General features: G+C 39.2%; 2 protein-coding genes across 2 annotated transcripts; both read right to left on the bottom strand.

Annotated features, from left to right (window-relative positions):
* Positions 1 to 22,232: 22,232 nt before the first annotated feature.
* Positions 22,233 to 83,526, bottom strand: GUCY2C (guanylate cyclase 2C). Its single transcript, XM_063075998.1, has 27 exons — positions 83,310 to 83,526; positions 75,889 to 76,001; positions 74,383 to 74,447; positions 71,465 to 71,680; positions 70,323 to 70,444; positions 68,769 to 68,865; positions 66,621 to 66,735; positions 64,549 to 64,684; positions 62,061 to 62,146; positions 59,417 to 59,528; positions 53,421 to 53,502; positions 50,471 to 50,576; positions 47,025 to 47,087; positions 46,356 to 46,427; positions 45,796 to 45,900; positions 44,734 to 44,820; positions 43,042 to 43,174; positions 40,588 to 40,725; positions 39,752 to 39,840; positions 36,223 to 36,314; positions 33,249 to 33,407; positions 29,580 to 29,772; positions 28,624 to 28,798; positions 27,868 to 27,966; positions 26,288 to 26,382; positions 24,606 to 24,682; positions 22,233 to 22,407 (listed from the first exon to the last, which is right to left on the bottom strand). The coding sequence occupies exons 1-27, from the start codon at positions 83,524 to 83,526 to the stop codon at positions 22,233 to 22,235; spliced, it is 3,219 nt and encodes a 1,072-aa protein (XP_062932068.1).
* Positions 83,527 to 139,201: 55,675 nt separating this feature from the next.
* LOC134360724 (histone H4) lies at positions 139,202 to 140,119 on the bottom strand. Its single transcript, XM_063075436.1, has one exon. The coding sequence runs from the start codon at positions 140,101 to 140,103 to the stop codon at positions 139,792 to 139,794; it is 312 nt and encodes a 103-aa protein (XP_062931506.1). The 5' UTR covers positions 140,104 to 140,119; the 3' UTR covers positions 139,202 to 139,791.
* Between the last annotated feature and the right edge of the window lie 2,725 nt (positions 140,120 to 142,844).

Raw genomic sequence — 142,844 nt, 5'->3', positions numbered from 1 at the left:
GTGCTGATATTTATTGAGTTTTGAGAGCTCTTTATATCTTATAGACATAAGACTTTTACTAGAGATCTGATCTGCAACATTGTCTTTTAGTTGGTGGTTTGTCTTTTCATTTTTTTTAACAGTATTTTTCAAAGGGCAGGAGGTCTTAATTTTGATGAAGTCCAATGTTTTCATGTAGAAGTTTTATATATTTAGGTTTTACATTTAGGTCTGTGATCCACTTTGAATTAATTTTTGTAAGTGATGTGAGATATTTCTCAGCATCTTTCCTCCTTTCCTCTCCCCTCCCTTGTGTGCTAATTCATTTTACTCTTTCCCAGTCCCTTCAGTGTGCTTATACCATTCATTTGTAATACGTTTAATTTCACTTATTACTGTTGTCATTCTATATTTAATCTCTACCTGAATCCTGGTTGATTTTAATTATATATATATGTTTTTTTGGTGGCTGCCCAGGATGGGGATCTGAACTGTATATAAATATTGAATAGTTAAAACATTGACATGATTTTAAAAGTTGGAACTTCACAAAAAGTTCCACTCAGAAATATCACGCCTCCCCCGCATCCTTTCTACACTGTTCCAATTTTCGCATTTTCTCCACCCCATTCTATCTACCACTTGCAGGTAACCAGTCTTATTAGTTTTTGGTTTATCCTTTCTGTTTCTTTTTCACAAATAATTTGATACATATATATTTTATTTCTCTTTCTTTCTTATGGAGAGGTATCATACTAAATACTCTTTTTCACTTTTCTTTTTTCACTTAAATATATCCTCAGAAATTCATAGAGGCTATTATGTCTTACAATATTTTGCAGATTATCACAGTCTATTTAACGGTTTCTAATGTATGGGTATTTAGGTTGTTTCCATTGTTTGCAATTACAATGCTGCAATGTACAGATGTATTTTTGTATTGTTGGAGGTGTGTCTTCAGGTTAAATTTCTAGAAGTGAAATTTCTGGGTCAAAATGTAAGTCCATACATGGTTTTGTTGTACTAACTTACTTGCCGTATTCCCCTTTAAAAGGGTTGTATGAATTTGTATTTCCACTACTAAGTATTAAAGTGCCTGCTTCCTCAAAGCCCTGTCAACAGAATGTGTGCCGGTCTGATGGGTGAAAATTGGTATTTCAGTGTTGCTTTAACTTATATTTTCCAATGGGTGAGGTTTTTTTTTTATTTGTTATGAATATTCATGAGATACAAAGCTGATTGTCACCCATCGTGCCCAAGATGTGAAGGCCAGATCCATACTGGCAGCATGCCCATTACCATAAACAGCGTTTGTACCCCGTGTCCCCCACCCAATTATCCCGAGCCCCCCTCCCCTCCCCCTCCCTTCCACACCCCCACTCCACTTTGTATCCCTAGGTCTGCTCTCTCGCTCTGCAAGTCCAACACATCACTGTGGTCTTTCTTTCCTTCCTTCTTTCTCTCTTAGCTCCTATGGGTGAGTTTGAACATCCTCTCATATATTTAAGAGCTATTTGAATATATTTTTGTTAATTATCTGTTCATGTATTTTTTTCCCTTATTCTATCATGTTTTTGATCATTTGTTCCTGAAATTATATATTAGGGATATTAGGTCTTTATCTGTGATACATGTTGCAAATATTTTTTCTCAGTTTGCAATAGTCTTTTGGTTTTGTTTGTGGTAATTGTTTTGCCATGCAAAACTTTGTATTTTTGTCTAGCCACATTTATAAATCTTTGATTTAATTGCCTCTGATTTTTGTAAATTTATTAATTTAATAAATAATAATAATTTGTGGCTGGCCCGTTAGCTCACTTGGTTAGAGTATTGTGCTGATAATACCAAGTTTACAGGTTTCGATCCCTGTACAGGCCAGCTGCCAAAATAAAAAAATAATAATTTGGAATAATAATTCTAAAGCTTTCCCCTATGCCAGTGTTGAAAAGGCATTTAATCATGTTTTATTCTAATACTTACATGGCTCCCTTTTTTATTTTTAGATTCCTGATGCATTTAAAGTTCAATCTTGTATATGGCATGAGTCAAGGATATACTTTTATTTTTTCCAAATGGTGAAGCAGTTGTCCCAGCACTGTTTATTACAAAAGCCCCAAATGATTTGAGATGCCATCTTTATCATACACTAACTTCTAGAGGTACTTGGGTCTATTTCTCATTTATTCCATTCCATTGATCTATCACACTTTTAATTATAGAAGCTTTTTAACATATTTTAGTATTTTATAGGGCTAGTCTCCTTTATTTTTATTTGTTTTAGTGTTTTCCTGTCTATTCTTGCATGATTATTTTTTTCATATGAACTTTGCTTTTTTTTTTCCTTTATATTCCTTTTTTTCTTTTCCATGTGAACTTTAATAAACTCTTGTCTAACTCTAAAACTTTTGTTGGTATTTTATCAAGGTTAGGTGAATTTTATAAGTTAGTTTAGGGAGACTAACATTTTTATGATGCTGAATAATCTTTTCCAAGAATATTGTTTCCAAGAACACTTTCACTATCTCAAATCATACTGTTTCATTCATGGGACACTTGTACATTTACCGTGTGTCAGGTATTTGATAATCACTGAAGCTGTGGTGATGGGTAAGATAGTTTTAGATTTTTATTTATAAATAAATGAAAGCACACGTGTCTCCATTAAAGTTAAAACACAGGTGTTGAAGTAACTAGGTCTTTTGATCTGGGATTAATTTGATGAAAGTTTGCTATGGTTCTATTTCATGTTCACACTTTTCTAAACTAACCTCTTTGCATTGTAATGTCTGGTTTTGAAAATGGCTGAACTCACATCCTGGAGTTTCTGGAGCTTCCACAGGACCACCTTGCATTACAGTGGGCCTGCTGAGGCCATTCTACATGGCATCACAATGACCAGTTTAGCCCAACCAACAAAACACCCGGGTGAACCCAGCTGTGTGTTTTGGCTGTGCCTCCACTCCACTAGCTGAGCTCTGATGGAGAAAACTGATCTGCAGAAGCATGTGGTGCCATGAATCATTCTTGTCACAACCTCAGATAGACCCTCAGCTCTCCCTTGCTGTTACGTTTCCTCGGTCAGCTTGTTTTCTCACTTCCACAAGACTACTTCAAACTCTTTTTACTATCTTCAAATTTCCCTTATCACTGTTCTGAGCACACAGCCCCACCTTTTGCCACATGGTGAAAGTAGAAGCCACAGTGTGGGAACTCCCTCCACTTCCCTTCAGAAGCCTTACACAATTTCCACCCATGATCTCTTTGTTCCTGCCTGTGCATATGAAGGAGGCATTCTTCCTCCAGGCATCTCAGAGCAATTTCTCACCTGCTATCTGGTCCTCGTATCTTTTTTCCCCTTTCTACTCCCACTTCAGCCTTATGGTATCAAGCGTCTACTCTCTCTTCTCTCTCTTTGGCATCTCTCTTTACTCTTTCCTTTTGCAAAACATGTAAACCTGCTGAATCCTGTTATTAAAAACAAAACAAAACAAAATCCTTATTTCACCTTATTTTCCCTTCTAGTGGTGGCTGTATTTCTCTCCTCTCCCTCTAATTTCTCAGGTCATAGGTCTAGGATTTTGAGGGGCAAAATACAGAAAGTCCACGTGGACGCACAAGTGTAGTCCCTGAGAAGAGGAAGAGTTTGAAGAAAACATGGGGACAGCTGTAGACCACCACAGTATACCTGGGCTTTGGGGCTAAGTTCAATCTGAGGGGCTGAGTGCCATGGCTGACACGTGAGAATCACATGGCTGTGGCTTGGTGAATTAATGCAACGTAAGCAATATGGCATAAGTGTGGGTCCAGAATTAGTTTCTTTATTTAAAAATTTGAAATAATAATAGTTATTCCACAGTGTTGTTTTGAGTATTAAATGAACTAATGGATATAAAGCTATGCTTCATGGTACATGCCTAATAAATGTTACCTATTATTATTTCTGTAATTGTCATTATGTTGTCAGATGGGCGGGCTTGCTCAACCAAATGTGAAAGCATACGTATTCAAAATGTAAATGAATATAAAGTAATACAACTCTCTTTGACCTACAAGTTTGACTAGCACTTTGGACATGGCATTCATTCATTTGTTTATTCATTCATAAAGAAACATAATTATAAGGAAGTTTACTAGGCATTAGGGATATAAAGAAGGATAAGACAAAAGCTCTGTTCTAAAAAAACAGCAACATTCTGCTTTCAATGGTCTCACCATTTTAGGACAGTCAAGTTGTAAGCACGCAATTATAACGCAGTGTAGAACATGCAATGACTGGTAAGCCCAGTGTGGACTGGGAGTTCAGAGAAGGAAGCAGAGCATCCCAGCAGTCTCCCTGGTTGAGGTGAAACTGGAGCTGATTCTTGAAGTGAGTAGGTGTTAGCAGAAGAGAGAAGGCAGGCAGGGCAAAGCTTTTAAAGTTCTCCTGTTCACATAGTTCAACTCAAAGGCATGGGAATTCCATGCTTTGTTTAGTTTAAAAAAATTATACTACTAAATAATTATTTAAAACTCATTAAACTATTTGAATAATATGTAAAGAACAAGGTATTACAAGTTAATACAAGGATGAGGAAAGCTTTCTTCACTGGGAGTGGAACATCGCAGAAATTGCTGTAGGCAGAATAACACAATATATTTTAAGAAACCTAGTGGCTGGGAGCCCGGATAAGGTTACTGTCAATGATGAAATTGCCTAGGTGATATCACCATGGTCCAGAGCTTTGATGATACAGGTAGTTGATTGTCAGCTAATAAGAAGTGGCTAAGATTTTGGGGACTGGTTCAATTTAAAAACAGGAGATGAATATATAAGCTACAATGCATTCACTTATAACGAATACAAAATTGTTGTAACTGAAATATTCATGTTGTCACGGTTAGTATATTTGCTACATTTAGACATGCTGAATAGTGCCTTGAGATCCTGAAACCAGAACAAATGGAGTTAGATGGAGTGAGCTGCTACCTGGTTCAAAGATCTGAGCAACGTGGTCTCAATTTCCTGTTGTGATTCTTTGAAATCACAACCTATGTGATTTCATAGATTTCAAAATTCTCATTGTTGTGGTTATTTGAAAGATGAGATCTGGAAACAAGGGCACGTCTTAGGCTGAGAATGCATTTTGGAGTAGACACGGTGCGTGCTGAGGCACCCTCAGGAGCCAAGGCCATGCTAAGATAGCTGGGGAAAGAGATTAGCATGAGAACATGCACCTGCCAAATGATTACTGCAGTACAGGTTGTGAAGATGGGATGACTCCAAACCTTTGATAGCTGGATAAATTATACTAGCATAAATTCAGAGTATTATGCATATTATTCAGTTATGTAAAATAAGTACATGTATGAAAATAGGAAAAGGTATGGAAGCCTACGTAAAATATCAGAAGTGGTTTTCTCTGTATAGTGGAAACATGAGTGTTTCTTAGATTCTTTTTGCTTTATCTGTGACATCAAAATTTTCAATGATAAAGACCTGCTACTTACAAAATAAATACAAAGTTAGAAGAAATTAACATAAGAGGAGGAAAAAAGATTGAATGTTTTCCACTTCACTGGAAAACTGTTAGCTATTTAGCCTGAATGAGGTTGGATATGAACAAGTCAAGACTGATAGGAGATACTGGGAGTTAGTAGATGGGGTGGGGGGTTCTGTTTAAAGGAGTATAGGAAGGGCAATGGTGCTGCACAGAAAGAAATTTTTCAGTTTGCACTAAAAACAGGAAAGGGCTATTTTTAGTAAAGGAGTCTTAAATGCCCCTCCTATTGCCACAGCCAGCTCTGAAAATATTTGTCTTGCATAAAGGTTGCACACTGGAATCATTTATGAAAACTGAGCACGTTCTAGGCTATAAAGTAAACATCTTCCACTTACAGAGAATCAAGAGCACATAGATCATAATGCAAGTAAATCAGAATCAATAACCAAATCTTTCTCCAAATGTTTTAAAATTACCCCCCTCCATACATTGAAATAATTAATGAATGAATGATCGAAGAAATCAAAAGCAAACTTTGAAAATACTTAGAAGTCGGTGAAACTACCGCTTCTCACAGCTGGGGCATGTAGCCGTTCACTGTCGTGTGTGTGTTTCTCTCAGGTGAGCTGTGGGGAGGGGCTTCCGATGTGTGGCAAGCATTTTATTTAGCTCGTATCATTTTATTTTCTATATTATTTATATTTACATATTAAATGGAACCTAGTATCTACTACTTTGTCAAATTAAAAATGAAACTTTAAGAAGCCAATTACCGATGTTAGTTTCTGATTTTGGTTAGAAGTTGTATGACAGTCATGTGACCACTGTAGTTTTTCATTGTGGGTCAGGGTGGGGCAGGAGAATTCTCTCTTAGGACTCACTTCTACAGAGTGTAGAAGCAGTTATGGTTTGAATGTTTTTATTCCCCCTCCAAACTCACGTTGAAATTGAATCCCTAATGCAACCGTGTTAAAAGGTGGAGCCAAATGGTAGGTGTTCAGGTCACGAGGGCACAGCCCTCATGAATGGATTAATGCTGCTATGAAAAGGGCTTGCAGGAGTGGGTTCTCTCTTTTGCTCACCTGCCACGTGAGGAATGCTGCTCCCCCTCTCTGGAGGATGCAGCATTCAACGCGCCGTCTTAGAAGCAGGGATTGGACCCTTACCAAGCACCAAACCTGCTGGCACCTTGATCTTAGATTTCCCAGCCTCCAGAACTGTGAGAAATAAATTTCTGTTCTCTATAAGTGCACTCAGTCTCAGGTATTCTGTTAGAGCAGCACAAAATGAACTAAGACAGAAATCTATCCAGGAGGAGTGAGTAGGGTTATATTCCAGGCATCTTTCTCCCTTTCTTAATAGGATTCCTTGAGGAAATTGAGCCCTAATGCCCAAAGGTATCCTGTGTATGTAATGAGTTATTTTCTGTCTTATGCATGTAGAGTGGAGTTAGTTATGTAACAGCCTTGGTGGAATTGAAAAAAATAATAACTCAAATAATTTTCTTCGTTCTGTGGTTCAGATGAGACACCCAAGTTAAAGAGAGCTGCTAGGGGGCTGGCTGGTCAGCTCAGTTGGTTAGAGCAGTGCTGATAACACCACGGTCAAGGGTTCAGATCCCCATACCGGCCAGCTGTCAAAAGAAATAAGTAAATAAAAAGAGCTGTAAAACACTGTCCTGACAATGGAATAAATCTCACAAGGGCCCTCTGGGCCTCCGTATCTGGGCTTAGCACAGGGCAATCCTCATCTCCATGAAGAAGTTAGGTGACCATGTATGAGAAGCCAGACCTTGGGCTGATAGGGTGTGTGCTTGAGAGACACATCCTTGACTTCATGCCTGGGCTTTTCCTCTGGGTGTGGACCACCCTATGTCCCCAAAGCTAAATTCTCTCTCTGGTTCGCAGCCAAGTGAAAGCAGTTCAATTCTCATGTATAAAAAAGGACTCTACAGGACACAATAAAGAATGGTCAGTGGACTAAGGTTGAAACTGGAGCAAGAAAACAGAAATTTAGACACTGGTCCTCTTAGGGCTGGTTTTTGAAATGAGAGCTGATTGGGTTGCACGTAATCTTTCTAACACCACCAAAATCAGAATCATGTGGGAGCCTTACTAAAAATGCAGATTCCTGGCTTTCTACTGCATTAGAATCTCTACAGCCTGGCTTGGGAATCTAATTAAAGTTAAAGAACTACTGACTTAAACAGATTAATGCTGCAAAAGCTTTTACCCAACCCACGTTACGTCTTAATTATGAGAATCTAGAGTGGTTTCCGTTGATACACAAAAGACCTCTGCCATTTGTGGATTCAATAATAATAGTTTTAATTGTCAAAGAGAATCCAAACATCCATGATATGTAGCCAGTAGGAGTTTTACTTGGGCACAAAGTACAGATCAAGTGGGATGAAGTCAGCTGTTAGCACAACAGTCCTAGCCTCACAGCATGACTTTGTAATTCTCTTTGTGGGTATGCATTTCACAAGGGAAATTATTTGCTGAAATCAAATTTAAGATTTTACAGATTCACAAAAATCTCAGAACAGGCAGGGGTCTCCTCTGTTCTGATATGGAATCTTCCCCTAATTCTCCAGAAATTTCTTAAATTTCATGACTCTACTTCTAATTGCCATACCATTGTTTTTTGTTTGTTTTTGTTTTTTAATTTAAATCTGGATTCTTTTTTGGCCTCTGCAGCATTTGGCTCAGGTCAGAGTTTCCTATTTTCTTTTCTTTTTAAAAAATTTTGTTTATTAATTTTATCTTTTACATTCTAAGATGTTGTTGTGGAGCAGTTGGGGGGTAGGGGGATAAGGAAAGGGGGAGGGAAATAGGGTGGGAGGAGGGAGGTGTGGTTGAGGCCCATGGCACCCCCTCATGCTGGCACGGTAGACCAGGGAGCTTCCAGTGGCATCTTGTTCATTGCTGGGCTGGATGCAGATGTCAGAGGGGTGTGACTGAAGCCCTTGGCACCCCACCACCCTGGCTTGGGAGCCCAGGGGCTTCTGGTCCTTCTAGGTTTTATAGGTCTTCTTTGGTGGTGTTAGACCTTTACTAGTTAATATCAAACTTTGTCTCTCATTTGTGGGTATTTTATTTTTTCTTTCAGTTCTGTGTTGGATTATTTGCTGTTCCCACCACTTAAATTCTGCACTGGGACTAATTTGTTGTCCTTTGCTTACTTCTAAAATGGGGGAACTTCCTGTGGGGACCAGCACTTGAGCCCTGTGGTTGGGCTAAATTGTTGCTTTGCTGCTGATTCCCTGAGGAAGGCTTTTTGTGCAGCTCAGGTTTTAATCATTGACCTTGTAAGCACCTCCAGATCTCGTGAGTTCTAGTACACCTGGATTGTGTGGAAACTCTGGTCTGGGCCTGAATCTTTTTGGCAGACTGAACCCTTTGCCGTTCTATATTCCTGACCAGTCTCTGCTGAGTGGTCCTGTGCGGATTGGAGGGCAGATCAGCTGTCCTTGCTGTGCCCCAGTGTTCTCCCAGTGGTCCGTCTCCCTCACCACCTACACTCCAAACACTTCCCATGGGACAGGTCATGTGCTGTTCTCTCGCGATGACTCACCAGACTCTGAGTGGCTCTTTTTCTCAGTTGTTGTGGCCCCTCACTCCTACGTGGGTCCACAGAAACCTATTAGTGGTCCTGCTTGCCTGGGGGCCGTCAAGGCCCTCTCCTCCCCTGCTGCCTGCAAGAAACTCCATCCAAAGGGCACAGCTGCAGCTTCTGCCGGCTCCTGCTCCATGTGCTCAGCAGCTCCAGTCTGGAAATGGCCAGGGCTCAAAACAGTTGGAACAGTTTTTTCTTTCTCTCATTGCAGCTTCTCCCACCTTCATGTACTCCGTAGGTCTCTCCTCCTCGTCCCCTGAGCTCTAGCTGCCCCAGCTTGTCTGTCGTTGCTTTTTTATAGTTGTAAATTGATTAATTTGTGGGAGAGAGTGATGCTGGGGACTGTCTATTCTGCCATCTTCCCCTATTTTCAAGCATCCTTTTTCTTAGCATTTATGTTCCACCTTTTGTTTTCTTTCATTCATTTTTATTGAACTGTTTTCTGCTTTCCACCTTCTACAGGCAAGTGACCTCAAGTTTCTGTCTTCTGTTTTTCTCAGATTTCATCTGTTTTAATGACCTCAGCTATTACCTGTGCATATATTATTTCTGGATCTATATTAAGAGTCTTGGTATCATTTTCACTCTAGCTTTAGGTTCCTATTTGTCAAACACTTCCAGTCATATGTGCCATCATCACCTAACCCATTTATTCATCATTCAAAAGGTACTTAAACACTTGGCTTCCTACCACATGATCAGGGTGATACAGAGGTGAACAAGACATGGTACCCACCCCCCAAAGCTCATAGTCATGTCTACCATAATCTCCCCTCCCCTGAGGTAGTTCTGCCACACAACTTCTCTGTTCCACCAACAGTGTCACATTCTTCCACTTATCTAGGAGTTTTATTTGACTTTTCCCATTTCCTTATGTAAAGCTAGGGCTTACAGGCCCCTCGAGTCTGTTGCACAGATTAGGTTACAGACCCTCCACATGCAGGTCTGTGAGCTAGGTAAAAAAAAAAAGAGGCTCTGGGAGCAGATCTAGGAGCAACTGTCCTACTGGCTTCTCTGAGAGTTCTGAGCAGCACTGTGGGTCAGAGCTGTTAGTCTTTTATACTTAAGTCCACAACCCTGGACACCTGGGTGCCCACACACAGTTTACATTAAGTAGTAACAGGAACATATGAGGATATTCACAGCAAATGCTCGGCAAGATTCTGAACATCTGAGGGGCCCTGACATCTTCCTATTTTTCCCAACACCTTATTATCCCAGTTCTAATCGGCTGCTAACTTCTACGGATTCTTACTTGGATTCTCAGATAATCATCACTACCACATTAGGTGCATATCTTCTCTCGCCTTGGCTCCTGCAGGTCTCCTGACTGATGCCTAAAGTGAGAAGAAGCTTTTAATTCTCTGCCTATTTTATTTCACAGTCCATGTTGTTGTCAGATTTATCTTCCTAAATCACAGGCTTCAGTGAATAATTCTCCTTCTGTATGACCTTTCATGACTTTATAAGAAACAGGCCAAATCCATGAATCTGGAATTCAAGGCCTTCCATGATTTGAACCCAGGCTTCCTTTCCATTGTCAAGTACCACTACTCACCTCTAGTGATTCCTTCCCAGCCTCAAACCTGCTCCTCCCTCAGTCTTCCTCAGTTCTGTAAATGGTGGCTCCTTTTTCATCCAGTTGCTCAGGCCAAACACCTAAGAACCGGTTCTGACATCTTTCAGCTCCACATCTAAGTTGGCAGTCAATTCTATTGGATCTGACTTTGAAACAATCTGACCACTCCTTACCCCCCAATGCTACCAAACTAGGCTAAGTGACAACAGCTCTCACCTGTACTATTATAAGAGTATCCTACATGATCTCACACTTTGTTCTTGCTCCCCCACCATCCATACAATACACAACACTCAGAGGAATCCTTAAATAAAGAAAAAAAATTATGTCACTCTTATCTTTAAAACGTTCCAGGGAGATGGCATTTTCTCTGGTTTTACATTCTTGCTTATACCATCACAATAAGTAAGTAAAGGTTTAAATCTTCACCTTTGGCTTGTTGCATTAATCAGCGATGCCAACACCTGGCAGCTCAGCTCTTTCCCAGCTCAGCTGAGCTCCTGACAAATCTCATGTCCAATTCACCTTAAGTCAAAGTATAGTTAAAAATCAGATCAATTAAGTGATAGTTTTATTTCAACAAACATATGTGAAGTGCCTACTATATTCCAGGCACTGTGCTAAGCTCTGTGGATATAGAAATGAATGAATCGTAGTTCCTGCCTTTGAGGAGTTCATGGTCTGAAGGGCCTAGAAGGTAGACAGCTCATTTCAATGCAGTGTGGCAGTGCCATGATTGAGATCAGCACAGGGTGCTTTGAGGGGTACAGGGGAGGATCACTAAGCACAGACAGGAAGTAGGAGGTCGTAGAAGTCTTGCAAGGGAGGTGATAGCTGAGATGTATCTCAAAGCATAAGTGAAGAATGTGGGAGAGATTCTGCAGCATAAGAAAAGTCATTGTCAGTATTAGTAACAGCCAGATTATCAACCGACACCTCCATTTATATGTTATACATATATATGTGTGTGTATATGTATATACACACACATAACTATACATACGTATGTATAGCCATGAGATGGATTTTCTGTTTAGGTTTAGTTTCATTTTTTTAGAACTACATACCTTCCTTCTTACACAGGCGCTCACAGGCTAGTTGGTGGCATATGGCCTGCACACATAAAAATGAAGCTTTAGCAGATGATTGGTGTTGGGAAAATATAGGAAAATTGTCAGGGCCCCTCAGATGTTCAGAATCTTGCCGAACATTTGATGTTAATATGCATGTGCACACAGGTGTCCTGGGTTATCGGACTTGAGTATAAAGGATGAATGGCTCTGACCTACAGGGCCCCCACCCCCAGGACCCTCTGGGTAGCTGGGAGGCCGCTACCGCTGCTGGAGGCTGTTGCTGCAAGCTATTGCTGTCACTGTTCCTGGAACCCTACAAGAGGCCGCTGTAGCCCCCACCAGACCTGTAAGCTGCTGCTGCCGTTGCTGAAGACTGAGCAAATGTCATCTGCCAATGGCTCCTGGGATCTTTCCCAGTTACCTAGCATGGACCTGCATGTGAAGGATCTGGTGACTCGGCCAGGCATGTGAGGGGTCTGGTGACCCAGTCTGTACAATGGGCTTGCAGGGTCTGTGAACCCTAAGCTCTAGCTTTACACCATTACTGCAGAGTACTAGAGGCTGTTACTGTAAGCTGTTGCTGCCAGGGCCCTGGGATGTCACCGCCCACTGCTGCTGCTGCTGGATCTGCGGTAAGCTGCTGCTGCTGCTGAGGACTGAGTTTGCGTCGTCTGCCAATGGCTCCCGGGGTCTTTCCCAATTACCTAGCATGGACCTGTATGTGAGGGGACTGGTGACGCAGCCTGGCATGTGAGGGGTCTGGTGACCCAGTCTGTACAATGGTCTTGAAGGGTCTGTGAACCCTAAGCCCTATCTTTACAGTTGGCTAGAGTAGGTGCCCAGTGAGTGGTTCATACCAATAAGTAAGTGTCCCAGGTGGTAAGGGGAGGAAAACATCAGTTCTGGTCTGGAGAGGATCTTGGAGGTGGTGGAATCTGTGCTGAGTCCAAAAGGGAAATCATTTGTATTTAGGAGGGAGGAAGGAAGCCATAGGACCACATACAAACTAGCTCAAACCAGAAGGGGATGCACTGGAGGTGTAAGAGATGTGCGCTCTTCCTTCATCCCCAGCACGGCCTGCTCTGGTGTGTTCCAGTCCATCCCCAGGGTGTGGGCACTCTAGCTGCTCTCCGATTGCTTTATGAAAGCAGCAGGGTCTGGTCCCTCTGATCCCGTCCACACTCCTTAGGCATGGAATCCGGCAAGAGTTCAACTGCAGAGTAGAACCTCCCGGTCTGATGGTCCAGGTGCTGCTCTGGGCAATGGCGTTATGCCCTCTTGAAGAAATCCTCTTCTCTGTCCACAGGCCCTGGAATCCTGGAGACTTTGTCCTATTAGTTAGCGTGCTATTAAGACAGGGTTCTGCCTTTCAGCGCTTGTTAACCTAGAGATGACATCCTTTTCCTTCCTTGATTTCTCTCCATCCTTCTCAACCTGTTCCTTCTTATATTCACCTCCCCTGAATGGAAATACTTTGTGTCTTAGTGGTGCTACCCTGCCAACAAGGATTGCAATTCTAACATTTCTTTGCTAGAATAGAAAAAACAGCAGCAGCAGCAGCATCAACAGAAACCTTAAACACACAAACAGTTTCTGATTGGAAGGGTTCTGCTACAGAAAGCCACCAGGGCTGCTCATGAATCCCAATGGCAGGAAGCAGAGGCAGGCTTTTGGAGGGCTCAGACACTTAGGGACTGAGGATAAACTCTGATTCTCAGGGGTGGTGTGGTCTCTCCTTCCTGCTGTGACCAGGGGGTTTGCTTTATGCTTCTTGTGCTGTCACACCCACTGGTTTCCTTCCCTTCTGTCTGCATATGGTAGAAAAATTTCAGTTCTAGCTCTATATGACCTGCCATCTTCATCACTCAACTCTGATTGACTTGTGAGTCGATACCCCATTTTCCTAAAGATGGGATTGTCCCCTCAGGGCTTAGTGGTTTCCCCTGTTCTAATCAGCTGTGGCCAGGGGAGCAAGTTTGCAACTGACCATAGGGCTAGTTCCACCTTTTTGGCAGGAGGCAGGTGATGGGCAGTTGACAGAGAAGGTCTGAGAACCCCAACATATCTACTGTAGAACTTGGAACAGACACTGAAAATAGGTTCCCTTTTCAATCACTTCCTGAGTTGGCTTCATGAAAACTATAACGCTATTTCCTAGACTCCCGTGGAGTTAGGATTCTGTACATGATCTAGCTTCCACCCAGCAGATCATCTTGGAAACCTTGGAGCAATGTGAAGGGTGACCATATTTGGGGAGATGGTATTTTCAGCAAGCACGTGGCAAATGCATCTGTTCCTTCCAGAGCAACTGTGGTGTGGTGTCCGGCATACTGTCCCTAATGGCATAGGTGCCAAGCAGTGGCCACTGTCGTGTTTTGCTGAAATGGTTTTCTGTTGTGAGTAGGTATTGTTTCTGGATTCTCCTGGCTTTGTGAGCATAATTTTTTAGATATTTTATGGCAGTTGGACATTCCCACAATATCCAAGTATGTGATTTTGTGGGTTTTAAAAGTATCATTCTGATACATATGTGAAATGGAAAAATTGGAAAAGGTCCCCTTCATCACAGATTGAGAAGGACTGATCTGTAGGTTTTTGTTCCTGGATCTAGGATAGCCACAGAGAGCTCTGGTGCAGTTCCCAAAACATCTGCACTTTTATAAATCACGAGATATGATTTATTCCCAAAGAAATATAGAACTTAAAGTGATAACTCATGCTTTTTGTAACAAACAGACTGTGAATTATATGTCGAGTCTGTCCAAATATTAGAATGTATTTGAACCAGGAAAATGTCACTGGTTTCTCTGCAGTGAGCTCCATCTACCCAGAGTTTGGGTTAATGCATTAAATGATTTGACATTGAAATAATATACACAGGGACGAACAGCAATTAAAGGTGCAAGATAAGATGTATTATAACTGGGATTGCCCTGTATGGACTGTGAACGTGCACCCCATGCAATTCTGCATTCCTGACCAGTCTTCTCTGAGTGGTCCTGTGCTGATTGGGGGACAGATTGGCTGTCCTTGCTGTGTCCCAGTGTTCTCCCAGTGGGCCTGTCTCCCCCACTACCCATGCTCCAAACACTTCCCATGGGATGGGTCTTGTGCCAGTCCCTTGCAATGACTCACCAGCCTCTGAATGGCTCCCCTTTTCCAGATGTTCTGGCTCCTTGCTCCTGCGTGGGTCCACAGGAACCCTATTAGTGGTCTTGCTGTCCTGGGGGCTGCCAAGGCCCTCTTCTCCCCTGCCGCCTCCAAGTAACTCCATCTAAAGGGCACAGCTGCAGCTTCTGCCATCTCCTGCTCCATGTACTCAGCAGCTCCAGCATTAAAGTGGCTGCGGCCCAAAACACTCAGAGCAAGTTTTTTCTTTCTCTCATTGTGGTTTCTCCTGCCTTCATGAACTCTGTAGGTCTCTCCTGCTCTTCCCCTGAGCTCCAGCAGCCCCAGCTTGGCTGATGTTACATTTTTATAGCTGTAAATTGGTTGATTAGTGGGAGAGAGTGACGCTGGGGACCGTCTATTCCGCCATCTTAACTGGAACCTTCTGTACCATTTTAAGTGCCTGTGAACAATGTATGAGAGTTCCATTTGTTCTGCATCCTCATCAGCACATGATTTTGTCAGATTTCTAATTGTAGACATTTTAATGTATGTAGTGCTATTGCACTGTGGCTTTACTTACATTTTACTAGTGACTAATGACATTGGCAATCTTTTCATGTGCTTTTTTGTGTTTATATATCTCCTGTGGTGAAGTGTCAAAAAGCAAACCAAAATAAAGCTGCAGTTTCTAAATCTGTCCTATCAACAGGAAATGAAAAACAAGAAGGTAAACACATAAGTAGTTTTAGAAAAATTAAAAATGGGAAAAGTTTTCATTTTACCATTAAACTTTTTATTCCTAGTACTCCTTATTTCATTGTGTATATCCAAGTTTCTATCTGGTATCAAATTCCTTCTGCCTAAAGAATTTCATTTAACATTTATTATAGAGTAGGTCTGCTGACAAAAAATTTTTACATTGTTTTTTTGGGAAAAGTCTATTTTTTTCTTCATTTTGAAATACATTTTCTGCTGGGCATTGAATTCTATTGTTTTTTCTATCAGCACTTTGAAACTGTCATTGCGTTGCCTTTTAGCTTGCATAGTTTCAGAGCAGAAGTCTTTTGTAATTCTCCATATTTGTTCTCTGTGTGCAATGTATCAATGTACTTTTTTAATCCCCTCTGGCTTCCTTCACAATTTTTTTTTTTTAGCAGTTTGAATATAATATGTCTAGATATGGTTTTGGTATTTATTCTCCTGGATCTCTCTTTCTGTGGTTCTTGGATCTGTGGTTTGGTGTCTGTTATTACATTTGGTAAATTCTCAGCCATAATTTCTTCAAATATTTACTCTGCATTGTCCTCCTTGTCTTCCAGGATTCTAGTTTATGTTCATGTAAGACCATATAATATTGTCCCATAGCTCTTAGTAGCTCTGTTTTGTTTTATTCACTTCTTGTTTTCTTTGGTTAGTTTGCATAATTTCAACTTTCTTCAAGTACTTTATTTTTTTGTTTGTTTTTGGCAGCTGGCTGGTACAGGGATCCAAACCCTTGACCTTGGTACAAATGCTTAAGTTCTTTCATTACCTGTATGGAGTCTATGGGTGAGCCTAAGACATTCTTCATCCTCTGTTCCTATACTTTTTTGTTTGTAGTATTTTCATATGATTATTTTCTATAGTTTCCAATTCTATGCTGAAATTGCTCATCTGAACTTGTATGTTGTTCACTTTTTTCCTCCAGAACTTTTAACATGTTAGTTGTAGCTGTCTAAAATTCCCCATTAGATACTTTTTTTGTTTTGTTTTGTTTTGTTTGTTTTCTCTTTTCCCCATCCAATAGTTTCTTTTCTTTTCTTTTCTTTTTTTTTTTTTTTGTCTTTTTTGTGACCGGTAAGGGGATTGCAACCCTTGGCTTGGTGTCGCCCACACCGCGCTCAGCCAGTGAGCGCACCTGCCATCCACATTTAGGATCCGAACCTGTGGCGGGAGCGCCGCTGCACTACCAGTGCTGCACTCTCCCGAGTGAGCCACGGGGTTGGCCCCCGGGGTTGGCCCCCCATCCAATAGTTTCAACAACCATGTTATACCTGTATCTGGTCTGTCTCTTGGGAATGTTACTCTGTCACTAAATCTATAGTTTCCTTTCCTTTCCCTGAAAAAGAAAGTTTCCAAGTTTTTGGCATTCTAGAGTGGTGGTGTCCAATAACTAGTAGTGAATAGTAATATGTGGCCATTAAACACTTAATGTGGCCATTAAACACTTAATGTGGCTAGTTTGAATTGAGATGTACTGTAGAATATATTCTGCTTTTCTATATTTACCATAAAAAGGTCTAAGTAAAAATTTTATATTGATTTCATGTTGAAATGATAATACTTTGAATATACTGGTTTAATTAAATATATTATTAAAATAATTTACCTGTTTATTTTTACTTCAAAAAATGTGACTCTTAGAAAATTTACATTACATACATGAAAAAAATCTAAATAAATGGTAAGACATACCATGCTCATGGCTTAGAAGACTCAACACAACCAAGATATCAGTTCTCTCCAGATTGATATGTTGGCTTAATTCAAATGATAGCAAACCCCTACCAACTATTATTATAGACATAGACAAGCTTGTTTTAAAATTTATATGGAGAGGCAAAGGAACTATAATAGCTGAGACAATTTTACAAAGAAGAATAAAGTGGGAGAAAGCACTCTTGTTGATTTTAGGGCTTATTGTTTAGTTATAGTAATTAAGACTGTGGCACTGGAAGAAAGATAGACACATAGATCAATGGCACAAAATACAGAAGCCAGATATGGAGTCACCCATGTATGGTCAACTGATTTTGACAAAGTTGCAAAACAATTCTGTTGGTTGGCTGGAGGTTAGGAAATGCCAGACTTAGCTTGCCTTCTTTAGTTGGGTGGAAGGAAGTAACACAGTCTGTTGTAATGTTGTTCTGCCACTCTTGGGGTCCCTAACAAGTCTGTCTTCCTCTTTCCACCTCTCTGAATTCTGTTTGTTTCTTGCATTATATTATGGGTCTATAGTTGTCCTTAGAGGGGAAGATCAGAGAGAAATGAGTCTACACCATCTTGTCTGGACCAAAAGTCCTTTGTGTACTATTTTTGTGACTTCCTATAAATCCCTTATTTTTTCAAAATAAAAAATTAAGAAATATACATATGTGGCTCACATTATATTTCCATTAGACTACATTAAGTGGTACCACTGGATGGTTAATGTAATTCATAGCTGAGCACTTTAAAATACAGTATCTTTCTGTTGCTATGGTGATTACTGCCTTTCCCTCCCTCCTTCCCCTGCTTTGCTCTGGCATCACCTTCAATAGAATAGCATGTTTATATCTAGAAATATTATGTCAAGATAGTTTCTTTGCCATTCTGAGGTTTTAAAATAATATTTACAAGCTCATTTCCTGCTTCTTCATGTCCTAGATCTGGTCACCTCAATCCATGGATAAACACAAGCCTTTCAGGATACCGAAAGGATATTACCCTTGAAGGAAATCATTTTTGCTTGAGGTTTGAGGCTCCTCCCTTATATTGTTCCAAATATCAGTTTTTGAACAGGAATGCATCATATTTTGTAGTTTAAAATTTTGAGGGTTTTTGTTTGATTTCCTCCTTTATAATTTATTATTTTCATTGTTTTCCAAAGGATTACATAAAAGGAGAACAGGGCAACACTGTGTTTTCTCCTTTTACGTCCTAATTCACTTTTTTGATACTGGGTATACGGTACTAAAAATACATGTCTAATTGATTCAATTGTATTATTATTTTAATATTTTAAAGTCATCCATTGTATGTTTTCAAGAAGAGTACATATCCAGAGGTATAAAAAATTGATTCTAGTATTTCCTGTCTTCGTCTTGAATTCATTTCTTGTTTCTACAGAGTACTTCCTTTTGTATTTCTTTCAGATAGAGCTCATGGGTGATAAAGTTTCTGCGCTCTTGCATGTGTGAAAATAATTCTTGGCTCATAAGCATATAAACATTTTCTTCAGAATTGTGAATCTATTGTTCAATATTTTCCACATCTAGTATTTTTGGTGAAAATGTAATTCTAGTCTAATTCTGTTGCTTTGAGGTTTTTCCTTTCGTCTAGAAGCTTTTAGGGTGTTCTATAGCTTCACAACATGTATCTACAGGTAGGTCTATTTTGTTTTTAAATTCACCTCTGGGTGACTTGTATTTTTTTTTTTTCCAATTCTGAAAATTTTTCTCCTATAATTTGTCTCTTTTCTCCCTTTGTAGTCTCTGTTTTTTCCCTCCTGGAACTCCATTTATACAATATTGGAACATCTTGATCTACCCTACATATCTTACAACTTTATTGTTTTTTCAAGAATACATATATATGTGTTACCATGTATGGTCAACTGATTTTGATAAAGTTGCAAAACAACTTTGTTGGTTGGAGGAATATATATATATATATATATATATATATTTATTTATTTATTTATATATTCTTCATCCCTGTCCTGGGAACACTCTTCACTTTAATTTTGATTCCATAATTCTCTCCTCAACATGGTTTATTTTTCTCTTCAATTTATCTTCTGCATTTTAAAAATTTCAATACTCAAAATTTAAATTACCCAAATCTCTCATATTTTTAATTTAATAGATGTAATATCCACTCACATTTGTCTTGGAATATTAATTATACATATTATAAAACACTTTCTTTTGCCCTATTGACTGTCAATTCTCTATTGTGATCAGTACCTTTCTTTCATTTCTTCAAACATGTCTATGCTTGATTCTTTGTATTTGAGATTCCTCATTAGCCTGTCCATGAGCTCTGTGTTTGTTTTTCAAAGCTGAGGTTGCAGGGATGGGCATATGTGTTGCCAGGTGGTGTGTGCCAGTATATTTGCTGGGATTGGGGCTCCCTGACTCACTCTGAATATGACCAGATATCCAAGAACCTACAGACGCAATTCCCATTTGGGAAGAGATGCCTTCAATGTCTGCTGCTGGAATGGAGGGGGCAGAAGCCAAACCAGCTGGCTGCTGCAACTGGACCCCAACTTGTAACCTTGACACTTACACCAAGATTCTCTTTTGCTCCCCTTTTCTACTCCCTCTGAGCTTGGACACCCCCAGAGCTTTTCCTACCTTTTCCAGAAGTCCTTTGCTACACATGTTTTGGGCTACCATTTCCTCATTTAATCTGATCACATCTGTCTTCTGTCTTTTAGGACTGGCTCATAATTTCTGGTTCACTGAGGACATTCCTGTTTCCTGATACTTTATATAGATAATTTTTTCTGTCATTTTGGGGGTTTGAAGTGAGAAGAGGAAATTAAAACTTGTGCCAAGTATGGGGTCATAATCTAGTCTCATTACCAATAATCAGAGCTGAATCACAAAATATTATTCTCTATACCTAAATTCTCCTTAGGGACACTGGCTATGTAAATATTCTTGAACAAATACTGAACCCGAACCTTATCATCCTCTAGATGTAAATACTAGATGTAAATATGAAAAGTATATGAGCAAATTAAACATAAGCATGAATAATCAATCAGCTAAATTCAACGTGTGAAACCATGTAGGGAAAATGATTCAGTTTCTTCAACAAATAAATGTCATGAGAAGAAAGTATGGAACTGTCATAGGCTAAAAGAGACTAGAGTGACATTTCAACCACATACAATGTATGAATCTTTTTGGATCCTGGTTTGTATTAATTAAAAAAAAATTGAAACAACCAGAGAAATTTTAATATATATGGACTTGTTATTAATTGATATTATGAAATTATCATTAAATTCATTTGATGTGATAATGGTATTTGGTGGTTGGCAGGTACAAGGATCCAAACCCTTGACCTCGGTGTTATAACACTGAGTTCTAATGAACTGAGCTAACCTTCCAGCCCTTGCCATCTGTTTTTGTAAATAAAATTTTATTGGAACATGGCATGACCACTTGCTTACATATTGTCTCTGTCAGCTTTTGTGCTCCAGCAGCAGAGGTGAGTAATTAAAACAGGGACAGTCTGGCCCACAAAGCATGAAATATTTACTATCTGGCCCTTTAAAAAAAGTTTAAAAATCTTGTGTTTCCTGATACTTTATATAGATAATGTTTTCTGTATAGAAAAATTTTCTATACAGAAAAGAAAAAATTTTCTATAAAGAAAAAAGTTTGCCAATCTTGTGTTAAAAAGGTGTACTGAGGTATTCAGAGGTGAAAGATATAATATTTGAAATTTCCTTTGAAATACCCCAGCCAAACAAAGTTGGTGAAAGATAGATGAAACAAGACTTGGAAAATATTGATAATTCTTGAAATTTATAATAAATATATGAAGACTCAGTAACTATTCCCTCTGCTTTTGTATACATTAAAAATTTTTTTAGGATCAATTGTTAAAAAATAATCTTACGTATGTTTAGCACATATGAAGGTCCTGGGTTTGAGAATCATTCATTCTGATTTATAAAGCAAGTTGAGAGGGCTAAGGTGGAAGGTAGAGATTATTTGCTGAGAACTTACTATGTGACTGACACTGTGCTAGGTCCTTGGCAATTTTCTTTAAAAAAAAGAAAATCTTTATGACAACTCCTTCAGGTGGGTATTATGATTCATGACTTACTAATGAAACATCAGGAGCTTAGAGACACTGATTATTGTACAGCTAGAAAAGAGCAGCGCAGGAATTTAGCCCTTGCCTGGGTTCCATTTTTAGGTCACAGCCATTACTGGCATCATGTGTCCACATTGCTAAGTGGACCAGCCAAGACAATGCCTTGGTCAAAATTCTCATATGCAGCAAGTGATACTGACCTTCAAGGTTCTTATCCCGGAGCAACAATGCCAGCTTTGCCAGGCTTCAGGGTGAGGGAATTTCATTTTTCAGCAAGCACAGTTGAGGACTGGTGCATTCCAGGAAAATGAGCAGTTACATATAAGCACATACATAGAGACTCAGTACATTTTAACTTTTATTCTTGTCTAATATATAGCATATTTTCTGTAAAAATGATGAGTTAAGTATCCTTAATGGAGATAAGGTATTTAAGATATAATGTGACAATTAAAAAATCCTGTCATGAATACGGAAGGAAAAAGAGCCAGTAAACAAAACAAAAACAAAACAAATGAAATAAGAACAAAATCTCCTCAAGTGCCATATAGTCTATTCATTCCTCCTCTTTTCCAGGTGGAAGTTCCCTAGAACAGCTGTTGGCAAAAGCCTGCAGAGTAAAAGGTAATTATCTCACTGAGAACACACATCTGATTCATGGAAGAAAGTCCATGTTCCAGACAGGACAACCAAGGCTAAGTATTTTTCTGTTTCACTGAGGTCTTAGGAAAATGCAGGTTTTCAGGACCCTTGAGGTTGTTGCCTAAATGAAGCTGTATCTAATTTGTACGAGTCCTTACATCTCATTTAGTTTCAAAAATAGGTGCTGTCCGTGTCTGTGGTGTTCAGTTGCAAATATTCCAGAGTGCCTTTTTTATAGCTGGCTACCCGTTTAGGTTTTCGGTTTGTTATCCCTGCGGCCTGTCTTTTCTGTAAAGAGTTGGCAATCATGTCTGAAAATTCCGCTTGCAAACGCTGCTGATTCTCCCTGGAAAGAGAGTGGGGAGAGAAAATGGAACTTCTCAGCAATTCACCCAGAGTATTCCTTAGCTCCAGAATCATCAGTTCAGTTCCCCAATTATTTATTACGTGCCTACTCTGTGCTAGACATAGGAACTCCAAAGAGTACAAAATGACACTTGCCTTTGAGAAACTTAAAGAACTTCATCCCTGCAATGTGTAGTTGTAGAATAAGCAAAATATATTTCAAGCAGGAAATCAGACTTTAGTTTCAAAGTGAAACGACGTGCTGTGGAATTTGGAGGCATGGTTGGGAGGATATAGGCCTATGTGTGCCACTGCAGGGAAGGGAACAGAAGCTGGGAGAATGCTAGGCACCTGCCATAGAGTCCTCAAAACTCATTGGTCCCACGCATACCTACGAATGTGACTCTTGTTTGGGGAGGGCTCAGGTGGCGGAGGGTTTTAAGAGTTTGGAATGGACCTAGGACACACCTCGTAAGGAACCAGATCTCCTGTGCCCCAGGGAAGATCTGGGGTGTTTTGGCATCTTTAGCAACTTGCCATCTGTCTGGGTCTGGCATCTAGGTAGGCATCTGCAAAACAGGGTTTCTCTACCATAAAGCCATGGCAACATCCACGTGACTGGTTGCTGCAACGTCTGCCAATATGCAACTGGGTGACAACTTGAACTGAAACCTGTTAGTTAGACCTGAAAATTTATCTTTCTCATCTCAGGGAGAACACAGCCTCCATGTAAGACTCAGAACCATAGTCTTGGGGCTGGGGGAGGTCCCATTTTCAGCAGGTGGCTCAGCAGAAAGATGTAGACAGAAGTGTTTTGAAATGCAAAGTGCCTCTTGGCCTCCATGCTGAGAGAACCATGCACGAGGCAAGCTCTGAACTGTCTTCTGTTCTCCAGAGCAAGCCTGGAACACATCACTAGCTTTGCCAGGCCTCAGTTTGGGTAAATTTAGTCAGTTTTTCGGTAAGCACAAGATGAGGACAAGATGGTGCATTCCAGTGAAATGAGCAGAATATGTACAAACACATATGCAGACTCAGCAAACATTAAACTTTGATTCTTCATATAAACACGAACTATGAGTTAAGTGTACTTTAACGAAGTGTTGGGAAAATACAGGAAAATGGTCAGGGCCCCTCAGATGTTCAGAATCTTGCTGAGCATTTGATGTAAATCTGCACATGCACCCAGGTGTTCCTTGGTTATTGTCTAATGTAATTGTACATGTGCACCCAGGTGTCCTGGGTTGTGGACTTAAGTATAAAGGTTGAGTGGCTCTGATCCACAGGGACCCTGCCCCTGGGATGCCCCCAGGGGGCCACACGGAGGCTGCTACTGCTGCTGGAGGCTGGCTGCAAGCTGTCACTGCACGCTGTTACTGCCAGTGACCCTGGCATGCCCTGAGAAGCCACTGCCACTGCGTTTTCTGCTGCTGCTGGACCTTTAAGCTGCTGCTGCCATTGCTGAGGACTGAGCTCATGTGTTCCAGTGGCTCCCAGGATCTTTCCTAGTTACCTTAATGTGGACCTGCATGCGAGGGGTCTGGTGACCCAGCCAGGCATGTGAGGCATCTGGTGACCCAGCCTCGCATATGAGGGGTCTGGTGACCCAGTCTGTACAATGGGCTTTTGAAGAGTTTTTGAGCCCTAGTCCTGAAACATTTTGGCTTTAGTTATGAAATGCCTAGCCATACAATTAGTGTAGCTGTCGCTTCAACCCAGCAACTGGTGTAGTTGTCTAGCTTGACACGAAGGTAAGGTATTTAAGACAATTGTGACAATTAACAAAAACAGTAAACAAAACAAAAACAAAGTAAATGGAACAAGAAAAAAAATCTCAAGTTCTAGATAGTCTGTTCATTCCTACTCTTTTTCCAGGTGGAAGTTCCCTGGAATAGCTGTTGGCATATGATTCCAGAGTAAAAGGTAATTGTTACACTGAGAACACACATCTGAATCATGGAAGAAAGTCCATGTTCCAGACAGACAGCCGCTGTTTGACTGAGGGCTTTCAGTACAGTTTCTAGAGGTCTGAGAAGGGTGATTTCTAAAGTTTCTCATGTGTACATTCCCTTGCCTTGTATTCAATATGTCACTGCCACTTGCAAGGCACTTGCCAACTTCAGTCGGCTGTCTGTAGCACGACCTACCACGCCAAGACTGTCGAGTCCCCTCTCCCTCCCGCCATACCCAGAAGCTTACACAGTTGGAGGGGTTGGCAGGTTGTACTTCTGGTCCTTCATCCCGGTCAGCCAGTACGTGGTCTCAGTTCCTCTTCCCTAGAAAGAAAAGAGTTATGTGCCATGGAAGATATAGGGACAGTCCAGTTCTAGCCTATTGTCCCTACAATGCTCTGTTTCCAGGAGACATTTCCCCTCTGCATTTGGCATCATTGCCTATATTTTTAAGCACATCACACATTCCTGTTATGATTTGCATTATCTCTAGACAGATCTTTATTTCCAAGTGCCTTTTAAAAATGTCTCTCATTCACCAGACATGCTTTTTTCAAAGAAGAGTTTTCTTTTTTTCCCAAAAGACATTTCAAAATATCACTGTAGCAAGATTACAAGGACTCTAACTTAAAAAGGAAAAAAACCATTATCTACCATTTTGCTATGCCAACAAATCCAACCGGTGTTCACTGTCTACATTTTCTTCTAGCCCTTTTTGCAACAAACTTTTGCCACCGTTTCCCTACATGAAGTGTGTAGATTATAAACACATGTGCATCATAATAAGCACTCATTAAGTGATATTTGTTGGGCTCATCTATAGCCTATGAAATACATGGAAACTTACTGGAAACTTTTTGCTAAAGCTTCTATTTGAAAAGGATGATTACATATGTATATTTTTAAAAAACCCTTATTTTTAAAAATAGTGGTTTGCTGGCTGTATCTGGACTACAGTAATCCATAAACCTCTTCTATTTTGGGGGGAATGTTTTGTGTGGAAAACTTACTTAAAAACATTTATTAAAAATTCACTCAAAAAGCAAGTGTGATATTAGGACATTTTACATAAGAGGAGGCTTTTCCAAAGTGTGATCAAAGAGTAAAGGCCAGAAGCATTAGGGCTACTGGAGACAGACATTCTTACAGTCAATAGTTGGCTTCAGACCAACTGTGAAAAGATTGTAATAACTTTTGAAAAGCAGCATGAGAACCTACTGGAGACAGTCAGTGGCTTTGGAGGACAGCTGTTTTAAATGCACAGAACAGCATGGAGAATCTGGAGTGGTAATTCTCAAACGTTAGTGTGATTGCAAACGCGTAGCATACTTGTTAAAAATATAGATAGCCGATCTACTTCCACAGTCTTACTTAGTAACCTGGTGGGGTGTCCAGACATCTGCATTTAACAAGCATCCAGATGATGCCGAGTTAGGAGGAGTGTGGGGTCCCACCTGCCGTGCACTAGTCCAGAGTGAACTGGCAGAATAAGGAAGCAACTGGCCGGAGAGGCGACCTTAGAGAGCAGCAGCAGCTCATGGTAAGAGAAAGGAAGGGAGGAGATGGGGGATTGACTTAAGTTAAAGAAATCCTGGACCAGACTATTGCTCTTGGGTTTGGAGGAGAAACGGGGGACAAAAACTTGGATATGTGTGGAGGCAATGGTGGCAGCATTTTATAACACATTGGTGAAACATTTGTAAGATACAGTTTGGAATATCAAAAGGGCTCTTTGGAGTAAAGGCAAGTTGTGAGTTTACAGTCATCAGTGGCGGTTTCCCCTCCAGGGGGCAGTGGGTGATCACTGCGGGGAGTACAGGAGAGGAGTCTTCATATTTAGGCTCCTCAACGGTTCCGGCCATGTCTCGAAGGAGGTGGCCCACTGTGCCCGAGAGCTTGTTCTGTGTATTGTCTCTGTGAATTCCTTACCTTTAAATATGTTTCTCCTCTCACTTCATACAGGAACTGGCACTCAGTTCTCTTCAGGATGGCTACTGTGGAACCACTCACATGAATCCTCAAGGCTGGAAATGCAAATAGATAACGAAAATCTTATCCATTTTGAAATCTGTTATATGGTCTCAGTTGTTTCCCCTTGATTCAGGATATCAAGAACACCTGAAACAAATATCCTAAATCAAGGAGAAACAAACATGGCTATTTTAGTGAAAGAACATTTAAAAACAGCATCAGTGAGATAAATATCACACATGTGAAGAAAGAGGGTCTGGCACTGGTTTTCGGGGTTCTGAGTGACGGGGCTCCCCAGGTTTCACTATACAGATTCTCATTCCAGCTCAGAGTGTTAGCCTGTGGGACCTAGTTTTGTACTGGCTTGTAGTGCCAGCTAGGGGGTCGGAATTTGGTTTTGGGTTCCCATGTAAATGTTCCAATCAATAGCTGAAGTATTGGGGGCAAGGTGGAGATTCAAGAGAGAGTTTAATTTTCTCAAATTTTCCTCTTCTGGGATACTGTTATCCTTCTGGCAGACAAGTGGTGAGGGCATCCCCACCCACAGGGCCACTGCAGCATACTACGTTTCCCACTATTGTTTGTGCCCAATAGCCACGCCACAAACCATAACTATAGTAGGAGCAATGACAACCCCAAGTTGCATGCCTGCCATGTACCTAAGGATTGCTAAATGCTTGATGTAACATCATCCCAAATCCTTCCAGAAACCCTCCCAGCAAGGTTAGTATCCCATCCTTAATTTATATCTTCATCTTTCTGAGGCCTAGAAAGATCAGGTAACTTCCCCCTCAGCTTACATAGACAGTGGTTAGCCTAGTTAGAACTTTACCGCAAGTCCATCTGACCCCAACGTTATTATTTTCTTTACACCATGATTTTCCAGTACAAACTAGCATCAGATTATTAGTAGACTACCAAAATACCATCCTGCCTCTTGTGTTTTTGTAAGCCCCCACCATCATCTAGCAATGCTTTTTTTCTCTCTCCTATATATTTCTATTACTATGCTATCACTGTCATCAATATTTATTGAGAATCTACTGCATGCATCACACTGTGCCTCTACCTTGCCAGGCAAACGTAATATATGACTTTGCATATAATACCTAGACTTTTTATTTACTAAAATCAATTTCCAGAAAAACCAAATGAAAAGGAAGTAGGAATGGGAATGTGAACCAGGGTATATAGTTCACATCTAGCTCACTGAATTTTTTTTTTTTAACTTACATGGATCTATGCTAAATTTCATGATTATTCCAGGTAGAATGTGCATGAATTCATTGCAAATGAACCAAAGTACAGAAACAGCCTAAAACTGAGCAAAAAAGGAAAAGTAAAATAATTATCAGCAAACAACAACAATAAAAGCAAATGTAGCAAGGACTGGATTGACACAGGCTCATGTTCAGCCAATGGGAAGGTCGTTCTACATCTCACTGGTATTTTTATCTCCTTTTGTGCATTTTATCCTGCAATCCCTCTGTCAGAACACAGAATCTTTGTCCTCTAAGAAAATCACTCTCCCTTCTTACGGAGGCCAGTGGATTCCATCCTAGAGGCTGTGTTGACGGTATCTCCAAACAGGCAATAACGAGGCATCTTGATTCCCACAACTCCAGCAGCACAGGGACCTGACATGAAGGACAGAAAGCAGGAAGTGGAAGCAATGAAAACCGCAGAGTGGACTTAGAATGGGTAAGCTTCTTCACGGGATCACAGTGCTGAACACTTCATGTCATGGAGAAGTGAGGTAAAACATGAAATGTGAGCTGACTTTTGCTTTAAATGGATACATCTAACAAGGGAAGCATCATTCTTCAATGCACGCTTCCGGAAAGTACATTTGCACGAAGCAGAAAGTATCCAGAGATTTAGGTCACAAAAATGAGCAGTCTTTCTTAATATTTTTATTAAGAAAGCTCTCAGGTAGGACAAAGGTGATCCTACTGCTTGCTTACTGTGCCAAGCCACAAACCCTGAACTCCACATCGCTGGAGGGCACCACAGTCTTGAAGGTTCAATGGCTCAAGTTTTATTTTTATTTTAGTGTGGCACTTCTGGGATTGGTGACCTGATAACAAAAGACCCAGAAGACAAGGACTTGGCATAATGTTCCCTAAGTATTTCATGGGACATAAATTTTTTTAGTTTTTCTAAAATTCTTCTTTCAACAAGGCAATGTAACTTTCATGGTCTTTGAAGAGACTCACTTTTCTGCTTTCCTTTCTGATTAGTTGGTGCACCGAGGAACATATGGTTCCCATTTGCTAAGATGCTCAGCTACATACCAGAGTGAACTCCAATGCGAATCCATATTGGGAGGCCAGGAAGATGCTCCAGCTCAAAGGTCCCCATGAAGCTCAAGATCTCCAAGGCCATCTTGGCAATGTCTACTGCATGCCGGTTGCCATTTCTCTTGGGCAACCCACTAGCCACCATGTAGGCATCACCAATGGTTTCCACCTGCAGAAATAGTTTCTCATCAGTGGCTCTGTGTCCTTCGAAAGGCACAGAAATTAAACACAAGCAGTTAAATACATATCAAACACAAAAGGTGTTTTGGGAACTTAGGATGAGCATAGACCTGTACACTTTTTCTGGGGCCAGTTCAAGACCAGTTTTATGCTGATTTCTTCAAGGTTTTTATAGTTTAGTTAAATGGATGATAAAATAGCTGTAAAGAATTTTAAACATATAAAAGTAATTTATAATTATATAAATTGTCCAGATGTTGTGACAATTCTATAAATGTTTAAGTAATCTGAATGGTTTTATGTCATTTTAGGAACTCTCGTAATTACCAGAAAAGCCATCATTAGCAGTCATCCTTTTCTACATACTATTTGACAAAACATCGTTGTGGGTTCCTCTGAGACATAATACACATTATTGTAGTGTGCGTTCTATTTATTATAACTCCAGTGTTTTCTCTGTTCCCTTTTAAATCAGCCTAAACACTGTCTTTTGGAGGTGATTTGAGAGTATGCCATTTTCTCTAAATTTAGCGCCCCAAATTCATTCCCGTTGAACTTTATGGTCTTTCTTTTGTGTTGCTTCTTAAAGTTAAATGGTAATTCTGATTTCTGACCTTTCTAATTCTTCTACTTCTCTTCACTTTTAGCTTGGATTCAACCACCAATTCATTAAATGTTAAATTAGAGAGGACTAGGAACAGCCATTTCAGGCTCTGATGACTTTGGTCTGTAGTGCTGTTTCAGCCTGTTAGGTAAAGTGGTTTGGTTACCTTGTAGACATCATGGTGATCAACGATGTGGTCAAAACTTTTATAGATGTCATTAAGCATGTCCACCACTTCCATGGGGGTGCTGTATTTGCAGATAGTAGTGAAACCTACAATGTCACTGAAGTAGATTGTAACTTCCTCGTATAGTTCCGGCTCCACAATGCCTTTTTCCTTCAGAGACTTTACCACTAGCCTAGACGAGGAGGGGAAAAAAGTGCCTTCAATTCAGTATTTTTCTTGTCTTACATAAATCTTTCAGATAGAGTAATTGTCCACCAGAAATTCTAGAATTTGGGATTCTCAGTGAATTGAGTGGCTAGGAAGATAAGATAGGTTGAATATACTGTATATTTGAGCATATTACACATGCACACATGCAACACATGTATTTGAACTCAGATGAAAACAAGCAAGTTCTGTATTAACTTAGTATTTAATTATTAACCCTACCAATACACATACTCACATAACCCGTACACCTGCATATCACTAACACGTATACATACTTGCCTACTTTTTACCTCTCTATTGGTGGTCAACTTCTCACAGATACAGCTCTATATCTAAAAGCTGAGAAGGACAGCGTGTCATTAATGTAAGAGCCTGAATCACTGTATCTATCAGATTCGACCTCATCAAAGTCTATAGTTTTACTTGCCTGGCATATTTAACATGAAGTTGTTTAATATCACTATGAAGGAATAATGTATTTAAAAATTAATTTTGATATATTCTGAACCAGAATTTATTTGATATATTTTGAACCAGATTTGGGATCTTTAAAAAACAAAGTCAATCATCATGTAAACAAGTTAAAATTATGTTAAAACAGCAGAAGCCAAATAGAAGCGATTTGGAATATCTTTGTTGAAAAGATATAAGGAGTAGCATATCAGACTCAGAACTGAGAGAGAAAAACCACAAGAAGGGACTTCATACTTCATTGAGAAAAGGGAGCGGGGGCTGACTTGATGCTAGATGCTCCCTGTCTGCCCTCGAGACCACTCTGTAGTAGACTTGAGTAAGGAACCACTAGAGTCAAAACCTGGAAGCTGGGAGGTGCCACAGAGATCACTGAGAATAAATCTCTCATTTTTACAGATGAGAACCCTGAGGCCTAAAGAGAAAGTACGACTTTCATGAAGTCCCACAGCCTACTAAGGGCAGAACTGGGATGAGAACTCAGCAAGAAGCTGTTTTTCGGTCCTTTTATCGCACTGCACTTCCTACGCAGCCAGGCCTTGGATACTCAGGGCAACGGGGAAGACCTAGAGGCATGCCGACTGTAGTGACAGAGGAATGCCTGGGCTCTCCCAGAAAACAAGCAGCCAGTTGACCACAAAGATTCATAACACTCGTTTGGAGAACCTCCAGAGCACTGAGGGAAGTCTTTTCATTGGTGCAGTGACAAAACTTGAGCCTTTGACAAAACACTCCTTTGGTGTGGCTTGTTGGGTTGTCAGGGCACTCCTGGGGAGGTTCTTCTTGGCATGCCTGGTGGAAAGTGCAGAATGTTTTGGAAGCTGCATAGCTGTAATGATTACATTGAATATTCTGCCAGTTTTGCCCTTCAGTTTACTGTTTATATCTGAAAAGTCATATGAGCTTGGAAAATAGTGGGTTACACAGAGAGAAAAACTAATTTTGGTAGATAAATGAAGGAAGGGCTGTGACTTAACATGGTGAAACTTGCTAACAGATTGCTGCTGACACAGACAGAATTAGTATAGAGGGTAGATGTCTTAGAAAGTCTCCCCACAAGAAGAAAAAAATTCTATTTTAATCTGTTTCAAAACTCCAAGTTTTTTGAGTGTTTAAGTGATATCTGGTTCCTACATGCAGTCTTAAGTTTATTTACCCTTTTGCTGTAAGTATTTCTTTTTGATTCTTCTAGTATTGTTCATGTTTGTCTTAGTTTTACTTTGTAAATGTAAATAACATAAATAATCGAAGTGAGTTATGTCAGAGTCATGGTGTATTGTAGCTATTGAAGAGGCTCGTGTTAATACAACCTTTTACAATCCGCTAAAAACATCTACCACCTGTGGTCAAAGTGGCAAGTTGAACCAAGGCTGGGAAAAAGCTGAGGTGGAGAGCCAGCTGTTCCAAACCATTTGAGTGACATTATTGGTTAAAACCACTGATGAAGAAACCCTGAGATGACAGCCAGATAACCAGGATGATGTTGTTGTCACAACTAGGCATTCGAGGCCAGACAAGGAATTATGCATTATATAACTAGTAGTCATGGGGCTTTGATGGAGATTGCCATCTCTGAAGTCAACATGAGGGTTCCAGCCTGTTCTCAGGGTATACTCCCAGCCTGGTCCCAGGCACTCTGATGGATGTGGGTTCTGCGTTAGGCTCTCTTCAGGCCCAGATGACTGAGTAGAGCATCTGTGTAACTCCTATCTCTTGACTCAGGTTTGTAGAAGAGGAACTGTTTCTTTATTTAGAAAACAGCTCATATGATCTCAAAATCTTTCCTTTACTCACGTAGAGCTGATATTCTAAATGGTTTAAAATAAAACCAACACAAGTCATATATAAAAGCCATAGTTGCCATATATAATAATAACCACCATGGATGTTCCAGGCACAGTGCTAAGTACCTTTAGAGCCATCCTGGAAGGTAGATGGAAAACCAAGGCTTGGAGCATTTAGATATTGCCCAAGATTGTGTGTCGGTAGTAGGTGGTGAAACCATGCTTTGGAGTCAGGCCTTACTGACTTCAATTTCCATGATTTTACCCAAAGCTGGACTGCCTAGCTTATCCTTAATCTCATAGTACTGTTTATTATACTTTAATGAAAAGAGGACATTACTTTTCACTTGTGTACAGTTGTGGGCTGAGCCTATTTCCTAGCTCTTCACATTTAATTAATTAATTTTAAAAATTTTATTGGCAGCTGGCTGGTACAGGGATCGAACCTGGACCTTGGGTTATTAGCACCACCCTCTAACCAACTGAGCTAACCAGCCAGCCCCTAGCTCTTCACATTTTATTTTCTTGCTTATCATTCCTCAGTTATTATCTGAGTACCAACCCTTACAAAACTTTAAACTGTTTGTGGATTCAATCTTCCTTCCTTCCTCTTGTGTCATGGCTGAATGTTGCTTCACAAAATGACGGTCAGCCCCCGGATGCCTCTGCACTGAGACATCCGGTGCGTTTCCCTACCTCCTCCGCCAAAGACGGCTCTTTCTTCTTGTAACTTGGCTTCTACTTGTCGAGAAAAGGAGAATGCAAAGGAACTAGCAGAGCCTGAAAGTGTCCTATAGCTCATATATCTTGCAGGAAAACTTTAATTTCCATTTTGAGATTGAGGAGAAACAGAGACTTGCCTAAAGTCATAGATGTAATGAAAGTGGCAAAGAGGTGTTGGGACCCAGGCCAGTTGACTTAAGTCCAAAGTCCACACTCCTGTGGCACCACACAACCATTTGAAAATAACTTCTTCTAGGTATTTAGAGTACACACCAGAACAAGGCCGAGCAATGTACATGCATTTTTAAACTGAATAATCTGTTGAATAATACGCAAAAGAGACAATCCTATATAGATACGAAGAAAAACAATACTGGACAGACACGCTGAAAGTTTCAGCTTTAAGCTATGAAGCATGGCCATGGGGTTGCAGGAAACCACAATGCAGGACTTGCCTTACCTTGGAAGCAACATAAAGTTAAGTCTGTCAGCTCTGTCCCTCTCTGCCTTGTACAGCTGCGTCCTTTCCTCTACCAGATGTTCCAGGTTTCGAGAATACAGCTGTAGACGGCGGATCAAGGTATCCATGTAACTTTCACTTTTCTGGTCATGAAAAAGGCTGTAGGTAGTAATAGACAAAGAGTTCTTATACATGATTAAGAAAACATGAACATCCTGTAAAACAGCAGGTAAATACGAAGAACAGGTAAGTAGACAAGAAAAAATAAAAATGGCCAACAAACAAAAAAATGTAACCTCAAGAGAAATAAAAAGCTAGAAATAAATATAAGATAAAAAAAAAAAAAAAAAACCAAATGTTAGAATCATGGTAAACCAATGTAGGAGAAGAAGGAGGAAATAGACATTGTACAAGCTTCCTGGAGAACAATCTGGTAAATGTATCAAAAGCTTTAAGAATGCATATACCTAACAACTCATCATCTGTACTCCTAAGAATTACCTTAAGGAAACAATCATGAACATGTCTAAAGTTAACTACAAAGAAAGTGACAGCATCCTTTACAACAGCAAACATATGAAAATCACCTAAAAGTGTGAGAAAAATGGAGTGAAATTATTATGATGCAATGGAATATTAATGTATTATTAAGTACGAATTATAATAGTTAAATGTGCAGAAAGATGCTACCTCTATATTAAATAAGTCAGTTTACAAAAGAGCGAAAAATTATAATCCCAATTTTATTTTTTGAAAACTGGTGGTTATCTATTGAAAAATAGGTGATGTTTTTACTTTCTTGCTTGTTTATTCATATATTCTAAAACTTGTCATAATAAACAGTTTGTAATAAAGGAAAAAATTTAAAATGGTCTAGAAGTGATAAGTGGAAGTGTAAGAGAAGGACCGAGAAAAGCAAAATTGAACCTTATCTTTTCAGGACAGCCAGGATCCTAAAGCAGAAAACTTAATTCTAGATTACTTTGTTGACCGAGGAGACTTGGATGAGTCGCCAACTTTGTGAGATAGTTGCTAACACATAAGGCACAACTGAAGGTGCTCAATAAATCCTAGCCATTTCATTATTACGGCAGTCACAATGATAAATTACCACGTCTGCTCTCAGGAGGAGATGGCCTACATCATAATCCTCTGGCATGGGGAAGGATATTTGCTTAAAATTCAGTACGTTTCTGAGTCCTACCCAAGACATACATGACTAAAAATTGTGAGATTTGGGATTAAGAAACAAATTTGTTAACAAGCTCCCCAGGGGATTCTTACTTGAAACCACCAATACAGAGTCTAGTTGGTAGAAATGGGTGAGGGAGCAGGTGTGGGGGATGAAGCTGGATTATCTTACTCCATGATGAGTTTATTCATTAAAATGGTTTTCTCAGCTTTGACTGCATATTTTAATCACCCGGGGAGCTATTAAAACTCCTGATGCTAGCCTGCACTCCAGACCAATAACATTGGACTTTCTGCTATTAAAACTCCTGGTGCTAGCCTGCACTCCAGACCAATTACACTGGACTTTCTGCTATTAAAACTCCTGATGGTAACCTGCACTCCAGACCAATTACACTGGACTTTCTGCTATTAAAACTCCTGATGGTAACCTGCACTCCAGACCAATTACATTGGATTTTCTGCTATTAAAACTCCTGATGGTAACCTGCACTCCAGACCAATTACATTGGATTTTCTGCTATTAAAACTCCTGATGGTAACCTGCACTCCAGACCAATTACATTGGACTTTCTGCTATTAAAACTCCAGATGGTAACCTGCACTCCAGACCAATTACATTGGACTCTCTAGGGTAGGCCTCTGAAATCAGCATTTTTTAAAGCTCAAGTGATTCCAATGTGCAGCCAAGTTTAAGAACCCATTGCATTAAAGGCTAAATATCAGGGGCCTAGTTTATCTTCATGAGTTTACATTTCATCTGTTGCACATAAAATCTCATCTGATCTTAGTACAGGTCTGTGAAGGACAGAAAAGAGGACAAGAACTGAGTCCTTTACTATTTCCTGCTCATTCCCGCAGCTGACAGCTCAGTGCTACCAACCAATGACCATGCTTCCATCAACTTCACTCTACCTCATCTCCAGCCCTGGGCTTTTAGCCTCATTAGGGGTCTGAATCTTCTGACCTAATGAGAACTACAGAAAGATCTGGAAGGAGTCATAGAAATCATCCTAATCAATCCAATTTTGCTAACCAGAAAACTGACACCTAGTGAGCTTACGTTTTACCCAATGTCCCACAGCAAGCTATTATCAGATCCTAGCCTGGAAACTGGACCTTGTAATCCTTAATTCAGTGTTACTGTTCTCATTCTGCAGTATAGTAACTAAAAGCATGAGACATCTAGAGTTCAGTCTTACTGGATAATTGTGTGTGTGACATGATTTTTTTTCTAACCCTGAATTATACTCTGATTCATGACACAAGTCTTAAATAGCTAGGTCCAAACCGGTGATTTTAAGACGTTAAGATCTTTTTTTTTTTTTTTTTTTCAAAAGATGACCCATAAGGGGATCTTAATCCTTGGCTTGGTGTTGTCAGCACCACGCTCCCCCAAGTGAGCCACAGGCCGGCCCTAAGACTTTAAGATCTTAAGAAACATGCTGATCTTAAGAATTATCTAGGGCTTTACAGATTCTCAGGACTCATGTTAGACTTCTAAGTCCTAATTACCCACAGAGGGGTCTGTATTATTAACAGATAAATTGATGATCAGTCAGAATTTATTCTTTAATTAGACAGCTTTGACCTCAAGTACTTAACTTTTCAAGTGATTATTTCCCTGAAAAACAGTCTGTTTCCATATCGTTTTAGTTTTTATGAGACAGGTTTTGCAGTCTGAGATTTTTTATTAGAACAGGCATTCTCCTTCTTAGGTGTCACTGAATATCAGCTGTCACTAAAAAATCTAAAATGAGTGAAGTAAAAATTTCAGTAATACCCAAATATTTTGGCCAGTGTGTTCTCAATTTTCTTGAAATCTGGTCTCTTTTCTGGATCTTCCTCCCAACAGGTTTTCACGAGTAGATACACCTGGAAGAAAAAAAACGGGTGAAGGGTAAAGTCAATCAAGATAGTCCTGTCCTATTTTCCTTCTTGAGGGGAGTAATTAAGGCAGGGAATATTTTAAAAATAGCTTCAATGCTGACAATGAGAATAAGGGATCCCCAGGTCCCTGCAGTTTCTGTCTTGGGCATCACCACCTGTGCTACCTTACCCTGCCATTTCCTTAGGTGAAATTAATGAAAAATATGATACCAGTTTTTATGAGGTTGGGTTGATGGGAGAGAATAAATGCTTTATGGGAGTGTGCAGAGTTTACGTAGGGAAGGGCAAAATACAGTGAGGCTTGGTATGAGACAAATGACTCTAAGTGAGAATAAAAGCTCAACTGTCACTGGTTGTCATCCACGCTAACAGTAGAATCTCCTGGAGAAAGTTTACAAAATTTCTTTTGCCCAGCTCTACCCCAAGAGAGTCTGATTTAATTGGCTTGTGAAGGGCTTTTGGAGGGTTCCCAGATTTAACATATAAAACTACAGGATATCCCATTAAATTTGAATTTCAGATATTCGATAAGCATATCCAAATATTGCATGGGCAAAGGGCAATAGTATTTTTTTAGGTTCCCCAGGTGATTGTAAAGCACACCTGCAGTGAAGTGATGTGGAGAACAGGGAGGGTTGGAGGAGGAGGGAGACAGGAGGAGCCTGCGGACCCCTCATTTCATCTGCTACCACTTGCTTGCAGCTATTGTTTGATCAAAAGTGTGGTGAAAACCATCTGTTTTACATAACGTTTGTTCACTCTGGCTAAAAAACAGGATCACAAGTGGTAGTAGACGCAATTCCTGTCCCTGTGCTTTGCTGAACGATTCCCTGGGAAGGGACCAAAGCCGTGGTTGCCTGTATTCACCACCTGACGATGCTCCTGCCTCAGTAAGTGATCTGCTGACTACCTCAGGGCAGGGCGGACAGAAACAGCCGGCAGGCGGGCCGATGCAGCGCCACAGTTATATGCTGGGTGCTTTTCCAGCATTGCTAAGCCATTTAGTTTCAGGCCTGTATTCTACTGAAATCAGTTAGTAGACATGAAATTTTATTTCTGATGGCCAATTCCAGAACTGTTTATGCAAATGAATTGAGAATGGTGATGGTTTGGTGTTGGGAAAATATAGGAAAATGGTCAGGACCCCTCAGATGTTCAGAATCTTGCTGAGCATTTGATATAAATAGGCACGTGCTCCCAGGTGTTCCTTGGTATTGTCTAATGTAATTGCACATGTGCACCCTGGTGTCCTGGGTTATGGACTTAAGTATCAAACATGGGTGGCTCTGATCCACGGTGTCCCCTGCTCCTGGAAGGCCCCTGGTGGGCCGTGGGGAGGCTGCTACTGCTGCTGGAGGCTGTTGCTGCCAGTGCTCCCAGGACCCTCCGAGAGGCCACCGCTGCCGCTGGACCTGTAAGTTGCTGCCACCGTTGCTGAGAGCTGAGCTCATGTTATCTGCCAATGGCTCCTGGGATCTGTCCCAGTTACCTAGCGTGGACCTGCATGTGAGGGGTCTGGTGACTCAGTCTGTACAATGGGTTTGAAGGGTCTGAGCCCTAGCCCTGACAATAATGAAATATTTTGGCTTTAGTTACGAATTGCTTTAACAATACAATTGGCGTAGTCACTTAGCAATACTATTGCTGTAGCTTAAAAATTGTCATCGGACTAGGAAGGAGGGCTTGAGAAGGCATCTCCTGCCCCGTGAAGAGGAAAGCCTAGGTTCAGAGAAGCAGTCGGAAGGGAAGGAGAGGGGAGAAGGCAGGTACAGCGGCAGCTGCATCTCACAGCCCTGGGGCTCCAATGTGCCTTTACTGTTGAAAAAGAGGGAAGAGGAGTGTGGGGAAAGTAGGATAACTGAGTCAGACTCCCTGGACATTTCTTGTAAACAAGTTGTGTGGGTGGAGTTAGTGCACATACGTATCTGTTTAGTTCATTGCTTTTGTGTGTGTTGGCAGTTAGCAGAGCTGGCTGGCAGAGCTGCTCTCTGATGGTAGAATGTGTTTACTCTGCTGGCAGCTGCTCAGTTTCAGTTTTTACTTTGGACTTTGCCCGTAGCAGTTGAGTTTCTGAGTTTCTCTTTGTACTGCCCAGCTCCTAGATGTGTGTGTGCTGAATAAAGACTATTCCTTCTTCAGCCAAGGCTCCGAGGACCGTTTTGTCTGGTTACCTAGCTCATAGACCTGCGTGTGAAGGATTTGTGAACGAGCTCGAGGGGTCTGTGAGCTCCAGACCCCAGCTCTAGCTCCACAAGAAGTCAAAATGGCCCACTCATGCCCTGCAGAGTCTGGCCATAAAACCCATCTGGCAGGGTGCTTGTAAATTGAAGAAAAATGTTTCTACTTCTATCCTGCAAGGAATAAAAGGTGTGTGTTAGGACCTTAAATATTTTATCATCCTTATCTCTGCCCCCTCACATTTTTTTTTAACATCTGGCCTGTATGGGGATCTGAACCTATGATCCTGGCGTTCTAAGTCTGTGCTATAACCAACTGAGATAATGACCAGCGTAAGACCCTAAACATTTTAAAACACTTTACTCATTATACTCTTGGATTATTAAAGCTCAGGTAAAATTCTAAAAAAAAAAAAAAGTTCTTCACGGGCCATAAAGCCTTTTTGAGGGATTATTTCAAAGTTAAGTAAATGCAGACAGAAAAGCTCCGTTTCCTTCAGAGGAAGGGTAAAAGAGTGAAAGTACATTTCTCTATCTTTTCCTAGAAGTTGGCATGTTTATTTTTTGATGAGTAGATAGTATTTATAAGCCTAATAAGCATGTTGCATGGACATCATGTTCTCTTAGCTCATAAAAACTGAGGACGTGATGTGTGCTTTAGGAGCCAATTTTTCCTGAGTTGGGGGAGGAAGGGAAGGGCATGGGGAGGGGGTAGGCTGAGAATGGCCCCCAACAATGTCTGTGTCCTAATCCCTCCTGGGACCTGTGAATGTTACCTTATTTGGTAAAAGGGTCTTTGCAGGTGCAATCAAATTAAAGCTCTTGCGTTGGGTGATTATTCTGTATTATCCAGGTGAGCCCAAATGTATCACATGATAGGAAGGAAGCAGAGGGAGGATAGGAGGAGTCTTCAGGAAGTTCATGGAAAGATCCACATGACCTCAATTTCACTTTTCCATGGACTCTTTGAAGTACCCTCGTGCACCGAAGAGAATGTGACCAGGAGGCAAATATTGGAGTGTGTGTGGCCACAAGGGATGTCAAGAGCCTCCAGAAGCTTCTGGAAGAAGCAAGGAATGGATTACGTAGAGCCTCTGGAGGGAGCATGGCCTTGCTGACAACTTGACTTTGAACTTTTGGCCTCCAGAACTGTAAGGGAATACGTTTTTATTGTTTTAATCCACCAAGTTTGTGGTAATTTGTTACAGCAGGCCAAAGAAACAAATCCAGAGAGGGTGTACTCACTTCTAACTCCTTTTCCTCTGCTGATTCCAGGAATAGATCTGGGCGGAAGGGTTTAATTCCATTGAAATTTTCCACTCTGAAAATCTTCTCTGATTGGGTAAGAACAACTCCAATTACAAGAAAGAACACAGCATGAAGACATTTCAGCAGAATCTGTGGTTGGCCCCCTGGATGGCTCTTTAGCCCAGTGAGAGTACATAGCGAGAGCCATGCTGGCACTCACTAGATAGATGCTGAGTGAATGGGCCACCAGGAGGAGGGTCTTATCCCATCTGTAACCAGGTTACCTTAAGGTTAGGCTACTAACCCTTTAAAACTCAGCTCAGACACCGCTGCCTTCAGTAGGCTTCCGTTGTCCCATGCTCTGGCCCCATTGTCTCTGCATCCCTTAGCCACTCTACCCCACCCCAGACAGTTAAGAGATGGCACATGATAGATGCTCATAAGTGAGGGTTGGACAAGTGGAACGAAGCATTTGCCCTGAGAGTACATGTGACAAAAAACCTATAGATCTTCTTTTAGTAGGAACTAAAATATGTATGTTATCCTGCAGGTGTTCAAGCGGACACATTCTGTTATTGGAATCAGAAGGAAACAGGCAAATTGTAAGGGGAGATTCTGTAACAATGATACTGACAATAATGACCCCTGATAGTGTACGCTGTCTTATGCTTTTCAGAGCACTCCAACACTGAACTCCTGTACCATGTGTAGTGCAGACGAGAAGTCATTCCTTCTGCAGATGAGGGGATTGAGATGTGGTCACAAACAGATCAGTGAGTTAGAATGCAGTTTGGCCAGCTCCCAGCGGGGGCAGGTGATGGGTTCAGACTCACCATTCTGGTCCCGGCAGCTCAGCATGTAGAAGGTTTCTCTCCGCAGGATGATCTCCTGCGCGATGATCCCATAGCTGTACACATCTCCTTTCTGAGAGATGCTGGCATGACGCAGGTGCTCTGGAGCTGTCCACAGCTCTGTGTGTTCAGACATTGAGATTGCAAAGTTGGGGGGGCGGGTAGGCAGCCCTTAGGTCTCCAACCTGCTTTTGTTCTTTATGTCGCTGCACCACCCACCCTGAATATGGGTGGCCTTGAATTAATATGGCCCCAAACTTTAGAGGATTTCATGATTGTATTGGTGATGGGGGTAGAACACACACTTACCTTTTAAGCTGACTATTAAATGCCAGGACTTGAGTGAGATCATATGGTAATATGTTCTCTAAAGTTGTTAGGAACATAGTCCTGAAAACCCTCAAGGTCTACTTAGGAAAGGGTCTGGTGTATTAAAGACAGCACATTTAAACAGAAAGACTATCATTGATATTTTTCAGGCATAACGTGCTGGCAGCCTACAGGTCAGTGGGTGCCTATGGGTGTTTTCTTTGTCTCTGACAGTATTCTTTAAAAAAAAAAATTCATGTAATTTACTCCCATTTTGCTACTGTTGTGGTCACTCCCTAATGCTTTGGAGGTAGCCCACTTCACACAGGTGCAATGCTCCTGTGTCCTGTGCTTAGCTCCTGCAGACACATGCGTTTTGGACCCCAATCATAATATCTTGTTTAGCGATTACAAGGACATACAATTAACTTTCCTTCAGCATCCCTTGGAAATTTTTCAGGATCACATAGTTCCCTGTAAACTTTTTGAGTTTTCTATCTTCAGCAGTTTAAACAAAAAATGCATAGATTCATGCTGTCAGGTATGGCGATATGTTTATGATGAGGCACATATTTTTTTCATCTGGTTCTCCATCCAAATGTACATTGCCTTTTTGAATTTATTCTTGTGGATTTTTGTGACTTGTGATCCACGTATAGTTGGTCCTAAAGGTTTGAGGTTGTAGAAAAGGTAAGTAAATCTACTTATGCTAAAATTTCAGGTAACTGACACTACAGATAGGCGGATGTAACTGACTGATGTTCAGGAGGGTGAGATTTGACCTGCATTTCATCTTTGTGTCATGGTGAGTCATCTGATTAAGGAGATTTGTTCTACATCATGAACTATGCTTGGCACACAGTAGGTCTTCAGCAAGAACTGACTGGATTGAATTCCATGTCATATTATGCTTGACATGACTGTGGAAAGTAGGGGCAGAATTATAACTTTTCTTTTATTAAGGAAAAGCTAAAGGATTGCAGAATAGAATAAAAATAGAATTCAGTTTTTGGATCTAGGTAGTGTCTGAGCCAACATGTGTGCTCGATTTTTGTGTTTAACTGTGAGTTATAGTAAAGAACAGGGTACTCATTCAACATGAAAAGCCCTTAATACTTGACAAATCACTCTTCTTAATGTTATCTTTATTTTGACCCCCACCACAAGCCTGAAAGGAATAAATCCAAATCTATTTTACTGAGTTTTTTCTTATAGTTTCTTATTACCACAGATGGATGAATGACGTCTGAAACAGGACCTGGGTCTTCTGTGTTGCAGCCTGTCTTCCTGGACACATCTCTTAGCCCCTCTGAGTCTCAATTCTATCTTCTATAAAGGAAGAGGGTTAAGCCAGATGATTTTTCTAAGATCCCTTCCCGCTCTAACCTCTATAATTTCTCTACTCAGTCTTATTCCACAAGCGAATAAGGTCTTCATGATTTCTCACTAATATCAAGGGACGTGCAGGAGAACATCGAGGACAATGTCATGCCTGAAAGATTTCAGTGATAGTCTTTTTGTTTAAATGTGCTGTCTTTATCTTCTTTTAGTAAATATACATTTAAATATATAAACAACAAATTATAATGTAAAGAAAACATACATTTAAATATATATATATAATTTTTTTTTTTTTTTATCTATGAAGGATTCCATAGTGTCATTCTATATGTCTCATAAGCTATTAAATTCCTCAGTCTCTCACATCCTACCGTATTCATTCAACAAATGTTTACTGAGCACTTTCTGCACACCAGGCCCTCTTCCAGGCAGACCTTGAGGGTTTGGGGGACTATGTTCCTAGCAATTTTAGAGAACGTGTCACCAGACGATCTCACTCAGATCCTGGCATTTAACAGTCAGCATAGAAGAGACCTGTGTGCTCTGACCCCCATCACCAGCATTAGCACGAAGTCCTCTGAAGTTTGGGACATTTAATTCAAGAAGCCCCCAGCTGACAGGTGTGAGGTGCTGCAGAGCGAGCCAACTGCTGCCTGCTGTGGTTCCAAGTTTTTATTTTCCGATCAGTGTCACCATTTCCTGAACACTCTATGTAGGCTCGACAGAAGATAGTAATAGAAAGAGACTCAAGTGGAAAAACCAGTAAAAATCCCATTCGTCACAGACCTTTTTTTGGAGGTAGGATGGAGTTGCAGCCGAAATCAGTGATCTTCACCACCATCCTGCTGTCCACGACGCAGTTGGTGGACTTCAGGCGGCCGTGGACTTCCGTCTTACTGGAGTGCAGGTATGACATGCCCTGAAATTGTTCAGATGATGGGAAATGGGATGCAACACGCAGTCAGTGATGCCGGGTTACTTTTAAGAAAGAAGTGACATTCTGAAACCATTTGACCGTATAGTTACATCATTAGATTTTAAGTTTAGTTTCATTGATTTTACTTTATATTGTTAAAGCCCTGACATTTGACTACGCACTGTATCTAGTTTTGAAGCCTATTTAGGAGACAGTGTGAAAAAGGCAATCGTCTAAAGACTTTGGTCAAGTAGTTATATATAATATGAGGCTAAGGCTGATTGTTTTTTAAAGTGTTTGTGCTTATCACTTATTTGGTCTGTGACCCTGGGTGGGTCTCTGGTCTGCTACCTCAATTTCCAAATGTAAATAATGAGGTCTTGCCTTTCTGAAGGGAGGGGCTGGTTTATTTTGTAAAATCGAATTGGCTTCACTGTCTTTTGACACAGAATGTTTCCTGCATTTGAAAGGAGAGCCTGTTTTTGGCTGCTGTGCTTCTCCTCCCTGGTGGCCAGAGGGTCACAGCCGAAACTGGTTTTTACCCTGGGTCACAGGAGTGAAATGTGAGTGGCAGACAGGTTATTGTAACATTTTTCGGGACTGATTCTGATCCAACGTGACTTTCAGGCAATTTAAGATTTTCAAACACTCACTCCTAAGACCAACTTTTCTTCATTCTTGAATGAGACCCTCGTTAGTGGTGTCCACTTCCATTTTCATGTCATTTCCGGGAATATACACATCTACGTTTATTATTGTTTTGTCAAGACGGTTGCCTGTACTTAATGTTCTCTCTTATGACACTGAGGATTCAGTTGTCTTCCCTACAGTTATGTATGATTTTGATTTCTGGCAAATCTGTGAAAACTTGTGTCCACCTTAGTTCGTTTTCTGTTGCTTATAATAGAACATGTGAAAATAGGTAATTTATAAAGAAACAAAATTTATTTCCTATAGTTTCTGTAGGTGGAGAAGTACAAGGCCATGGGGCCGCATCTGGTGAGGGCGTTCTTCCTGGCGGGGACTCTCTGCAGAGTCCTGAGGTGGTGCAGGGCATCACACGGCGAGGGGGCAGGAGCATGGTCAGGTAGTCTTTTCTTTACCAGTCTATTTTCATGATAACCCCCAACCTATTAATCCATTCAGCCATGAGTGGATTAATCCATTCATGAGCAGAGCCTTCATGATTCACTCTCCTCTTAAAGCCCTCACCTTTCAAATATGATAGTTGGATTTCCCACTCTCTTAATACTGTTAAAATGGAGATTTAGTTTCAACATGAGATTTGGAAAGGACATTCAAACCATAGCAGTGCCCCACTACCAGAATAAAAGGAATATAATAAAAATAATAATCAATATATATTGGACATTTACTTGTACCAGGCCTTGTAGTAAGCATATGCATTATTTCATAAAATTCTCACAAAAACCCGGTGACATAGCTACTACTGTAATTTTACAGGTGAAGAAACCAGTGCACAGAGAAGTTGAATAACTTGCTAGATCTGTTTTCCTATATTTATTTTTCATAAATGTTTATTGGATTTGTGGGTCTCTTACCTTAGCAATGTCATACAAGACAGAAATCTTAAACTCCCAATCCATGAATGTACCATCAGGGTAGGAAATTGTGTCATTTAAAACTTCCTGAATAGAAGGGGAAAAAAAAGGAAGAAGATGAGGCTGTGCAAGGAAAATATTGTAAAGAGGCTATTATGAGCCAAATAATGATCTTCTAATCATGAGGCCTTAGGATTAGGAACAAATTGGAACTCCATTGTGCTGGTCTTCCTAAACACATATTTCTCTTCTACATGGGAAGCACTGGGTCATTGGGTGGCTTTAACCACAGGAGGTGAGCAGGAGATACCCACGGCATCCCCAAGCCCAGTTCTTCCATCAGTCAGCGATAAAGGAGTGAGCTGAGCAGACCCTACCTGCAGAGTATCTGGTGAGTGTGATTAACGAGCGACTGCCCCGCATGCTCTGTCTCACCAAAATTTTGCTAGTGTTTTCAAACGGGGAATTGCTGCTAGGAAATTCCTTCATTAGGCTTACGTTTTTACCACATTATCAACTGCATTCATTGGCTTAATTGCTCTAAATTTACCAAGTTTACCAAGTTTATTTGCTCTAAGTTTACCACGTCCTATGTTAACAAGAAAGAGTTAGTGGATTTTTGACCTCATCTGGCAACTCCTGGGCTATCCTCAGGCCCTCACAAGGGACAGGAATTTAGAAAATAGTAGAACCATGATTTATGAACAAATCTTCTAATGCTTGTTTGGCGCTATTATAACCATTTGTTTCTTTTTCAATACAAAAGCAAATATTCAACTAAAATTAAATGTATTTAAAGGTAATCACTTTTTCACTTCTGTTCCCCTCTCCCTCACCGCAAATCTTCACTCCTTTTCTGGATTTTTTTTGGCTTCTCTGTAAAAATACCATAGGATCGATAAACAATCTGAGTGATCTAGTTTGGAAAGTAGACGGGCCCACCAACTCCTCCTAACTCTCTAATGTTATTTCACTGGGTAAATATCTAATGAGGTTTGCTGAATGTGTTTTCTTCATATGGTTCACCACTTAGGAAATTGGAAATGAGTATGGTTTTCTCACCCGGAGGGATCCTCTTTCACAGTATTCGATCACCCCAAAGATCGTGGAATCGAGCTTCACTGTGCCATAGAACTTGGTCAGGTTGTAATAGTCAATCTGAAGCAACTAGGAAAACGTGTTTGTTGACGAAGCAAATCAGCCAGAGGAAAGTAACAGGAGTAAAAATCAATATGCCAGTAAAACATGTTTTGTTTTAGATCTTTGGGAAGATGTATTGCTCTTAATAAATCAAATATCAGGACTCATTTCTTATGACACATTCCATCTTACCCCAAAGTCTTTCCTTTGTCAGTAAGGGGACTTGAATAAAAACTTCGACTAATTTAAAATAATACCAGGGTCATATTCTAGGAAATACTAGTAGATGTACAAAATGTTTTACGGCATCAACCCTCATTTTTCAACATCTCTTGGTAAAATTTCCAACAAGAAGTGTAGTCTTCCATTTCTCGGCCTGAGGCTTCTCTGTCAGCATCTACAATGACCCCTGACTCAACTTCAGTATTTAGGAAAGATGAAGTAAAGCTATTTCTCAAGGGTTTGGAGTCAGGGACACGTACCTTGTTCAATTCTATCTTCTGTTTCTCAGTGAAATTACCATCATTGTGCTTGAGATCCTTGAGAATCACTCGCTGCAAAGATCAATTGAATGAAAGAGATATTGTTGTAGCGTAACACCTTATGCATATTATAATTTGCATAGACTCTAAGCTCTTGAGAGCAGTGACAGTATTTGATTGATGCTTCTTCTATCTCTTGCGCCTAGTACCTGGGATATGGTAGGCTCGGGTTTGAATGTTTCTTCAAGACTGACTAAATGAAATGGAAAGAAGGAAGGGGGAAGGAAGGAAGAAAAGAAGGAAGGAAAGAGGGAGGAAAGGAAAAGAGATGTAAAACCCCCACATAGGATGGTCTATTTCTCAGAAGTGAACCAAAATATAATCCTAAATTGGCCCTGACTGCTCTGAATCTCTTTCATATTTTCTTTTCCTTCTATACTTCACCTTCCCTCCAATTTTATTTGTTATTAAATTTCCCCAGGATTGTGAGTTTTGTAATTCTTGAAGCAGAGCCTGGCCCACCCCTCTGAAGCTTCAAGAACCGCCCCTTGGAGCAACCTGGGCACCCCCACCATTGCGCTGCCACAAGGAGCTGGAGCAACGATGGGTCAGAAGACCCAAAACATACCCCCCGTTGAGAGTTCGGAGAAGTGGGAAGACTATTATCACCTTTTTGTCGTATTTGCACTGTCGTAGTCTCTGGATTGTATCTCGTCTCTTGTCGTCATCGATCTGGCACAAGAAAGGGCTAATTATTCCAGAAGCTCCATATCTTGTCCCATGTACTGCCAATCAAAGGCTGAGAGGCCTCTCCAGGTGGGCTCTGTCTCTTGTTTGCTCAAGAGCATGCTGGGCAGGCTACCATTCAAACTATTATAATTGACTTCTTTCCCTTTCATTACTCAGCTTCTCACTCCAACGATACCTTCTTTCCAGGTATCTACCACTCTCAAGGTTAATGCTGGGTTTTCCTCCCTTCCTCTTGTGGCCCCACTTCAGCCACAGATTTTCTTTGCTGCTTTCTCCCCCCTTTCCCATGGCTTGTGGCTATAGACTGATGCTCTTAGAGAAGGATGCTGTGCTTTTTAGTTGCAAACTCATGCCTGAAGTAGTGATGCAAATAGTGTCTAAGCAGAGCCATCCCATCTCACAGTTGCTGGATCATCTGATTTGTCAAAAGAAGCTGGCAATGTGGATTTTTATATGCTATTCCATGATATTAATACGAGGGTACAAATGTTTCCATGAGCTTTTTCAAGTACCCTTGTATATTGGAAATTAATTTTTTAAATGTTACATGTTAAATAAACACATGCACGCACACCTGCAGGCTAGATAGAGCTGTTGGCCTGCCAGTTAATGACTTCCGGTCTAAGACAGAGAAGCGCTTAGGAACTGTTGCATCTTTCAATTCGCTTGTCATAAAAATCTTGTTAGAATTTACCTTACAAGGTCATTTTGAAATGTGAGTGAAATAAATTATATCAGGTATCAAGCATGATGCCTGGCACAATGCAGGTTAATGAATGTCATTTATCTTCACAATTCTCACTTAACAAATGAGGGATAGCTGGGTTAAATGACAATAAAAGTCACGTAAGAAGAGGGTGGCAGAACCTGGGTTTGTCTCCTTGTCTAGGGTTCATTTTACTGTTTCAGACCCCAATAAGGTCATTTGAACTGTTCGAGCCTCAGTTCCTTACTGTGCAATCCTAACTCATAGGGATGCTTGGGGATCAAATGAGACAAAGTTTGTGAAATTTTCTTGCAAGCTAACGAAATCTCTTTTGTATCCTCACATGAGTAATCATCATCTTTATCATTTCTTTTGTTTGTCATTCTATGGATTTGTCTTTCCTGACTTCTCTTTTGGTCGGTATTCTTTGGTCTGCTCTTCTGACCCTTTCTGCTCTGATACTGGGAAGTCTGACTGTTCGTTATCGCATCTCTCAGTCTTGCCTCCTTCCTCCTGCCTTTGGTGATTATCCAGAACTTGAACCATTACCCATCTGGTTGTATGGTATCTTCCACTCTTGCTGACATGGGCTGACCTCGGCTTTTCCTCTCTTTTCTACCTGACTCACAGCACCTGACCTCTCTGTACAGCCAGTTCTCTCCTGGTCTGCCTCTCCCCAGCCTGTCTGAAACCCACGGTAACACCACCACCACCACGCCCTAAATAATTTCTAACTTCCCTCCTTTGAGTTTAGTGCCCCAAAGACCTATTCGTTAGCCAGGTGAGTGACTAATTGGATGAATTAACTGATACAAATTCTGTATAGAAACTGAGAAGGGATAGATGGGTTATGCTTGTAGGAATATTTGTATTTTAAGGAAACACACAGAGACACAATGTTTTAGGCTTAATCCAGAAGAATAAATATGAACTGTGGGTTTTGAGGCAGTGGGGGGAAGTGTTTGAGAACTGCAGCAGGGCTGGACTTGTGAAGAGGTGGGGTATGTGCAAGCCCACCCAGGTGTTGCACCAGAGACAGGGCAGCACTCACTGCTTCTAAAGCAGGAGGCCATTGGCCCATGTTTTGAGTTCTTACATAACAAACTGCAACCTAAATTAATATGTAAACAAACCAAAACCTAATCTGGGAGTATATTTTTGTAACAAATAGTTGTGTTTCAGCCAATCACAGGCAAGAAATGGTCAGACCATGCTCAATAAAGCAAACATTTAGCTATAACCAAACAAGTTATTTTTGTTCTTTACCTCCTCATATAACTGATAAAAGCTCACTACCCATGCTTTGGATGGAGCTCTCTGAATCTCTTTGGGTTTTGAGTGTTACCTGATTCATGAATCACTTTTTCCTCAAATTCCGTTAAGTTTAATCTGTCTAAAGCTTTCCTTTTACTTCTAGGTACTTCCAGTTCATCATTTAGGTCAACAAATTCTCTCTTTGGAAATCCAGTGGTGTTATGGTCATTTACACCTTCTTGTGAATTATTGCAAGATTGATTTCATCCTGACACTTGCCTGAGCTAGATTAGTCTTTTGAATAGAATTTATGTGTGTGAGGTTCAGAATGTAGTGGAAGAATCACTTTGGAGCATGGAGCATTTCTGGAGGAAGGAAAGACCTTGTTCATGGACAGTCAAGAGGGGGTCTGAGCCATTAGAGGCCAGCGTGCAGGACTTGGGGTGGCGTGTCAAAGCTGGTAGAGAGGCTCCAAAGACAAACCTGACTCATGCTGCGATTTTACTTCTGCTGATTTTAGGCAGGGAGGTATCTCAAATCACTCTACCCTATCAGCTTGGCCCTACTCTGAGGGAGTTCATGAATCTCCTCTTAGTATGCTTTGGTGTAAAAACTTTGATAATTACATGCTGTGTGGTAGGTGTTAGGATCTTAGGCTTTACGGTTAAACAGACTGGTTCAAATTGTAGCTCTGCTCCTAGAATTCCAGCCCTGTCACTTCAAGATGAAATGGGCTAATGTATCTGGCACATCATAAGTGCTCATTAAGTGTTAGCTGTTATTTATTTGCGGTCATCTTACTCAGTAGTGGTATGTGACCCTGCACTCTTTCTTAATATTCAGTCCTTCAGTTTCCCCATCAGCAAAATTATGATAAAGCTTAACTCCTGGGTTCCTTGTGAGGAGCTGATGAGACAACATAGGTTGGGCATTGACTTCAGTAAATGGGAGTGAACTCTTATTACTGGCTGTGGCTGCTAGTTCCTGGCTGAGGAAGAACGTGGGCAAAGAACAGCAGAGGTCCCTTTCCTCAGCAATGAGCGTGATGTCATAGGTCCTTAGTGTGGGTAGACTAGTATCTTAGGTTTGGGGGACTTCAAATGCTCTCCGCATTCCTACATCCCTTCCACGACAAATTTCTGTCATGTGCATTTCTCTTCTGGGTCGGATACAAGGGGTGAGTAACACAGCATATCTCAGACTCCAGTAACATGTTTTTGGGATTAATCAACTGACATTTAGAGCAACGGAGAATCAAAGGAAAGGTAGATGCTGGGAATTAGAAAATGTCTGTCTTAGATTCTAGAACAAACCGTCTGTTTGGTGCATTTCCTACCATGCTAGCAAAGTCTTGTCAGATACCTGGCAAACTGCATCATTCCTCAGCAGGTGAGATAGACCTTACCTTCAGGCTAATATGGCTGGTCTCATTGGTTTCCAGAGGAAAGATCTTTTCAGGAGGAATGTGGGACCATTTTTTCTGACGAAGTTCATTATCTTTTCTATATTTTCTGTGAAAGGAATAGAATCAGTCAATAGGTTTTTATTTGTATCTTTGTCATTTAGCTTCTGAACACTGGGAGAAATTGAGAACCCTGGTATTCTCAGGTAGATGTGTGATGAGGGAGGGTAGTCCAATGGTGTGACTCCAGTTCTCTAAACTGGCAAATGCTGGCCATTAGTGGAGCTGAAGGATTTCTGATAGGATCTCCTTTCTTTTCATTTTAGTTTCCCAACTTCTTTGCTAAGACTGTTCTTAACTACACATATCTGAACTGATGGCCTGGAAAGAGTGAGGAAAAACCAGAGGAAAAAAATTTAAAACTGATAATCTTGAGAGACAAAAATGTTAATTTTTAAACCACTAAAGAATACATCAGATTCTTAAATATGCCAGTTTCTCTTGTGCATCTGTGCCTTTTAAAGAAATGTTAAAAGGAAATGGAAAAGTACAGAAAAAATGTAACGACATGCATCCAAACATACAAAATGCTAAAATTTTGTAATTGTTCTCTTCAGATAGTCTAGATGAAGCAGAATTCTTTATAGATACCATCAAAGTGCTTCCTGAAGTGGTGATACCAATTTACTTTCCCATATTGAGAATTCCTGTTTGCCATATTCTTGACAACAATTTGTATTGTTAAACTTTGTCTTTTCACCTTTACAATGTGCATGAACTGGTGTTTCATTATCGCTTTACTTTTCATTTTCTTATTACTAGAGAGATTATCTTCAAATATTTTCTGGTTATTTTATAGAATATATAGAATCATGTAGAATTGTCTATTCATAATTTTGTCCATTTTCCCTGTTGTATAATTTTTCTTTTCCTTATCCTTATGAACTGACACGAGTTCTTTGTATAATCTGAAAAACAAATCATTTGTCCCTTTGTGTTGCAAATTCCTTCTTCTAGTTTACTGTTTCTTTTAACTTTGTTTTATGGAAAGTTTTGACTTTATTATGGCCATACTTACATATTTTTTCGTCTATGATTTTTCTTTTTTCTCTTAACTGAGAAGTACTTTTCTGACCTGATATCATGAAGTCATTTTCTATTTTTCTTAAGTTTTGAAGTTTGATTTTCACACTTAGGTCCTTAACATTTAAAACTCTGTATGGAATAAACTGTATCTTTATGTATTGTTTCAGGTAGGGTTTTTATTTTTTATACATGGAAAGCCTACTGTCCCAACATCACTTCCCAACTGACTTGTAACATCACCTCTGTTGAGTCCAAGTTCCCATACCTGCTTGTGTCTGATTCTGGAATTGATATTCTTTTCCATTCACTTATTTGTCTGTCCCTGAATTTGCTTATGCTTTTTGGTCATTTGACAAACTCCTGTTGACCCCCTTAAGGTCATTCTTCATACCATTCTCCATGTTCCCTAAGCAGAAATGATTATGCTTTTTCTATGCTTCCATCTAACTCTGAGTATTCCTCTATTACATACATATAAAATAGTGTACTATTGATGGATTATTATGACCCTAAGACTTGGAGGATGAGTATGAAGACCTTGAAGTCACCCAGGCTCTCATCTCTGCACCTCAGGAGACTCCTGGGACTCAATAGCCAATTGTCATTCGTATTGAATTAGGGGATTCCTTCGATTGTCTGTTGCTTTTCTTGCCTCTGCTGTTGTAATAGAAAACCACATGAATTAACACCTTTCTGCCTGGTCTCCTCATGGACATGTCATTGCTCTGGCCATTAGGAAGCACTGTCTCTGCCTCCCATGCTTAGAGACAATGGGAAATACCTATTACGGTCTTTTATCTTGTGATTTACACATATCTGAAGCTGACATGCATTTGGACTTGGTTTTGAGGGAAATTTTGGTTTCTGCTCACTCCCAACTAACTGGTCACAACACGTTGTAGATCATCTCCTGTACTTCTAAGCAGTACAGTTACAGGAGCCACGCTCTGCCTTCAGATTGAAGAAAACTGTCTACTTGCTTTCCTGGAGAAAACATCAACAGACATGAGACAGGCTGGGCACTCACATTGTGAGAAAGTATAGTGACACACAGGCCAAAGTGTGATACACAGAAAATTATTGTCTGGTTTAATTAGGAAATACAGGTGATCCTGATACTATGACAAGGATAGAAAGTTCTGTGTTAGACATACACAGATCATGAGGTGGTGTGCTATTCAATCACTCATTTGCATATTCAACACATATATCTTAGTGCACACTATGTCTCTGGCTAGGTACTGTGTATACCCAAGTCTAGTAGAAAAATTGTGAAACTGATGGTCAGAAGGCCTGAGTCCTAGTTCTGGCCATATCCACTACCTGGTGATATGATTTTAGATAAGCCATTTGGTTTTCTGGGTTTCTCTTTACCTATGCTAAAATAGATTTGCAATAGATGACTACTAATCATTATGTAGGATAATGTAATATAATTTGAAATCTCCCACAATATAACAATAGAACAGTAAAAATAGCTAAAGTAGCTATGTTCATTTATATGATGCTTATTACAAGGTAGTCTCTCTCTATGCCCCATTTCTAATCTTCGTGACAGCTGAGAGGAAGAAATCAAAGTAACCTGTTTAAGTTGCTAAGTGAACATGCTCAAGACCACATAATGGGTAAATTCCAGAACTGGGATCTGAGTTCAGATGTCTCTGACTCCAAAGCCCTAATCTGTCCACGAATACTATTCTGTCCTTGCTGTATAGTCTTTGAAGCAGGACTCCTTCATTGCCTTGGATCTGTCTGGTGACCTGTTCGAGCACATACACTTATTTTCATCACGAGGCTTGGGCTTCTCCGTCGGTCCCTCCCTCCTCCTCCGAGTGATGGGCACATGAGGGTGGAGGGGCGGGCCTACCTCAGCACCAGCAGCGCGATGAGCAGCAGCAGGACCACAGTGCCCGTGAGGGTGAAGACCGCGATCATCAGGATGTGAGGGCCTGCGACAGGGGGCGGGTGATACATTAGTAGGGAACTCATTGTGTAATAGCATTTGGGGGGAGGGAAAAGGGAGAGTCCTTTAGAAAATATTTATCTTTCCTTAATCTCTTCATTGGTAATGCAGGTCCTGCATCCTCAGTCTCTGAAGAAAACTTGCATGTTCCCTAGGAAAGTGGTTTAATTTCAGCTATCCTCATACCTCTGCATCTCTTTGCTTTCTAATGGGACCCACCAAATGTTACAAGAACATAAAATGGGTTCCAGCACAATTTCAGTGGTGGAAGCCCACCTGGCATCCTTAAAACCAATATACCCAAGGAGGTTTCACAGAGGAAGAAAGAGACAGCTATTTCTAAACACAGAGCACACATGAGAGAAGAACGGAGTCAGTGCAGGATACTAAGTGATGGTGTTGCATGCCGGTTCTTTGCAAGCTCTCCTAGGTTGTTGAGGGAAGAGACAACGAGGAACATGATTTTATTTATTAGGACACTAGTGTGTGAGTGCGGTTGTGTAGATGGCTAAGTTGAGAAACTTTCAGAAGAGTAAATGGAATCCAGCCCAAGGGAGCATTGCAGCAAAGACTGAACATACGAAGGAGTACACCTAGATTGAGAAGGACAGCAATAAAATTGTACAAGGAAGTCACGGTTCACATATGCCACAATGGATCCCTATTAACATGAGTAGGTTCAAGAAGAAAAAATGGAATGGATTCCAAGCACTAGACAGAATGTGTAGGAAGCTGGAAAATAATAGAAATATGTTCTACAGCATAGAAATAATGTTCTTACAGCAAGAACAAAACAAAAAAGAACCCTCTGCCTGGATGCAGGCAAGAAAGAGAGCACGCCCGGCGTCCTAGGTAGGAGCGGAGGGCAGCCTCCCCTCCCCCCCGGGAAGCAGGCAAGGAGCACGCCCAAAACACCACTCCCTCGCGGGTGGCCCACCACAGCCACGGCTGCTGCGAAAGTGGCTCGACCACAGCAGTAGCCACGGCTACGTGCAGACAGCCCACCAGACACCCGACTGCAGTGACAAGGAGACTCACCAGCAGAGACCAGAAAAAGAGAATGTTTCTCTCCTCAAAGCCCACCCAACATAATAGAAGAAGCAACTGCTCTACCATGTCCCTGCTTTGTTTCTGATTTTAGTAATTTCTGTCGTCTTTTTTTCTTTGTCAGTGTAGATAAAGGTTTGCAAATTTTGTTGATCTTTTTAAAGAACAGTAATAATGAAAAAGACTATTAAGCATGCTGTCTGCAAAGCACTATTGATGTAAATATTTTAATCAAACATTAACCTTACATAATTCTTTTAGGGTATAATAATCTTTATGTATATTCTGTAACTTGTTAAATATGTAACTATGATTCATTTTCTTTGACAGGCTTTGTTATAGGAGATTGTAGTCAAGTTCAAAATTCATTTCTCGAAAACATAAAAAATGAAGAGCCAACCAATCAGTAACTCTAGAGATGAATGTTAGGGATAGTCTAAAAATGAAATAAGTAAAATGTGGCATGATTTTGAGAACTGGGTATTAAACAAAAGACGAGAATTAATATTCTTTTGCGTTGTACAAAAGGGAGACACTGGCACTATATAGAAAGAACGTTACTAAGGCATGCCATTTAGCTTTGCATAAATAATTACATCATGATAATGAAAATGTTTACTAGTTAAGTTATAGAATGAAACTTATAGGTAAAGAACAGAGAGCTTTATTATGGTTATCAAATAAATATTATCAACCCTGACAAATTAAAGAAAAATAGAATTTGAGAGGTAGAAAGGAGGTAGGAGGAAAGATTGAGGCACTAAATTTTCACCTTACAAAGTGGGGGAGCAAAACACTTTATATACAGTTGATTGAACCACAGTAGAAGTTCGTGCATACTAATTAAAATGACAAAGGCATCCAGTAAGTGTACTGAAAAAAAGATGTAACTCTATTGGGAAGAAGTGAGAAGGAAGGGGTGCTAGCGAAGATGGACGAAATCTTCATTTATCAATATGAAAAATAGATAATGTATCTAAAGCTTATAAACCAAGAACTATAAGCCTATTATTTAAGGATATGCAAAGAACTAAAAACAGAAGTCACTGAGACACCCAAGATGCAGAGAGGTGGGACCAGACACACTTTTCCTTATGAACGTCTCTACTATTGGATTTCAAAATCACGTGCGTGAATTTTTCTTTGCTTGAGGAGTTAATGACGGTGTCCCTGAAGAGGAGGTACCAAGACCTCTTTATTAAAGTAGCACCCAACCCCTCACGCTATATTCTCTATCATGGCACCATAATGTAAATTCCTTGAGGGCGTGTTCTACTTTTTCTTGTACCTTTAGCACAAGACCTGGTACCTGGTAAAGTATCAACAAAAAATAGCTGAACAAAAAATAGTTGAATAAAAACTTGCCCCTGCTCATCTTACTAAGAAGAATCCAGGAAAAGTTGCCCAGACATTAAAATACACAAATTCATATATAAGCCATTAGACTTTTCTCACATGTTACATGCATTTTTAAACTGCTTTGGTTTCATCACTATGTCCTTCTAGTGCACTATTTTTTCTAAGGTCGAGAGTTTAGTTTGGGGTAAATCCTACAGCACCTTTTTATCAGTGATGAATTTCAAGGGCTTATGCTTTGCTAACATGTGACTTTACCTCTGACTACTTAGTATCTCGTTTTGTGCTAAGGGGAAATTTTTAACTGAAAACGTGAGCTCTGGATTTCTACTCTCACCTGGACAAAAATAAATTCATACCTCGGAGTTGATGTTACATTATGGGCACATTTGACTTTGGTGAATTCTATTAGGTGCTATAATCACCACTTCCATCATTATCACCACCACTGCCACTACCATCACCATCACATCCCCAACCCCAGATAAAAATAAAAGTGAGTGCAAGAAGTGCAATTACAGCAGTGCAGGTGACTCCATTCACCAGTCTGCTAAAATTGCACATCCCCTAGACCAGAGCATGAGTTGGAAGGACTATGCAGCACTCCTCAGCCCATCTCAATTCCTATCTGCCCACAATATAAACATTTTTCCAGATATAATTATATTTACATATAGTATTTTAGTATACTCTATACTATTTAAATATAGTAGTTTTTAATTCAAATGACTTTTTAGTTTTGCTTGGTAGATACATTGCAATTATCACATTAGTTCTAAGTTTAAGCTTCTGCTGCCTTCTGGTGGCTGCTGTGGTTATCACATTCTATTTAACTCGTTTCACAATGAGAACAAGTTTATAACCCCAAGGTCAAGTATTATAGTTGGAAGGAACCTGTTAAATCTCCTGGCTTAACAGAGGAAGGAATTCACACAGAAGAGAAAATTGACTGAAATTAACACACTGTAGATCAGTGCTGTAGTCCAGACTAGAAATATATTCCTAGTTATTTCCTATTGTCATTAATTCATTCGAAGGCATTGTGTTGGGGCAAGGAGATGCAAAGAATGTACCCTACTCTTATATAGTGTATGGTATAGAAAGATGTGTAAACAAATCAGTGTAATATGAAAAGTATGCTGGAAGTCAGGCAGGGTCAGAGCAGGACTAATGACCTCTTGGGATGCTAGGAAAAAGCTTAGGAAAAGTGAGATGTGAGTTAAGTCTCAAGGATGAGTGGATGTTTACCGGTTGTATGGAAGAGTGATAAATTCTAGCAGAAGGACACAGTGGCATAAAGTTGCAAGACCTCTTCTTTAAGGAAATAGGAAGTTGAGAGCATGGGAGAAGGGATTTCAGGCAAATGGAAGATGAGGATGGAGAAGGAGGAAGATAATGGACGTTTTGTGCTATGTTGTCATTTGGACTTTATCGTGTAAAAGTGGAGCTGCCAATTGAAGAGTTAGCAACCGGGCAGTGACGTGTCTAGATTTGTGCTTTCGTTCTGGTGGCAGTGTGGGTTGGATTGGAGGTGGGCAGCACTGAGGAGGAAGTCACTTGACGTTACAGCTGTAATCCAGGACGCGGATGGTAAGGGCTCAGATGAGCAAGGAACCAAGGAACCAAGTCTGCAGAGTCCATTGCTGTATCCCAGGGTTTAGAACATTGTCTGGCATTAAGTAAATCTTTGTTAGACTAATGAAAAGACAGTGACGGCGTAATCTCCAGATGAAACGTTCTGTTACTTGGTCGGCAGTTGTGTACACAGATAAAACACCAGGTGTGTGTATCTTGTTTGCACACTATTTGAAAGACTGAGTTACTTTATTTGTACAGTTCAAAATGAAAGTTGATAACAGTTAAGTAATGAAAATCTCTGGCTAACTGAGTTTTCTGGTTGAATGAAGATAAAGTGAAGTTGGCCAGGACAATATAATGTCTCTGTCATATATAATATGAATATTTAATATCTCTTAAGTAAATAATGAGAGCTTGCTAGAAAATTACTTTTTGACTTCAGCACTTTACAAATCACAGACCTTCTATTTAATAACCAGAATACCTAAAAACTTTAAAGAAATATATTAAAAACACAAACCTAATGTCACTCAGAGGGATAATTGAGAAGGAAAAAGTAATATTACCTAAAAAAGTTACTAAAGGAAGAAATAGAAAGTTGCAGAAGTCCGTGAGGAAAAATATATTTCAGGAGTCAAGTTTGGTTTAAAACTAGGAAGGTTTGGACCAAATTTGACTCATGGAGTGAAAGAGTACTAGAAACATAGGTACATCTTTGACATCTTTGACAAAGAATGATATCTTTGACAAGCCCATGGAACCAGAAAGATTCCTTTCAGCCAGATCGAACTTTCTGAGTTCTGGCTGTAGAGCACAGCTGGGGTAGAAATATTTCTATATTTAAAAAATGCTTTTTAAAAATGATAAACTGATACAGAATCATCATGAAAAATTTGGAAAATTCAGGAAAATATAAAAAGGCAAAAAATTTTCTTCTAGGATATTATTATTTAGAGGTCACCACTGTTAACATTTTAACATATTTTCCTCTGGTTTTATTTTTATACATTGTTTTGCAAAGTTAGAATCATTAAATAAAGAGCTGTATTTTTCCTGTTACTTTTCATCATAAGTTTTCCCATGTCATTTAAAAGTCTTTGTAAATCATTTTTGATTGGTTGTATGATGCAGCATTCATGAATATATCATAATTTTCTACATAATTTTATTAATGATATTTCTACTTTTTTTTTTTTCATCTTTGGACATAAATATTTGCCCAAATTTAAATTTTTTTCCTAAAGATGGATTAGTAACATGCAATTACTGCTTATTATGGTAAGCCCTGGCCAAGCCAGTTATGGACAGACTGTCCTGAGACCTTGTTGCCTGAGAGACACCTGACTGGCCCTGCCTGCTGATAGTTAATACCATATAGTCACATGGGTGAAGGCTTAGCCATGTTAAGTCTTTTCAAGACATGATAAGGCCTCATCTCAAGTACGTGGGTAACCATCATTGCAACCCAAACATATGTCCTATGAAGGAATGAATGGGGGAAGCTTTAAAGCCATAATCACTGACCACCTCTTATGATGATGTATCAAGTATTCCTCATTGAGATATGTATCCTTTGAGCTTATTGCAGTAAAATGTAAATGGAGTAAGAAAAAATGTTTTTGCGGTCACTTGTGCCCATAGTCAAACCTAGTTTTCTAAAGGGATAATTTATGTCAAAGGATAGGACCCATTTTAAATACAGGTACAGCTCAATTAGAATAGGGGTATTATCAGTGTTTAATCAGAACTATAATATCATTTATTGTTCAGGGAAATAAACTCCACAAGCCTGTCAAATCCAATTGGGACAACACAACACAACAAAACAAAAACATAGGCTAATTGCATAAGCCATAGCATTTATTCTCCTTACCAGAAAAATAATTTCAGGGAAAGAAAATTCACTAAGGATGTCTTACCCAGGACTGGAATATCATTAGGAAGTTTATGGCTCTTCCAGATGAATGTGGGGCTCATATCTACTGGGTCAGTCATATTTACATGGGTGTCATAGGTCAGAAGAATCTTGTACTGTGTCAGAGCACAAAAGAGAAAAAAGAGGAACACAAAAAAGACATTTTATGACAACTTCTGATGAGATTGATTGTCCTATCCAACATGCTTGGATTCTATAATACTTAGTGAAACAAGGTAATTGTTAACCAGCTAGTTAAGATCTGTTTATTGGTTCACAGCATGAACATGGATTTAAGTTCCATGTAGGCTGCCTAGTTTTCTATACCTTTATGACCACACACTATGCCATTAACCCTGCCCGACCCAGATTCTTTGGGTCTTCAGAGAACCAGTTCAAGTCTTTCATTTCACAAATGTTAAAATGAAGAAATATTAAATGGCTAGCTCCAAGTCACAGGACAAAAGAAGCACCAGTGTTTTCTACAATATTAAGATGCTTTTGAAAATAGTCTCTCAAGAAAATACATCATGGCTAAAATCTATTATATCATTTTGATACATTGTCAAGGGGCCCTAAAATCATTCTACATTTCTTAACTTCTACCAATTACGTAATCTTCTAATCTCTTCTATCCCTTTGCTCTAATGTACTTTCTTGTAATGACACTCATTACGTTCTAAGATAAAAGGTTTCTTTTTCGAGTACTCTGCCAATGGAAATATTAACACATCCTTAAATTACTGCTGCATGTATTGAGTCAATTTTGTAAGAGATATCTAAAATGACCATCCTTCTAAATTTGTTCCCTCAAAAAGTTCTGGACAAAAGTTTTACATTTTTGAGAACTCCACTTATTTTCCTCCCCAGAAACAAAACCCCTGATGGTGAGTCCCAGGGTGGGGACAAGGGTGGGGGCCATGGCAAGGAAAGGCTTACTTAGTCATAAAACTTTACTCTTAACTTGAGGGCAGAATTTATAATTGCATGTGTGGAGGATGGGAAATAGCCTATATATTAGGGTATGGCATATTGAATCTCTATTGAGATCTACCCCAGATATGGATTATTGTCTCTTATAGCCCTATGTTTTGAGAATTAATCCCTGGTTTCTCAAAATATACATATTACGTAGCACAATTGATGGCATTAGATTATAGAAAAATTCAACCAAATTTGCTGTGAGAGAGAGTAAGTGCACAGAACATGTCTCATTTTGAAGAACAGTCATGAGGCTGACAAGATCTCGCCACATGTGTCTGCCTGTCTCTGTGGGAGGAAAGGGTATCACCCCAGCTGCAAATAACTCAGAGGGGAACGTAGCTGTCTTTGTAGTTACTACCAGTAACTGATGCATTGAGGGGACCTTATTTTAAGGTACAGTTGGGTCTCTATCTGTGGGTCCCACCTCTGGGGATTAAACCAACCGTGGATGGAAAATATTTGAGAAAAAAAACAATAGAAATAGCAATACAGCAATAAAAAATAATACAAGTAAAAAACTCAATACAGTGTAACAGTTATTTCATAGCATTTACATTGTACTAGGTATTATGAGTAATCTAGAGATGATTTAAAGTATACCAGAGAATGTGAGTAAGTTATATGCAAATACTACTTATTTTATATGGGACTGGAGCACGTGTGGATTTTGGTTTGGGAGTGGGGCTGGAACTAATGCCCCTCAGATACCAAGAGATGACTGAATCCTCATGGAATATATGCCAAATATGGAATTATATTAAAGATAAAATATAATAACTAAAACTATGGATTACTTTTCTGAAATGCTGTCCCCAAATTTCTGGCTTAGCTTTCTCAGTCCAAACATCTTTTCTCTAGCTTTTTACATTTGCCATTGCAGATATCTTTTCCAAGCCTAGGTCAATATATACACTCAATATATGACTTAACGGTGTAATAATGCTCACACTGGAAAGAGAAAAAATTAGCAACTTTTTCTCTTAGATTCCTAGTTATGTCAGGACCTGACCTCTTAAAGCAAAAAGCTGTCTATTGACCACTTGGTTGGCTGGAACAGTGGCTTTCACAGTTTTGATAGACACACCTTTGGATGACATAAAGACAGGTGTTTTGTTTTCAAATTAAATGCTGATCAGCCATCGACTATGTGCCAGATAAGAAGCTAAGCACTGGAGAGATGGAGAGGTAAGACCTCACTCTCTTCTTTAAGGGACCTACTGTGTAGGAGAGGAAAAAAGACATACATGATGTGAATAAAAGCATAACATCACAGGGCTGTTTATGTAAGCCTGAAGGATTACATAGCTAATGATTTTCATGGAAATATTTCATGAAATCTTTAGTTGTGGAAATGAATAAACAATTTTTAGGAAAGACCTGTTATCGTTTCATTGGTATCCCATCAATAGTCTGATCTTTATATTAACTTATTCTGGGTGGATTTTTAAAATATGGTAAACAGAGAGGATATTCTGAGTAAGAAGTTCTATCAGTCAGAATGCGTAAGGAATACTGCCCAAGTGGGGCATAACTGTAACGCTGAAATGCACTATCTTGAAATCCTAACCATAACTTCTCTAATTCCCTCACTATTGACCCTCTTCCGAGTCATCCCTCCTCACCCAGTCGCATCACCCACATTTCCTGATAGGAGTCAGACATACTTTCATGGTGTCCACAGAAGTATACAGAAGCACCATAGTATTGTCAATATCCCCACAGTCGTCCAAAGTCACAGGACCCGCATACCCTAGGGCAAAATCAGACAGCATGAGAGGCCATTGTTCACTTCTTGCCTGACAGACCAGTTGGACCCTGACAGAGGGTATAAAATGGGTTCAAATTGTTCTATTTCAAAATTGTTGACCTTAACAGTCTAATCTGAGGGATCTGGATTGGTTCTTGACCCTAAGATCTCTGAAGGATATTTTTAGGGGAGATGTTATTTACTTAGAAGAAAAAAATCTTTTACATTGCATTTAGGATGGCACTAAATGTAATCAGTCAATAAATTCCTCAATTATAGTGATACATTTTTTCTAAGAACATTTGCTAAACTAGTAGCATAGTGTGTAGATCACTGCACAATCTAACTTAAATTGTAAAAAGATCAAAATCTCTATCACTTATTGGCTGAAGACATTGAAAAAATTACTTAAGTTCTCTGAGTTTTTGCTTTATCATCTATGAAATAATAGTATATGATGAACCTATGAAATGGCCATTTAAGTAAAAAATGATCAACTCAGCAATTTCACATTCAACATAACAACTAACATTTATTTCACATTTACTATATATCAGGCTTGGTGCTAAGTGCTTTTATATGCATTTATCATTTTATTTTCCCTGGAATACCGTGATATAGAAACTATTATGGTCTCCATTTAATTGATGAAAAGTATTTTATTTATTGAAGTCAGAGATACTAAGTAACTTGCTCAGGGTCGTACAGCTGGTAGGTGGCTAAACTAGACACAAACGAAATGTCTCCTGGCTCTGAGCCTGTGCTAGTCATTAGGGTGCTTGACCATGATCATGGATGTGAGAAAATGAAGAATGCACATAAAGTGCCTGGCAGAACTTGGGACATATTGGATGAACATTAAACGACTGTCTTCCCCTCCCTGTTTCTCTAGGGGTGCAGAAGTGATCTCTTCCTATCATTGTCACACAACACAGCCATTGCAGCCCCCAGACCTTATGTTGGGTGTCTGCTGTCCTCTAAAGCCAATGGCGGAAGACTCACTCTGCAGAAAGACAAAGGTTTCCCAGAGTAAGACTTTAAGGCAAGTTAGAGAAGGCAACTATATCTTTTACTTAGTATACATTAAATTTATTTATTTTTTTACCAGCACATAGTTTTTTTTAAAATCCATTTGGTCATGAAATATATAGGGATTTTTTCATACATCTAGTTCTTTTAGCATAGCTTAGAATGAGTATATGGGCATATACAAAAGAAATTAAAATTATGAAATCACTGAATCTACTTCAGAAAATTTCATGTCATTGATTCCCTAGAGTATGTAATTTCCAATGTAACATACTGTCCTATTTGAAAATACAAGTTCTTGAATCAATAAGGACTTACGCATAAAGTCATTGACAAGTATGCTGTTAGATAAGCAGAGGAAATGTGACCTGTGCCTTGTTCTCTAGTGATATGAAGGAAGCAGATGGCTTAAGAAAAGATGTGTCAGGGCAAGGTGGTAAAACAAAAAAAGAGGTAGATAGCCAGCTTACCTCAATCCAGCCTGCTTTCCAGTCCCCAAAGCTCTCTTAGTGCTGTCACTCAAATCGAACTTAACTGTGTAAGATTTTTGATTAATGTGTTTAAACACTTAGGCAGTGTCTATGTGTGACAAACTGAGTTGTGGCCATTTTTACAATCAATACTGAGCATCCCAGCGAAAATAATCATAAGTTAATTTGCATCTGTCATTGAGATAACCAGAGAATGGAATGACTTGGCTTCTCTCCATTCATTTGATACATTTTGTTAGAGACTTGAATACTCTGACCCCAGAAATATACATTAAATTTAAAAGCTAATTTCTTCATAGTCTCTGGATGGGATCTGGGAAATGAAAGACGGCAGTTTCAATAGGACATATGGGAAAAGGGAGTGTTGGCCCACGTGGTTGAGAGGGGCATGTTCTTTTGGATGGTATTATTAGGAGGGGTTTGGTAGACAGAGGTCTAACACAAAGTTCCAGATTCTTGAAGGACGGAAAAGGAGATGTGGAGGGACCAGAATCAAACTGCAACTATTTCTCTTCTTGCTAGTCTCCAAGTTCAATCAAGACATAACTGCTCAAAATGCCTTGTGATAAGCTTGTTCTTAAGAGATTACTTCTGCTCCCTTAAGAAGCAGGGAAGGAGAGATAATCACTTATTGGTCATCCCATGTGTCCCAAGAGCTACATGCTCTTTCTATGATCTTCAAAGATGATGAAATTCTGTAGCATAAACTTGGGTCCAATTATCAACAATAGCATCCCCAAGTTTATGCAATGATGTTTGCCTCCACTTGAGTTCAAAGTTATTTAGCTATTGAACCATCAGGCTAACCCCCCTCTTTGTTTCCAAAGTCCATTCACAAAGCCTGAATTTCTTCAGCTTTGTTGTTTGCTCTCAGGAGACCAGTACCTTCAAAAGTGAGGTTCCTGAAAGCATGAGCAAATTTGGAGGTGAGAATATCTTCTCCATTTTCAAGAAATATCTTCAGCATGTGTCCAAAGAGCAAGATTCCATCCACGTAGGCAAGAGCAAAGTCATTTTTTGCCTAAATGAGAAAGGAAAATCTTAAGATGGGCTCCCAAAAGATTCTGGTCTTGAGCCCGGAGCAAAGTATTCTTGGGATCAAGATGGTAACTGGAAAAGTAAAGGGATATTAGGGGAATGGGAGAGATGGTATTAAAGGAGACTTCTGGGAAATCCTTCCTTGGGCCAGTGCCCTTTATTATTCCATGTCACAACTCTGCCTTCTCTTAGGATCAGTAAATCAGGAACACTGCCTCTAGGGAAGTAACTTTGAGCACTTAGGCTTCCTTCCCATGATGACAAAATTTACAATTGCAACCAGGAAAGAAAACATGAAGTATTTTCACAATTCTTCTAAGATTTTATATAGAAATACTGTTCTCTTGTAATTTAATGTTATCACTTAAGTGCAAAAGAGAAAACCAAAAACCACAAAACAAAAACAACCCCTGTCTTTCAGTGTCCTGAATGGGACATAAGGGGTTTTGATTGGATTACACTTGCTTTCATTAAACTTGCTTTGAAGACAGTTCTGACTGGGTTCTGACAGTTCTGACAGTTCTTCAGGCCCCAAATGTCTGCCCCTGGGGAAAGTAATGGCGAGGGTCAGAGCTCCTCTGCCTTTGTGACTGTCACTTGCTGATCTTCACAGAGCTTGACTATGAACTAAAAGGTCTTGCTCCACTGGCAGCAGGTGAGTTCTGTTACCTCGGGCGTTTTGGACTGTCCACCATGAAGAATCATACCTTAGCTAGAGTTGAGAACCAGTAAAAGTTAGCATCCAGTGTAGTCTGGATACTACACCCAGAATTCTATTCGCTATAAAATATAAAAAGAAAAAATAGAACCTCTTTCATTGGTCTCAGTTTCTTTTGCTGAAATCATCATTTCATGGGATGAAAAGACTCCAGTTAAGACCCAGGCCCAGAGGAGGTTGCAGCCCTTAATTTTGGCAGGGTTGTAAGTTGGAGGGCTTTGAACTGCTAGTCGAGGAAAATCTGTGATACCCCCCAGAGGTATTCACCTTTCCTTACAGCTTTTTTGGGCTTGGCCCTTGACTTGTCATCCTGAAGTTGTTTAGGGTCCTCAGGATTTTCCCTTTTTCCTGCTCCCATTTCAAACCTGCTCTCAACTGTTTGTCTCTGAGGACAGAATGCATCTATAAATCTAACCACATTAAGGTACTGACAAACCTCAATGCGGTTAGAGTCGGGGGCCCTGAATTATAAGGTGACCATGATTTAGTGGCCAAATGGGGACCTTTCTTTCTGGGGTAAATGCTAAGCCAGATGGGATACTGGGATAACGGGAATAAACCAAGACTCTCCTGAACAAATTTGGACAATGGTCAACTTAGTTGTAATGGAGGACAATGTCTTAACCTAAGAATACGTATTTCTAAAGGTAGAATTTGGGGCTAGTTGGTTAGCTCAGTTGGTTAGAGTGTGGAGTTAGAACACCAAGGTCAAGGGTTTGGATCCCTGTACTGGCCAGCTGCCAAAAAATAAATTTAAAGATAGAATTTTGGCATCGATGACAGGAGAAGTTTACTTTAAGATGTAGGGAACTTTCAAGTAACCCTTTATTTTACATTGTTTAATTTCTACTTCCTCTAATTGTAAGACTGGCTCCTCAACAGCAGGGCTTCTCCCTGTCTTACTGTATTGTAAATTCCATTCTGATGTTGCAGAAGCAACCCCTGTTGCACTGCCCTAGAGTCTAGCACAGTGACCTACAGCAAAAGTTTTGATGGGGATCCTGCTATTGCAAAGCCCTGTACATGTACTCAGTTAACATTTGTCTAGTGAATTGGAATGAGTAAAAATAATTGCTCATTTTAGAATTTAGGTCTGAATAGGAAAATAATTACCTTACCCTTCACAAAGAAGACAATAGTTTGTATATGTGCATATATATATCTCTGTATCTCTATTTATCTACTTATGTATATATCTTACCCCTGATAAATCCTCAGAGATGTTATTAAAGGTGAAATTTCCAGGAGGCAGTGTCAGAACAAGGACATTTTTCATATAGTCAGGGGCTGTGGCATTGTCCTCAAAGTAGTGGTCACTGTAATAAAAAAACACAGATTCCTCATGAAAATTAGCTTCCTTCAAAAATAGAGATGCGTCTTTTACAAACTATAGCATCTGCCCTTGAAAATGGTTTAAAACTTTTTTTTTTTCAGTAATATGAAAAACTTTCTGCTTTCCCCAGATAGGATTATTTTCTTCTACACCTGCTAAGTGGAATAAAGGAAATTCTGGCAGCTGTGGTTAATATATACCAATGAAAAGGAAAATTTGAATAGTGATACTTCTTTGGGGGAGATTTTCTAGGCTCTGGACTAGTGAGCTAGTGCTTGCTTTCAAAGCTTAATGAAAGCCTTGGTTTACACCTGGAAACTTTCTTTTCCTTAAGTTCTCTTAGCAATTTAGAGATATTGGGATACGGTAGAGAGAAATTTTATAATTAAACTTACTTTTCAGATGGTGGAACATAACCATAAAAATACTAACATTTTTTCTAATACTGTAAGCTTCTTAACATATAGGGCATTACCTTATCAATCCTTATATCTTCAACTCTAGACAATGCTGGTACACTGTAGACTCTCAATACTGAGATTGAAAATCATGTGGTTTCTAAGCTTCCTAATCTTTTGGATGCTTTAATATGCTAAGAATCTAACATGTTTGAACTGCTGTCTTTATGGTAACCATCTACTATGTGCTATGGACTATGTTGGGTATTTTGCTTACATTATCACACCTAATCCTAAAAGCACCTTTTAAAAGTGGACATTTTAATTCTCATTTTACAAATGAGAAAATTTAATCTCAAAATGCTAAGAAATGTCCAAGAATCAAAAGGATCAGAAGTGTCAGAATTAGAATTTGAACCCAGGTTATGTCTAATTTTGAATCTTACAATCTTCCCAAAACATAGCCAGGTGTCCTTTGGGAATAGTGATAAAGGAATGCCAGCACTTTGGCAGCTGACTGAGGATTGATTTGCTGAAAGTAAAATTATACCAACCTGGCTGCATGGAGGACTCTGACTCCATGGCCAAAGCAGCTATGGAAATCAGTGTGGTTGTAGGAGTTAAATTTTGATAACTTTGCCCTTTTTCCTTTACTTCTTGCAGCTAAAAGGCTAAATTGATTGATGAATTATCTTTGTGAACATCTCACCATCAAGCAGGCTTATGCTTCATTTTCCTTCGTGCTGTAAAAGTATGTTTAGTGTGGGCAAAATGACTAGGCAAATATGGGAAAGATCTAGAACAGTAACAGCCTCTGGTCTGAATACAGAGAGGTAATGATTAATGATCCAGTCAGATAAGTGAAGTCCTGTGATCTGGGGACAAGGGACACATGCCCACCAGCGACACCTTCTTTAAACTTAGCCTGACTCAAACATAAACTTGGCACAGTTTGTTAGTGGGATCTCCAATTACATTATTACAAAATGAAGGGTAAAAAGCAAGACTGGATGTGATAAAAGGTGGTTTCTGCTCTCCAGAATTTTCTGTCCTTAGTCTTAGAGAAGTGTGGAGGAAAAGATCACCACCTAGTGACTGCTGCAAAGGGCAAAGAATGACTGTGTGAATCAGAGTCATATAACCGAAACTTTACTCTTGTCAAAGGTGGCTGAAGGAAAAGTAATCCAGGACCAAAGGCCATTAGTGACTGAAGGGAAAAAATGTGGTCCATATTCCCAGGAATAGTAATATTGAATTATTAGTTGATTTCTCATTTCCTAGACATAGACTTTAAAATCAGGCTGGAGATCAGGATCCTATGTTGACTGAGTAGACCTCATAGATGAACGGACACGTGGGCTTCATGGGGCTTTTTTTTTTAATAAAACTTTTGTATTTAGACATGATAGAGATGTCAAAGGAATACATCTCTGCTAAGGCCACAATTGATTAAATAAGAATGAGGGTGTGATGAAGAGGAAATAAAACTTTGGTTCAAATATTATCATCATACCAAACCCCATAAGAGGCTGTGCAAAGCAAGAGAAAAGAGAATGTCTCCTGGAAATCCCTGGACGAATTCCTTTCTGAAAGAAGTGTTTCCATATATTATACCTACTTGAATAGATCCACTAGAATAATGACAATGTCTTCAGCTGCTGCTCGATCACCCTTGAGGCTATGGATGTTGTCTGGGGTAGCACACATAACAATCACTGGAGGAGAGAGAGCAAGACAAGGAGACAAACGTGATGGTCCACACACAGGGAGGGAACCAGCTGCCTGAATTTGAAACTGGCGTGTCCGTGTTACTTTTTTTTTTTTAAGATTAACACCAATTTCTCAAATCCCCCCTGCCTTCTTCTTTTCTTCTTTTTTTTTCCATTTACAGTTGTAGATTCAGAATAGAACTGCATGAGATCCTTCAAAATGTTATCTAGTCTATTCCCTTAATTTTATAGATTTAAGGAGGCTGAAGCCAATATGCCAAAGGGTCAAAGAACTAGTAGATGACAGATAGCACTGAGAGTCAAGTTTATGAGTCTTGGTTCAGTGCTTATCCCATTATACCAGGCGGGGGTGGTTACAAAAGCTATTTTCACAGATAAGTAAAGTGCACCTCACTATTTGTAAAAGTTGTTGAAAGAGATGTAGCAAAAGTGAGTGTGAGAAGAATTTATAAAATTCCCCTAAGCGATTTTTCTTGGGCTTTGTCTATAGTTTCTTAACTCAAAACTCAGTCTTAGTAATTTCAGTGAAAGAGTCCAAGCTGAAACTCTATCACTAATTCCCACCAGCTGTCTCCCGAATACATGGCTTTATGAGTAAGAGGAGTTGTGGACACTTCATTAGATGTTTTTATATGCTGTGCTGTCCAGATGAATTGTAAACTCTTTAGGGACATGAATAATTTTATACTCCTATTTCCCCGATACCTTGGTTAATGTTTTTATAACTGGTAGGTTCTCAATATTGCAAACCCTGGATAATGGCAGTGGATGATGGTTTGAGTGCTATCAGGAAATCTGCCAAGCAAGCATCTTCCCTTGTAGGAAACTCCCACAATTGGCTTCTTTGCTCTTGCTATGTTCTTGTTTCTAGAAAGAATATAGTTTAAAATGCAACAAATCCCCCGATAACTTAATGAGGATGATTTTATCCCATTAGTCTTTCATACTCGGCCTCTAGCTGAGAGATCACTGGGCAGGTGACACACAGAAAGTCTAGGAAAGTGAGACAAGTTTTGCTTACCTTGTGATTTTGCCTGAGGCCATATGTCAGTAAATTTATCCTCTTGGTCATTAGGGGATCAGGGTTCAGAATGTGTGAGGATTAGTCCCAAATCCAATAATACGTAGGATTGAAGTGAACTTAAAAAGCAGTTTACTGGTGGTGGGTCATGATATCATTTGTGTTTATAAAAGCTGGATGTTAGCATTACCATTACTTTCATTTTGTTAGTATATTTACTCAAAACTATTTCATATTTTCTCAGGATAAAGTTTTAGTCTGTGAAAGGACCAATATGATGAAGTTGTATGCAACTACAGGTCTCCCAAAATATGCAAATCTATACACATCATGATGATAGCTCTGCAGTGGTAGAGCTGTTGAAACAACTTGTAAGGAGGTGATTGATGGTCATGAGGAAATGATCTTCAGATCTTCTTACCATTGCTTTTCCTGTTCCGGTCCGTTAAGATATCCCGAAATTGGTCCTCTCCTCTCAGCATCTCCTTGAAGGTGAGTTCCTGAGAAAAATAGGAAACTCCAGCCTCCAGAGCATTGAGGTACCTAGAACAGGAAAAAGAGACACTAAGAAGCCAGCCTAGTTTCCTCATGGCCTTTTGTGCCTTTCACTTGTTATTTGCAGATCTGTCCTGGGAGGTGTTCATCCAAAATTCATTTCTGCTGTTAATGCAATGGACAGTACAAACTATGATACCAGTGGTTTGGATTATGAGCATCTAATTTAATGAAAGTGCAGGGGAAATTTTATGGAATCTTCATGTATGTATATAGGAAGGTTCTACTCTCCATTATCATAGGTAAGTTGCAACTATCAAATCTACAATACCAAAATTCAGAGTTGATAGGAAAAGTTTCTGCTCCTTTGTGAAATGAACTTTTGTGTGTTCTAAGTTCACCCCAGAGTTTCTAGGGTGAGGTCTTAGGGTTGATTCCTGTAGTTCCCTAAATGCACATCCCTGATGGTATTCTGTCTTAGTCTTCTGCATGCTTAGGTGGAGAGAGACTGCAGAACTAAGCAGTACCCTGCAAGTACAGACAGTAACCCAACCAGAAGATTCCTTCTGCCACTTTTGCTGGAGTTGATTGAACCTTGCAATTTTCTGTTAGCAATGGTACCCATTTTTCCTGTTCTCCCTGGCCCCTTGTTCCTCTGAAAGGATGTGGGAGAAATTTTTTCTAACTAATTGTAGGTATAGGCAGAAAGCACATTCTCTAGTATATCTTTCATAGCAGTGTGAAAACATTGAGTTCTGGGTTTTATTTTCCTTATATGTAAATGCAGATCATAGCACTTGTTTTCTTTTCTTCAGTGTACTTACTGTGGGGAATCAATAAAACTAATGTGAGCACACTTTCAAAACTAGAAAGTGTTGTAAATGCAATCTATACTAATTATTTGCTTTGACCCCTTTGCTTTTATTTGGGTGTAAGAAAGTGGGCAAGTGTCTGTTTCCAGTGCTGCTACAGATGGAAGGTGCATCTGATAATAACCAAGTATCCTGTCATGAGTCTATGGCTTCTCTCCATGGCAAATGCCAGCAGAATGTTAATTATCCTGCTTACCAGAAACAGTCCTCAGACTCAGTACCATCCTTGTAAACATATGCACTGTTCCAGGAAAAAGTTTTGAATGGCAGATCATTGGCCTTCCAAAAGTTAACCAAGAAGTACATCAATTTCCTAGCTGGAGACATCAGTCTGGTTAAGGTTTCTTTATAGTCACAAGACAATCCAAAACTTCCTGCTGAGATCATGGGGTAGTTCAGTTCTGTGTCAACGCTGTACCAAGAGGTGAGAAAAACAAACAAACCGATAACAGGATTAACTTAAGTAGCACAAATAAATCCCTCTTTAACTAGTTTCAGCATGCATGTATAAGTGGTAAGAAAGAAAAAGGGTCATTAAAGCAGGTTTCTTACTTATATAGGTGTCTCTCCCACACAGATGAATTTAAAAACATTTATTGAGCATGTGCTCATATGTTCCGAGCATATTGCAGGCAGTTTCACGAATATGTGGCTTGATTACTTCGATTTATTCTAAACTATATGGGATTTGGGGAGTAGGGCTAAGAAAACAGATGGGCCACTACAGCTACCATAATCGCTGCAAAGCCAGGAAGATGTCCTCTACATATTTCGCTCCATCCATTGCCTTCTTTCCAGCTCTGCTATGGACTCTTTGAGATGGATGTCAGCTGAGGATGTGAGATCTTTCCTTCCCCTATTCAGAATGTAAATCTGCTGCCAGTTCCTTAAATACATCAAGCTTCATGCTCAATCAGGGCCTTGACAAATGCCAGGAATGATGTTCCCTTGCCTGGCTGACTCTTATTCACTCCTCAGGTCCTAGATTAAATATCTCTTTATCTATCAGAAAACTTTCCTTGATACCTAAGACCGGGTAATTATTTGGGTGAGTATCTTTTTAGCATCTGTCTTCTCTGCTAGACTGAAAGCTCCCTGAAGGCAGGGACCAGGCCTGGTTTGCTCACCTCAGCATCTCCAGTGTGCCTGACTCAGACGTGGTCCTCAATATGCATTGAATGAAGGAAGGGAAACAACATCTCCTTCCACCTTCAGTGCTCCACTGAAAGGTTTTACTGGTGTCCTGCTTGTACCTCTAACTCACCATATTCATGGTCCAGCTTATCTTTTATGTTTATTCCTCAAATGATTTTTCCATTTCTTTTAGTGTTTTGAGATCTCAAATCCTTCTTTGACCACCTTCCCCCAACATCCAATCAGTTATCAAAAACCATGAGTCTATCTGCAAATACCTTTAAAGCTGTCCTCCCAGTCCATGTCCTCTGCTTCCTTGCTGAGTCAGGCCCTCCTTCCCTGCTGCTGACATTCCTGTGATCAGTCTCTGCCTGTATCTTTCCTATACACTGTTGTCAATTATTCTTCCCAGAGTAGAACCGCTTCTCGTGGCACTCCCAGGCTCCAAACCTTAGTGATTTCTGATGCAAATCTAATTAAATACAACTTCCTTCACCTGCACTTGAGTCACATGAATTCCAAATATACTTAATTTTTCTAGTCTCATCTCTATTATTCCCCCATACGTTTGTTTCCTTAACTCCAGTTGGTACAGACTTCTGCAAATTTTCATCATCTCTTGCTTCTCTGCTTTCACACGTGCTTCTCCCTAGGCCTGGCTGGGAAGCATGTGCCCTTACCTCTACACCTTAGGCTTGTGCCCATTATTCCACATGCATCTCAGATACCATCTCCTCCATGAAGTCTTTCCCCTCTGGAAGCTTAACCCCCTCCACCAGAGGGGATCATTTCCTCCTGTGCTTTCTGCAGCTTCTTGTTTATATTTCTCTGATGGAATCTATCTCACTCTGCCTTGTATTAGTCACCAGAGTCCTTGTCGCCTTCTCTATTTGGCTGGGCAGGGGCTGTGTGAGTTCTTTCTCTTCTAACAAATCTAAAATTCTTCTTTGTACACAGAAATTCTTCCTCATAAATGGAGTATCAGTTTCCCAATCCTCCTTTTCTTCTGAGCATACTCTATAGCAATATTAGTAAGTGATAAGATAAGACAGTAGCTGAAAATGAATACAAGGACGAGCAAGCACTGTGCATGGAAGACGGGCCCAGAAAGTGCTTCCCCGGTGTGTCTGAGATGCTAGGGCCTGAGCATCTGTGTCTGTTTATGCTGTTGGGCGTGAGAGTCAGGAGCAGACTTCACAACAGACGTTTCAGAGGGCTATTGTTTACCCTTCAAAATCTATTGCCGGGGTCCTTCTGCACAGTTATCTCTGTGTAGATGAAGGGTGATTCTTGATTCAGGGTAAGAGTGAACAGGGGAGGCGTGTGAGAAGGGTTTTGTTTGATTGGGGCAGGTGTGATGTTGGGGGTGATGTGAATTACACTGAGTGGCACCAGTGGAAGTTATGAGGGTGATTTTCCCAGAGCTGGAAAAGTACGGTCATCCTAGGATATATTGACAGCTTTTATCTAAGAGGGTAAGGGAACTGTACAAAGTACTTTAACATTCTATTTATATAACCCTCAACCCTACGAAATAAGTACCTTGTTATCTTCTCTACTTTCTCAGACCTAAGCACAGAATAGAGCCCTGCAGATGCCCCGCACTTTCCCTTGTGTTCCCCACCATCTACCCAACTTTTGTGAATATTTTCTTATTAAACTCCTCAATTTAGCCAAGTTCTCTGTCTTCCTTGTTTCCCGTTAGGACCCTGGCTTTTTATGTATGCCATGTTGCCTCACAAACTCAGATGTTAGCAATGCAACCTGAACGGCTGCTGTCAGTCATCCCATGCTGGGCAAAGGCAGCAGTGTCTGGACGAGGGAATGTGGTTGTAGAGAAGTGGCAAAATACGAGGTCTCAACACTGCTGATTGTGTTGCCTTGACTGGACTGTTGTTCCATAAATCGTCTAAATTGCGATGTCATGACCTGTCTTCCATTCACAGTAGTACGGAAGCAACAGAAAACCAGGCTACTTACTACATCTGGAAGGTGGAGTAGGTGCATGACGGCCCCATGAGGACGCAGCCCATCTGTTGTTTAGTCTGTAGGAGAGAGAAACAAGAACAAAACCCAAACCGAAAACTGATCCCTAAAATGAAAAAGATTATTCAGCGAACAGGAAAGAAGAGGCAAGGGGGAGGCTCCCAGAAGCTTAGAAAGTGGCCTCCCCAAATGTCTGCACACAGAGCAGAAAGGAGCCTCGGGCTGGGGGAGGGAGAAGAGATGCTGTGGGGGAGGGGAAGGCTTCACACAGGGGAGCCGCTGAGGGTGAGCCTGGATTCTTCCTCAAGTGGGGGATGGGAAGAGGTGGAAGGGGCATTGGCAGTAACAGTAGTAGTATCTCAGGCCAGATGGTGGGGAGACTAGATTTGGGGGTGCTTTGAAGGAACAGGGCACGTTTCGGTTTTTGGGAGAGCTTCAAAGCAGAGCTTCAGTGAACAACATGGATTGTGATCAACTGGGTGATTACTGACCTCATTTTCCACCTTTTATCAAGGGACCCTGGTTAGGAATATTCCATGCCTGGATTGGGAGAACCAGGTCATACTTCTCTCCGTAGAGGGAAAGGGAAAAAGCACCCACTGCTGGGATTGTGGAGTTTGTTCCCCACCCTCTCCGGATTGAGCATGACAGCTGTCATGGCCACTCTGTCTGACATGAGCATAGCCTGTCTGGTCGCTGTGATGCTATTGACTGAAGTTTTGGAACCATGGCTATACTCCCAATGCTCTGCTTTTTGGACAGCTTTTTCCTTTGTTTCTGTAGGAAAGGGAGTGCCTTGCATACCGACTTGTCTCTAGAGAGCTTGCAACACTCAGCTTCTTAAAGCTCTGGTTGGGGATTAGAATTAGGCGAGAATCTTTCTCTTCCCATTTCTGTCCTTTGACATTACCATTACTACTTTAAGGTTAGGTGTCAAATTCAGCCCTTAAGCCACTAACCTTTGACTTGATATATGATGATGACTCGAAACAGGGATTTCTGGTGTGGGGCCCGATGTGCTTTTGTATTTACTTTGTTGTTTTTGGTGGCTGGTCAGTATGGAGATCCCAATCGATGACCTTGGTGTTAGAAGGCTGCGCTCTAACCAGCTGAGCTAACCAGCCAGCCCACTACCAATGTGTTTTTAAACATAGCTTCTCAGGTATTTCTTGAGGGACACAAAGGCAACCCAGTTTATACCAATGTTTAAATTTTAGAAATGTTTTAAAAACAATTTAAAACAAAATAATTCTCTTCCATACCACTGAGAGTGTTCAGACAGTACATAGCTATGGTTCACCCCACTTTCCTGGATTCCTGGAGGGCCTCATCACTTGGGAAATCTCTGGGATTAAAGCCAGAGCACGCCGCCTTTAAATTGTTCAGCTGCACGGCTGGAGCTGGCGGGAGAGATGCGACATGGAAATGTGCCTGAGTTTCCCGGTGTGGTCGTCCTGTGCCAGGACACTGTGAGCTAAGTCTACAAAGGTGAGTACTTACTGAAATCTCCCTGAGTAGGTCGAGGCCTTCACAGGTGCTGCTCCGACAGTCACCTGAGCTGTGAATCACATTATCCGAATAGATGAAGGTGGCATTCACAGTCACATCTATGCCTGTCACCCAAGAAGGAGGGAAAATAGAAAACTAGTGTTATTCCTCAGTAGTGTGTACCAGCCATGAGATTTAGCTCTTGCCAGTCGATCCTGGGACGTAATGAGCATCCGTTCTCAGGCCTGGGAATCTCTGAGTTCTGAGTCCTTGTTTTACTCCCTGTCACTTCTCTCTGGCTCTGCCTCTATGTCTCTTTGTTAACTCTGTTTTTCTCTCTCTCTCAACAGCTTTATTGAGGAATAATTTACCCACCATAAAAATCACCCGTTTTAGCATATGGTTCAATGATTTTTAGTAAGTATGTAGAGTTGTGCAACCGTCCCCACAATCCAGTTTTAGAACATTTTCATGAATGTTGCTTCTCTCTTCATCTCCTCACAACCCCAGACTGTATGGCCCTGGGGAGTGTTAGGAAATCAAAGACATAGACTTTATGATCTCCCGTGCTTTCACGGTCCCAACGTGCTGGTTCTGTTTGCTGCCAATCTGCACGAGGCTACCGTCTTCCCTGGTCTCCGATCTTCATTCTTACCTCTGATCAACAAATATTTATTAAGTTCCCGCTTTGGGCCAGGCACTCTTCTTTGTGCTTATGATACACCATTGAACAAAATTTCATGAGGCTTCCATTTTTCTTTTGGGGATCAGCTATTTCTGATAGGCTGGCCATGGAAGCCTCCTGGGGAACTTGAAGGAAGTGAGAGAGTGGGCCATGCAGATATATGGCTTCTGGTCAGACGTCACAGCATGGACAAAAATCCTGGGCAGGATCACTCTTAGCAGGTTTCAGCAACAGCGAGGAAGCTGGCAGGGTGAGCGAGGGGTGGTATGGGTCGTAGATAAGGTGAGAGGGAGGCCACATCACGCATGGCCATGTAGGTCTTGGTAATAAGAACTTTCAATTATGCTGGGATGGATGTCTTTAGGGGATTTTCAGGAGAGAAATTAAATTGACCATCATTTTTAAAGGACATCTCTAGATTTTGATGCAGAAAATAGATTGTGGGGACAAGAAGAGAAACAGACAGCTAGTTTAGAGGTTTTGAGAACCTATGTTAGCATGGACTAGAGTAGTGGCAGCAAAAGTAGAGAAAATGGTTGCATTTTGGATACATTTCAAAGGTAAGGCCAACGTAAAATTGCTGAAGGGATGTGAAGTATGAAAAAAAGAGGACTCAGGACAACTCCTATATTTTTGGCCTGAGCACGTGGGTGAAGGGAACTGATATGGACCAAGACAGGAAGGAATGTGGGAGGAACAGGTTTGTTAATGTGGTGTGGTGGTGGACCTGTTGGGAGTGACAGGCCTATTAGACTTCCATGTAGAGATGGCAGGTAAGCAGTTGAAAATACACCAGTCAGGAATAGCTATCAACACAGTCACACTTATTGATTAAAAAACTGTCATATCTGTGTCTCAGATTTATAAGTTTAGCACAAAAGGGATGTCTTAGTTTTCTAAAAAACAGAACCTGAGACAAAAGCTGTATTGGGGTTGTTGTTCTAGAATCCCATATGCAGTCAGTGGTGGGATCTGAAATTACAACCATGATTGTCTCACTCCAAACCTATTGCGCATTTTTGATAACTCAGATCCAAACTCATGCCTGAGGGAATGGCCTTTTATCACCTTAATGACCCACCAAAATGTTAAATCCAAAATTTATCAATGGTTAAGACTACTTGGTCCCAACTAATCTTGCTATATCACAAATTTTAGCCCCTTTCTCTCATAGCATTCAAGATACAGAGTGTATGGGAGGAAGACGTGAATCCCCTCAGAAGGTCCCCAGGTGGGGCCGGCTGCTTAGCTCAGTTGGTTAGAACACGGTGTTGGTAACTCCACGGTCAAGGGTTCAGGTCTGTGAGCTGGCCAGTCACCAAAAAAAAAAAAACAGGAAAGTCCCCAAGTGAATGAGCAACCATCACTACACTGCTCAGATAAAATGAACGTGGTGGATAGTTTGACTATCATCTTCTTTTCATAAAAAAAAGTGCCACAAGGTCTGTTTTCTTTCTCAGTACAGAGGGAAAGAGATTGTGTAACATTGTAAAATCCCCAGAAAATTCCCTCTGTGTCTTGAAAATATGCCCTCTTATATTGAAATGTGTCTCATTAGGATAAAAAAAGAAATATGTTCATTAGTGTCCTAAATCAGATGAGAGTTTTGATTGAATTTCACTCTGGCTCACAACCTTTTCCTCTTAGAAAAATAATACAAGGATTCAAAACATATTTCTCTTTGAAATGGTTTGCTTGGTCACAAGGGCATCTGGTCTTTCTGCCCAGAGCACCACTCTTGATGTTAGGCATTTGCTCTGTGTTCCACTCTCAAAGCCGAAGTGAACTGTGTTCGTTTTGGCTCAGTCTTGGGCTGATGGAGAATGCTCGTCTTCAGATGAGAGCAGGAGCATTGTCGATGACATCCCTGGGCATTGCTAGGCAGCACATTTTGGAAAATGACAAAGAGATAGTGGAACCATTCGACAAAGCTCTCTTACATTTTGATCTTCTTCCAATAAAAAATAATCAGGACAAATGTCGTCTGATTCCTATGTCCTTAATTTTGCCAAGCCTCCAGGGAGTCTGGAACGTTTGTTCGTTAGTCTGGCATTGTGAGTGACTTTCTGTGTGTTCTTATACAGCCATTTTAATTTCTCAGACAGGGATTTCTCACATATAAAGTGAAGTTAAAGCCAGGTTTGTCAAATGGAACAATTTTTAGTAATACCTTTTAAAGAGTGAATCACTTCAGCAACAGAAGCTGTTGTTCTTTTGAACATCTCAATAAGAATCTTTTTAAAGGTAGAGATCTGTTCCTTCAGAGAATAGAAGAATCTCTTCCTTCCTATGGCCACTGCAAAGATGGGTCAACTAACTGGGGAGTATTTTGTACCTTGCTTTTTTGGCTAATTCAAGAACACCGTCTCTGATAGTTTGTTCAGTAAGAGATCCAAATGAGAAATGTCAGTACTTTGTTTGCTAGAACTAGCCAAAGAGCAGAGGTCAGTGTAATTACACCAATAAGAGACATTAATGGAAGCGATGGGGCAAGTGATGGGTTTAATAGCAATCAACACTTAACTGAGTGTACCCATGAGCCAGCCTCAGTACTAAGCACTTTATACCCTTTATTTTATTTAATTTTCACAGCAGTAGAGAGAACATAGGGGTAGTTGAAGCCAGGAGAACAGAATGAATGAGGCTGTGGTGGGCCTGGGAGAATGGGAGAGTACGTGTGGAAAATAGCAGAAAATAGGGCTGGAGAGGGTCTTGGAAAGTTGCAGGAGGAGCCTGGAAGTGACATGGAGGACAGTGACAGTCACATGATGAAAACAGGGTTCAGGAAGTTGGCCACACTTGCAACTATTAATGTGTGAGCTAGCTCTTCCCTCTCAATCTCCTGTTCTTATGAGGACTCTGCTCCTTCTTACCACCATCAGGGACACCAAAGATGACCCCTTAAAAACCTTAGGCTCTAGGCAGCCCATGACTGGCACAGCAAAACTCAAGCATATACCCAGCATAGGGTCTGGGAAAAGAGGAACCGGTGTCTGTCGAGTGTGGCCTTGGATAAGTGACTCCACCATGGGGCCCCAGTTCCTCGTCCATTTATTGATAGAACAGAGCTGGGTGATCTCTGTCACTACACACCTGGCACTGATTACTTTACTTAACTCTCCCCTAGAGTCCTTTAAGGTAATAAATATTTTATCATCCTATTTTAAAGATGAGAAAAATGAAGGTCTACAGAGGTAGATTAATTTGCTTAAGTTTACACAGCTAGCAAGTAGTGAATTTTGGATTTGTACCCAGGGTAGTCTGATTCTAAAACTTAATATGCTATGGAATAGCAGTTCTCAAAGTGTGAACTGCTGAGGAACCCTATGTCCTTTTCAGGGGCTCCTGAGATAGTCACATCTATTTTCATAAATATACCAAGACATTCTTTGCTTTTTCCACTTTCCCTCTCCCATGAGCGAGTTTTCCAGAGGCTACATGACATGCATTATTGAAACAGATTGAATGTAGAAGCCAATATGAGAATATAGTCAGCTTCCATTATGCCAAACATTAAAGGCATTTGCAAAAGTGTAAATCACTCTTCTCACCCACTATTTTTTGGCTTGAGAAATATAGCTTTTCTTTAATAACAAATGTCATCTATGTTAACAGGTAAAGCATTCATTTATTATTTTTAAATAAATTTATAAGAAAATATTAAAAATATTTCTCAGTTTTAATGTTCAATACAGTTAATAGCTATACTTGTAACCACATAAACAAAACTCTTCAGGGCTCTCAATAATTTTTAAGAGGTTAAAGAGGTTTTGAGACCAAAACATTTGAGAACATACTGTAACATGCTTCCTCCCCATATTTTATGGTTGTCTGTACTTTTCCTTAAATTTGATGGGGGGAATATCTTCCTTTTTATCTCTCCAACACTAAATATGTTTCAGACCTCAAATCATAACTAACTTTTAAAATAAGCAGTTCCCCCAAATGCTAATTTTCATCCCTATTATGCCTGCATTCTCTGCCCCACCATGATATCTCAGTCCTGGGAGAATGGGTGGAAAGCTGCACAATACGGAGTGATCTCAGAACCCTATCTCTCCTATCTAGAGCTTTGGGGATGGGGCTGAACCAACGTGAAGCTTGGATCTAGGTGCTGAGGTCTAGGAAAGAGACCCCTGAGCACATGAGTGCACATGCGTGGTATAGACCATGCATTTAGCCATGGAGCACACACTCTCAAGGAGGTGATGTTCTGAGGCTGAAGGAGCTCTATTTTCTTGTTATTTTCCCACCAACCCTGCCAGTTCTTTGAGATGCACAAAGCTTTCCTAAGTCATAGAAAACAGTATTGATTGCTTCCTTTTGGACATCACCCAAAACCTTTGAACTTTCAATTTTCTTCAGTTTTTCTCAAATAATAATGCTCAACATGTGTAAAACATGAACTGTCTTTCCCCCTAAAACCTGCTCCTCCTGTGTTTACCATGCATGAGCATCCATCCAACAAAATGCATTATTAAATGCAAAAATCTGAGCATCACTGTTCATTCCTCCATCTCCATAGAACTCTCTACTTATATAATCCATTGAACAACCTCATTCAACAATCTAACCATTAATGACTCTATTTTACAAATGACCTGAGTGAAACATAGGATAAATAATTCACCCGGTGTCACTCAACTAGTAAATGATAGGGCAGGAATTCTAATTCAGGTGGTATAAGTTCAGAGACCAAGAATGTAACTAATGTATGATGCTATTTATTTTATGTGTTTGGCAATGTGTTTTCCTAACAGTAAACACAGCAGAGCAATAGCAGCAAAAGCAACACTAACATCCTCAACAACAGCAGCAACAATAAAAACGACTGCCATTTATTGAATTTGTATAATGTTTCAGTATGATATGCTTTTATAAATCTCCTGATTGAATCCACATGAAGTAACTACCATTTATTCTGATCTTATAGGTGAGGGGACCGAGGTTCAGAAACTTAAGTAACTTCCTTGGGTCATACCTGTGGTAAATGGACTGGCAGGAATATGAACCAAGATCTGTCAGATTCCAAATCTGTTTCTAACCATTATGCTCCACTGCCTAATTTTTATGTACTTTTTGTGGCTGGCAAGTATAGGGATCTGGACTCTTGACCTTGGTGTTATAAGGCTTTGCTCTAACCAACTGAGATAACTGACCAGCCCCACTGCCTTATTTTAATGAGAAAGTTGATGCTGGGTAAAGATCTTACAGTGGATTCCAAGGAGTGATCCACACACTCTTTGGAATCAGACAGATATGGGTTTGAATTTCATTTCACACACAGCTTGTATGACCTTAGCAAAGCAATTAACCCCCTCCTGTGAAATCAGTGTCAACCACGTTAATTTCACAGAACTGTGGTGATTAAAGAGACTATGTAATTAAAGTACCTAGAGCTTACCTAGCACATGACAGGTACGAACAAGGAAATCAGGCTCAGGTAGAGTAAAAGAGAGGGTCATAGAGGCAGAAAACTTTGGAGCAGGGAATTGGGGATTGGGGAATCCAGGTCTTCAGACTTCAAGTCCAGTGTTCTTTCCACACTGCCTTGGTAAATAAGGGGATTTCATTAATGATTTCCTAGTTCCTTTATAGCTCTAGATCAGATCCATTCATTTACATCTGAATCTAGTATCAGACAGAATTGGAGAGATGCTGTATATGCACAGAAGTAAGTTATTATACCTATCTGAACTATTGCTATTATTTCCATAGGATTGTAAGTAAAGAAAATTTAGACATACCATCTTTAAAACCACAAATAACCATCAAGACGTATTAAATCCTCATTGTCAGTAATCCTACTTTTGGTAACCTAGTCTCAAAAATGAAGGAAAACTACATACACGAAAATGTTTAGTACAGTATTACAAAAATAATGAGAATAATCATGAGAAGTTAGAAACCAATAAAATTTCCTACCATAGGGAATGATTAGGTAATTTGGGAAACACATATCCTAAGGAACATTATACATCCACTCACATGATGACCATGAAGACTATGCAGCCAAGAGAAAGGCATGTGTGAAATAATGTGAAGTGAGACAGAAAAATATGAAATTGTTTCTATGCCATAATGATCACCAGCTATGTTCTTAATAACGAGAAACAAAGAAGCATGGGAAAACAGACAAGAAACATCCAGATGGCTGTAAATTATCATCGGTGTTTTTTTCCTACATACTTTGTGTAATGTTATAAAGTTTATTTTTATAATTAAAAGATGCAATAAAGAACTGCAACTAAGAATTTGATTGCAATTTTATTACTTGGCCCTGATAATGACAGCCACCAGAGATGTAAAGAACAAACAGACCAGAAGAAAAACGTCTTTCTCTGGCTGGAAGGCTCAGAGAAAGATTTAGTACCTAAATGAACTTTACTCTCTTAATTCATCTTCTGGACTGGCAACTCTGTGAAATCTTATGCCCAAACCAAATCTTGCCTGAGCAGCTATAGAAGGAAACAGGACGTTTGCCTGGAACTGGGCAATAAACCCAGTTCTAACAGGGGCATTTCCCGCTGTGACCATTTCACATTTCCTGGGTCTGCAAGAGAGCACTACACAGCAGGTTTCAGCACCTTCTCTCTGAGGATCTACTGCCTTGAAATAGAAAGGGGCTTTGGGACAGTCCTTCGAGAAGGTTGGTGATCAGGCACAGAACACAAGGTCTTTGCTTAGCAGCCACTTGTCCCCAGAGGCACTAACGGAGCAGAGGAGGACTCTGGGGCCACAGTCTTACCCGCCGCAAGCAGACGCCGCCTCACTATTTCCACTCCGTCATTCACCGCGTCTTTCAGGTTTTCCAGGGGCTCTGGGAAGGCTGAGTTGTTCATCATCAGGACGCTGATCTGGTAGTTGCCATTGTGGCAGTTCCGACCCACATGGGAGGGCCAGAACGTCTGCCCCGGCTGGATGAGCAGTGACCACAAAGCCAAGGCCAACAGCGGCGTCTTCATGACCTCGCCCCCCTTAGAACCATTCTCCTGGCACGTGCTTGCTTTGCTCTGGGCTTCTGGGGTGGCTCCAGCTCTAGCTGGACAGCCTCTAGCAGGGTCCCTCAGTCCACTCTTCCCCACGTGCCTTTCTGGTCACACTGCTCTGGTCACCTGGGCCGGGGAACACAGCCTGCCTGCCAGTAATTAGCAGCTACATTATGGTAGGAGATAAACCAAAGTTCACTTTGTGTGTTTGCGCACAGAAGGTCAGAGCTATAAACAGAGATTACCTGGGCCTCACCCAATAAAAATGCATCAATTTGTGCCACAACACTGGAAGGAGGGAGAAAAGAAAGAGGGCAGTATATTATATATATAAAAAACTTTGTGAAATGGAAAATAAAGGTCAAAGGGCTTAACGAAAGCACAGATAAAGTAGACTGTTAGTGCTTAGGTTGTAGCTGCATGTCGAAATGGAATCCTTAACAAGGAAGAGCTGTGTTTCGGTCACCCAGTCAGCAACTGTTCATAGTGACTTAACTACGTGTTGGATGTTGGCAAGGTGCTGGAGATAGGCCATCAGTGATATAGATGCTTTAATAGAGCATGTATTCTAATGAGAGAAGACAAATATTAAACAAATAATTATGAATAACTAAATTCAACTATAAATAAAAAAGTGCAGAGTGCTATAGGAGCACATAGCAGATTAATATAACCTATTCTAGAAAAAAGTCAAGGGAGCTTCCCTGAGACAGTGTGCTCCATGCCAAGTCCTGAAGGATAAACAGGCATTTGCTGAATGGAGAGAAAGGTAGAGCATGCCAGGTTGGGGGCAGCTGGAGCAAAGGCCCAGAGGAGGGAGGGACATGGTGTGCTCAAGGAACTGAGATACAGCCTGGTTGGAGCTGAGAGAGCTAGGTACAGAGGATGCCCGACAGGTAGGCAGGGCAGGCCAAAGAGTTCCTTGTAAGCCACCAGGGGTTTGGAACTTCATTCTGAGAGTCAAGAAAGGGACATGATCAGATGAATTTTGAAAAGACCACTTAGGCTGCCATGGGGGTAATGTCCTGGAGAGGGGCGGGCATGGGGGCAGGGACATGCAGATGAACACTGAGGAAGCTGTTTCCATGGTGCAAGTTAGAGCTAAAGGAGGCCTGGATGAGGGTGATGGCCATGGAGACAGGTTCAGGTGATATCACAGAGGCAAAACAGTTAGGACTTGGTATTTGATCGGATTTGGGGCATTAGTGAGAGGGAGGAATCAAGGGTGACTCCTGATATGTTCAGCTGGGTAGATGGTGGAACTGTTTGCTGAGCTCTAGAATTCTGGAAGGGGAGCAGATTTGAGGGCAGAGATTCATGACATCTGTTTTCAGACATGTTGACTTTTTGCACATGTTTCGGACATGTTGACATCTGTTTTCGGACATGTATCTGCGCAGGTGTGGGAACAGGCTCCATGGAGTTTAAGGAATTTAAATGGGGGTTGGGAAATTAAGTCAGAGGCACAGTATGATTGATCAAATAACATCATTGTTTACAACACTGACTTGATGACCATTTATGGCAAAATTTATGTTTAATCTTAAAATTATGAAAAATAAGTATGCTCACTAACAATACAACTCTCCCCCAGAAGTAGCTCTATTTGCGATTTAAACTTCACCAAATAAGATATGTGAATTGCTGATAAATTTAGTGAATCCAAGTGGGGGTGACCCATCGAAAATAAAATTATGTAAAATCTGGAATAGAGCTACTCATCAGGTCACTTGAGTGGCCTTTCAGGGGCCTTCTGTTTCTCAGCTGATGGCACCTTGGCACTGGGAGCTCCCTACTGAAGGACTTACAAGGAGGGTGGACTTCCTCCAGGGCACAGCTTGGGACAGATCCTATCAATATTTATGGGAATTCTGCCGCCTGGGACAAGACAGGGATTGCTTGGTATAACGCTGACCTGCTTGGCTTAGCCTGGCTGGTTCTACTGTTCAGCACAGGTAAAACAAGAAATGCATTTTGGGCCACTCAATAAACCAAACATCAATGGATAGGATTAGTAAAATTGAATAGTAAGATATTCATGATTCTTATAATTTCACAGTAGACTGGAACCTGAAAAATAAGCTGGTTCTAGAAGTCTATTCAGTTATTGAAAATAAACAGAAGTTATGATTCTCTTACCAGAAGCAAAGGGGAGAAATATAAAGGGGGAGGTAGGGTTGTGAGAGATATTTTTAAGGGTGGAAGTTAGTTGAATTATTTAAACGTTAATAGGAAGGATCTGGTAGAGAGGAAGAGGTGGAAAACATGGGAGGGGAGAGGTACCTTCAGTGAAATTTCAAACATGTTGAGGAGGCACAACTCTTTATTAAAGGAAGACAGTGTTGTGGGATTGTTAATATACACGTGTATTTCTAGACTTGTGGGCTGGAAGATGAGGTAGTTTGTGTAAGATGGTTTACATTTACTTTCTGAAGAAGGAGGCAAGTCATTTGCTGAGAGTGAGAGGAGAGCTGGGGTAGTCAGAGGTTTGAGAAGAAGGGGAGAACTTGAGAAGCTACTGTGATGATGGCAGAAGGGACTGGTAGACTTGTCCTAAGGCTGTTTGGCAGTCGTGAACAGAGAGGTTAGCAACTTGAATTACTGTGGCTCCACTCAGCCCAGTTGTGATTTTCTCCAGCAAAGTTCAGCTGCTCAGGAGCAGACACAGGAAAGTGAGTGGCCAGGCATATTGAGGTATGAGTTTTTCCAGACAGGTACAATGAAGAGAAAAATGGACAAAATAAATTGAAAAAAAGTCAAAAGAGTGATGGAAGAGATGGACTATGGAATCTAAACTGAATGGGCAGAGGAGTGAGTGCAGGAAGGGAGTGAGGGGAAGGGATAAAGAGATTTGAAGGAATGGTAGGTAAAATGAGGCAGAACTACAGCCAAAAAGGGGACAACAAAGCAAGCACACACCTGGAAGGTGGTGTGTGAACTAGAGGGGGGATTTTCTGCGTTACCGATTTGAACAGGTCAGGGTGGCTGAGAGAGAGGGGAGGAAAATGTTTGTTAACCAAGGAACTGAAGGAACTCAGAATGCAGTTTGTTGGGCATGTCACATACTGGGTGTTAAAATCAGCCTGTTTGATTGCAGACTGTTGGTGGAAAAGAAAATCAGACTGTGCAACAATAGATGAGGGACAACCACCAGGATTTCAGTCACTGACAGTGGTTTATAAAAATGGATAGAAAGCGTTATGGCTAGGTGGCACATGCCTCGAAGGATCAGAGGTTGTTTTACTTACAAAGTATTTTTAAGTGATGAAGTACATCATGTGTATAAAGGCATATGTGTAACGAATATGGATAGATTAAAAAATAATAAAATGAACACTCATGTACCCACATTACAACCTAAGATATATAGTATTACTAGGGCCTTTGCACCCCTGTGTACCCCATCCCTAAGATGTCATCCTTTTCCTCTCCCGATACAGCCAAGAGATGTAGAGAACAGTCCATGAAGGTAAAGAATGTTGAATCATTTGTTGACCGTGGCATGGGTGTTCCAGAGGGCACAGTTAAGTGTTTGGGATAAAGGATGAGAAGGAAGGGAGATCAGGGGAAATGGAAGCAGTATGGGCATGAAAAAGTGCTGGAGCACACAACACCAAAGCCTAATGTTTTGGGGAACGGTCAATGTAGACAAGGGTGGATTCAGTCCTGGGTCTCCTGGAGGGAAGATGTGACATCCAGGCTTCACAGGATTCAGCTTTGATCCAGAAGGAAGATGCCGTGGTTATTTAATGGGGCAGCGTAGGTGGCCATGGGTGACTGATAATGATCGGGAGTGGGTGCTCCATGGAGATTTTCAGTGGACGTCAGGAGGAATGGAACACCAGGCGGCTGAGAGCACACAGCCATCACGAGGATGGCTCACCTCTGCTACAGGCATTGATTTTATGCGCTGCACATCGGTGGCCAAGCCTGGGCTCAAATATGGTTTTCTAACTGTTAATTTGTTGCTGTTCCTACTTCCTGTGGCAGAAAGAAGGAATAGGAGTGGTAGACTGTTTTCACTTTTTCAAAAATCTCATCTGGAAATTACAAGTATGAAGGAAAGCCATGTCAGGGTGGGGGTGGGGGGTCGGTGTTGTAGATAAAGTGCCAGGTGCCTTTGATTCAGACATAAAGTGCTATGTGTTAAATGTGTCCCCCAAAAGTTCGTGTATTGGAAACCTGACCATTGTAAGAGTGTTATGAGAGTGGAAAATCCCATTTATTTGGTATTTGAAAGGTGAAGCTGAAGGGATGATAAAACAGGAGGCTTGTGCCCTTGTGAATGGTTGATCCATAGACAGAGTAATGGGTGTGGTTCTGATGGCGATAAGGACAGCCAGTGAGAAAATTCTTTCTTGCTCAGCCCATTCTTGCCACGTAATACCCTGAGAGTCACCCCCCCTGGAAGGACGCCCTCACTGGCTGTGTTCCCCAGACGTTGGACTTCCCAGCCACCAAACTGTAAGAAATAAATTTCATTTCTTTATAAGTTACCCAGTTTCAGGTATTCTGTTATAAGCAACAGACTAATCCATAAAGACAGGAGTTAGATGCAGTTCTGGGAATCCTCTGATGACAGCATGTAACCAGGAAAAGAATTTCAAATGTGAAGGACCAAGATAACAGTCCTTCCTGAGTCCTTTAAGACAAAAAGTATGTGTATTCTTTGTGTCATAAAACTGCTAACATGTGGATCAAAATGAGAGGGAGGCAAGTTCTGCTGGGAGAGTTTAAAGGATCAGAAATAAATGATGGAACACCCGAGCTGGCAGTTTTAAGAGACGTATTCTTTGCTATGGTCTGAATGTTTATGTATCCTCCAATTGTTGAAACCCTAAATCCGAGGATGATGGCATTAGGAGGTGGAGCCTTAGGTTTTTGGGGATGGAGCCCTCATGAATGGGATTAGAGCCCTTATAGAAGAGGCCCCAGAGAGACTTTCCCCTTTCACCAAGTGAGGACACATCAAAAAGGCAGCTGTCTGTGACCCAGAAAGTGGGTCCTCTCCAGACACTGAACCTGTCAGCACCTTGATTGTGGACTCCCCATCTTCCAGAACAGGGAGAAATAAATTTCTGTTGTTTATAAGCCATCCAGTTTGCAGTATTTTATTATAGCAGCCCAAAGAGATTAAGAAAACACTTTGATACAGCACAAAATCCTCTAAAGATATGAGAAGAAAAGGAAATTACTCCACATATGAAGGGGCAGCTGGGCAAGCCGCCCACACTTGCCACTCCTTCGTTTCTGGCAACACTTTGGGTCTCTTCTGTGTGCTTTCTACTACAGTGCCCCGTGGGCCTGGAGGAACACACTGTGTCTGCAGCGATCCTAGGTTTCCTTTGTTTCCTCCTCTCAGTGGAGATGCATAGATGAGTTTTCAAAAGGAATTTTACCAAAGAACTAACAGAACTAAAACACGAAAGTTTTATGCTGAGCACAGAGGTAGAGATTCTGATCTGTATTTACTGAGGAAAAATGACTCCAGTAAACTATTTCTTGGCTGATGAATTACAGATCCCCAGGTTCACTGGAATATGCACTGAACGCCTGCAGCCCGGGGACGTGGGTGCTTCTGCCTCCTCCAGTGAAGCCATATACTTACTAAAGCTCCCTTCTATTTGCACTTAAATTTGCCAATTTCATTTATTAAATTAGGTCCTTAATTAAATGGTATGTAATCTAATATAATACATATGCACGCTGTTGGAAATCTTAAACAGAGGCAAATTACTAAGAAAATTGCCTTGGCAAGTCTGTGTAAAATGCCAGGGATAGTTAAAAGCATACAAAATCTAAGAAGATTTTGCCCTTAGAGTGCTTGTTACTTGTCTTTAAGCATCAAACACTGAAACAGAAGATGCACTAGGGGTGTGGTTTACTTAAGAAAGCTGATTCATGCTCAAAGAAAATTCCTTGGCCTGATATTAACTGATTAGTGAATAAATGAACATGACATGTTTTGAGACAAAATTTTTAAGGTATAAGTATATAATGTTTAATGATTCCTGCTTTAACTGATTTTGTTTCCTGTGAAGGTCCTATTCACATAGGATAATATGGCACCAGATGACGGGTGACTAAGAGGCTATATGGTTTTGCTGAGCACCCACATGGGTTTGGATATGCAAACTTTCTGAGTTGGACATAGAGAAATATAATTTTTTATATGTAATAAAATGAGGAAAATTTGAAGTTTCCAGGAGTAATCCAGGAGGAAGGGTGTGAGGAGAAGAGATAGAAAAGGATAAAGAGAGAGAGGAACCAACAAAATGGCAAGAAGCTGGGAGCTTTGTAGAAAGAAATGGCCAGTGAAAAGACCTCGTTCTTTAAGAACAAGGATATCTAAAATACAAATGAGGTTGCTTTTGGTTTTTTTTTGAGAAAAAATACCTCACCTCATTCATACAATATCTAGAACCTTCTAATTGTTCTCAACATTGGCGTTATAGTGTGAATGAGCTAATTTCTGCCTTCATGATGACTGTATTCTAGTGAGAATTTAAAACTGATAAAACTGGTGAATGTTTGCTCGTATCTGAAACACAACAGAAGAAAACAGGCGGGTGAGTTGGGTTGATATTTCAATCCTGGTAAAGGAACTCTGCACTTAAAAAGCCAGTTATTACTACTGTTTTTGTCCCCTGGGGCAGCTGAATGATTGCTTCCTCATAGTTATATAGGTTAAAATGATAGTTTTGGGAAAGAAGTAAAGAAGACAGTGATTAGTTCCTTGAAGTGTAAACAGACAAACTGTCAGTTTTGTTTATTGGTACATCCTTAGCAGGTCGTGGAAAAGGCAGGGGAGGAATTTAAAGAACAGAATGGTATATCTTAAGGTATAAAGAAACTGTTGTGTTCCAGGAGGCAGTCTGATATTCTTAAAACAAAACAAAACCAAAAAATCCCCACAAAAAACCCCACAAAACTTCGGGCTGGTTTTGAATCTCGTTTTCGCTTAGCATATGGACTTCAGCAGGTTACCTAAATTTGTCAATCCTCAGTTTTCTCATTTCTAAAAAAATTTAATTTCTATTCTAGCCAATTTATAGCTTAAGGCTGAGCTGAGTTCCCTTGTTGGAGTTCAGACATGGGTAAGTGTGCCAGGTGATTGATGGGACCTGCCCACACTAAACCCACTCACCTGGGGTTGAAGAGTAATTCATTCCCAGAGAAATAGACAAGCATTGCACTGTAGAGTCTGGTTGCCATATTACTCAAATCTGTTTCCAGTCCAGCCCATACATGCATGTCTTAGCTCAGGAAAGAAAAAGGCCTGTAATAAAAAATGCAAAGAACAACCTGACAAAGCACTCGGTACAGTATTAAGTCACAGGTATCTTTGCTTAGAGGGCCCTCCAACAGGCTCCACCACCCAAAGGAGAGGGCTGTTGTTCCCCACTTGGTCTAAGATTGACCTCCTGCTTTGGAACTTTGAGGGCCATTCACGGTGGTGTCAGGAACTGGTGGAGATGTGGTAGCCTCCGGTGGGGGACTACAGTGTACTACCAATAGCCACCTGCCCAGGGTGGGGGGAGCAGTACCCACTGGAGACCCTCATGCTTAATGGGACCATAGTGGTACGCAGCACACGTAGGCTTATTGGACCACACTCAAGACATGTCCAGCAACTTCTAGAAATACTCGACAGGGCCAACAACAAGTGAAAATACAGTCATGTTCCATAAAGCACACACACAATGATAGACTGCATACACCACGGTGGTCCCATGAGATTATAAAGGAGCGGAACAATTCCTATTGCCTAGTGACATCGTAGCCATCGTAAAGTCATAGTGCAATGCCTTACTTATGTAGGAGCAACAGGTTATATATACCATTGGTGTGTAGTGGGCTATATCATCTAGGTTTGTGTAAATACACTTTGTGATGTTCCCACGATGACGGAATTGCCTAACAATGCATTTCTCAGGATGTTGTTAAGTGACCCATAACTGTGAGTTACTGCTGTTGCTGTAAATTTCACAGATCCTAGTGTGGGAAAATTTAGGTTGATTAAATTAGAAAATGATACTGTGAAGTTCCTGGCGCTTGGTAAGTGCTCAACAAATGTTAATTCTTGTTATTCTTTGATGCCCTTCTCAAGTAGCAGAAGTGATTTACTCCTTCCTGTGTGCCACATTTGTGCATTGTATGTACTTCTCTAATTTTAATGGAAACTTTATTTAACTGAAACTCATTTAATGGAATCATTCAGGTATATTCCAATTTTATTATGAAAGAATGGTAGTGGAAAGAAATTTTAATTATATTCAAGAAATGAGGATATGGCTAGATGTGATTAAAAAATTACCCCTACAGAGAGGCCTGGAGAGCTGCCGGGCCCATGCACCCTGAGGCACCCATGCTGGAGCAGGTAGGCACTGCTGCGGGACCCCACCAGCCCAGGCCAGTGCATGCCACCCAGAGAGGGCCCCCAGAGAGGCCCTAAAGCCACCAGGCCCACAGGGCCCTGAGCCACCCACGTTGGAATAGGTAGACACTGCTGCAGGACTCCAGCCCGGGCCAGTCCATACATCCCTGAGAGGCCTGAGCCTCCTGCCGATAGGTACTGAGGCAGCCGTGCCAAATTGGCAGTCCTGGCAGGATCCTAGCCAGACATTAGGGTTGACCGAGTGGACCATGAATACCCTACCACCATGATTAACACCAAAGGAAAGATACCAGAAATATGAAAAATCAAGAAAGCACACCACCAAAGGATAAAAACTCTCAAGCTCTAGATCCTATAGAAAAAGAAGCCCTTGAAATGTCTGACAAGGAATTTTGAGTGATAATTCTAAGGAGACTAAATGAGATACAAGAAAACTCAGCTAGACAACATGATGAAATGAGGAAAAGTATACAGGACCTGAAAGAAGAAACGTACAAGGAAATCAATGCCCTGAAAAAGAATGTAGCAGAACTTGCTGAGCTGAAGAATTCATTCAATGAAATAAAAAATACAACAGAGAGTTGAACCAGCAGGCTTTCAGAAGCAGAAGAGAGAACTTCTGACCCTGAAGATGGGCTGTTTGAAATAACACACGCAGACAAAAAAAAAAAAAAAAAAGAATTAAAAACATTGAAGAAAATCTAAGAGAGATAACAGACAACCTTAAGTGCTCAAATATCGAATCATAGGTATTCCAGAAGGGGAGGCAAAAGAAAATGACATTGAAAATATATTCAACAAAATAATTGCAGAAAACTTCCCAGGTATAGGGAAAGACACATCTTCAGATTCAGGAGGCTTAAAGATCCCCAAACATATTCAACCCAAAAAGGTCTTCTCCAAGACATGTTATAGTCAAATTGGAAAAACTCAAAGAAAAAGAGAGAATCTTAAGAGCTGTAAGAGAGAAGTGTCAAGTCACCTATAAGGGAGCCCCAATAAGACTAACATCAGACTTTTCATCAGAAACCCTAAAAGAATGGGATGATATATTCAAAGTACTAAAAGACAAAGATTGTCAGCCAAGAATACTTCACCCATCAAGGCTATCCTTCTGAAATGAAGAACAAATAGTATATTTCTCAGACAAGCAAAAACTGTGGGAGTTCACTACCACACGGCCAGCCTTGCAAGAAATTCTCAAGTGATTACTGGGTTAGGTACCTGAAAAACAACCACCACTGCCATAAATGCTCAAGAAAAAACAAAACCCACTAGTAAAATAAAAATGCTAACAATAAAGAGAAAAAAAGTTTATCTACCATACCAAGAAACCAACAAAAACAGAACACAAACAGTAAATCAGAAAGAAAGGAACAAAAGATACTTAAGACATCCAAATGAAAGTCAATATAATGTAGGAATAAATCAACACTTTTCAAAAACAACTCAATGTAAAAGGATTAAATTCCCCACTCAAAAGACACAGACTAACTGACTGGATTAAAAAGGTGGACCCAACTATATGCTGCCTTCAGGATACTCACCTCATCTGTAAAGACACCCATAGACTAAGAGTGAAAAGATAGAAAAAGATATACAATGCAAATAGAAATGAAAAACGAGCCAGAGTAGCTATTCTAATATCTGATAAAATAGACTTTAAAGCAAAACCATAAAAAGAGATAAAGAAGGCCACTGTATAATGATAAAATGATTTATCCATCAAGAAGACATAACAATCATAAATATATACACACCCAATGTTAGAGCAGCCAGATTTATAAAGCAAACAATATTAGACAAAAAGAATGAGATAGACACTAATACCATAGTAGCAGGGGACCTGAACACCCCACTGTCAATATTGGACAGATCATCTCAGCAAAGAATAAGCAGATAAACACAAGATCTAAACAACACTTTAGACAATTGGACTTGGCAGATATCTACAGAACATTCCATCCAACAACCTCAAAATATTCATTCTTCTTATCAGTACATGGAACATTCTCCAGGATAGATCACATTAGGTCACAAGTCAAGTCTCAACAAATTCAAAATAATTGGAATTATTCCATGTATTATTTCAGATCACAATGGATTAAAATTAGAAATCAATAACAAATGAAACTCTGGAAACTATAAAAACACATGGAAATTGAACAGCATTCTTCTTCATGACATATGGGTCCAAGAAGAAATTAAACAGGAAATCAAAAAATTTATTGAAACTAATGAAAATAATGATACATCATACCAAAACCAGTGGGATACTGCAAAAGCAGTACTAAGGGGGAAATTTATCACATTAAATGCTTACTTCAGAAGAATGGAAAGATGGCAAGTAAACAACTTAACAGTTCACTTTAGAAAACTAGAAAAACAAGAACAATCCAAACCCAAAGTTAGCAGACAGAAAGAAATCATTAAGATCAGAGCAGAACTTAATGAAATTGAAACTCCAAAAATGATACAAAAGATCAATGAATCAAAAAGTTGGTTTTTTGAAAAGATAAATAAAATTGACAAACCATTAGCATGGCTAACTAAAAAAAGGAGAAGACCCAAATAACAAAAATTAGAAATGAAAAAGGTGAAATTACAGCTAATACCTCAGAAATACAAGAAATCATTAGAGACTACTATAAACAACTATATGCCAACAAATTTGAAAATCTGGAGGAAATGGATAAATTTCTGGACACACACAAACAACCAAAACTGAGCCAAGAAGATGTAGAAAATCTTAACAGACCAATTACAATAAAAGAGATTGAAGCTGTTATCAGAAGGCTCCCAACAAAGAAAAGCCCAGGACTGGATGTGTGCACTGCAGAATTCTACCAAACCTTCAGAGAGGAATTGATACTAATTCTCTACAAACTATTCCAAAAGATTGAAATAGAGGCCATTCTACCAAACTCATTCTATGAAGCAAACATCACCCTGATACCCAGACCAGACAAAGATACAACAAAAAAAGAAAACTACAGGCCAATATCCTTGATGAATATAGATGCAAAAATCCTCAATAAAATACTAGCCAACAGAATACAGCAACACATATACAAAATTATGATCAAGTGGGATTCATCCTAGGGATACAAGGTTTGTTCAATATATGCAAATCAATAAATGTGATACACTACATCAATAAAAGCAAAGACAAAGACCATATGATTATCTCTATAGATGCTGAAAAAGCATTTGACAAAATTCAACATTCATTCATGATAAATATAGACAGAAAGTATCTCAACATAATTAAAGCCATATATGATAAACCCACTGCCAGTATCATCCTGAATGGGGAAAAGCTGAAAGCTTTTTCCCTTAAGAACAGGAACTAGACAAGGATGCCCACTCTCACCCTCCTATTCAACATAGTGTTGGAAGTACTAGCCAGAGCAATCAGAGAAGGAAATAAAGGGCATCCAGATTGGAAAAGATGAAGTCAAACTGTCCCTGTTTGCAGATGACATGATGCTGTATATTGAACAGCCTAAAGCCTCTACAAAAAACCTCTTAGAGTTGATAAATGATTTCAGCAAAGTTGCAGGATACAAAATCAACACACAAAAGTCAGTAGCATTTCTATACTCACAACAGTGAACATGCAGAAAAAGAAATCAAGAAAGCTAGCCCTTTTACAATAGCCACCAAAAAAATAAAATGCTTAGTAATAAAGTTAACCAAGGATTTGAAAAATCTCTACAATGAGAACTACAAGCCACTGTTGAGAGAAATTAAAGAGGACACAAGAAGATGAAAAGATATCCCATGCTCTTGGACTGGAAGAATTGTGAAAATGTCCATACTACCCAAAGTGATCTACAAATTCAATGCAATTCCCATAAAAATTCCAATGACATTTTTCTCTGAATTGGAAAAAACAATCCTAACATTTATATGGAATAACAGAAGACCACGAAAAGCCAAAACAATTCTGAGCAAAAAAAAAAAAAAAATTAAAGCTGGAGGCATAACACTCCCTGACTTTAAACTATACTACAAAGCTATAATAACCAAAACAGCATGGTACTGTCATAAAAACAGACACACGGATATATGGAATAGAATAGAGAATCTAGAAATCAGCCCATACACCTACAGCCATCTGATTTTTGACAAAGGCACCAGGTCGTCTGCACACTGGGGAAGAGACTGCCTCTTCAGCAAATGGTACTGGGAAAACTGGATATCCATATGCAGAAGAATGAAACTAGACCCATACCTCTCACTATATACCCAAATAAACTCAAAATGGATTAAGGAATTAAATATGCACCCTGAAACAATAAAATTCCTTAAAGAAAACATAGGGGAAACACTCTAGGAAGTAGGATTGGGCACAGACTTCATGAATATGACCCCAAAAGCATGGACCACCAAAGGAAAAGTAACCAAATGGGATTATATCAAACTAAAAAGCTTCTGCACAGCAAAAGAAACAATTAACAGAGTTAAAAGACAACCAACAGAGTGGGAGAAAATACTTGCAAAATATACCTCTGACAAGGGATTAATATCCAGAATATACAAGGAACTCAAACAACAGCAAAAAAGTAAGTAACCCAATTAAAAAATGGGCAAAGGAGCTGAATAGGCATTCCTCAAAGGAAGATATACGAATGGCCAAAAGACACATGAAAAAGTGTTCAATGTCAGTCAGCATTTGGGAAATGCAAATCAAAATCACTTTGAGATACCATCTCACTCCAGTTAGGATGGCTAATATCCAGAAGACTGAGAATGATAAATGCTGGCGAGGTTGTGGAGAAAAAGAAACCCTCCTACATGGTGGGACTGCAAAATGGTGCAGGCTTTATGGAAAATGGTTTGGAGGTTCCTCAGACATTTACAGATAGATCTACCATATGACCCAGCTATTCCACTGCTGGGAATATACCCAGAGGAATGGAAATCATCATATCTAAGGGATACCTGTACTCCAGTGTTTATTGCAGCACTGTTTACAATAGCCAAGAGTTGGAAACAGCCCAAATGTCCATCATCAGATGAGTGAATATGGAAAGTGTGGTGTATCTACACAATGGAATACTACTCTGCTATAAAAAAGAATAAAATACTACCATTTGCAGCAACATAGATGGACTTAGAAAAAATGATATTAAGTGAAATGTCAGACACAGAAAGAGAAATACCACATGTTCTCACTTATTCATGGGAGCTAAAATAAATAAATAAATACACAAACAGGGGAGCGAGGAAGAAGACACAACAATCACAATTCCTTGAACTTGTTAAGACAAGTGAACAAATATGTTGATGGGTGGGTGGGGGAGATGGGGGGAGGGAGGATTCGGTAAAGGGATATGAAAACCAACTACATTGTATATTGACAAAAAACAAAAACAAAAACAAAAAAACCCTAAAACAAATATTTGGAATCTACCACATGAACAAAATCTAAACTATATTTATTTAGATGTACTTCTTTACTGTCTGAAATATGTTTACAGTAGACCAGCAGGACATATCTGAAAGAAAGAACAGAAGTTCTGAAATGTGGACTGGTAAAAATTTCTTTTCACATTGCGTATGAGATTAGGAAAAAATTCTTCCAATGCTTAAAGCTTGGCAGAATTATTGGAAGTATGAACAAATGTCTGACGGAATAGGATCAGATTTAAAGTGATAGATCAAGCAGAAGAAAAGTCTTTTTAATCCTACATGACTGCAAAAACTGGTTACCCAAGGACACATCATATCAGATGTATCAAATGCATCCATATTCCCCACACATTTTTCTGTTAAAAATTGAAAGGAGTTGTACAGTTTTGCTGTTGGAATAATATATTAATCAGTTTGGATTATGCAGTTACCTTTTTGTGTTTTGGAGCCAAGACTTCTTCTGTGCCCCCTGCCCCAGGTCTCAAACATCTTTATAGGCTTTTTAAACTCTCAGAGATCTAGATGGTGATGGAATGATTTGGTGGAGCGAGGATGGAAAACACAATGAGAAAGGAGCCAAGCCCATTTATAGCTGGAACCTACAATATCTCTGTGAATAAAAGGAGAGAACATTTAAATCAAGGTGTCTGCCAGGGCAGCAGAAGCCAACAATCAACAAAAGTGCAAGGCTGTGGTTGTTGGGAAAGCCGACACAACTGCATTGAAGGTGTTGTTGCAGTGAGCAGGACTGAAGCCATGTAGGGCCCTAATTTCACATGGGCTGAACGCAGATTTTAAAAAGATGCAGTTTTTTTCTTGGCATGCATTTCTCTGAGTTCCCTCTTTTCCCATGATTACTTGATATTTTGAACCTTGGTTATGGGGCAAGATGACATTCTTTACATACATGTAAAGTTGTTTTCCAGCCAGCCTGGAGCTGCAGACTTGCAACGAGGCACATGCTATCCAGCAGGACTCTGAGATGAGGACAGGAGCAGAAAGCAGTCAGAGCCTTGGTGAAACCTTGCACCAGGCTCCTTGCATGGAGCCCCTGTGGCTCACGTCCCCCTCCTTCCTGCTTTTCATTTCTCACGTTCCATTCCCTCAACCCCCTCTTTAAAAACCCCTCAACAAATCTGAGTCTTTAAGATGGCTTTGTTCTGGCCATTTTCCTTCAGGTTTACCGGAGAGATGTATTAGCCCAAATCTCTCCTCAGATCGCTGGGATTCCTGAATAAAAGCTGACTTCCATTTTCCCCAACATTTGGCTTTTGAGTGGATTACTTTTGAAAGGGGACAGGCAGCTGGTCCTGTACACCCAGTGTCAAATTTTAGGGAGCCTCAGTCAGGAGCTGATTGTGCCCAGTATGAATGTTGAGGCTAGTGAATAGTCTTGGCAAAAGTGTAGAGAGAGAGTTGCAAGGGCAGACGGAAACATCGACATGACGTTGGTGGGAATGACAGCAGTGACGCAAGAGGTTTGATTGTAATCATGAGAAAACGGAGGAAGCAGCAACGCAGTTTCCAGTGTCGGTTTTCTTACGTGTTCTTGCTGTGTAACTGCCACCCAGAGGACATGGGCTGCTGCTGATGGGGACCTTCTGCATGACCCCATAGAAAAAGTGGAGGCTTAGAAAAAATATCATGTATTTGCTCTTAAAAGAAGGATGGTTAGGAATAACGAAACACATTTACAGTTTAATGCTTCTGAATTTAACTTTGAAAAGTGAGAGAGAGACAACAGCAGTAAAGATAAAAGTTTCAAATTCCCTCTGTTCTTCAGGTTGAAGCGTTCCTGGAAATTGCATGCAAAGATGAAGAGAAAAATAATCCCAGAATTGGAACTTGAGAGCCTGGTGAAGAAGATTGCTGAGGAGTTGAAAAGGAAGCTCAGGAAACTTTGATACAAGAAAGTATGAAGATATCGAGGCCTGTTCAGGGGACAGAGAGTTTGACTTCATCAAAGAGACTATGCCTCCTCTGCTGAGTGTTTGCTTAATAAATGTCTATATGCACAGACAACAAACAGACAAGATATCTATACTAAGACAGGAATTATTGGGCTTGGAGATAGGAGTGTGGAAAATTATGAAAGAGCCACTGAAGTGAAAATGGGAGAAAGTACAAATGCCTTCAGAATTAACATCTGCCATTTATTAAGCACCTACTGGAAACCTGCCACTTGAACCGTCCTCCTTATGGACATTATTTTGCTTAATCGTCTCAACTGTATTTTGGAGGGTTTTATTATTCCCATTCTATGGAAGAAGGAAACTCTTTGGGCCCAACGTCACATGGAGGGTAAGTAGCAGAGCCAAATCTGGATAAATTCTGCCACTTTCCAGAACAAATCTCTTTCTACTCAGAGCCTTTTAACTGACCCTGGGCTGGACACTGGCTAAGAGGGCAAGAAATCAGACCCACTTAAATAACAAAGGAAGTGTTTATAGAAGGAGAATGAAGAAATTAGAGGGAAATCAGAAAATGTGACACACAAATGTACAAAAGAGTTGTGCAAGGATAAAAGACAAAGAGAGCAAAACAGGTGAAGAGAAAATAGCAAAAACTTGAGAGTGCTAAATTTATAAGGATATGATTATGCACCACCACATAAGGCATCTGTTTAGTTAGCTTTTACGGAAAAAATACACATAAAAATGGATTGGCCCAGCAGTCTATACTTTCTTTCTGGGAGATATCATTCATGGCTTTACATAATCTCTATATGGTAAATGAACTTAAGTTTATGTCTCAAACCCTGAACTATTCCTGAACTCCAGATTAAAAAGCCAGCTGTCTCTTGACATCTCTACTGAAATGTGGAATAGAGGTCTCAAACGCGGCACGGCTGCAACAGAACTCTGGGTTGCATCTCCGTAGCTTGCGCCTCTGCCCGTCTCTACTAGACCAGGAAATGGAATCCTCATTCACCCTATTTCACAGTCAAAATCCTAGGAGGCATCCTTTTTTTTTCCCCCTCTCCCTCAACCCCACATCCAATAGGGAGGCAAAGGCTATCAGCTCTGCTGTCACAACATTTCTAAAAGATGTCCACTCTTTTCCTGTCCGTCATTATCTCCTAGTGCAAGCCATCACCTCCTGCTCTGATTATCATCAGAGCCTGAACTGGTCTCCCTGCTGCGCTTCTGTCCTCTCACATTTCTCACACAACAGCCAAATTTTTGAAATATACTAAATCAGATTATGTTCTACTTTGTCCTAAAGCTCCCACTGGCTTGTCATTATATTTATTATAATAATAATAAGAAGAACGTACAGTATTTGCCATGAGTCAAACATAATCCAAGTACTTTATATAAATTAACTCAATCATCACAAAAACCTGTGATGTTGGTTCCATTATTATCCCTATTTTTCAGATGGGGAAACTGAGGCAAAAGTGGTTAAATAATTTGCCCGAGGACATACACATGTTGAGTGTCGATTCTGGGATTCAAAGCTGAACAATCTGGCTCTAGAGTCTATACTGTTAAGCACTACATCACACTGTCTCTCAGTAGAACTAGAATTTATAATTTTACATTTGCAGTTCTCCAGCTTTTTGACCTCAGTCCTCCTTGTTAAAAATTACTAAGGACCCCAAGGGTTTTTGTTTATGTGGGTTTTGACTATTGTTATTTATTTTATTAAAAATTAAAAAATTAAAATGTTAATTTATTTTAAATAATAACATTAAGCCCATTACATGTTAACATAAATATATTTTTGTGAAAAGCTTGTGCAATTTGAAATCTGGAATCATATCACGAAACTTTCATACTCTGATGTATTAAAATCTATTGGGTTATCTCGCACGTTGAGTGACTCTTACACGCATGCTTGATTGTTAATGACATGCATTAATTAATTTGGAAATATCATTTCACTAAGCGAGTTGATCTTTCAAATGTTGACACATTTCATTACATAATGTCAAAATATCACATTCGTTATATCACTATTGATCTCATTAGAAAAGTCTTTTAAGTATATAGTATCACGAAGATATCAAACTCATGATAAAACTTGGTGGCAGATGCAAGTTTTCCAAAATTTTAATTTCACTTGTAGCTTGAATTTTATTATTGTTAACAAATACTGTCAGTTGTGCTTCTTGAAGTGATGGGCTCATTTGTTTTATTTTTGAGAAAATTTTTGCCAAACATCTAAGTCTGAATAACCATGATTTGTCTTTCAAGTAAAAATGGTTTCCATAAAAAAATGACTAGTTTAGCTTGCAACTCAAACAATCATCCAAATGATGTGTAGTGTATGGAGAATATGATGACCACTAGTGCAATTTGGTGCCAGCACCTTTGTGACTAGTGTTTTACCCATCATTGCTTTTGTGCTATTGACACTAATATCAACACAGAAAAAAAGGCAAATAACATTTTCGTATTTTTATAATATGGTATTGACCTTGTTGATCCTTCTAAATGTCTTGGGGACCTCCACCAAAGGGGCCTAAGGACCACACTTTTAGAACCACTACTCTACATGATAATGACCTCGCCCACATTGCAGGTCTCATTTCCTACCACTCTCTGCCCAGCTTGCTAAGTTCCACCCACTTCTGCGCATTCTTATCAGCTATTCTCTTTGCCTGGAACTCTCTGCCCCTGGAGTACTTATTGTTACCAAATCTTAGCTCAAATGGCACCTCCTAGAGACACTTCTTGTGATCACTCAGTTTAAAGAAAACTGTAATTAATGTAATTCTCTATTACAGTATCATGCTTTATTTTCTTTATAAAAGTCACCATCATTTGATATCATTTTGTTTATTAATTAATGTTTCCGCCTTCCCCTTATAACTTAAGCTCTATTAATTCAAGGAATTGAACCATCTTATTCAATTCTGTATCCCCATCTCCTAGAATACTGCAATCAAAAGTCAATAAATATTTATCAGATAAGGAGATTTTTAAAAAGGCATTGTGGATATGACAGTGACTTGAAAAGTATAAAGCCTTACAAAGTGGTTTACTATAGTTTTCAATATTAATCTCCTGATGACTATGATGTCCTGATGATTATTTCCCATTTATAAATGTTATTATAATCAGACTCTAATATTCTCTCCACATCAATATAGAACTTGTATTCTTCTATTTTCCTCCTCCTATTATTACACGTAGGTGAAGTACAAAATATTTTAGGACACAGCAATATAATTCTTATATGTAAAAAATAAAACGTGATTTTTTTCACTAGTGCCTTTAGTGTAAAGATTAAAAACTATGGACATAATCAACTTGAGGATAATTGACATCTTTAGTACACGGAATTTTCTTATTCAGGAACATGGTAAGCCTGCTCCCTTTTTCTACATCTTTACTAATGTATCTAAAGGAAGTTTTACAATTACCTACATAAGTATTTTGTACATCATTTATTAGAATTATTCATAACTAGTATATGTACATTTATTATTGTAAGTAAATCATAAGTTGCATATTTTTAAAATATCTTATTGTTCATGGATAGAAATTTAAAGTTTTTATATTGACCTTGTATCTGGTAACCTTGCTAAACTCTGTTATTACATACTAATGCTTTGTTAGTAAAAAAATTTTCTATATATACAAAGATATTATCTGCTAAAGATTTTTTTCCTTTTTTATCTTCTTTTTATTGGATGATTTGAATAGGAGTGGGGAGATTGTGCATCTTAGGATGCCTAAGTGAAGAGGTAAGACAGTTTTTATATTCTTACTTCTCTTCTTTTCTTATGTACTGTTTCACCTACCAGTATATATCTTGTTATGTTTCTTATTTTGAAGGTTATTCTTTTAATATTTCACCATTATGTGTAATATTTACTGTAGGGGTTTAGTTTTTATTTTATTTTACTCAGGTTCTTTTATTAAGATAGAGATATTTCCTTCTATTCCTAGTTTTACAGGGTTTTAATCATAAGAGTGCTTCGATTGTATTATTTTTCTGCATCTGTTGAGATGATCAAATACTTTTCCTACTTTTATTTTTTAATGAGAGAATTATATCAGCCTTTCCTAAAATAGTTACATTCCTGGAATAAATGCACTTGTTCAGGATGTATTTATTTTATTTATACACTGCTAAGTTTGGTCTGCCAATATTTCATTTGGATTTTTATGTCTATGTCTGGAGTGATCTTGGTCTGCAATCTGCCTTAATCATGTAAGGAAGGACTGCTTTTGTCAGGTTTTGGTGTCAAGGTTATGCTAACCTCATAAAATGAGTTGGGGCATATTACTACTTTTTCTGTTCGTTGGAAGAGTTTTTATAAGATTGGAATTATCTGTTCTTGAATGTCTTGGGAGAGTACAAATAAGTACAAACCACAAAAGCTAGTTGTTTTTCTTCCTATGCTAGAACTGAGATCTTTTATTCATCAAATGCACTATAGAGTGAAAATACAACTAAGAGAAATAATTGCAGTCTGTATTTCTTACTGTTTGTTTATCAATATGGATTTCCCCCCAATTTATGACTATTGCAAGTATGCTACAATGAGTAACTTTGTACACATGTATCTGAGAAATAGCTCCCAGAAGGAGTTGTTTGGGTCCAAGATTAAATGCTGGCTATAGTTTTAGTGGATGTCGCTAGGTTACCCACTTTGCCTTTTTTGCGTTAACATCCCTGTCTGTAACGTGTGAGAATACCTGGTTCTTCGCAGCCCCTCATACAAAATATGCTGTTAAACTTTTAGACTTTTGGTTAATTAATAGGTGGGAAACGATATTTCAGTGGAGTTCTAGCCAGTGCAGGAATATGAACATTTCTCTTATTAAGAATTAGATGAAGAGTCTTATTTTTACTTGTATAATTTCAGTATCATGCAGAACTAACATCTCAGGAACTACGAATACTCTAGACCTTATGTGGTCTATTCCTTCAGTCATTTCAAACACTGAAAGTAGGGCCTATGTGGTTATTTGCCTGCTCACTCTATATTTACATCTCCTACATCCATACCAGTGGACATCAGTTTGTGTAACCATTGATTTTTTTTTAACCGAGTCTTACAGTGCTTATTTAATGTCTTTCTAACAAATCTCATTTTGTGCTGTTATGAAACACCTCCGTTTTGAAAATCTACATTGGAATTGTGTTCGCAGCTGCCACCGCGCCACTGTCGCTCACCGGGCTCCAGCCCGAGGCGGCGGGGGTGGGTGAGGACGTCTCTGTACCGTGGCTCCTACGAAGCAGACTGCCCGCAAACCCAAACCGACTGGGGTAAAGCACGGAGGAAACAACCGGCTATAAGAGCCGCTCGCAAGAGTGCGCCCTCTACTGGAGGGGTGAAGAAACGTCATCATTACAGGTCTGGTACGGTGGCACTCTGTGAAACTAGACGTTATCAGAAGTCCATTGAACTTCTCTGATTTGCGCTCGCCTTCTAGGGTCTGGTGCGAGAAATTGCTCAGGACTTCGAAGCAGATCTGCACTTCCAGAGCGCAGCTATTGGTGCTTTGCAGGAGGCAAGTGAGGCCTATCTGGTTGGACTTTTCGAGGACACCAACCTGCATGCTATCCATGCCAAACGTGTAACAATTATGCCAAAATACATCCAGTTAGCATGCCTCATACGTGGAGAACGTGCTTAAGAATCCACTATGATGGGAAACATTTCATTCTCAAAAAAAAAAAAAAATCTCTTCTTCCTGTTATTGGTATTTCTGAACGTTAGATATTTTTTTTCCATGGGGTCAAAAGGTACCTAAGTATATGGTTGCAAGTGGAAAAATAGGGGACAGAAATCAGGTATTGGCAGTTTTTCCATTTTCATTTGTGTGTGAATTTTTAATATAAATGTGGGGATGTAAAGCATTAATGCAAGTCAAAATGTTTCAGTGAACAAGTTTCAGCAGTTCAATTTTATAACAATTATAAATAAACCTGTTAAATTTTTCTGGACAATGCCAGCATTTGGATTTGTTCCAAACAAGTAAATTTCTTATTGGCAGCAACTAAATGGTGTTTGCAGAATTTTATCATACAGTAGGTTCCATCCATTCACTATACTTTTCTCACTGAGTTGTCCTACATGCAAGTACACGTTTTTAATGTTTTCTGTCTTCTGTGCTGTTCCTGTAAGCTTGCTATTAAAATACATTAAACTATATATATATATATATAAAACTACATTGTACAGAAGCACATTTTTAATGTCTCCAGATAAAAAAAGCCTTACAATTAATTTAATGTTTGCTATCTGAGGTACAGCTTAACAGGGAGAGCCTGACAAAAGAATTGGGAGGTGGCTATTAAATATTTTCAGTAAAATGTTGCCTTTGCCTTGTGTGGAACATATAGCATATGCTTTTTAATTTAGTAAATATGAGATGCTTTGTTACTCTAGCTAAAACAATTCTTAATCATAAAATTTCTGAGATTCTTGTAATTTTTTCCCCAAACTTATCAGAAGCTGTTTATCAACTTACTTTTTCTGAAGCGTGATTTATTTTTTCCTTCTCTTCTCAACCTCTTGCAAAAAAAGAAGTGGGTTTCTGCTAATAAATTGAGCAAATATCTAACATTTCATGCCTTTTGAGCTGTGTAACTTAATATTTGTAGACGTGATAATTTGTTTTATTTGCCATTGTTCACCAGCTTGTAAAAATGTAGTGCGAGAGCTTAAACATCTAAGTAAATAATGAAATGCAAAAAAAGAGGAATCCTATTTTTAAAGACAATTTTCATTAGTTATACAATTTTGATTGACAGCTCTTTGAAGATATATTTTGCTTTCTTCTGGCAAAATTAAGAAGCTGTCTATCTAATCATTACTCCTTTTATCTGTGACTTTTTCGAGGCTTCTATATAAAGGGATTATTTTGCATTTGCTTCTGCAGGTGCACTAATAATTTGGAATATTAAAACAATTTTTTGTTACTTTATTTTTTAATTAGGCTTTTTATTTTGAGATAATTGAAGATTGGCATGAATATAAGTGAACATTAACATGGATAACTGAAGATTAATATCACTCTTCTACCTTTAACAAACAGTTTTTATTATAGTACCTATACAATAGTTCTTGAAATCAGGTAGACTGATTCTTCCTATTTTTTTTTTGTATTAATACAGAGAGATCCCATGTACCCTCTACCCAGTTTGTCCAATGGTGACATCTTGCAAGACTATAGTACAGTATTACAACAAGGATATTGATATTGATACCTTTGGAGTTAATTCTTTTTTTTTTTTTGGTGGCTGGTGGGTAAGGGGATCTGAGTCCTTGACCTTGGTTTTGAGTTAATTCTTGTATAAGGAGTGAGACCAATAGAGGTTTGTTATTTATTTATTTTGCCTATGGATGTGCAATTGTTCCAGTACTATTTGTGAAAAATCTTTTACCCTAATTTCATTGCTTTTGCATCTTACTTGAAAATCTATTGGATATATTTGTGTGGGTTTATTTCTGGATTCTCTGTTCTGCTGTAATGATGTATGTATCTATCTTTCTACCATTAACAAACAGGTTTTATTACTGAACATATACAATAAGTCTTGAAATCGGGCAGACTGATTCTATTTTTCTTTTTTTAAAATTGTTTTAGCTATTTTAGTTTCTTTGCAATTCCACATAAAATGTATAATAATATTGTCTGTGCCTTCAAAAAAATCTTACTGGCATTTTGATAGAAATTGCATTAAACCTGTATAACAATTTGGGGAGAATTGACATCTTTGCTATATTGCATCTTCCAATCCATGAACATAGTATGCCTCTTCTTTCATTTAGATCTGAGTGATTTTTTTCATTCCAATTTTGTAGTTTTCAGCATACAACTAATATACATGTTTTGTTATATGTACAGCTAAGTATTTCATTTTTTGAGCGATTATAAATGATATTGTATTTAAAATTTTTGGTGCCCACATATCCATTGCTGGTATAGAGAAATACAATTGATTTTTCTGTTGATCTTGGATTATGTCACCTTGCTGAACTCACTTATTAGCTCTAGGATTTTTAAAATAGATTTTTCAAGATTTTCTATATAAAAAAAATCATGTCATCTGTAAGTAGGGAAATTTAATCTTTCTTTCTTATATGCATGCCTTTTGTTTCCCTTTCTTTCCTTATTGCACTGAGTAGAACTTCCAGCACTATGTTGAATAAAACTGGCAAGAGCAGACATTCTTGCCTTGTTTTCAATCTGGGGGTGTGGGAATTCAGTCTTTCATCATTAGGTATAATGTTAGTTGTAGTCTTGTTTGTAGACAATATATACCAAGTTGAGAAAAGTTCCCCTTTATTTCTTATTTTATGATAATTTTTATCATTAATGGATGTTAAATATTATCAAATGCTTTTCCTGCATCAATTAATAATATTATATAATTTTCTGTTGATGTGGTAGATTAATTGATTTTCAAATATTGAAATATCCTTTTATCCCTGGAATAAACCCCACTTGGCAATTGTTTATAACTTTTTTATATGAATTGCTGAATTCTATTTGCTAATATTTTGTTAAGAATTTTTGCATCTATGTTCATGAGAAATATTGGTTTGTTGTTTTCTTTCTTTTTTCTTTCCATTCTCAAGCATTTAAAATAAATATGCATGTAATAAAGAACATGTACACACATATATCAACCAGTAAGACTGTCCATTAATCATCAAATATATGTTAATATCCTGTAATGTTTAGATTGCTATGCTAGTGATTGGTAAATAAAACTTAGGGCTTTTACTAGGAAAGACAGATACTTAAAATAATTATAATCAAATAAATTAGAATAGGGATGGCAGAATACTTGGAAAAGCATAAAAGAGGAAGAGTTTTGGGTTTTCTTGATTATTTTATATGATTTTATTTTGTTCTTCAGCTTTATTAAGGTTTAATTGACAAAAAAAATTGTAAATATTTATGACATACAACATAATGTTTTGCTATGTGTATAGATTGGACAACAATCAAATCAAGTGAACTAACATATCCATCACCTTACATACTTGTTGTCTTTTGTGTTGTGAGAACATTTGAGATCTACTCTAGTAGTAATCTTCAAGGATACATTATATTGTTATTAACTTTAGTCACCATGCTGTATATTAATCTCCAGAGCTTAAATCCTCCTGTCTTGTTGAAACTTTGTATCATTTGACTAACATCCCTTCATTCCCCATCTTCCCCCAGCCCCTGGTAACCACCATTCTACCATTCTACTCTCTGCTTCTATGAGTTTGACTTTTTTAGATTCCACATATAAGTAAAATCAGGCAATATTTGTCTTTTGATTATTTTGCTTTATTTTAATTAACGTTTGCATGATATAAATTTTTGCATCCTTTTACTTTCTTTCTTCCTATATCTTTATATTTGAAATGACTTTCTTATAGACATCATATAGTTGGATCATGTTTTTAAGTCCACTCTGCCAAGATTTCTTTTGTCTATTTGGACCATTTACATTTATGTAATTATTGATATGTGAGGGCTTGAATCTGATTTTTGTTTTATTTCATTTTCTGTTTGTTCTATTTTCTTTTGTGTGTTTTATTTCTCTTGCTTTCCTGTACGTTACTTGGATATTTTGTAGAATTCTATTTTGGTTTATCTATAGTGGTTTTTAGTGCATTTCTATGTTGCTCTAGTTATTATACATACATAACTTATTTCAGGCTACTGGTATCATCATTTTCCCAGTGCAAGTACAGAAATCTCACCTCCCTTTACATTCTTTTATCCTCCCCCATTCATAATATAATTGTCTTAAATATTTCCTCTACATACATATAGAATCACATCAGGTGGTGTTATTATTTTTGTTTAAGTCATCAAACATAATTTAGAGAACTCAGAAGGAGAAGGAAAGTGTATTTTAATTACTCATATTTTTGCTTACCATTTCTTTCTTCCTTTGTGACATTTCATGATTTCTTCTTTTATTCTCTTTCTGTTTAGAGAACTTCCTTGAGGTATTATTTTAGGTGGTTTGCTGGGACAAATTGTATTAATTTTCTTTCATTTGAGAATGTCTAAATATCCCCTTTATTATTAAAGTGTATTTTCTTTCTTTCCTTTTTTTAAATCTTCCCAACCCCAACCCTTCTGCCCACAATCTAAAGTATATTTTCACTGTATAGAGAGTTCTTTTCATTTAGCATTTGAAAGTTATTGTGCCATGTTTTTCTGGCTTTCATGAGGTTTCTGATGAGAGACCCACTGTCATTAGAATTGTTTTTCTTCTATATGTAAGCTATTGTTTTCCTTTCATTGCTTTCAAGATTTTTTTCTTTGTCTTTCATTTTCAAAAGTTTGACTCTAAAATGTCTTGACATGGATTTTGGAGGTTTTCCTTTTTGGAGTTCATTCAGATTCTGAATCTGTGATTTATGGGTTTTTTGTTCATGTTTATTTATTTATTTATTTATTTGGCCAGTTCTAGGAAGTTTCAGCCATTATTTCTTTGAGTGCTTTTTTCAGTTCCCCTTTTTCTTCTCTTATCGAGATTCAAATGACAAGAATGTGAGATCTTTTATTATATTCCAACAAGCCCCTGAGGCTCTGTTCATTTTTCTTCATCTATTTTTTTTTCTCTTGTTCAGATTGGGTAATTTCTATTTTTCTATCTTCAAGTTCACTCATTCTTTCCTCTGTCCCCTGTATTTTGTTGCTGTGCCTATTCATTGAGTTTTTTTATTCAAATAAAAGTCTTTTAGTTCTAAAATTTCCATTTTTTAAAAATAGACTTTATATTGTAGAGCAGTTTTAGGTTCACGGCAAAATTAAGCAGAAAGTACAAAGAGTTCCCAAATACCCTCTCCTCTAACACATGTACAGCCTCTCCCATTATCAAATTTCACACCAGAGTGGTACCTTTGTTACAATTGATAAACCCATATTGACACATCATTGTCACCCAAAGTCCAGAGTTAGTGTTACGGCTCACCCTTGATGTTGTGTATCCTGTGCGTTTTGACAAATGTATATGTATCCACCGTTATAGTATTATACCAAATAGTTTCACAGCCTTAAAAATTCTCTAATCCTCTGTGTAAATTTTTTGATATCTTCTATTTTTTATTGAGACTTTTTATTTTTTTCATTTGTTTCAAGTGTGTTTGTAAATTTTTATTTTTGATAAAAAAAAGTATTTTTATGATAGCTGCTTGAAAATCTTTGACAGATGTTTCTAACATTTCTATCATCTCCATGTTGTCATCTATTAGTTGTCTTTTTTATTCCATTTGAGTTCTTTTGGGTCTTTGGTATACTATGATTTTCTATTAAAATCTGGACGTTTGGATATTATGCTATGGGACTCTCTATTTTATTTTAATGTTCTGTTTTAGTTGCCTTCCTTGGGCACCACACTGCCTCATTACTGAAGATGGAAGTAGAAGTCTAGGATTGCCGGGAGGCTTCTGTTGACATCCTGAATGAGCACTTGCCATTTCTCCTGTGCAAGGGGGGGAATTTTAGGGGCCCACTAGGTCTTCACTGATAACTCCTTGGATGGAAGGAATTGGAGTACCTCATTAAATGCACCCCATGGGGCTTCCCATGCCACCACAGCGAGAGTATGTTTTCATAGCTTCATTATTACAACTTGTTGTGAAAGTCCTAATTCTCCAGTAGGGTTCCTTTGTCACCTTTCAGGGGGTAGTGTTGGGGGTGCCTGATTACTGTCAGGTGAGGATGAAGGTTCAGTCTCCCGTGTAGTCTCCACCGACACCCTGGGTCTCATTACCACTTGAAGAAGATAAAGTTTCTAGCTCCTACTTGACTTTCTCTGATAGCAGCCTGGGATGGAGGACTTTGGGGTCCCTCCTTACTGCCTGGCAAGGGTGGAAATATGGGCTCCCCACTCAGCCTTTGCTTGTGGTGGGGGTGGGGGTGGATACCGTGTTTTCTGTGGTATTTGGCTGGAGGACAGCTGTTTTTGTCTAAAAGTTTTCTGTCTTGCTAAGCTGCCCTTTCCTGGTCCTCTGGCTGGAGACAGCAGGCTTTTGTGGGGACTTGTTTTGTCTGAAGCTGTCAGCATTTCCAGATGTCCAGCTTCTTCAGCTCCAAGTCTGGGATATATGAGACAAAAAGGAAACCACCATGTTGTTCATTGGATTCCTAGTCCCCACATTGTTCTGTCTTTTTCTCTCCATCTTTCAGAGTCTCCTTATGTTTGTTGACATATAATGTCCAAGATTTTTGGTGTATTTATCAGGAGGAATAGGGAAAAGTACATCTACTCCATTTTTCTAGAACTGGAAGTCTGCCATGGAATTTTATAAGGAAATTTTAATTTTCTTCCTTTGTACCATAACTAGCTTGGTTTCCAGATTCTTAGCTCATAACTTGCTTCAGTGGGGAGGTCAGACAATTTTTATATGGCATTTAATTAACTGAGAAATAAACAGTTAAATGAAGACCTGACATGGCAGAAGCTGTTGTTCAGTTTTGTGAGGAAGAAGAAAGACGGTGAGCTTTAAGTGTTGTTACTCACCCAGTGCAAAGCTGTTCTGCAGGTATGAGGGATAAAGAGAAGAGAGGGGAGTAATAAAGTACGCAAAGAATATTGACCTGTGTGCCTTCTCTGCAGTAATGAAGGAGCGCTTGATTGTGAATAATGCAAGTCAGTCTCTTATGTTGTTAAGAAATTATATTATTTGGTTTAGTTTATATATGGCACAGAAGATTATTTTGACATACAAAATGAATTTTGTATTAATAGTACAACAACTAGAAGGTGAAAGGAAAGACATGACAACTTCAGACTTGGGTATCTAAGAATCTGTAGGATTTTCCAGCATCAAATTAAGGGGAGGGGAAAGGATTAATAAATAAGGTATAGAGGATTTTTAGAGCAGTGAAAGTATTCTGTATGATGCCATAATGATAGATACATGTCATTATACATTTGTCCAAATGCATAGAATGCAGAGCACTAAGAGTTAATACTAATGTAAAATATGGACTTTGGGTGATTATAATGTGTTCTTGTAGGTTCGTCACTTATAACAGTTGTTCCACTCTGGTGTGGGATGTTGATGATGGAGGAGGTTATGCATGTGTGGAGCCAGGGGCATATAGGAAATCTGTATACTTTTTTCTCAATTTTGCTGTGAGCCTAAAATGGCTCTAAAAAACTACCTTAAAATTAAAAAAAATAATAATAACAATGTACTCTCTCAGCTGCAATAACCAGCTTGGGCTCTGATTACATGCACTCATTTTGGCTTTAATTTAGTATTTATACAAGATTCCATGTTCAACGAGAATGAGAAATGGGAATAATGAATCCAGATCATCAAAATGTAAAATGTAACCATCTGTCTCCTGCTAGATCAGCGTGTGAATTATACAATGAAACTGGAAAGTGAAAAAATGTGTTTCATTCCCATCATCTCTGAGATCCTTCCTCTTAAAGAGAAGTATGAACTTGATATAAAATCAACTGGTCAGGCAATTACGTGAAAACTTTCATTAGTTTATATTTAAATAAATCTGCAAAAGTGTAGAGTTCGACTTGCTCAAAGCTACAGGGTCTTTGGGAGCAGAAATCAAAACTCCTGATTAGAAGAAGTTCTTTAAAAATCGTAAAGAGCATAACAAATTTCTTGAGAGTTTAAGAAATTAAGAAAGCAAATGAAAAACTTATAAAACATGGTTCATTCAAAAAATGGGGAGTAATAATTCCATTACGAGAAAAAGCAGCAAGTGGTAGAGAGAAAGAGTAGAGAAGTGGTGTAAAGAGGAGCTCTTGCCAGCACCCCACCAAGAGGATGAAGTTCAAACTCCATCCTTTGGAAGAGAGATTTTGCTGCTGACTTAAGAATGTTTCTTAATGAGTTCAGCCTAAAATTATAAGTCAAAACAGCACTCATGCACAAAACTCTTCTTCTCAATTTGGCAACTAACATTTGAATGACAAGTAATGTTAAACTGTTTTGTAAACTTTACATGTGGTTAAAGGTAAACACAAAGAAATGAAATCTTCATTTCTACACAAATTTGCAACACATTTCTTTTCTGAGCTCAGCTTACAGTTCCAGCATCTTTTTCTTATCTTGATGCAAGTGTAAAGGAAATTTTCATATTTTGAAATCCACGTAATTGCACAATTTAAGAGCTTCCGCCTATATTTCAATTGGAAGTGATTAATCTGTAATGTAATGACATACTAAAGGGCAAAAATACCTTCCAAATGGTGAATATGCTCAACTAAAATCATATGTTTGTGAATTAATATCAGTATTTGCCAGTATCTACGTGGAAAGAATTTTTTTAAAAGTGAAACGCACAAAGTCTTGCAGCAGCAGATCAGCATTAACAGAGGAGAATTTGCCATCAGTTTTGCCATCCCAAATAAGCAAAAGTTCATTTTCCCTGCTGCTGAATTTCATTCTTCTCCTTAGTAGACCTGTACTACAAAAATATTTTACTGTTGTTGTTATTATTATTATTATTATCTTTTGAATTTTATTAATAAAAACATTGTGGAAATTTGTTTTCCCTCTTTTTATATAAATATTTACATAATATCCTTGATTTTGCCTCTCATTCTGGATAGCTTGAAATATTTACTATATGGATCTTCACAGAAAAAGTCTGCCAATCCCTGACAAAATATTACTGTTGCATTGCAGTTCTCTTGTTGGGTATGTGTCTTGTTTCTAATATTACAAATAAACACATGACTGATCTAGTTGCTGTTAAGAAACTGTTAAGGTCTAGTGACTTTTTTTTAATGCACCTGGTGCTTATTTGAATATTTCATGCAGAGAAAGGGAGTTACCTGTTTAAAGTTAAATTTTGGGGGGGCGGTTGACCTGAACAGAGATTGAACCCCAGACCTTGGTGTTATCAGCACCATGCTCTAACCAACTGAGCTAAACAGGCCAACTCCACTAAATTATATTTAATACATTGAAATATTGATTATTTTTAATGATGACAATTAAATTATTTTTAAAATATGTTCAAACTTTTACATTTAAAATGAAAAAAATAATATTGATACAGGATAGAGTAGAGATGCAGAGCTAAAACAACCAGGACAGTGGAGAATAAAAGATACTGGAAGAAAGCACATCACAAATTTTGTGATGAATGGCAATTGTGTTTTGCTGTGGCGGAACAAAACCAAAATCCCTGTTATCTTAAAATTTTTAAAGAAAATAAAGTGGACAATATTGAGAGCCATTCTCAGCAAATACATGATAAATTTAACATGATGTTTCCTCTCAAAAGTCAAGAGAATTTATAAAATGTGTCAGCTAAAATCAGAATTAAATATGCCAAAAATTTTCTTAAATTTTAAAGAATCTGAGCTTTTAAGTTTAGCCACCTAAAAACAGCATGTGTCTTGCACAGAAATAAAATAACAATTTTTACATGAAGAGATGGGGAAATACATTATTGTACCAATGATGGAAGTTTTGTTAGAAAATTATGGGGAAAAGACTTTAAAAAGATATTTCATAAAAATGAAAGATTTTCCAATAAACCACCAAAAAATTGTCCATAGGATGCAAGACCTTTCTACTACATCAAAGATCAATTCAGACTTTGAAAGCTTACAAGTACTTCTCTTTAGTTTTTTGTCTTGAGATGAGTCATGAGATATAAAAATTACTGCTAAATTATCATTTGGGTATGTATCATCTCAAAGGACATCCAAATTTATGAAGAAATATAGTCAATTCATGGCCTAACAAATGAAACTTGTGGCATAGATATTTTGGGATTTTTTATTTCTAAAAAATTAGTTTCCATTGCAACAGAGGGTGCTCTAGCTATGTGAAGTCAAAAGCCCAGATACATTGGAATTTTAAACAAGAAACATGATTCTCTTACTATTTTGTTCCTATCTATGATACATATTGGAAGTATGTATGCCCAGTTTTCTGAAGCAAACTATAAAAACTGTCACAAATGCAGTTGAAATCAATGCAGCTATAAATCATGGAAATTTTTTGAAATCGCTGAAAGAAATAGAAGAATTTCTGTCATTGTGTGTTCTTTGCCAATGTTTGTTAATTGAGTTGTAGAAGAGTTCTACAGGGATTTACTATACTGTTAACTTCAATTCAATGTTTTCTTAAAAGAAAAGGAATGTTTGGCAAATATTCAAAATATAAAGGTAAAAATTGGCAGTCTGATTTGCATTTTCTTACTGTTATATATTATACTGCATATAAATGAGCTAAATTTGAAGGTACAAGAGAGCAAAAGTCTGTTTGTTACACAGGTACAAGAGCTTAGGTTGAAATTAAATCTTTGCACAATATAAATTAATGATAATGATTTTACATATTATTTAACATGAATCAATGTAAAAAAAACTTTTAATTGTGATTCACAACATTATTCAAATGGCTATAAAAACAATAAGCACAGTTTGAAGAATGCTATGTTGATATTGATGAATTTAGAATTAATTTTCCATTTATGCATTATTCCTTTGCATTGAGTGTTAATACTGAGTTAACAGCAGAGTTAGTGAACTTATTTAACTTGAATGAACATAGTTTTGAATATGATATGCTTTTACTTCAAACTTAAATCAATTCTTAAAACAGATGAACAAGTTTTGTCAAAATAGATGTATGTAGTAAAAGAAAAGTTTTTTGGTACTTGATTCAGATGTTGCAAAATATTTAAGCATGTTTAGAACCACTTGGATACGTAAAACTATTTTTGAGTTGCGAATTTTATAAAATCTAAATGCAGATCAAGTAAATTGAAAAGTTAGTGTCCTGACTAATATGTACTATAAATGTAAACTGCACACCAGATTTTCAAAACTTGGTGCAAAAAAAGGAATGTAAAATATATCTCAATAATTTTTGTATTGATTAGGTGTTGAGATGATAATATTTTGGACATACTGGGTTAAGTAAATTATTAAAATTAATTTATCCTTTTTTTTACTTTTTAAACATGGGTACTAGAAAGTTTTAAATTATGCATGTGGCTTGCATGATAGCAATATATTTCTATTGAGCAGCTCTATTCTAGATTAGTTTATGGCTGGCTGCACGCAAAACATAAATCATTGTGAAAGACAATTGGTTAATTTAATCTAACAATTAGTTACTTTGAAAATCCCATTTTCTCCTGTTACAAAGAAAAGCTAATTGAATCAATAAATAAAACTAATTTGAGTTCAGATTGAGGCTCCTTTACTTACTAGCTTTATCTGTCAAGTTTATTAACATCTTCAAGATAAATGAGGATAATAAATTTATTTTGTAGGGTTATTGTGAGAATCAAACAAGATAAAGCAGATAATGTACTCAGCACAGTGCTGGGTACATAGTTATCACTAAATCTGTGGTTAATAATTAAACCTATAAATCTATGATGAACTAAAATAAGAAGTGATCAAAGGAATAAGGAGGAGGGGACGGATTCTCAGAATGTCCAGAGTGGAGACTAGACTTCAGGGTGGACAACAGAGGGAGGAATAAGAATGGGATGGATAACTCCCAAGTTTTTGCCTTTCAGGAAACAAGGGAGGAAGATTAAATCTGTGGGGGAAACTATGAATTCAATTTTAAAGATGCTGAGCATTAAGGAACTGTGGAATTTTTTTTTTTCTTTTTGGCAGCTGGCCAGCACAGGGATCCGAACCCTTGACCTTGGTGTTATCAGTACCATGCTGTAACCAAGTGGGTAACTGGCCAGCCCCTGACTGTGGAAATTTAAGAGGAGATGATATTAGTCAGGTAATCCAGGTTTGGAGCTAAGAAGTTCAGTCTGAATTGTCAACAGAGACTTAGAATTGACAGGTAAGAGGCAGCAGGTGGAGCCATGGAAGGGTAGGAGATTGCCCAGGAAAACGTTGAGAGGCAACGTGATAAAAAGACAGCTAGCTGAGGAAGGAAATCAGGGCACCCTGACGTCCAAAAGGAGGGCAGAGGATGAACAGCCTGAGAGGTGGAAGGAAGAATAGAAAAAAGATACATAATGTCAACCAAGGAAGGATGAATTCCTCAGCAGGTCCCCAGATCTGTGGAAGAAAATATGCTCACCAAGACTTCTGTGCCCTAATCCAGAAGCAGAGGGAGCAGGAGCCTCTAGCAGTGAACCACCAGGTAACATTTTCCCAAAGACCAATCGTTACATAGAGGCAAAAATTTGTAACATCCGGGAGTGGTGATGGCCACATAGGTCCCTTTCATCCCTTGACATAGAGAAGCCTGTGGTCTTATGGTACAAGGTCGAGACTGTAGCACATCTGCTGGAAACTAGATTATTAGTTAGGAGAAGAGACTGCGGTATCACAGAGTCCACACTGAGGAATCAGGGTTTGCACTGTTTAAAAAGCTTGTTTCTTCTAGAGGAAGATTTTAACCAAGTGTAATGGCTAAAGTTTCATTATTATCCACTGTTATTTTTGTCAGAGAGTAATAAGCAGTATATGTGGCTCCATGGAAAAAGTCCAATTATTTTGCAAAAATATCATATAAAATCCAAAATAATTCTAAAAATTATATAAAATCCTCTTCCAATTGTTGAAAAAGGTACAAACATCCATCATATATATGTAATATATATTTTGTTCCATATGGCATCTCAGATCAGATCTTTATCACTGCATGTGGTTTCAAACAGCAGTCTTTTATCTGGATTGTTAAAGTCCCCTATCCTCAGTGTGTTTGGTATACACCTCTCTGTATCACTTTTCACAAATGTAATTAGATTAAATAATCAAAACAAAATGTATTTACAGTACAACTGTTAGTTTGCTGAATTCCGGTTATCAAAATGTCATTGCTTAAGATAAATAAATACAGTATGGATGAAAGATCTGTGGGTGAGGAGCATAGAAAACATGAATTAAATCCCTGCCATATGTTATATATTAGCCTTAGTTTCCTCATTTAGGTGTTAGTTTTCTCATTTGTGAAACAAAGAAGTTGGAACAGCTCATCTTTGAAACTTCTAATTCTGATTCTGAAAACACCTTGCCACTGAACATTCTGACCTTTCGTTTTATTTCCCATTATATTTCCTGAGGTATTTTTTCATTCAGCAAAGTTTAAGGAACATTAATCAGTAGCAGGCACCATGTTGCACTCTGGATGTACGTAAATTTCCTGCACAGAGTAACAGGAGTGAGCCACCTATTCAAATATTTGTACTACGTCAATATGTAATCAAGGAAGTAATAGGAGTTGTGCACAGTGCAGTGGAGAATGATAAAAAAAACATTTAGGGCACTAAGTTAATTAATTTACGTTAAGATGGTAGAAAAGCTAAAAAAGAAAATTGATATAGAAATAGAAAAAGAAATGCAAACTGAGGAGATCAGTGATGGTTATAGGCAGAAAAGATTTGATAAAATGTTACACAAAAGTCTGATTAAAGTTGGCTGAGGATTAAATATAAACTGCTAGTTAAATGCAGTGGGTTAAGTGTGTTTACCTCTGCTCCTACTCCATATTTCTCTAAAATGATAGTGCATGGACTTTTTTTTTTAAAGCAAAAACCAGCAAAGAAAACACAAAAAAACAGAAGACAAAAGCAGACCAGAGAAGTAAACAGAATTGAGGAAAACTGGGAAGAATATGTTCATGAGGAAATTCACTTAGAAGACTGGATAAACATGAAAGTTATGTCCCTGCAAGTTCAAGAGAAAGACAGAAAAGCAACCCCCAATCTGCATTGAAGAACCACAATAGTGTCAGAAATTGGAAGAACAAGGTACCTTTGAAGGTAGTGGCATGGGTAGGGCTGAAACCAAGAGGTTTGGTTTAAAGTTGGTTTGAAAAGTAGTGAGGGCCGGCAAAGCCCCCCCTCGCCTTAGTGGAAGACTGCAGGTTGAATCTCTGAAGTGATTGAATCAGAGCTCCAGACTCAGTACAGCAGAGACTGACGAGGCTGATCTAAAGGGGCAACGGTTAAAAGTCTACATACTGAGAGATGAGACCCCAAGCTCCATCAGCTGTCAGTTTGCTCATATGGAGCATTACTATTCTACAGACAGGAGATGGGAGTATTCTCCTCCTAGGAAAATGACATATCAAAAAAATCCACAGAGAATGACAGCTGATGATTCCTTGAGAAAACAGGTCTCCCTTCTCACCCTAAGAAGAAATTCATTGATCAATAAGTAGTACTTAAGCACAAAACTTACAATCCGCTTTTCAGTGCCTCACTATTAAATATGAGCAGGAAGCTTGAATATTACCTGGCATTGGAGAGAAGTCTCCATTATGAAATACACAGACAAAACCAGAAAAAGTTCTCAGAAAAAACAAAAGTGTAGGGAGTGAAATAAGACATTTTAAAAAACTGAAATAAAGAGGCACAAAATACAGGTCTCTCTCTCTCTCTCACACACACTTCCTCTCGCCCCGTGATCTGCTCATACCCGCCAGCTGCCTGCCACTTTCCGCTATGAGTAGAAGCAGCCTGAGGCCCGTGCCAGGTGCAGCTGTCCCAGAATCGTAAGCCAAATAAACCTCTTTTCTTTATAAATTACCCAGTATCAGGTATTCTGTTATAGCAACACAAAACAGACTAATACAGTGTATTATTAATAATTATTGTTGTTTTTGTTATATTAGTATTTTCATGAGTTCCAGAAGTAGGAAATGAAGGGAACTTAAAAAAAGTAGTATTTAATAAGAAAGTGGCTGAACATTTTCCTAATTTGAAGAGACACTCAAATCTTTAATTAATGGGTTGTACACTAGTGGTGACTCAGATATAACAAATTGAAACCCACATATCTTTAAAGCTGCTGGAGGGGAAACACTTCAAAGATGGAGAATCTGACGGAAAGCAAACTACTCACTGGCAATAAGAGATGCCAGAATTAAATATTCCCAAAGAGCTAAGAGAAAATTACTTGGTCTGGAATTTCATAAATAGCTAAACTATCATTCAAGAATAAAGACCAAATAAAGACGTTTCAAACATGCAAAGACAAGAAATTTGACAGCCCACACCTCTTTTCTAAAAGAAACACTAAATGGATGTGGTTAGAAAAATGTCTGGGAGTCCAGGAGAGGGAACAAATGCAGGGAACAGGGCGAGCCTGGGCGTCAGGAAGATCTGCTCTTAGTGCCATTAGCTACAGACTGGAGGAACGCAGCGTGTTATTCATAACACGTTCTACTTAGCATCTTTTTAAAGTCCGTGTTTTTTTCACTTTTTATTTTTCATATTGTCATTTTTGCTTTTTAAAATTATTCTCCGCAGATGTTTTCCTAATTTTTTAGTCTCTACGAAATAATCCACTTTTGACTTTTTTGATCCTTCCTTTTGGTCCTTTTGTTTTTTAAGTTTCTTATTTTACTGATTTCTGTCTTTTTTAAATCTTTTATTATGCTTTCTTTGGATTAATTCTGTTTTTCATTTCCTTTGATTAAATTCTGTATGTTTTTCTATTTTCTTTGGATTAACTTTGCTTTTCTAACTTTTAATTTAAATACTTAGCTCATTAATTGGCAGTCCTTATGAAGGAAGATATATGTAAATATTTCAGCCTATAAATTTTCCACTATATACTACTTTGGATGCATCAGCTATGGTTTTTTTCTCTACATAGTTGAGTTATCTTTATCAAGTGTACAATGGAACATGCCACTTTCTAGATTAAAATTTGAATGATTTCCAGCTGCACTCAGAATAAACCCCCCAGTCTTTACAGAACAAGGTGTGCCACCCTCTCCAGCTTCATCCTGCCCCCCTCTTTCCCTCATTCGCTATGCCTTAGCCACGCTGGCCAGATGCGCTATGCTCTTTCCCACACAGAGGCTTTACACGGTTGCACTCTATCCGTTGAATACATTCCTGTGCCTCATTCCTGTTCTTTAACACTAGGCTTAAGTGCTACCTCCAGGAGAAGTTCCCAACTACCCTATCTAACCCCCACGACAGTCTCTATCACAATAGTCTATCTCCTTCACTGCATTTACCACAGTTATCATATTTTTATATTTGGTAACATGGTTTTTTCTCTCTCTCCAACTAAACTGTAACCTCCATGGGGACATCTAGAAGATAGCTAATAATATAGGGAAATCAAGGAAGTAATCACAGTAACATTAATTGCATACAGTATCAACACAATAACAGGGAACGTAGATACTAATTAGGTACAATATATGTTTTCTCTTAAAATATTGAGGAGTATTTTAGAATTTTACCTTTACATTATCTAAATCTTTAATGTTTATGTATAGATGTCTCATGGGAATAAAAACTGATTTTTCCCCAGAAGTATTTTTCTTTCCAAATGATTAAATTCTGCTATCAGTATCTGGGATTCCACTTGCCACCATCATCAAATGAGTTACCAGCCAAAATCATAGCTCCTTTTATCCAAACAGAGCATCAATCTTCTCTATTCGTGATGGCCAGAGAATTTACAATATAGGCGACACCCAAATGTACCATCCATCATGGATCAACTTCCTGGTGTGTTTACACACATGAGCCATTGATATAACAGTCAAGAAAGGCCCATCGACAACTCTCTCTGGAGACCCAAGTGCGTCAAAAGTGCTGGCTTGGAAGGCTTTTTTCCCCAGAGATATTATGAGATATGTAAAGGTAGCCATAAGTTAAGGCAGGCAATATAAGATTATTTCACAGAATGAAAACTAACTCTGAGCTTTGCACTTTTCTCTTTTATTTTTTGGTCTATAAATGATACTTTTTTGATATTCATTTTAAGATCAAGTGTTGATGGCTCACATATATTAAAAGAACTTATTAAATAGCAAAAGTCTTTGAGATACAAAAAGAGAATACTTACAACTTAGATCAAAATTTCTGACTGAAAGAATTGGAAATAGATGATCAATATGCTGTATAAAAAACTGTCATTGAAATATTAAAAATAGCAGGAGGAAAAGAAAGTAAAAAAAAATTTACTGTTCTCTTCAATGAGCCAACAAAGTACTGAGAGAGAAAACAATAAATAAAAAAAGTGCAATTTAAGTGGTGCCAGTTACGTTTATAAATAGAATAATTTTTTTTGAGTACAATATGAAAAATACATGTAGTTACCTTGATCAATGAAAATAGTTTTTGACACATCTTATTCTATTCCCAGTATTTGTTATGAGCAATCTGTATATTTTTTTATTTTGCTAAAAATGTGCAGGTGACTGATAAAAAATATTCATGTGGTGTATATTGGAAGTTGGAAAATTATTCAGCAAAAATATTTAAACACTTCAGAATATTTGCTAAAGTTACAATTGCTCTTCAATAATTCTCCATAGATGGCATTTAAAATTTGGGAAGTTATCAGGCCTTTTCAGTTTAAAAGTTTTCATAAGAACAACATTACAAAAGAAAACGGTCGTCCTCAAATATATATATATATGTATATATCACTTTTTTCAGCATAGTCTATGGTAGTGCATCGGGAGGCAGGCAAGTGCCATGCTGTCAAGTGAACTCATCATGTGGGCCCTCACCCTCACCACATCTGCTGCCCTGCTGTCCCCTCTACATCACCACCCTGTGAATGGTACCATTCTGGGTGTCCTGCCAAAATGTGAGAATCACTCTGACACCTCTTCTGCATTAGATTTATCCGAATATCATCAATATAGCATTGATCTACACCCTCTTTTCTATTTTGCACTCTCACTTCCTTGGTTCTTACCCTTCTTTTAGAGAAAAGGGCACAAGGGTGGTGAGGCTACAATTAACTGCAGTAACCTCCCACCTTGACACTCTCAAATTCACTTGTGATCCTACTTCTAAAGTGGGCTTTCTAAAATGCAAATTTGCTTATATGACTCCTCTGATTATTCTTAAATCACTTGCAAATTTTTTTAGATGAAAACCAAATTCCTTAATGGGCATGCTCTCATTTTTTCCTATGTCCCTAGCTTCATTTCTCAGTTCCCACTATTAGCGACTAGGTCAGAGACTAGTGCATAACTTGTGGAATACCTTTCCTGTCTCCTCTAAAAAATGTACTCTTCTTTGTTCTTTTATAGACCTGTATTTTTTAAAAAGTTTCTGGTGTCACACTTATAAATCAGTTTTGTAAATGCTTGTTTTTACAACATATAATGCTCCAGACCCTGATACCTAAGACAATGCTTGCCATATATGAAATGTACAATCATAGTCAGTGAATTATAATGCATTGCAGGAATTATAGCCCCAGCCTTTTTTCTGAATCCTGTGAGTCAGTACCTGGGATTTGTACTTAGATTCATTACTTACATGTGTTAGAGACAGTAGGGATGAATTTCTAATGAAATATAAATTTGGTAAATTGGAGAGCATACACGTAACCTCTATCATCGCACCTGCTGGTTTACTTTATGATTTTTCTGTGAGCCTCTAATTATGAATAAAGATTGTATTTATTTTGCAAGAGTATGTTTTCTACAATAAATTAAACTATGATATGTTGAGCACCCTCATCTCAGACTGGGTGAAGTTTTTACAGCATTCCTCTAATCACATCAGCACAATTGCTCAGCCACATACCGCCACTGACTGCACTTACATACCACAAGTCACCTTTTAAGATTTCCTGTAAGCAATGTGTTTGTGAACTAACACCTAGTTGTTTTCTAGGAAATTTCTGTTTGGATCAATATGCACAAGTGATTCTTCATTATCTAGCAATGTCCTATTAAATTCTATTTTTATATAGGTAAGAAAATAGATAATCAGTGTTAAAGAACACTCATGATCTTCATATAGCTTCACCTGAGTAAAAGAAATATACATAACTGAATCAAATCAGGTAGGATTGCTATCATCTCACCATGACCACCTACCCTTACTGGGCTGCTGTAATAGTGAGAAATTAACTTGGACTGCATTAAGCCTCAGAAAGTTTGAGATTTGTTTGTTCAGTGTCTATAAATAGCCATAAATATTTACAAATATTTACAAATAGAAAACATTATTCATAGTTACAAAATAAGGGACAGTTTGGAAAAAGAAGATAATGAATTAATTTAGAAAGAAGGTGAATTTGTGAATAATATTATCCCATTAAACCATATAAAAGAAGACAAAGAGCAGATGAACAGAACCTCCCTTCCCACAAAATAAGCACCGGCATTTTAAGGGATGAGCAAAGGAGATTGTACAAAAGTAGAGTTAAGAGGAACATCCAAACATGGTGTCTAGAAAAAGACAATTACTAACTGTGCAAAATGCTTTAGAGAGGCAAAATAGAAACATCCCATTCCCTTGCCTCTCAGGCACACATACTCTTTCTTCCTCCAGATTATATAGCCAAATGGAAAAACGAGATTTTTGATGTGATTCCCTGAAAATGTTCTACCTTTCCCTTTATCTGTTTCTAAAGATTAAATGTGTAAAGACCCCACCCACCCTAACACTAATCAAACACTCATAACCTGCTATTTGTAGGAGTAAATGTTATTTGAAGTATGAGTTCAAAACATTACCCAATATTTGTTTTATTATGTTCATATAAATCAATATTATGTTTCAGTTTTTAAAACTTTTTAGTTAAAACTGATACAATTTTTTAAATGTTTCTTTCATTAATCAGGAGAACGTCATCACTTTAGAAATATATTTAAGTTTCTGTTTTGTCAAAAACTGAAGTAAAAAGTCAAAGGAGAAATTGAGAGATATATCTGAAAAGGTATGACATGTCAGAGTTTATGTTCATAATATATAAAATGATTCTCTAAAGCAATTTTAAAAAGAACTGACATTTGCATTGGAAATAAAAGGGTAAAGAACAAAAACTGATAACTCACGAGAGAGAAAATCCAGATGACTTACAGGTAAAGATAAAAATTAGTGGTCAATTTTTTCATTATCACTCATTGCCCCAACAAATAATTATTGAGATATATAATAATTATTTTTCATCTTTTTCAGATAAAACTACCTAAAAATGATAGTTTTAAAAATATAATATTATTCAGGGTTAATGAAAGTGCAAAGAAATAGGCAGTCCAATATTTTAATGGTAGAATTTCAAAAGGGCAAGTTAGTCCCATATTTCAAAAGCTGTGCATTTCTCTTGACCTAGAAATTCTGCCTCTGGGAATATAAGTAAATAAGCAGAGAGGTTCACAGTGATTTATATATAATAATATTTATGGTGGCATCATTCATAATGCTCCGAGAAGAAAACAAACAAAATGTCAAATGAGAAATTGGTTGAATAAGTCATGGTATATTTTATATGATGTCTAAGAAAGTCATGTTGTGAAAAAATACTTTATGGCATGAGAAATAGTCTTGATATGTTGACAAGTTAAAAAAGCAAAATTTTAAATAATATGTACACTAGCATCCTGATTTTTCTGACAGCCTATAAATATATTCGAAAGTTCTCCCACACATAAACAAATATGTAAGTTACATATGAATATAATATTTGCATATAATACTATAATATAAGCTAACACATTGACAGGGATGACCTCTGAGTGCTGAATTTAGGAAGGTTTTAAAAAATTTGTTTCTTTTTGCTTTTTCTATCTGTTCTGCCATTTCCTCCCATCAAATAAGCACTGCTTTTGTAATGAGAAAAAAGGTTACAAAATTGGGTTTTCCAAATTAGGTCATCGATAACCTTAAAGTAGTGTTAGTATGTTATGAGGATGGAAGATTTAGAAATCTGTTTGAGTAGTGACTGTGACCTGAAGAGGTGGAGGAAATGAACATACACAGCACTTCAGAACCCCTGGCAGTAAAGGACAGGAGGCAGTTACAAGAGCAGATTTAGTGGGAGGGCAGGTTGAGGAAAAGATGATGGAAAATGAATATATTGGTAGGATAAAGAGAAAAAAAATGCAGAAACATGTTTGTAGATATTATTAGCACCGCACTCTCCCGAGTGAGCCACGGGCCGCCCCCCATGTTTGTAGATAGATTAAAGTTATCTAGAGATATAACATCTTCTTCTTATCCACATAACTTTACATAGTGACAGAACAAGAGAAAAAGGAAAATGCAAAATAGCATACTCTTAACACATAATAAACATGTATAAATATGGTGAAGTATTAGAAGGTTGAATTAGTCAGGGTTCTCCAGAGACACAGAATCAATAGAATATCTATATTTATACAGGGTACTTCAAAAAGTTCATGGAAAGATTTGTGTTATTTTTAATTCTATTTTTCTTTTTGGCTTAAAGTAACAATTTTATTTTGTTCACAATGTCTTGGTAGAGATTCAGGAAGGACTCAGTTGGGCAGATAGCTGTGATCCAGATGGCATCAGCTGGGGTGCCTGAGTCTACAGGATTAACTTTCCACAAACTTTTTGAAGTACCCTAGTATATATAGAGAGATTTATTTTAAGAAATTGGCTCACGTAATTATGGAGGCTGACAAGTTCGAAATCTGCAGGATGGGCCAGCAGACTGGAGACCCAAGAAGAGCCAATGTTGCATTTCAAGTCTTGAAGATGGTCTGCTGCCAGAATTCACTCTTGTTTGGGGGAGGTCAGGCTTTGTTATAGTAGGGCCTTCAATGGATTGGATGAGGCCTACCTACATTATGGAGGTCAATCTGCTTTACTCAGAGGCCACTGATTTAAATTTTAATCTCATTAACAAAAAAACACCCTCACAGAAACACCCAGAATAATGTTTAACCAAGTATCTGGGCACTGTGTTCCAGCCAAGTTGACACTTAAAATTAACCATCACTGTAAGGAAAGTAGTTAAAGTTTAGTCAGGATCTCTCACCTTACGTCTGTTACAAATAGGCAAGATTCAGCACATTCAGTAGAAACAAGTTATAAAAGTAGTGTAACCGCATGTGCGCCCAATTACTGATTCAGCATGATTGTTTTAATTATGTAATTCTTGGCTTGTGGCTGCTATTGTGTACTAAGAGTACAAAGGTAACTGCTCTGAACCGCTGGTCAGCAGAGAATGGAGGGAAGGCAGAGCATGGAGGGTCAGTGGAGTAGAGCTTGAGTTTGTGTCTAAGAATAAAGCATGTCTATGAAGCTCACATCTAAAGAATAAAATATGTCTATCTTCCATAAAGCTTCCAGATATCTTTTTTCAATTACCTGACTCACAACCTGCACAGGAAGGGGCAGAAGGATCTGAGATCCAGCCTGACAATCACAGTTACTATGAAAAACAAAAAACATTTCCTCTGGGTAGCAAGAGTGTGACTTTTTAAAAAGTTTTGTTACATTATCGGTTTAGCATAATTTTTTAACAATTAATTCACACATGCAGTTCAAAATTCAGAAGGGTTTCAACTTTTATAATGCCTGCCTGGTTTTTACAATATAACAATTATGGGATAATAATACTATATGTTACCACTGACTCCTAAAGGTCTTTGTGATCTTATTTGAATGTCTTATCAACATTCATAAATATTTAATTATCCATGTATATATATATATATATATATATATATGAAACATGAGAATAAATAGATATGTGCCATTCATGTTTTTTTGGGAAGCCGAAGTCAAGCAGCATGGATGTGGCTATAACTTTACTGCTACTTAGCTGTGACAACTTGAATAATTATTCAAGGGACATCAATTTACTGAACTATAAAAAAAAAACAAGAATGACACTTGCACATTACCTTAAAGAGTTGTTTTAAGGATCGGATGAGATAATACATTTTGCTCTGAAAATACAAAGAGGCAAAAAATGAGATGATTAGGACTTCTGGTCAAGATGGTGGAATAGACAGTCCCCAGCATCACTTTCTCCTACAAATCAACTAATTTACAACTATAAAAATGTAACATCAGCCAAGCTGGGGCTGCTGGAGCTCAGATGAAGAGGAAAGACCTATGGAACTCATGAAGGTGGGAGAAACCACGAAGAGAGAGAGAAAAAACTGCTCTCAGCGTTTTGGGCCGCGGCTGCTTTAATGCTGGAGCGCATGGAGCAGGAGCTGGCAGATGCCGCAGCTGTGCCCTTCAGATGGAGTTACTTGGAGGCGGAAGGTGAGAAGAGGACTTTGATGGCCCCCAGGACAGCAAGACCACTAACAGGGTTCCAGTGGACCCACGCAGGAGCGAGGAGCCAGAACAGCTGAAAAAGGGGAGCCACTCAGAGGCTGGTGAGTCATCACAAGCGACCTGCATATGGCCCATCCCATGGGAAGTGTTTGGAGCATGGGTGGTGGGGGAGACGGGCCCACCAGGAGAACACTGGGGCACAGCAAGGACAGCTGATCTGCCCCCCGATCAGTGCAGGACCACTCAGAGGAGACTGGTCGGGAATGCAGAATCGCATGGGGTGCAGTTTGAACAAAAAAACTCAGGCCCAGATCAGAGTTTCTACACAACCCAGGTGCACCAAGTATCTGGAGAGCCAGAAGTACCTATAAGGTCAACCATTAACCCCTGAGCTGCACAAAAAGCCTTCCCTAGGGACACAGCAGCAAAGCAGCAATTTAACTCAACCACACAGCTCAAGTACTGGTTCCCACAGGAAGTTCCCCTGTTTTAGTAGTAAGCAAAGGACCAAAACTTAGTTCCAGCCCAGGCACACCATGAATGCCTTGGGGCCCACCAGGGGACATGAGGCATGGAGCCAGGGACAGGACCCCTGCCAACAACCACTCACACCACCAGCACCTTGGAGCCCCACCCAGGAACCTGAGGATTGGAGCCAAGGACTGGACCCCGCTCCCACATACAGGCACACTGTCAATGCCTAGGGGCCTGCCCGGGGACCCAGGGCTAGCAGCCAGGGACTGGACCCCTTTCCCACAGCTAGGAACACCATGCCAGCACCTTGGGGCCCACCCAGAGACCCAAGGCATGGAGAAGGGGACTGGAACCCCCTCCCACAACCAAGCACACAGTGCCAGTGCCTCGGATCTGCCCTGGGACCTGGGGCATGGAGAAGAGGACCGGACCCGCCTCCCACAACCAGGCACCCCATGCCAGCACCTTGGACCTGACCAGGGACCCAGGGTATGGAGAAGGGGGCCAGACTCACCTCCCACAACCAGGCACCCTGTGCCAGCACTTGGGGCCTGCCCTGGGACCTGAGGCATGGAGAATGGGACTGAAACCCCTTCCCACAGCCAGGCACACTGTGCCAGCACCTCAGGGCATGACTAGGGACCCAGGGTAAGGAGCTAGGGACTGGACTTCCCTCCCACAACCAGGAACACCGTGTCAGCACCTTGGGACCCACTTGGGGACCCCGGGGCATAGAACCGGGGATTGGACACTCCACAACCAGGCACACTGCCAGCACCATGGAGCAGACCAAAAACATCCCCTCCATGTGGGTGGCCCACCACAGCCACCATGATAACCACGGCTGCCGTGAAGGCAGCTAGATGCCACAACCACCATGCAGAATGCCCATCAGCCACTTGAGTGAGTCAACACAAGGAGAGTCACCAGCAGAGATAAAGAAAGGAGGATGTCTGTCTCCACAGAGCCCATTTCATAGTAACGGAAGAGACATCTGCTCTGTGATAGTATTGGGGGACCTGATCACACCTCTCAGCATTGGACAGATCATTTGGACAGCAAATCAACGAGTAACCATTATTCTTTCAGAGGGAGAGAAGAAATCTAAGGTGATTAGAGGGGGGAGGGGGACAGGAAGGGACATGGAGTGGGATTGGACAAGGGGCATAAAGAATAATTACAATTTGTAACAATATATATGCTAGTAATATTGATTTGATCAACATATCTCAATGTCGAACCCCAAAAATATGTATAATCAATTTTGATTCAATAAAAATTAGAAAAAAAAATGAGATGATTAGTATTTCTATAGTGATTTAGAGATAATTAAAGGGAAATTAAAGGGATACTAAGGAGGGATAGATTTTACTTTCAATCTCTCTGTGCTTGAGCAGGCTATAAGCTAATTAGGCCTAAATAGACACAAGGGAGTGAGGTAGAAATAGATTATTATCATAATAGTAATACCCACCATTTATTGAATGTATAAGTGTCAGGCAATGTGCCACTATTGCTTATAATATCCCTTTTAATTGTCACAGCATCCTGAGTTGTGTTATTACCATGTAACAGATGTGGAAATGAAACTCAGAGTGTTAAGGGACTTATGCAAAGTTAATACATGTGACATGATGCTTACTGGAACTTTCCTGTTGCCCCACGATTGGTGACAAGGATCTCCACTGCATTCCAAGGTCTTGTAGTGAGAGGAAAAGTGAAAGCATGAACCAAACCCCCTCCCCATACCATGTCATTGAGCTACAGGTCTAGCCAGCCACGAGGGAAGAAAAGTGCACACGAGACTGAAGCTTTAAATAGATTTGAATGAATGAAATTTTCACATTTGTCTCCTGAATTGAAATTATGCAATAAACAAGTTACATTTGGGGATAGGGAATGGAGTGGTTATTCAGGATCCTTTAAGAGTGTCTTCATGGCTCATCAAACAATCCTAGACACAAAATTGGAATGTGAAAGAAATTACCATGTAGAGATAAGAATAGCCTATGGAAAATATTTAAAGATACAGAATTCTGGGCAGATATTACCTATGGATTATAAATTAGTATTTATGAGAATGAAAGAAGACAGTGAAAGAATCTTCTGTTGTTCCAGAATTGATAACTAGGGCCTCAGCTGTGGATAAAGAGGCATTATGTACCTTGAATTCTAAAGACATAATTGTGAGCAGACAATTGCCTTTATAGGCTTACCAAAAGGAGGCAGAACCAGCTTTACTACCATGAGCTGCTGCTTCAAGGCGGGGATGGATACTGTCATGGTTTTGAGTTGTCAGACCAGAGAAGCATTTTACAGCTTTTTTCTCCCCATTTCTTCAGGGAGCTTGTAAAAAGAAGAGACTGAATCTCTTATTCCTGGTCAGACATTTCCATAAGCAAAATACTTAGCATTCTGCCTGCACTTACCTAAGAGAATTGAGACAAGATGGTGAGGAAGAGACAGAAGATTGCAGTGATTACTGTCTGTGGGTCACACCATGTTTCCAAATAAAGTGCAAAACTTAGTATTCTCAGGCATAAAGGTCCACTTCTGTCTGCAAGATATGATCTTATCTATTCCCAAACCCCACAATTGAAAATTCTATAAGATCTATTTTTTAAAACCAAAGGATGATAAATGTCAAAGTGGAACATTCACATGCATTTGAACAGAAAAAAGAAGAATAGATTGGACCTGTGGCGTCGTCAGAGATATCTAGGAATATCTCTATATAGAACAAAACTGTGGTATTCATCTACTATTCTTATTCATCATTGATCATGTGCACACAGTTTGTACCCTTGAAATATAATATTGTTTTACACAAAGTAGGGTACTTTTGTTGCCAAATTACTTACCTGAGTTTATTGATATCAAAGGCAATACAAGAAGGAATATCACATTGAACGTGTAAGAGCAGAGTAGTTAAGGTCATGGGCTTTGTGCTCAGACAATCGTGGAGTTTTATCCCAGCATGACAACTTACTTGTCCTCATGGGCAAGTTACTTCTCTATGTCTCAGTTTCCTCAATTTTAAATTATAATAGGATAATAATAGATACATCATAGAGTTGCATAGATTAAATGAAATATTTAACGTATAAAGTACCTAGCACATCTTAAGCCTTCAGTTAACGGTAGAAGTTAATATTGCCACAGAAACAATCAATAAATATGCAAATGTTAGAGATATAAAGCAGAAACACTTGACATTGATGTCCAAATGGGGATGACATTAATTTAAATGTCATGAAAAAAAAAGTACCAACTGGGATTGACAGAGAATTTAAGAAATGTCAAAAAGTTCAAAAAGGATATAGATAAAACCATGGTTGATCACATCAGAAGATATTTACTTATTTAAAAAATCATACATGTTCACTACAGAAGATTTAAAAATATGTTCATATTATACATCATGTTTTGTAACTTTTACCTTAAGACGGGAATAATTCCACTCCAGAATCTCCTGTGGATCAGGCCAACGCTAGAATTTACTGCCTTTTTAGGCAACTTCCCCTCCCTGGCTGGCTTCCCTGGGCCCTCTGGAAGAACGTGCCCTCCACATATCACGTGCATCCAAATCCCTGTCTTGGGCTCTGCTTCAGGAAACGCATTTCCCCCAGCAGAAGAATAACTTGAGCCAGTAGTTTAAAAAGGAGTGGTTGAAGTGAAAGGAGTGGGGAGGTGCAAAAACAAAAATGGAAAAACCTCAACCATCCTGGTAAAATGACTGAACTCCCAGGATAAAAATAAAATCTCACAAATAAGTAATTAAGAAAGGCCAAAGAACTAGCATGGGACTTCTTAGCTGCACATTGGAACTACGGAACCATGGAACGCTATCTAGACTTGCAAGAAAAAAGAATCTGAAATATCATTAAGATAGCATTTACCAGACAGGGTGAAGGAAAGATGTTCATAGAACCACACAGTTCCATGGGCTCTATTACCCACATAACTCAGCTGAGGAAAATCCTTCAAAAAGGACTACTCAACTTAAAAACAAACCAGAATACAAACTTCAAAATCAAGAAAGAGGAAGAAGAGAACAAATAGTGAGTGACGATTCATGCAATTTACGTATAATTATGTCGGAGAGGATAATGACGTCGTGATGGGGAATTTGTAGTATAAGTGCTAAATAAAGATCCTGCAATAGAAGCGGCACACTGCAAGAGAAATTGTAACAATAGCCTAGAATTAAAGTGCTAAATAATCTTCCCAAATCTTTGGAGTTGACAGGGGATAAAAAGAAAGAAAAGTGTTAAAAAGATGTCAACGTAAGAGTAAAGATAGAAGATGGGGAAATAAATACATTTTGAAAGTCTTCACTTTCTGAGCTGGAAGAAGCAGTGAAGTGGCCAGAGGGAGAAGCGCTGGTGTTTCATTAGAGAGTAAAGAAATGTGGCTTGACTGTGCATGCCAAGAAAGAGAATGGAAAAACCAATAAGAAAATAGAGTATTACTCCTAAATTAACAAGAAAGATAAGGGGAATAAATATTCTGCCAGTTTGGTAAAACTTTTGGGTAATTAGTAATAGCTGAAATAACAGGGGGTTATTTTTATTTATTGAAACAATTGATTGTACATATCTGTGGGATACAGCTTTGAATATCCATACCTATGTGCAATATGTGATGCTCAAATCAGGATAATTAGTATATTCAACATGACACAGTGTAATAATTTTTCATGGCCCTTTACCAATTTCTTACTAACCCCCCCATCCCCCCCGCTTCCCACCTCTGGTAACCTCTGTTCTGAGTTTATTCTTCACTCATGTAAAATATGTTATGAAAGTAAAAACTACCCATCACTGACATAGTGGCCTCATGACCTCATGAATACCCAGGCTTTTTAAATATTTTTGTTCCAATATCATTAATGTTCAACTTCCATCTTCGATGCCATCTTATGAGTGCTATGTGGCCATTAATACTTCCACATGCTAAGCAGAAAAAAGAAGGAAGATGGAACTACAAAATTTCTCTCATCTGAGTTATCCTCTTTTTAGGGAGTTTCCCCAAGGCCCCATGCAACAACTTCCACCCCCACACACAGAACTTGGCCAGCCGGTGCTCTTCTCAGCATGTAGGACGGAAGTACGACTTTTCTACCAAGTGCTTTACCACTCCCAACAAAATTTATGTTCTGATATTAAGAACAAAGGAGAGAATGGAGAATGGGTGGGTGGGTCACCAGCAGTGTTTGTCACAAAGAGTGTCTTGATAAAACCAGTAAAGAATAAGAAAAAGAAACAACAGAAAAACAAAGTGAGATGGAAGGAAAAAAATCATGTAATCATGTGAATGAGGTGTTAAACTAAATGTGAGTAGACTGAATTCTCCTATTAAAAGTTAAAGATTGTCAGATTAAGTGAAAAATACAAAACCACTGTTAGTTCCTTAGAAATGCAGTTGTCATAGAAAGGCTGAAGTCAGGTGAGATCTTCTCTGTTTCTTCATCTGATCCTTCAGTGAGTAACAACAGTTCAGAGCAAATGATGGTGATGACAATGATGATGGGTAAAGACGATGCAGAAAAGAAGATTTTTTAAAAATCAGAAGTGATTGTCTAAGAAACAAATGTAGATATTTAATTTAAAATATATAAAGTACCTCTTTTGTATATCTTTGGCAAATTCAGTGCTTTAGCAAATTACAGTAATATAAAATTAATAATATTTATAATAATTTAGTATATTTATATCTAATATAAAATTTATCTCTAAGACACCTTCTTTTTAATCAATTTTCATATATTCCATAAAAAAAAGTGTAAGACACCAAGTACTGTACTTGTGGAAGACATCGATATGCATTATTATACCTTCAAGATTGTAAAGCTGCTGTTTGTATTTTGGGATATTATAATTTGAGAGAGTGGGGAGGAAGAAATTTAGTGGCAGAATATAAATACAAACATATGTACATATGATTATAGATTTGATGATGAACAAATTAATTTTTATTATCAGAATGATTGTTATCATGACAAATTCAATGCCAGTTATTAAAGAATTACTTAAAAGTAAACATCGGCTTTTAAATTTTGCAAAGTAATTATGAGAAAGACATAAAAGATACACTTAAAATAAGATGTGTAATGAGAGGATTTGAATTGCTAGAAGGAAGTGTGAAAGTGTTGAGTGCTTACAGGATGGAGAATAGGTACAGAAAGAAATGTCAAGGACACATTTGTCATAATTTGAAATTTTATCCAAAACCACCAAACCAGATTACAAACTCTTCGTTTTCCATCTGCTACAATTGTATCAAGTCACCATAACTCCAACGATGCACTTGATAGAACAGGTTTGACCTTTGATTGCATGAGGAAGTTACATTGTTACTGACTTTGTAATGTGACTTTGTTCACAGAGCCCGAAAAATAGTAAATCAATGTTCGTTCATCTGACTTAGAATAATAATAGCAATGGAGGATGATTTAATACTGAATCTGATTATATCAAAGGGAAAATGTCAGTTTCATTAGTAAATCTTGACACAAGGAACTGATAGAGCTATACGTGTATTAGTTTCATAAAAGTAATGACACGTAAGAGATTAGAATTTAATTTTTTCACTAATTATAAATAAGGCATGAAGATAATTTAATCCATTAATAACACTTTTTTATTTTACTAAGTTCCTTATATATGCTGTCTCATTGAATAAAATGACATTTTTGCTACGTAGATGGTATCATCTCCACTTTCCAGAAGAGAAAACCAAAGAGAGGATCAAGCTTACACTAGACACTGTCAGAACAAAGCTTCAAATGCAGATTTTCTGACAGACTCCATGACCAATATTATTTATAACACATCAAACTGTACACAAAAGCCAAATAAGTTTTTTTTAACTTGAGGCCCATGAATCCATTGACAATGTGTGCAAAACATTTGGGGGTGTGTGCAATGGCGAGTATGTTACCAAACCCAAGTCTGGCTACCTGCCCCGTGCACACAACACACAACCCAAAAGTCCAGTCATTGGTGGAATAGGAAGTCATATTTATTAAGGAATGCAGGTAACCTGAGGGAGGTGTTGGGCTCACCCATCTCTTGGTAAACCTAAAGGAGATGGTCAGACTAAAATCATCGCAAGGACTCAGTTTTACTGAGGAGTTTTTAAAGAGATTGAGGGAATGGAACGTGGGAGGTGAAAAGCAGGAGGGAGGGGAACTTGTACCGGGCCAGTTGCAAATTCTCAAGGTTCCTTCTCACTTCTGTTCTCGTCCTTGACATAATCTTAGGGTCCTGTAGAATTTTGATTTGCTTCAGGGTGGAATCAACATAGCTTTATTGATGTCTCCCTTGGTTTCTCAGGGTCTGGACAGTACATGTCTTTATGGCAAGTCTGCAGCTCCAGGCTGACTGGAAAACAACTTTACATTTATGTAAATAATGCCATCTTGCCATATAACCAAGGTTCAAACTCTCAAATAACTATGGGAAAAGAGGGAATGCAGAGAAATGCACGCTAAGAAAAAAAACTTTTTTTTTTTCTAAAGCCCATGCAGTTTAGGGTCCCTACATGCCTTCAGTCCTGCTCACTTCAGCAAGTAGCGCTATGAAGTTCTTTCATCAGATTTTCAAAGGTTTTCATGACAAAAAATGTGAAGAACCCCTGACCTATACTTAAGTTCCTTGAAGCAGGGATCATGTTTTATTCATGATTGTACTGCTACCACTACTATAATGCCTAGCACTATACTAATGCCTAACTCTACTATAATGAAAGATGCTAAGGACTCAATAAATTTGTGAATGAATGAATAGAATGATATATCCAAAAACTTAAGATTATTTCTTGGATGTCATCTGTATAACGTTAAATTGTTCTTACAATTTTATTTCCCTGGATCATATAATAATAGATGTAGATATTTTTTACATTATCCCAAATAATCAAAATAAAGTTGTTACAATTGGGGGGAAATAAACATTTAAATTAGATCATCAGTGTATTAAGGGTTGCAGGTGCCAAAGCACCTAAGGTAAGGTAAAATAAAATTAATTGGAATTCAAGTTGATACCCAAAGGACAAAAAAAATTGAGTTAAAGAGTCATTTACATTTATCAGAAGATAAAACAAAATTAGAAATGGGCAAGGTGATAGGCACAAGTTTTTTAATATTAGGAAATACCATGTGTGTATAAGTATACTGTAATAATTATTTTTGATAAAATATATGGCTTTACAGGAAAATATAAATTACCAAATTTAACTCAGGAAAAGTAGAAAGTTTAAATAGATAAAAACAATGATAGTGAATCTGAAAATATAAACAAAATATTACCTCCAGGGCAGGAATAGATTATTGTGATGGTACACAATCTTTCAGAAAATAGAAATATATGGACAGCAACTCAGTTGATTTTATTAAAACATTACCATATTATCCAAATAATGGAAAAATTTCCCAAAACTTTAGTAAGTGCCTATGTGTATTCAAAATTCTAGGTCAGAGGTTCTAGGCATACAGAGATGAATCTCATTTCTGCTTTCAAGTTCACAGACTAGTCAGGGAAGACATAAAATCACAAGTTAAAGTTAGTGAAGCCCACTTCCAGGAGTCTGGCAAAGCACACATCTGAATGAAATTTCCACCACAAATACTGCATTATTGTGCTCACAAGAAAATAAGGAAAATCTCCAAAGGGCAAAAAATAAAGTGACAGTGAAATAAAAATTGAAGTTGAAGGCTCAGCAAGCATACAATCTAGGGTTGTACTGGAGAATAAGCCTTGGGTCTCTTGTAAGGAGGACAAATAAAACTTGAGACTTGCATTACGCTGACACATTGAAAGGGCCTAAAGTGGTCAACAGTTGACAGCAGCATCTGGCCCAAAGGTAATGGGAGATGTATAAAGAGAAGTTTTAAATCGTTTGTTATTTAACAAACATTTGCAGTAAGTCATTTTATTAATAAATTTCAGAAAATCTCGGTCTGATTCAATTTCAGATATTCTGTTGAGTTATTAAAACACGTGACCCAGTTTTGGTTTGCAACTGTTTGCAGTCTGGTATGATACTGACAGGACTGGGCACTATCCTAGGACTCATTCTCATAGACAAAAATATTTACCAGGCTCTAATAATTAGGTTCTATTTTATAAAGAACACAAAACATGAACAAAATACAGCTATGCTACAAGGGAAAATATAGGTTCTATTAAGCAGGTACAAAGAATTGAGGCCATCTCTAAAAACCAAACAAAAAAAAATAGATAATTCCAGGTAAATTAAATACTTAAGAAATAGATATTTTGAACTGTCTTACTAACATTTATTGCCCTTCTCCACTGGTGCCCTAACCTTCATCCTTAATAATTTGATTCATGCTAAATTAGGCATTAAATAAGTGCAGGTATATGATCTACCTACCCAAATTCACTCATTCGGTCACTGAATGAATATTAAGGGCACAGCAGTGTGTCAGAGTCTGCTTTTTCAAGTAACTCCGTTTTTCACTTGCATTAAAGAAATTTAGCTCCTGGGACTATCCTGCTGCCCTAGAAAATAAACTAACACCAGCATCAAGTATACACTTGATGGAGTACAACAAAGTACTTAGAAGTGAAACATCAGCAAATAAGGACGGGGAGCCTCCATGGCAGAAGAGGTGGCCCATAAGCGCTGAGATCAAGCGCTGTGGAATCCAGCAGGATGGGTTCGAATCCTGCCTCCAGTTCTTTAACACTTAGGGCTGGGTAACTCCCCTAAAAGCACCTCCACCCCTACCCTCCCTGCAGTTAAGTGAATTCTCCATGTTTGGAAGCCAAAGCTGGGAGCGATTAGTTAACGTTGCACACCGCATTTGGGGCCTCTGAGCTTCTTTCCCAATCCCCTCATATGAAATGAGGTTCGGAGTGACAGATCCAGGAACCGAGGGAGGCCGTCGTAGTGACTTCGGATGCCGCCTCGCCTCCCTGGCGGCCCTGCCGGCCTGCACGTGGGTGGGTCCCCCGGTCTTCAGCCCCCGCCGTAGCCTCGGGACAGCGCGCTCAACGGGACGCCCCCGCGCCCTACCTTGCTCGGCCTCCCGGCGCACCGCGAAGTCAGGGGTAGGACCCGGCGACTACTCTTGCTCTCCCGTCTACATTTTCACTGAACCTACTAGGACCCAAACTGCCGCCCTTTCCCCCTTGAGAGCTCTACAGGCGGCGCCTCTGAACAGAGCCTTTACTCGGAGGCCAGGGCATCTCTCCCAGCTGCGACGAGGTCACTCGTGACCGTCTCCTGAGCATGGCCTGGGTGATGGGCAGGAACCACGGCCTCCTGGCAACTTGGCGAGCTGCAGCTGCAGAAGACCCGGCTCTCCTTGCCGCGGGGAGCCGCACTGCGGGCAACTCCAGGCCGGTCGCCAGGTACTCAGGCCCGGACGCCTACCCGCCCCGCCCAGCTAACTGTGCAACTGTCCCACGGGAACTGCGGGCGCCCGCGAGCCGTGGCCGCCTTGCTTCCAGCGTTATGAGCTTGGTCGCCTGTCACTCAAACGGCCAGCGAGTAACACACAAAAGAGAAGAGCCCGGCGCGCCACACCGGGGCTGCACCGAGCGCCCTCGGCTCCCGTAGTCCAGCAGGCTCGGCCCCGAGGACCCGCCCCTCTGACGCGCGCCGCTCCCCTCCAATGGGAGGCGCCCGGCCGGCCACCCTGATTTGCATAGAAGCCGCTCTATAAGTGTCCAGGGCTGAAGGACGCGGCCGCCTTGAGGACCTTTATCCCTTCTTAAACTTAGGGACGCTCTCTTCTAGAGGTAACAGGGCCCGGCAGCCGTCCCTAACGCACACAGAAGCGCGAGGTGACTAGCTCTGCCCAGGCTCCGGGCTCCCCTGCCGGAAGTTAGTCACCCCCACCCCCAGCCGCAAGCCTCACCAGCAGCCGCTTTTGCCGCAAACGTCCTCCTCGTAACATCCGAAACGCTGCACCTAAAGCACCTAACCCTGATATTTACACAAAGCTACGCAAATGTTATCAGCTCTTCTGTTGACTTTCTGGCGGCCCTAAAAAGGGCCTTTTCGAGTCAGAGAAGATGGGGGCACGCATCAGCCGCCGAAGCCGTACAGGGTGCGGCCCTGGCGTTTCAGCGCATACACCACGTCCATGGCCGTGACCGTCTTGCGCTTGGCGTGCTCGGTGTAAGTCACTGCATCGCGGATCACGTTCTCCAGAAAGACTTTGAGCACGCCCCGTGTCTCCTCGTAGATGAGCCCAGAGATGCGCTTGACGCCCCCACGGCGGGCCAGTCGGCGGATTGCAGGCTTCGTAATGCCCTGGATGTTGTCCCGCAGGACTTTTCGGTGGCGTTTGGCACCTCCTTTCCCCAGCCCTTTGCCGCCTTTGCCTCGTCCAGACATCTTGCCGTTCAGAAAAAGCAGCACCGACAAAGCAAGCAGCTAACAAGCCTGTGCGCCCCAGATCAGCGCTTATATTTCCTTGGAGCGGACCTGTTTGAAAACCTTGATGAGTGGGTGGAGCTCTAGGCCCCACCTCTGTCTTTTTTTTTCCTCTATGCAATTGTAAATCCAGGAACCAATAAGCAGAACAAGAATAATTGCTTTTTTTGGAAAAACTTTTCGATGTTTGTGCTATAAATTTCAAGAAAAACTTAATATGGTATATTTGAAAGTTTAAATAATATGAGCTAATAAAACTTATGTTGCCTTTTCTCAAGTCTTAAAAAAAAAATAGGCCAGATCTCATGCGCGTTGTCTGTCCTTGTCTGTCTCCCTCCTCTTTTTTTTTTTTTTTTCTTTTGGTGGCTGGCGGTCTGGGGATCGAGCCCTTCACCTTGGTATTACACCACCATGCCCTAACTAACAAACTAGTCAGCTCTGGTTCTCATTCTAATTCCCCACCCCCCCGCAAACGGAATACGGAGTCTTATGTAATACCCATCCCGAATGAATGTGGAAATAGGAACCAGAAATGCTTTACATCTTATTAGATTTCAAAGCAATTACTTTGCACTTTTTCACATGTGGGTCTTTTGAAGTCCCGGGCGGGGGTCGGGGGGGTCGGCGGGTGGGGGCGGGGGGAGGAGGTTTTTTAATGCTTCCTTTTTCTCTTTTGTGGTCCTGTGGAGAAAGAAATTTTTTTCAATAAATCTAGCTTCCCCGTCCCCCACCCCACCCATGGCTTTTCCCTCCCTTTCAGCTGCTTCTGAGCAATTTGTAGATTTTCCTGCCTTCCCTCCCTGCTGCCCCGAAAGCGCTTATTTGCTTTTCAAACAAATAACTGTTTCATGGTTATTTAGTTGAAATATTGTAAATTTCTTCTTATGTCATTCAAATCTGAGGTTCTCACATCTTCCACTTAGAAATAAAAAGTTCTTGTAAAATAACGGATGCCACAGCTGTGGCTTTGAACAATTATTTATGCTGCATGTCTCCAATCAGGAGGCTCTCAATCCCTTCCTTTCTCAAGAAAATCCCTAAACAAAAACGGAAGTTTCAGTAAAATGCCCCCACTCTTGGAAGGAGACAGGACTCTGTCTTTCCGAGAGGTTTTACTGCATTAAAAGGCAGCGGTACTTAGAGAATGCATTTATATATATAACTCTCTCCTAGGTACTTAGCATCTTGAGGAATGAATATTTTGGTAAATTTTGTTCTTTGTCCCTAGTCTTGAAAATGAGCCTTTCCAGCAGGAAAACTTTATGGTAAAAATGTGTTATATTTCTAAATGCTTATAATTTACACTTGTTTCTGTCCTTGCTCATCTCTATGACCCAAAGAGTACTTATTTTCTTGTCAAAGATGAATTAAAAGAGCCTGGGAACATTGTGTGGCTGAAAAAAAACTGTGAATAGTCAGACATTACTACACGGTTTTAATCCTTGACTCACAGGGAAGAAAAGACTGTCAGATCTTGAAGAGATACGGATTCCTGTAATGGTAAAATAGGTTGACTTTACTCTTAAGAAATCAAGGTTAGAACATTTTCAAGTCAGAAATCTCTGGCTTACAATAAAATGAAAAATTGTGTCCAAAATAATAATAATTTTAAAAAGTCTAAGAATTTCCCATGATATAGGCAAAAGTTTTAGTTTACAGAACTCCTTTCAGGAACATCTTGTGAAAAACTGCACCAAAATGTGTGTGTTCATTTATTCAGTATATCTAAATTATTGATGTTTACTAACATATTTAATATTCAGAACAACACTGAGGTAGGTACAGAAGTTAGATAACTCACCGAAGGTCAGCTAGTAAGTGGTAAAGTCAGGATCTGGATGGACGCAGTCTGGCTTCAGGATGACCGCTTTAATTTAAACAATACACTGCCTCTCGGCTCCAGACATTTATTGAGTCCACGCTATAAGTTAATCATTGTGCTAGGCAGTAAGAACATAAATATAAAAACTTGAAAACTTTATTTCAATGAAATCAAGTCTTTATTAGGATAATGAGAGGATACATTTGTTTCACTTTTAATTTATTATTTATTTATTTATTTTTTTTACTTGGTGTTGTCAGCACCACGCTCAGCCAGCGAGCTAACCGGCCATCCCTACATGGGATCCGAACCCGGGGCCTTGGTGTTCTCAACACCGCACTCTCCCGAGTGAGCCACGGGCCGGCCCCTCACTTTTAATTTAAATGGATACCATAATCCACATAAAAAGCAGTGTAACTCTACAACTGTGGAAAATGTGGCAAATGAAATTTTCTCAATAAATTAGTAGCAATTTCTAATTAAAAAAAAAAAAACCTTACTTTGTTTCAAATATGAGTGCGTAATTCGGTCTTACAAGAACGACTTGCTACCATGCTTCCTTTAGTCTCTGTGCTCATCTAAAAGGAGACCCCGGGGGGTCCTCAAGGTCTTCGTGGAGAACAGGGTCCGTAACCCACCGGAGCAAGCCAAGGCCACAACTTGCAGCCTCAGCGACGGAGCTGCGCCTGCGCCTTCCCCCTGGACTCCGGGGGCTCTTTTTAGGCCCCTCATCTTAAAGACAAGAGATGTTTAATTTTGGCTAAGCGAGCTGTTCCTCCGTCAGCACAGAAAGCATTCACGTCTAGTCTATCACTCTAATTTCAGAGCCCATAGGCGAGAACGACCGGCAGCCTGTGAGCGGCAGAACTTTGCGGGGAGA

This window comes from Cynocephalus volans, chromosome 12 (assembly GCF_027409185.1).
Source record: "Cynocephalus volans isolate mCynVol1 chromosome 12, mCynVol1.pri, whole genome shotgun sequence".
Taxonomy (NCBI): domain Eukaryota; kingdom Metazoa; phylum Chordata; class Mammalia; order Dermoptera; family Cynocephalidae; genus Cynocephalus; species Cynocephalus volans.
This window is presented reverse-complemented; position numbering and strand designations above follow the sequence as displayed.

What these genes read in the sequence shown, in the direction of transcription:
- GUCY2C (XM_063075998.1), bottom strand. Translation starts at nt 83,526, where the DNA reads ATGAAGACGCCGCTGTTGGCCTTGGCTTTGTGGTCACTGCTCATCCAG. An exon ending in TCTCTGAGGATTTATCAGGG is followed by an intron (nt 64,685 to 66,620) that starts GTAAGATATATA and finishes TTTCTCATTTAG; the next exon opens with GCAAAAAATGACTTTGCTCT. An exon ending in AGAAGATAGAATTGAACAAG is followed by an intron (nt 45,901 to 46,355) that starts GTACGTGTCCCT and finishes ACGTTTTCCTAG; the next exon opens with TTGCTTCAGATTGACTATTA.
- LOC134360724 (XM_063075436.1), bottom strand. Translation starts at nt 140,103, where the DNA reads ATGTCTGGACGAGGCAAAGGCGGCAAAGGGCTGGGGAAAGGAGGTGCC.